Source organism: Corvus cornix, chromosome 9 (assembly GCF_000738735.6).
Source record: "Corvus cornix cornix isolate S_Up_H32 chromosome 9, ASM73873v5, whole genome shotgun sequence".
Taxonomy (NCBI): domain Eukaryota; kingdom Metazoa; phylum Chordata; class Aves; order Passeriformes; family Corvidae; genus Corvus; species Corvus cornix.
Window position 1 is genome coordinate 759,599 of NC_046339.1, and position 142,843 is coordinate 902,441.

At 46.0% G+C, this 142,843-nt stretch overlaps 3 protein-coding genes and 1 long non-coding RNA gene across 5 annotated transcripts; 1 reads left to right on the forward strand and 3 right to left on the reverse strand.

The window, feature by feature from the left end:
- Positions 1–47,223: 47,223 nt before the first annotated feature.
- LOC109144332 lies at positions 47,224–57,868 on the reverse strand. Its single transcript, XR_002045035.3, has 2 exons — positions 52,432–57,868; positions 47,224–50,402 (listed from the first exon to the last, which is right to left on the reverse strand). It is a non-coding gene; the product is annotated as an uncharacterized LOC109144332 (long non-coding RNA).
- A 556-nt stretch (positions 57,869–58,424) lies between these two features.
- ARHGEF26 (Rho guanine nucleotide exchange factor 26) lies at positions 58,425–85,631 on the forward strand. Of its 2 annotated transcripts, XM_010397451.4 has the most exons (14): positions 58,425–59,189; positions 60,595–60,628; positions 62,532–62,677; positions 65,972–66,028; positions 67,974–68,134; positions 74,058–74,210; positions 74,677–74,806; positions 75,902–75,976; positions 76,549–76,638; positions 79,282–79,436; positions 81,322–81,531; positions 82,832–82,899; positions 83,102–83,206; positions 84,010–85,631. In XM_010397451.4, the coding sequence occupies exons 1-14, from the start codon at positions 59,121–59,123 to the stop codon at positions 84,150–84,152; spliced, it is 1,596 nt and encodes a 531-aa protein (XP_010395753.1). In that variant the 5' UTR covers positions 58,425–59,120; the 3' UTR covers positions 84,153–85,631. The 2 variants fall into 2 exon arrangements, with proteins under 2 accessions (XP_010395753.1, XP_010395754.1); XM_010397452.4 differs by lacking the exon at positions 65,972–66,028 and having other exon boundaries at positions 60,592–60,628.
- A 3,428-nt stretch (positions 85,632–89,059) lies between these two features.
- Positions 89,060–105,102, reverse strand: DHX36 (DEAH-box helicase 36). Its single transcript, XM_020584448.2, is given in 26 exon segments — positions 89,060–90,099; positions 90,741–90,893; positions 91,465–91,585; positions 91,982–92,072; positions 92,158–92,257; positions 92,358–92,441; positions 93,091–93,177; positions 93,467–93,640; positions 94,214–94,312; positions 94,950–95,067; positions 95,569–95,712; positions 96,210–96,274; positions 96,385–96,440; positions 97,288–97,375; positions 97,675–97,777; positions 98,297–98,437; positions 98,899–98,980; positions 99,536–99,702; positions 99,834–99,908; positions 100,806–100,885; positions 101,439–101,609; positions 102,757–102,795; positions 103,459–103,660; positions 104,535–104,656; positions 104,873–104,967; positions 104,970–105,102. Coding segments are annotated over 26 exon segments (2,949 nt in total). The 5' UTR covers positions 105,076–105,102; the 3' UTR covers positions 89,060–89,913.
- Positions 105,103–105,583: 481 nt separating this feature from the next.
- Positions 105,584–115,794, reverse strand: GPR149 (G protein-coupled receptor 149). The gene is made up of 4 exons (XM_010397450.4): positions 114,334–115,794; positions 113,297–113,489; positions 112,261–112,679; positions 105,584–106,439 (listed from the first exon to the last, which is right to left on the reverse strand). Exons 1-4 carry the CDS (start codon positions 115,273–115,275, stop codon positions 105,867–105,869), a joined length of 2,127 nt encoding a protein of 708 aa, XP_010395752.1. The 5' UTR covers positions 115,276–115,794; the 3' UTR covers positions 105,584–105,866.
- Between the last annotated feature and the right edge of the window lie 27,049 nt (positions 115,795–142,843).

Sequence of the window (142,843 nt, forward strand, 5' to 3'; positions counted from 1 at the left end):
ATTAACTGTTCCAGAATGGAGCTATCAACATGACTGTGAGTGCAGTAAAAGCCTGGGGCAGGGCGTGCCAGCCCTGGGCTGAGAGAGCACTGTGGGGATGGCAGTGTGGCACAGCAAGCAGTGACTCTGTGTGGTGCAGTAGCAGCTGGAAGGTGCTTGCTCTCCAGAGTGGATGTAACCAGCTGGAAGGTTCTGCTTTCCTCCTTTTCCTCAATCATCTCCAGTGCCCTGACAGGACAGGATAGCTTAGAGGTGTAGGAGTTCCCCCAGAGTCAAGAAATTCTGCAGAAGGAAAGATGCTGGGTCCCCCTCAAAGGCATTTGAGGTCACTTGCACAGCAGGGGTGAAAATTCCTTACAAATGGGTGGGATTTACAGCTCCCAGGTGATCTGTGTAGATATGCATACATTTTTGTGGATAAGTATGGCAGAATTCATTTATATGCACAGCACGGGCAAAGCCTTTATTTAACCAGTACTGGTTATCTGACTCCAGGAATTTCCTGGTAAGAAAGGAAAGGGCTCCTGGTGCCTGGAGATCTCTCCAGCAAGGATGTATCAGACAGCACTCCGTGTGGGAGTACTGAGTGTGTTCACAGTACATGCAGTACCAAACTGAAATAGCACGTTTAGCACCCTAGAGACTGCCTGGGGACACTGATGCTTTCTGTGCTTTCTTTGCAGTGAAAAATAATATTATTTATTTTAGCAGAATGCTATTTTTGTACTGAGGTGGTGTAACAACCTGGGGCTAAAGGAACCTATAGGTTAGCATAGCCACAGGGCCCAAGAGGGTGTAAAAATGGGTTAGAGAGCTTCTGAGTAACTGTTTTCCCAAATGCTATGCATAGGGAGTTAAGAATCCCAAGCCCAAGGTTAATTAATTTTATTTATCTAATGTACCATATGCACGCTGTGCTCATGGCAGCAGTGTATGAAATTTAGGGGTACATTAAGAGGCAGTTTAGCAACAGGGAGCTGAGCATTAATGACCTGCTCCCCACCATTCAGGCCATTACAGCACCTGAGTTTTAGTCGCATAAAACCCACAAAGGGATAGAAACTGAAGAGATTTTTACCTCTGTGTGAATTCATAAAATCTAATCATTATTGCTTTCTTAATGGTTTCTTTTTAGCAAGAGTCACTATTGCTTTAGCAAAAGTCACCATAGCTTTTCAAGGAAGAATGAATTCTGCTGGTTTTCCTGCCAGCTTCTTAGGAATGGCATGTTCTATTCCTTTGCTGAGGGAATAATATTGAAATTATGAGGGTTAGCTGTAACTGGAACAATGAGGAAAAAGGGATGGTATATTTGGGATAATGATATTAGAGAATAAGAGCACTGCTGTTCCAGTGTGTGTGTAGTCCATTGTCACCAGCATTTGGAGTGATTTGAGAGACAGTGGCTTAGAGTGGTGACAGATGCCTCACCAGAAAAGAAGAATCGAGTAGCTGATAGTTGACGCAGAAGTTGTGCACCTGAGAGTTACAGCCTCTGCAGTGTTTTTTACTGACTGGCCCAACTTTTTGCTTGTGTAAGCCATTATAATTCTGGTTATGATTTAACTATGTAACCCATCTTGATTTTTACATTTGAAAAATTCTTCAGCTTGGTGGTCTGTACAGTGAGAAATACCCAGGACTGACTGTACCTCATCTGGGGAAGTGTTTCCAGTCCTCAGCTTTCAGCGTGACTGTCAGTGCTATCCAGGAGCCACTTGCTTCCCTTTTCCAAGAGCTATCACTGCTTTTTTAGCTGCAGTTTTTCTGTGGCCTTAAGTGTTCTCTGTATTCTGAACTGGGATTTAAGCTGAAGCAATTATTTCACCTGGTGTTTTACATGGTGAGTGGTTGATATTATATATTGGAATTGTAAGACTTCTTGTCTTATTTTCAATCCTTATTACTCTTTCCTTTCTTCTGGTTTTATAATCACAGTTCTTACTTCGTATAGCAACACCAAGCTCCTTGGTGGAAGAGTGAATTCACGCTGAGTCCTGGATGCTTCCCTGGCTGTTGAAGCCAGGTGGGCTTCAAAGATTTAATTCACCATCACAGTTTTGCTTCAGAATTTCTAAGGGGCCTTGGAGAGCATTTGGCTTAAATGCATACACTTAAAATTAAACAGTTTTAATTACTTAGCCTGGCAAGTGGCTTCTGTTCAGTTCTCATTTGGGGATCAACCAGATCAGGTTGATTCTCTCTGCAGTACTTACTGCTGGGTGTCATACAGTGGTTAGCAGGAGAGAAACAGATAAATAATTATATAATTAGGTGGAAATAATTACAGGAGTTCATGTTTTATTAGTAACCTGTGTGCAGGATTTTCCTATGTGCATAATTACAGCAAAATGCACAAGTTCTTCACTCTCTGTTGACTGCACTGTGTGATATCCGGCTAACGAGCTGGCAGCAGCCCCTCCTCACCTTTCAGCATGCAGATAATATATGGAAAGCTGTAGCATGTTTTAGTCACTTAACACTTTTTATTCACTAAACATGCTGCAGTACAGTAGTGCACTGTGTCTGTTGGAAAAAGTAGTTAAGGTGTGGTTGTCAAAATTAGTTAACACATTCATTTTTGATATGTAACTCTTACTGCTTTCAGATATTTCAGTTTAAATAGATTTCGAGGATGGGGTCCTTGAATATGAAGGGATTTCTGGTTTGGAGTAGTCGTGAACTACAAGCTGGGGAATAGCTTAACCAGTGTGTAGTTCTGAATGGCTTCCTGGTGTTCACTTTTCCCCTATTCTTGGTGTAAATGTTTTCTGCCTCAATGTATACAGTCACCCCCACTCTGCCCCTGGGGTGGGAACTGGTTCCCAGCTGATACAGAGAGAACACAGGGTGATGTTTCCCACGCCCAGGTACACGCTGAGTTTTAAAGGTGAGTTAGAATGCAGATCTGCAGCTCAAACCTATGGAGAGAAGACATTTAGCCACTCTATTTCATTTGTTAGCATGTTTATCTCTTGAGAGAACAGGAGGCAGAGTTAAGCCTGTTTTGGCCCCAAAGCCTCGTGTGTGGAGCCCGAGGCCATGCTGTGTGTGCAGAGCCAGAGCCCGAGCCCCGGCAGCTGCGGCAGCTGCTCAGTCTGTCGCTGGCCTCTGCCCGGGCTTCTCCGTCACCACCTGGGAATTACGGCCGTGGGAAGGGTTTGTGTGTTCTCCCGGAGACGAGATCCTCTGGCCCCCAACCTGCTTTCTCCTCTCGTTTCAGGAGCATTCAGAATCTCTCTGAAATCGCCCCTTCAGGCCCAGATGCAAACTGTTCAAGGCATGCCTTTTTATTTCCTCTAGATCATGGAACTTCTCTGACACAGAATTATTATTGTGGCACATAATTATGATTGGATGTCTTCATCATATAATTGCATGATATATAATGAGAGGCAAAAGCTTATTTCCTCTGCTCTTTGAATACTGAACTTCTGAGATTAATTAAGCTGATACTGAAAATGCTTTTAATTATATATGCTGCATAAACAGCACCATTAAGATCAGATGAGAATATTATTGCCTGAACAGTTTCAAAATTTTTTCAAATACCCACTGTGTGTTTTATATTACTGTTTGAAGAAATGTGGGGATTTTTGAGGGGATAAAAACCTCCCCAGCTAGTGTATGGGATACTGAAGGAATACCTGAATATTTGCTGAAGCAAATCAGCTACTTTGCTCTAATTGCAGTGTATAAAAGCAAGAGACTGTAAAATTAAGAGTATTTTATTTAAGTAAATAAATGCTTCCACATGTCTAATCCCTAATCTAGGGATTGTAGGTAGGAAATTCATAAAGTGTGTTTCGATCCTTCCTTCTAAAGCTACAATCACCCCAAAATCAGACTGATAGTGATGCCAGAAACAATACAATCAATAGGACGTCATCAATTCTCTGTGCCACGTTTCCTGTGCAGCAGTGCCCGGCAGTCCCCGGCTGCCCCGTTCCCACGGGGAAGGCGCAGCGCTGGGAGCGGAGAGCACGGCTGGCCCTGGAGAGCAGCAATCACTGCCTAAAGCACGGGAAGGGATGTGCTTTATCCACTACCAGGTGTGTGTCATATACCTGCTAACCTGCTGGAAACCCTGTGTGAAGAGGATTATAGCTGGGCTTTGGTGACTGAGTTTGTGAGAGAAATGCCAGTACACTGACAAAGACAGACATCTCTGCTGAAATCATTCAGGTGAAAGACGGAATGTGAATTTCATAACCCCGAATTAAGGGGTGCACTAGCAGAATGGAACAGAGATCATGCCATGTTTGACTTTCGAGAGATACGTTGTTAGTATTTTTTAAGACTATTCAATACGCAGCAGGAATGTTAATGAGGCCAAAAAAATATAGATTTGTGTATTCTGCACATTATTTGGTGTTTGTGGACTAAACACTGCACACCCCCCGCAGGATTGCCACCTGTTGTTACCTGCTGTGCAGTTTAACCATGGGGCCACTCACTGTGAAAATTATTGCATCCTTACTTCTGCACTTCCAGTGGAAGTGTGCAAAGTCTTTTGGGGGGCAGTTAACTTGGGAAGGAATATGTGAAGTGAGTAACTCACTCTTAGGAGTTGCTTCTGAGTGATAGCACCCAGGAGGGAATTCCCTGTTGCATCTAACCCATCACCTTTGATAGGCACAGGTGCCTGGGACATTTTGGCTGTCCTGGAGCCGGTCTCAGCCCTGGCCTGGCCAGCTGCCCCATGACAGGGGTGTGTTCTTGAAGGGAGGCAGCTGGGACGTCCCTGGTCACCACACCAGCTGGCCCAGTCTGTGTGCGGATGGCAGCGCAAGGCTTGTGAGGCACCTCTGAACTCTCTCTTGACCTCCAAAAACAGGAGTAGCAAAGGCCAGGAGCAGCTTCCCCTTGTCAGCCCTCGGAGGTGGATGCAGACCTCTCTGCTGTGCTGGGACCATATGGGGGGCATCTGCCTCTCTTCAGGAGGAAGCTAAAAATGAAATTAACGGGATTTATCCTTGTGCTTGTTGCTACACCTTGATTTATTGGCCTATTGTATCTTCTAACTGATAGGAGTCCTATCAGTTGGGATTGGTCTCAGTAGCAATCTCTTCTCTGTTGACTGGCATTTTTAAAGTATCTGTCTAGTTACATGTCTGATGCCCTTTGCAGTGAGTATTTTTAGCATGCCAGCAAAACACAGGCAGAATAAACTTGGACTTTCTGGAATACCATTTGTTCTCTTGTGTCTCAGAAGACCTAAAAGGTTGACCAAGAATTACAGTTCTGTAGACTGTGCTGCTTTGTGCTGCTGTCTTTATCCATCTGTAGAGCTCCCTATCTCTTCCACAATGGGCATTTTGGTGTCTGTCAAGTGCTCAGGAAAATGGACTCATTTATGTTTTCCTGTCCCTCTCACTAGTCATTTGCAACCATTTGAAATGGATGTGTATTTGCAGGAAAGAAAACTCAAATTCACTAATTGATGCACAAATACGCTCATTTACATGCAATTTTGGGGGCTTTTTTAGAAATGCATCTATTTGCATAAATAAAACCGCTTTTCCAAATATTAATGTGAACAAAAGCCATTTTCATGGATGCCAGAAAATGGCTGAATAGAAAAGCCAATTCAGAATTTGCATAATAGTTACTAATTGTTTTCCTTGCTATTAGCCTGTCTCTGCTTAATAGGCAATATTGGCTTCTGTTTCCTTTCTGGGTGCAGTTTGATGCAAGAATATTGAGCTACTGTAGAAGATCTTAATAGTTTAGCTTACCTAGTGTGCAGTTCCAGGGCCTGGTTCCATCCAGGAGCAGAGCAGTGGCACTGGCAGAGGGCCAGCATGTGGCCCCTCAGCGGGAACGTACTTCCCTCAGTGGGGGACAACCAGGAGATTATTTATTCTCACAAAACATTATGAGGTTTGGAGAAAATCTCAGTTTTTCTTTGGGGGAAGGAAGATGTATCTTGGTTGCAGCTAACATCTTTGGTTGAATGTTTTGTTCTTTCCAAATGGAATTGCTAAAGCCTCGAGAGAGACTAGGGGAAACACACACAGTTTGAACTGGCAGTAAATAAATAAATAAATCTTTGCTTGGCTTGAGTATATTTTATCAATTTCCTTCTTTTAAAGATACAGAGAAAGATCTCACGTTTTTACTGTTCTTGGTATTTATTGCAGCGTTCTTGTGTTAAAATGTGGAAGTCAATATGGCTCAAGACCATTAAGTCAGACTGAGCTATCAACCATCTGCAGGAAACACAATCTGGTTTGCCAGGCAGGGATTTATTCAATAGAGAACTACTGATTCTCCTTATAAAGAAACGGAAGAAGAGTAAACCAGATATGTTTTATGCTAGAGCAGAAAGGATGATTGCTTTATTTCACGGATGTTTTGCTGCACCTTTATAACTTCATTGTTAAAAACTAATTGCTTCATTTCAGAGGAGCTGGTGATTCCAGTGTGCTTGCCTGGAGCAGCAGGGAGCAGGGAAGGTGGAACAAGCTGTGCTTCACCTGCAGCATAGCCCCATGGCAAAGGGGCTGCCTGCATTGGGAAACACTTGGGATTATTTAGAGCATGCACAGTGAAAGGATTCAGAGGAGCTGCGCAGATTTAGGAGCTGGAGAAGTTTTGTAAAGCACAGGAGAGAGGAAAATCAAATGGAGGATTTATTGGGAAGTGTAACTGAGATCCCTTTTTAACTCAGATTTGTCTGTCAGCATGGGATGAAGTCTGGTTTGTATTATAGCAGTTATTAATAGAAGAATTGCATTTCCTATAAAAAAAAAAAAAGCAGAAGCAAGAGGGTAATTTTGGCCAAGTTTGTCTTCCAAAGCAAGTTGCAAAGATTTGCAACTAATCTTGAGAAGAATGCATTGGATATTTCTTTTAAAGACCAAATTATAGAGGGTATCTGCTAAGTTTGTATAGTATTTATTCAAGTCTATATACAGAGAGGAGAAAACAGTGTACCTGCATCTGTATACACTCTTGTCACTTAAGATTCTGAAATACAATATTTAGGGATGAAATGTTGTATTCAACAGACCCAAATCCTCTTAGGTCCAGTATTGCTTTGGAAAGCTGGCATCCCTTGTAACCAGGTGTTTTTCTAGAGTGCCAGCTTTGGTTGCAGTGACCTGCAGTGAGTATGCCTTGGTAAAGGTTTGCTCATCCCCGCTGCAGACTGGCTTGGCTGGTGCTGGCAGGACGATGGCTGGCGTGGGAAGGGGCTCTGCCTTGGGCAGGAGGTGCACTGTGCCATCACCACTCCTCCTGCTACCCTGCAGTCCAGGTGGAAAGCTGGCAGATGACAGCAGTCCCACTGCAGGCTCTTTGTCTGTATTACCAGGATAGAAAGATCCCACTAAGGACACCTCCAGTCTCATCCCCAGCACCATTCAGCAATCCAGACAATTTTTGGGGTGAGAATGATTTCTTTCCTTATTTGCAACTTTCTTTCCCTCTCTTGCCCGTACTTCCTGCTTTTCACAGCAGTAGTTGTAGAAGAATTTCAGGAAGTGAATCTATTATCAGTCTTTACAGATGTTTCTTCAACTTCTTGCCCCTTTCTGAAGCAAATCTGTTTCCTTTGAAGATGCAATGCCCCTTTCCACGGCCCCAGTGGGAGTTCAGCATCCCCTGAGCAGGGCTGCGACCGGCCTCAGGAACACCCTGGTGAAGTTCTTGTTGGACATGTGCTGCTGTGTTCCTGTCTGCTCAGGAAAAGTGTGACACTGTGGTTTCCTTCGTAAGAAACGTATCTCTGTTGAAAAGGAAACATATTTCCTTTTGAAAAACCGTGTCATGAAGAAAACCACAGGACATTCAGAGCGGTGAGGCTGGAAGTGCTGTGTGTGACAGGGTCTGTGCCCTGCCCCCGGGCATGGGCTGTACGGGGTCTGTGTGCCGTGAGAACCATGTCACCCAGCACACAGGTGACTGCACTGCCTTTCTGTGGGGTGCTTTTCCCTCTCAGCAAATTTCAGGATGTCTGACAAAAGAAAAGGGCTTAGTGGTATCTTTTCCACTGTGCAGAGGAAGAAATAAAGCAAGGAAGAGGTACATTTGTAGGAAAGAAAAGGCAGAGTGCAATGTAAGATTCAGGTCTCCTGAGACTGGTTTTTCTGCTGCTCTGTTACATTCTATTGCCATTTATGATGCTCCTTTTTTAGAAATAGATGGTGAATTGGAGCAATAGAGATGAGGTTTAATTTGTTTGTTGGCTAGTGATGTTCACGCCTTTTTTGTTGGTGGCATTGCCCAAGGTGCCGAAAATATTTTGTGTATTCTCCTTTTCCTAGAAGATGTTTCTGAACTGTTTATCAGTTTAAAAACATCAAAGACGAGGAAGTCAGTTGGGATATTTAATTTTTGTGTTGTCGTTCAGCAAAGATCAGTGTAAAGGCTTTATCCTCTGGAGTTTATAGTTTCATGTAGACAAGCAAAAGCTACATTAATCTTTTCCCATGTCATGCTTAGCAGGGGTCACCATCCCCATTAACCTTTTGACCCACATGTGCCTCAGCATGGTTGGTTTGGGGGCGTGCAGTGAGGTGCCAGTGGGAGGTGTTGGAGCTACTGGTACAAACACCTCACATACCCAGGTTCTCTAGAGAGCAGAACAAATTGCTTTACTTTAATCTCCTCATTCAGCATGAAAAAAAAAAAATCTAAAAATCAAAATTTACAAATACAGTGTTGACAAGATAGGTCATCGTGTGTTTTAGTCATGGTGGTTTCAATGATGAGATGTGCTTATTATTATTGCTAAAATATTGGGGAATTTTCTTCTGCAAAATGACTCTCTCAATTTAGCATTCAGCAATCACCAGTTCTCTCTAAATCTGTGGAATCTTGCCTACTTTTTTAACCAATACGACATAAACCTTTGGCATCAAGAGGCAGGAATAACAGGATCAGTAAAGAACTAAATTCAGATTAGAGCCTCTTGATATCTTTCGCTTTTGTCTGCATGCCATTGGTATAAACTATCATTATCATAATTAAACAAAAAAGGCACTGTGTGAATTTTGCATTCCCTCGATGATGCCACTGAAACAATATGCATGAAATAAATGTGATAGTTGCTGTAAAGTCAACTTCCACAGTAGCTTTTAAAGTTCGCTGTAAAAGTCTTTGGCGGTTCTGCAGTTCACAGTGAATGAATCTCTTGCTTTTTAGTTCATTGTATGTTTTGAAGCTATAAAATTAATATTTACAGCTGTGTTATTGTATTGCTGTGTTACTCTTTACTGTATTAATGGACAGTTCTTCATAAATAGACATAACATTATATTCTCCTACAGCCTACTTGGTCAATTTAACTATTATTTCTTTTATATTATTTCAGAAATCCTCACCTTAACAGAACTCGGAAATTTGTAAATATTCTGCTGCTTTTGGGCAGGACTTGAAATGCTCAATAGCTTCTGAATTACAGACCAGTTTTCCTTTGCTGTTAGAATATGTGAGCTACACATAATTTTAAATAAAATTCCTATACCAGGTGCCATGTGCAGAGCAGGGTGTGTCTTAACACATTGTATGAAATGTGGTATTTTAGACAATATTTCACTCCAAGGAGATATTTCATTTAAACCCTTGATGATTTTGTATTTGTCTCTTATTTTCTTTCAAAAACTAGAAGTCTGTTTTGACAAGAGTTTTACACATAGAAACACTAATAGCATGCTAATTCCGCTCAGAAGCTGACAGTGCACAACTGGCATTGGGATAACCCCTTTCCCTAGTTGGAATTACAGTCAGCCTTCAAAACTAATGTTTTTTAGGAGACGTTGTTAATCTGCCTTGTGCTTACTCACTTGAACAATAAGATCAGTTCAGGATTCCCTCAGGCAGAGTGTAATAACGATTTATCACTTTTGGAAAAGGACATTTCCATTTATTAATTTGCACTTTTTGCCAGGGATTTGGGCTTCAGCAATTGTAGTTTTTGAACACACAATGTTTCATCTGATTGAATTTTTCCCAGAGCATTTGTGTTCCATGAGTTTTTTGGCAGAATTGTCAAGACTCTAGAGCTACATCAAAAATTCTGAGCATCAATTGGGCTTAATTCAGTGGAAATTTTATTTCACAGCTGGTAATTCCAGAGCTCCTTGGTGTAGCAGTCCCAGAGCGTGATGCTGACTGTGAGGAATGGTTTTCCTCCCGCAGGATGTTGGCTTTGCCTCACGGCTGTGCCGGCCGTGAAATGTGCTCAGGAGACACTGGGGAGCCTTTGCATGAGCCAGAGCCGGGGCCTCAGCAGGAAGCTGGGGCTGCTTGTGTGAAATCCCTGGAAAGCAGAGGAGTGGAAGGGAGAAGGGGAGGTGGCCCAACCCCTGTGGCTCCTGGCTCTGAGCAGTGGGCCTGTGCCGTCGGCAGACAAAAGGAGACTGCTGGAGATTGGATCACAGGAGATGACAGGAGTCTTTTCTGTGTGAAAAGACTGTTATCCAAGGAGGGGAAGGGATGGGGAAACCATTATAGTTTGGAGAAATTTTAAAAGGCTGTAGAGAAAGCGTGGGAGATCGCAGTGTAGAACACCTCATGCAGCATGTCTTGTGGCACAAGAGAAATGAGGACAAGTCTTCAGGAAACTCCTTGATCCTAGGAGTGAGGAAGTGGATCTGCACTTCTCCCAGACAAGGGTCAGATCCCAAATTAGTCTTTGAGTCTTTGTACTTTCATACTTCTTTATGCTGTCTTGATACTTGTCTTGATATGCTTTCATACTTCTTACAGCGACTGATGGCATGGCTTAGCTGGATGTTTGCATCTCCTTCTGCCCTTCCATCTGCTCATAGGTAATATGTATTTCTGATGTAACTTTAAAATTATAGCAAAGGTTTCTGGGCCATGTTAATTTCATTATTAGCAGTGTCAAGCAGAATATCAAAGCAAAATTGGAAGAAAAAAAGAATTTGAAGGCAGGGCCTGTGTGTTATTTTTAGCACTTTTTGGAGTGACTGTTCTTAACTGCCAGGAGCTGACAAGCAGGAGAAACACAGTGTGAATCAAGATGTTCACTTGTCATCTGTTCACATGTTTAATTTGTGAATTTGACATGCAAATGGTTCCTGTGCCACTGGTGTTGATGTGGCTGAGTGATGTACCAGCCGTGCTGGTGCCTTACAGCAGCCCTCTGGGGGCTGGGGTCTCACAGAAACGGGGGGTTCTGGCCATGGCCTGGTGGCCCTGTGGGGCTGGGTGTGAGGCATCCTCCTTGGATTACCAAGGTAGGACATCCTAACGTGTGTTAGTTCTCTGTTGCGAGTGTGCTTGTTTATAATTTTTATAATAAAAATAGAGAAAGAAATCCCAAGATGAGTTTTCAAAAGTAGGCAGTATTTTTATGTATTGTGAAAGTGGGAAATTAGTCAAAAACCTCAAAAAGACAAGGAATACCTCTCGCTCTCTGGTAGGCTGCAAGATGTTCACCAGGAGACAAAATGTTCACTTGAACAAGACCCTTATTTCCAGGTTTCCCCCCACAATGCGGTGTGGTGCCCACCTAGCCCAGGCATGGACATCTAAAGCCCTCCAGGGCCCTGGTGGCCAGTGTTCTATGTGCACATGAAGCCTGGCAGTGTGACCACCAGAGAAGAGAGAGAAGACTTGTCACACAGAACAGAGGGAGAGGCATTAAAAAATCAGCAATTGTACCAGGAAAGGAAACTGAAAAAATTTGTCAAATAGTAGAGATACAGAAGGAGGAGGAGAGCAACTGGGAGAAAGAATGCATGGAGATGGATTATTGCAAGAGAATGAAGGAAGCTACGAGTGAAAAGTGAGGTGAACTCCGAGATAAATGGAGTGAATTTAGCAAGGAAAACAACCATACCTCACTGAGTCTGAAAATCAAAATGTCAAGATGGTGTGTTGAGAGGCTTAATAGTTCCATGATGTGCTTTGTGGCAGGTACCGAGCTACAGCAATTTCATATAGTCAAAAAGACAATAGAACTGTTTTTATTTGCCAATTTTTACCAAGGCTTTCTGGTTTTTAACACTTTCTTGTCTATGGTATTTTTCCATATGGTCAAAAGATTTCCCAGTATAATGTGTGTGAGGGCTGAATGGGGGGATCTATAGAAGAGTAATCAGCATCTGTTAGTGCTAGAGCTGACAAGATCCAGCAGCAAAGCCTGCAGAATGGCACAAGGGCACATGATATCCTTTATTCAAGTCATGGTGTCCCTTTGTGGCTCCAGTGGATGGGAAGAAATGGGCGAGATTCCTGAGCTGCAAAATGTTCAGGATGACTTGCAGCAAGGATTTACTCTCCTACCTACATACGCTCTGCTCTTAGTGCAGTTTTATGTGGTATTTTTGTTTGTTTCTGGCCGATTGCCTGGGTTTAGTGCATGGCTTGTGCAGCAGCCCCGTGAGGAGAGCCCAGCATGTGCCCCTGGGGCTCCTTCCTGGCTCTGCTAGGGATAGAAAGCACCACTGCCCATGGCCTGACACTCGACAGATTCTTTTGCTTGGTTTTGGCTTTTTATCTGAAAGAGAAACAGCTCCCACATTTGTGTGGAGTAGTGGGGAAATGGTTCCATTGCCTCAGCCCCTTCTGATAGGGATGTTATTCCAAAAGCCTCAGCAGCTGATCTGGCGAAGGAACAGGAAAATGTCTTGTCTTCCATAGTACAGCTGGGCTCCAATTCTACTGGATTTTTTAAAGCACTAGTTTAACATTTTCTTCTGTGATTCAAGTTAGCATGAAAACTCTGACAACAGCTGTAACAGCTTAATGTAGAAATGGCAAATAGATTTTAAGATCCAAGACATTTTCCTTCCCAAATCACTTACATTCTTCCTACAGTACCTAAAATGATCATAAGGGTTGCTGCTGGCTCATAGAACTAATGAATTGGATTTTAAACTCTGTATTTGCTACAGCTTATGACCCCTAATTTAGAAGATAAATGAAGTGTGGAAAATGGGTACAGAAACAATTCTCCACTATTTGCATTCCCTTGTCCGATGATATGTAAGGGACTGAGTTTTAAAAATATTTTCTGGGTTCAATATATGAAGGCATGGGCATATACTGATTTATTATTATTGTTGTTATAAACAGACAGTAAAAAAAAAAATCCACTTGTCTTGGGAAATAACATGTTAGTAAAACTAACTGTTGCAAAGTAAGCAAAATATTTCTTTAAAAATATCAGATGGTCTTGATTTTTTGAAGGGCTAAACCTTCAGTGCTGTATTGACCTAGCACTGTTTTATTACTTTTGTATCCCAGTAATTCCAGAGGCTTCAGATGGGATCAAGATCCCTGTGTGCTGTGCCCTGCATAAGCTTAAGAATCAAGATCATCAGAAGGGTATCTTAATGAAAACTTGTCATTTAAATTGTACTTAAGGTGATCAATAAAATCAGGCTGTGGCAGTTCTGATCAGTGTTCATCTACTTGTAGCTTTTTTCCTAATTAGTGCACATGGCCCACTTATCTTTGTATTTAGTTCTAGTAGAACAGAGCAGGTGCTTTCCAGAGGAGTGGGATGGTCGGGATCACTCACTAGGAAATCCCCAGTGTGGGTCTGTGGGCTGTTCTGGAGCAGCACCTCAGCAGACATGTGGCTTTGGGGCTGGGTTCTGCAGGCAGACACCACGTTAGCGTTGCAGAGCAGAGTCCATCTGAGGTGCAGAACCCTTCATCCTGAATAAAATGTTGCTGTGGGGTGCCTGTACCCTCACCAGTGGGAACGAGGATTTCAACCCCAGCCATGGATTGTATGTTTATCAGTAGTTAAGTGGCTAAATAGCCAAAAAAACCCTCTTCTTTTTTTTTAATACTTAATTTTCTTCTTATCAAAGTCAAAGTGTACGACTACTGCAACTCCCTCATGTGAAAACCAGAGATCTGGCTGTGCTGTCAGGGCATGGGAGGATTAATGACTCATGCTAATTGTATGCTTGGAATATGCTGTTTGGAAGACTGTAAATATCTACGATCAACTTGAATGATCTGAAGTTAATGCCCTGGCTGGGCATGTCAATTCTCCGCAGAACTGAAAGTACCAAAGGCCTTTGTGGGACCCATCTGAAGACACGGTTCCCTCCTCTTCTTCTCCCAGACCATACAGCACTAAGTGATGGTTAAAAGTCTCTGCTAATGCAAGAATTTGAAAGTCAGCTCAGTCGGGCAGAGTCGGAGCTGTGTGGTTCTCCTCGGAGACCTTGGCATTGGCAGCGACTGTCTGCTGGCCCTCGCTCCTTTCATTAGTTCTGCTTGTCTAAAGAGATTTTCCTTCGGCTGCTGTGGCTGCTGGTGCTTTCAGCCATCCTCCAGCTGGCTGCGGAACGTGCTCCCAATCCCCTCCTTCCTGGGACACAGCAGAGCCACAGCGGTGGGCTCAGCCTGGCTGGAGAGCCTCGCCAGCTGCCTGGGACAGTGCCTTCCCCTCGGAGAGACACTGCCTCACGAGGGCTGGGCCACTCCCTAAACTTCCACACTGTACTGACTTCAAACTTGGGCTTTCCAGCTCTCTTCAAACCCTGCCCTGCCCTCTGCCCCAACTGTGGTTTCCAGCCATTCAGCCCTGCTTGTTGTCAGCATTCCATGGAGTAAAGCATAAAAAGCTGACAACCTGGCATTTTTTCCTGCTACTCTGTAATTTAAAGCTAAATATGGATCCGGGTCTGCCTTGGCTTGTTTTGGAATTGTCTCTTAGTTATTTTGGCACCGTTTCCCACCAGTGTAGTAGGCTGCCATGTGTATAGACTGTTAGCTGTCATGGATGTGACTCACTATTCACTTCAAATGGTACCTGGATTACAATCAATCAATGGAACATAACCTGAGTTTTCGTATGGCGCTTCTGGCAGAGCCTTCCTGAAGCTGTCCCAGGACCCAACTCTCAGCTAGCACTTCCAAATCCCTTGGAATTAACACAAGGTGGCACTCTCAGGTATTACATGCTTTTCACACTTTCAGATTTACTTTACTTGGCTCTTAGAATTCCTACTTAAGCCAACAGACTTTGTTTCCCAAGTGATTCCAGAACTTTTCTGCTTCAGTAAGATGCCTTTTAGATATAATGAGTAAGAAAATGCTAAAATGCTACCGAGGGCTGCAAAAGTCAAGCCAAACCCCAGGACCAGGAGTGTGTGAAATTCAAGCCCTGCTCAGAGTATCAGTTCCTCCTTTTTCAGGAGAAAGAGTCCGACACCCCCCCGCTTTTGCTGGTTTGTTAGCACAATGTATGTGTTAGTAACTTGTTGCTTAGATGTTTGTGTGAGTTTGAGTCAGATGTCATTTCTAAATGTGTGGATAGTGCTAGAACATAAGTAGAACACTTCATCCTCTGCACATGCCTTGGGTGGTGGGTAAACTGAGCATTTTGAAGATGTACCACTGGTTGTACAGCATGAAAACTTTTCACCAAGTTAGTGATTCCTGGGGGCTCAAATGGATCATTTTCCCTTATTTTTCAGCTCAGACGAAGGCAGCCAGATTCCAAAAGATGAGAACATTTTCAGTGAAAAGTTACTGACAGTTTAATAGAAAGAATAAATATGTAGTTGCAACACTCACAATAGCAAAAATGGGTGTGTTTTTAATTCTGATAATAGAAGCAGCATTGTCAAAAATATCGACGTGGGAAAGCTCTTGTGAGTGCTATCAATAGGGAATTTTCTGAGGAAAAATTATAGGCTTTGGCTGGAGCCTAGAGTGGATAAATTCCCTTTTCATTGGACACCATTGCTCAATGCAGTTTCAACATCTACAGTTCAACACCTACAAGAAACTTAGGATCTTCCTTAGGGACAAAATGGTCCCTTTCCAGCATTCACAGAGCAGTGCTCACAGCTGTCAAATTGAGTTTCCAACTGCATTTAATTTTGTTCCTTGCTTGGAATGTAGCAAGGACTGGCCTTGGCCAGCCCCAGAACTGGTCATGGAGCACTTGCTCTTTGCTCCTTCCTGCTCTGCTTTAGGAATTAACCTGGACAGCCCCTGGAAGATGTTATTCCTGGAATTCACTGCTGGTTGATTAAACATAAAAATTAATATTGGGGCACAGTGAAAGGCCTGTTTGTGGTTGTACTTTGCTACATTGCAGCTCACACAGCAAATAGAGTCATGTCAGGTGACTTTGCAATGGACACAGGGTAGCAGACGTATGTCTTGTTGTAATTTCAACTTTATCAGCTTTCTGTGTTTCGGAGCATGTCGATCCTGTTCTTTGGACACGTGTATTACTTAAATGTTTCCTAATCAGTTTTCCTTAGGCACAGCATCTCTCAGCTCCATGAGATGCTCCAGCATTTACACAGTACATTTCCTTCCTGTCGCAACATCCTGGAGCTATTTCTTCAGAGACAGATTGTTTAAGTTTCTGCAAGTCAAAGAATGTTCAGTACTGCAGAAGAATCGCTGAAGCTGCCATCACACGGTACTTCTGGCTGCACACACCACATTCTGTTCATTTCTTTCACCTTCCAAAACCTATTTGGAAGGCGCCCTTGGAGTGCTTTAAAAATGTTAACACGTTGTCAGTCAGTATGTTGTCAGAGCTGTTCATTTGTCCTTTCTTGCTTACTTGGAGCTTAGAAATGATTAAAGAATGGAGCTGTTCCAGAAGCTTGTAAATACTGGTTTTTCACTGCTCCCAGTTCCCAATAGGTTTGGCCAAACTCAACAGTAGTGAGCAGACACACAGGTAGTTCATGTACCCAACTTTCTCCCAACTTTGTTTTTGTATCTAATTCCATACTAGAACAGATGCCACATGTTGTTTGGAGTGCAGCTCCAACTTCCAGGTACGGAAGTTTTGCGGAGAAAATGAGCATTCCCTCTGAGCCCCCAGGTGCTCACAGAGGTGCCACATCTGCCCTGGGCTGGCCACGTTGCCTGCAGAGCTGCTGGCTGTCTTTCCTTGCTCCTTCTCCAGGTGCTGTGAAATCACCACCTATAACAACTGATGGCCACTGTAGAAATAATGTCTTTCTCTAAACAACCCTTTTACTATTGGAGGCCATATATTTTCCGGGAGAATCCAAGCAAAGTTTTTGTTACAGTCGAAAAATGCTGTGGAAGAAGCTCTGAAAGAATGAATAGAATGGATCTCTCTCACATTAAGAGCGTTTTCGCACTCTCATGATCTTAAACGTGGTATTTGAGTGGTTGTTCAAGAACAACCGTGGCCTTCAGTAGGGCGCCAAACAAGGCAGAACTGTAGTTTGTCATGCATCATCCATATTTTCCATGGCTCTCCTCTGGGAGGGCAGGGCTGGGCTCACGAGTTGTGCACATGATAAGGGACAGGGAACGCTTTATTTGTTGCTTATGTCTCTGGCAGCTACCACAGGAGAATGAGCAGCTCAGCTGGCCTTGCCTTGCCCAAAGGGTGACTCTGGAGCTCCCTCCTGTGCAAAACAGTGATCTCCATGATGGGATTCCAGAGGCTGCACAGCAAGGTGTCCATGCAGAGACAGTCCACCCCTTTCCTCTGCTAAATGCAGAGCCACAGCTAGGGCAGGAGAGCTCCATTCTGCACAACCCAAATGTTCTGTAACTCTTCAAATGATTTCCTGTACCAAAATAATTTGGACATACATATTCAAGCATTAAAAATAGTGGTTCTGTTGTCTTTTTCCACACAAAGTGGAAGCTTGAAAACATGTGTGTTGTTTTTTTAGACAAACATCAAGGAATTATTTTCTTTTTGCTGAATTTTAAATTCAACAGCCAAAGTACTCAACCAAAACAGCAGAAAATACTAAAATGGATGTGAAAGGACAGTGCAAACCATCTCACCCTCCTTCAAGGCCTACTCGTGTGCAGTGACTCTGTGCTATAAACACGCCGTATGTTCCAGCCTCGGTTGTCAGAGCTCCTCGCTGCCTGTGCTCTGGAGACATGGGAGCAGATGGTGCTGGAGCTATGCCATGGACGAGATTTGCACATGCGAGTTTCTAAACAGAGACAAATCAGCTGAAAAGGGGAGTTCATGTTACCCGTGGCTGCTTGGTGGAATTCTGCAAGAACTTCTTCAGGTGTTTGCAGAAAATGAGGCTTTTACTCCCACTCTGAGAGCTCTGAAAAATTTCAAGACACTTGTGAAACCTGAGAATAACCAGGAGTTTGGTATGAAATGAAATGATGTCTCAATCCTAAACTCATTCATTGTTGCAAGTCCATCAAATGGCCATTGAGGATTCTGCAATGAAATCCGATTCTGCAGTGAAAGCCAGTAGGAACAACTTCTCTGAAAGAAAATAGCTCTGTGTTTGCTTTCACCTTTGGATACAGTTTTCTCTAAAGTGAAAAGCAAGAGTTACACATTTTTTACATTTCATCTTCTTGCATGACAGAGCAAGTTTTTTAAGAATCTTTGGTGAAGGATCCCAAGAACAGCATTTTGAAAATGCATGTGCACTTCCCAGGGAGGTTCATCCCAGTGTCCTCAATCCTGACATGAAATGATGGTGTTGATGCCTTGAAGTATGCCTGGGCATCAGTGTGACCAGCTTGTAGTGCCCACTGCTCCCCACATCCAAAAGGCCAGGTTTAACAGGAAAAAAACTTATGACTTTTAAACACCCACAGTTCATGAATGTGATAATATATATTGAACTTAGGTGTTCTGACACCAGGCCTTCTCTGTGATGGTGTGCCATCTCAGCAACTGGAGCTGAAGGTGGTGGTGGTGGTACTAGAGCTTACTTTTATGAATAGAAAGAAGATCAAATTCACAACTGATTAAAACAAAGCTAAAAGCAAAGTTTATGCAAGACTGACCAGAATGAAAAATGAAAGGCCAGTGTCTATCAATTTGCAGTGTTTACACACTGTTAATCATCTCCAGCAGCCAGCAAGAAGTTTTATTTTAAAATCTTTTGTGTGATTTTATTTAAAATATAAATACGGATGCAGTATGTAATGTTCAAAACTTACCTCAAAACATCTGGGAGCCACAAAAGAAAAAAATAGCTCAGTCCTTTTTATAGCTGAGCACAGCTTTGCAAATTGGCTATTGGAAAGGAGTGGCTGGGCTTCCTGGCCACCCTCAGCAGGAGACCCAGCCACGAGGGCCGGGCTTTGCAGCTCCAGCAGTCTCTGCTCTGAAAGCACTGAACAGGGCATTTAAACCGTTCAGTCTTAAATCTACTGTGGTTTCACAGTACAAACCCTGAGCAACCAAAACAGCAGATCATTCACATACGCGGTAATTTGGATACCTGTGGGGAACGTTTGGACGTTTTTTTAATGCGCTGATAAAATATTCTTTCTTTGTGTCACTTTTAAAGATAAACCAAAGCAGTTTTTAGTTTGGAATTGACTGCAACCTGTATCTTTTGTTCTTTGAAAAGACCTTAGAGCCAAGCCCCAGTAACCTAGATCTGAGCACAGCCACTGCCCAGAGCCTTGGCGCTGAGTAACCCAACTGTAATTAATGGCAGAAAATCCCCAGGGTGTGAATTCCCAGCAAGCATGAAGGCATTACAGTCCAGCCCTTGGTGACGGAATGATGGTGTCAGAGTGCACAACCTTTAAACCAATATGGTGCCTAGCAGCAAATCTGTTGATGCAGATATTAGTTGTGCACTTTTGTTGTGTCTCCATGCATACTTTTAACAGGAACATCCCCTCTTTAGTATTGAACTGTTCAGTGTTAAATAAAATTGGTGAATATGAGTATTTTGTACATACAAATTAAGAAAATCAGGATATCAGAAGCAGGAAGTAGCTGGGGTTTTATAAGATGCCTGAGAATTGAGGTTAATGCTGAATATGAAGAGTAATGCAGAAAGTGAGTAAGTACGACCGACAACATATCAGGAATTTAGTCTGGGTGGAGGTGAAAATGATAATCCACAGACTTGTGTGTTTCTTTTGCCAGCACAAAACTCTGCCTCAGCAGGGCTTTGTTCCCCTTCCTTTCCCTGCTCGCTGCTCACTGCCTCCTCGGTGCTTTGGCTGTTAACACAAGCAATATTTACCCAAATGTCACGCCTAATTGCACGTGCTAATGCTCTGTGCATGAGAGATGAGGAGTACAAAGGAGCTTCCTTTCACCTATTCCGACAGCACAGAACAGCTTAAGATGCAGCCTACATTTTACGGGGTGGAACTAAGATTAAAGGGCAATTTCTCATGTAGATAAATACGCTTATCCCGTTTTATTCTGCTGACAGCAGTGTTTTCAGACTGGGACATACCTGATTGTATTGGAGTGTGGTTTAGAACATCCCAATATTCACTCCAGAAACAAGCTTTTAGATACCAAAACGCCAACGAGTATTTTTCAAGGGAAGGTAGGAACCTGGAGGCTGTGCTTAACAATGCTGTGCACGTCCTTACGCTTAGACTCACTTATTTAAAGCAACAGGATAAAATCCTGGGTCTGATAAGCTCAAAAGGCATCTTTTGCCAAAAAACCCAACAATTCAAACCCAAGAATGTCACTGTGGTCTATTTTTGAAAGGCTTGAAAATGCCTGATCACCTATTGCTCATAACAGCATCACATTCTCTTTCCAGCCTTGTCTGAATGAAAACAGGTCTGGAAGGGCCTCGATATTTGCTTTTCAGGCAAACCAGCCAAGAATTGTGCTCAGAATTCTGTTCCAGTTGTTAGTACTGGTTCTATTACTGAAGAGTGTGACTTTTCTTCGGAGTGGAAGCACAGTCTCTAAGGTTTAATTTAAAAATGTAAGCAGAGCTTTCAGTAACTCATCTGGCAGACACTGGATGGAGCCCTACTCTCTGAGGATACCCGCTCCAGCTGTACCCGATGTGGCAGCATGGATCAGAGAGGAAAAGCTGCCTTAATGAATCCTTCAGGCGTTTTCTCAAGAAAATGTTGGATCTAAAAATAGTGTCTGGAACAGCAGCTGTGGCTTCCATCCCGGGCAGAGACTGTGCCCAGCCCAGGCAGGACAGGGCCTTCCTCTGGGGCCGGCTGGGAGAGACGGCAAGTCTGGGATTGGGGAAATGCCTGAAATGAAAGGGAATGATAAAAATAAGTCCCTTCCAAAAACCAGTCAATCTGGGTTTGATTGCACTGGAGAGGGGAGTTCCTCTGGAGCTGGCTGCAAAGTGAAGAGGACTGGAGCCAGCAGCTGAAGCCCCTAGGCACAATGACAACATGTTTTGGAAAGTTCTGGATCAAGTCTTTTGTTTCTTTATTATTCTGTGGTTGAGCGTATGCCTCTGCTGGAAATTCAGTTTTGCTTCATCAACCACATTTGCTTATTTATAGATTTATTTTTTTAAAAATCAAAATTATAGAGTAGCTTTGCCAGTACTTATTACACCAAAATAAAGGCAGGACAAAGCCCTTTGAAGCTACAAACATTTTCAGGCCTTTCATTAGTATATCAAGGGTTTAATTCTTAGAAAGAAAAAATAAGCATTGGAAGCAGAAAGGTAAAGTCTCCTGGGTTTTTTTTATATAAGTAAAGGCATTTTTGAGATTCCTAATTTCCCTTTTCTCTTGTCCTGCTTCCCCCAGGCAGGCAGCGGTAGCATCTGGCTCTCGTAAGAGGGGACCCCAGGGCAGTCACTGCCAGGGCTTCGGCCAGCGCTCGCCTGCCACAGCTGCAGGAACTGAACTGCCCCAGCTGGATGGTTCTTTTTCATTGGCTTCAGATTTGGAAGATTGTTTTTAAGGGGCCCTGATATTTTAAAAGTAGCCTGATGTGGTTGCTGCTTGTTTTGGTGATAGACTGGCTGACAGCTTTCTGCTTGTGGTGTTCTCGTTAAATACCAGCACTTTCACTTGGGTCTGAGGCTCAATGTGTAACCTCTTGGTGAGATTAATCTCTTTATATTATCACTGAAACACTGCCAGCCCATTTTATGGAATAGTATCCTTTTATTGCCTGGAGATGTCTTCAGATTTTAAACTATGTTGCAAATTCAAGAGTTGCACAGACACAACAGAATAATCTGTGCTGTGTCCTGTTCTGCATCCAGAGAGGAATGTCTGTGAGATATTTTCCAGGGTATTTGAAGAAAGAGAGTCTCAGCTTGCCTAGTACCACTCTCTTTCCAAGCACTGAACTTCCTGGAGTGTCTGGAAGAAGCAGTTACAGACAGGAGTGTGTCAGCCACATCAGGGCTCAGGAGGAAGGGAGCAAGTGTAGATCCGCAGGAGAGCACCAGCTCTGCCTCCCATTCCTGCTCATCCTGAGCTCTGGAAGCATTCCCTCACGTTCAGGATTTAACAGAAAGCTCACGTATTTGCTTTGTCCTCTCCAAGTGCTGCAAAGTGTTTGGTGATGGTGGCGTGTAAAGGAAAGGGGCCCAGAAGTGCACAAAAGCTGTTACAAATTTCTGATCACTAAAAACCATTACATGTGTCATTCCTCAAATTCCTGGTCTCTACATGGGACCTACCAGGAGGCAGCTCAGCTGTTCATCTCCCACCTCAGTGACACAGTCAGATATCTCTGGCAAACTCTGGATATCTCTTCAAAATAATTTCATTAGCCTAAGTATCTTCAAATAATTAGATGTAAAAGCTATTACCAGCAATTCCATATGCCGAGCTGCAGCCTGAGTTTGGAAAACATATGGACATCCCAAACTCTAATGAGAAGGGAACTGTCTTTAGAGGAGAAAGAAAAGCTGTTTTCCTTTATTCTGCAATCATGAAGTGAATGTTAATCAGAATAGTTACCATTTCAGCTAGTATCCTTTGGGATTCAGGGAAACACAAAATAGCAGCATGTCAGTCTATTCCCGGCTGGGAATACAGTCCAACATGCCACCTGGCAGCTTGCTCCTCTGGGTAGAAGATCTAGGAATATGGGAAGTACTAGTTGTCAGATTTCCTCTCATTCCTTTAGCACATTTCCTCTGGATCTCTGTAGCTGCAGTGCTTGTTGGGACATCGTGTCCTCAGTGGACTCTGCACAGGGATCTTCGTGACAAGCTGAAAGCAGAGCCGAGGCTGCACGGGGTAGCTGTGACCTGCAGTGTCACCTCCCTGCAGAGCAGCTTGGCTTTTCCTGATTTTTAATGGATAATTCACTACAGCAAAAACAACACCCCACGGGATGGCAAGGTGGGAGAGTGTCACGGGGTGGGAATCATCTCTGACTCACTGGGAGGCAGGAAGGAAGGAAGAGTGGGGATCTGCCCTCTGACAGCCCCCAGACTCAGTTCAGCTCTTTGATCAGGCCCCAGCTGAAGCCCCAGCTCATGTTCTTTTTCTGTTGTTCTACTGCTTTCTTCTATTTTTAATCATCAGGCTGACCAAACTTCCTTCTCTGGGAGGCACAGGAACCAGGGCTTCCTCTGTGCACTTGCTGCCCTGGTTTTTATTTCCAGGAAAAGTAAGGTTGATGGGGAAATCCAGGGTGAGATTTCTCATTCACTGACACTCAGTGCTTTTGTCTGTACATTCAAATTCTGTCAGGACCTGCCCAACCACTGTTTTAATTGCTCTGTGGCACATTCTATCCTTAGGGTCTGTCCCTCCTTTGAACTGAGATCACCTTAACCCCATCCCAAGTTTGATGCTCTTCACAGGCTGCCACAGGCCAGCATTAGTTCTGCTCTTATTTAATTATTTAATTACAGCATTAGTTCTGCTCTTATTTCAAGTGAAGCACTATCATTTTGTCTTCCATGGCAAAACCAAGCCTGTTTCACCTCACAACATTTTTCTGAAAGCAACTCTTCCTGTTAAGTGAATTGTGTGCTTTCTTCCATCTCCCTTCTGTGCTCAGGAATTCAGTTCACACTTATTAGTGAGTACTTACCTGTACACTGCTACTGCCAGTACTTAACACACATGGCAGATAAGTTCTCATTTGAGGAGTAAGTACACTGGATGAAAACTGTAAATATTTTTGGTTCTATAGGTGTTACTGTCGTTAAAATAAACTGATACTATGACGTACCAAAGGAATTCAGTTGCGTGGCTCCTGTGTTGGATGAATGACCACTCTGATGCTTTGCATCCAGAGGGACGACTGGCCACCTTCAGGGAGCACTAGAGGCAACTGAAGGGTATTTTCAAGCCATAGAGCAGAGATAGAAGCTTGTGAGGTACTGTCCTACCTTTGGAGAGGAGCCAAGCACGATATTGAAAATGTCTGTTTTTCTTCTGGGTACCATCCAATTGCTACAGCAGCTATGACACGAATAAGAGTAAGCAACATTTTTCAAGGTTAGCAGGAGAATAAAGAGCTAAATAAACCTCTCAGTGAATTTAAAGTGAATGCAAGGTGAGAAAACAAAAATGCAGAATGAGCAAAGATCTAAATATTCCATCTGGACATTCAAAAACCAGAAGGGACGATGGTTCTGTCAGGGGAGGAGCGGTGTCAAACAGCTTGGCTCTGAGCAGTTGAGTCAGCTTCAGCACAGTGCATTTGTTGATCAAATCCACGTTTCCCAGTGAAACTCTCTGCAGTGTGACTTGTCTTGCCTGACCAGAATGTAATGAGAACACACTCGCGTGTGGCAGTACATGAGTTTCTGTGCTGCTGTTGACAGCTTCAATGGTTATTTTCATAAAATTGGAAAATAATCATAATGCTGCCCATGTAGAAAGTGGAAATATTCTGAGAAAGCTGAATTGTCTTTGAGGTCTCTACGTCAAAGGGATGGAGGCAATGCAACACTGAATTACCAAATGATTCCAGCCATCTAACAGCAGAATCCAGGGCGTGGGAGGAGGGAAAGACAGAGTTCACAGGCACTGCCTGGTAGCCTTTGGAAAGAATATCTTGAAAACCTGTCAAATGTGGCCATTCCTTCGACATCTGCAGATGCAAGTAAACGTCTGAAGACAAGTTTGGGTTCTGAATGGAACAGCTGCACTGTTATTAGAAGATTCATAAAACCTACAAAAGACCTCATGAATTTCTAAAGCCTCTGAAATGAAGAGTGTGCAGAATAACATCTGCTCATCTTTCCTGAGGTCTATTGTTGCATCTGCCCTGACAAAGAATCCCAAAAAATGTGCATTGTTTGTATGTTTTCTAAACACTTTAGGAGACATCATTTCTAACAGCTCATTTGAATCTCCAGGAATATCCTTTGACACGAATTCCCCCTGCAATCAAACAGGAATTAAGAGGAAAATCTGTTCTTGTTTTACCATTTGAAAAAGAAATCTGCTGAAAATCAAACAAGTACAGTTGCCGGAGGCACTGATGGGAATGGTCAGGCACTGAACGATTGGTCCCTTTCTGTGATTTCCTTTGGTCACACAGAGCTTTTGGTCCCACTAGTGACTGGGGGGAGGGAGAATACACAGGATTCTCAATGCCTGTAAAAACATTAGAGGGCTTTGGCAGTACTGAAATAATTGAGTGATGGTAACAGGAGTGTTAGTGAAGAGGTTACGCGGAAATGTACCGCCTTTTTTTCCCCCCTTCAAAATATTCCAAACAATAACAGATGCAAGACTGGTAAACCTGAAAGAATAATTAATCCCCTGTTATTGATTTAGCTTCTGAACAAGCTTTATTTCCTCATCCTTCTGAGTGTTATCCAGGTCGAGGGTTATTTTGTAAGATGGAAGATTTTCTGTGGAGAAGCTTGAAAAAGGCAGTGCTGTAGGATAAGCCCTATAGAATCACTGAGCTATTTGGGGATTGTGCAGGTAAAATAGAAGTACCACTGCTGCTAGAAAAGCAGTTGTCTTTCTTCACTCCATCACCAAAGTCAATGAACAAACAAAGCCTTCATTTAGTGTTAGACCAACATGATCCTGAGATTTAACAGGTTTGAAAGAGGCAATGCGAAGAAAACTTAGAACATTTGAATTTTTCTAACTGGATAATTCTGGCTTCCTTCACTATGACCTTGTGAGTGTCTTGGGTAATCTCAATGAGGTACAGGGAGTTCCGTCTTGACTGACATTTTCTAATTGTTTCATGACCTTTTCTCCTCTCTGTCTCTCTTCCTCACACTCAAGTCAGTGCTTATTAAAATAAATTCCAAAATTTTATGTAATTAATATTGATTACTGTAGGCAGTGGTGCTGAAAATGCAGTTTATTGGCTATGCTGCCTCACAGACCCTCCTGCAGGAGCTGAAATTGTAGATCAGAGTGGTGGGATGCCTTTATAATCTGCACCTCCAGTCTGCTCCAGATAGGTCCAGATGACAGGTCCAGTCTCTCAGATTGGACTAATAGGATAACATTTCAAATATGACAAATAGAGTGATAATTTTAATATAATCCAGATGGATAATATTATTTGAATGGTATTTTTAATGTACATAAATATTATTTCAATGTCATCTCTAAATTAGGCAACAGGCCTCTTTGTTACTTTGAATAATTGGTAATTGAAAAGTCTTTCCCATCTGTTTATAATAAAGAACATCTGCTCAACATCTGCCAGAGAAGAAAAGTCTTTGGTGGGAGAGAATCTGTGGATTGGAGAAAATGGTCTCTGTTGAGAGGGCAGAAATCACTGGGTACACCTGCATTACCTGCCTGTTCCGATTTTAAGTTCACTCACTTCCAGAGATTGTTTCCTGAGAGGAGGAAGGGCTGCCAGCTCTACCTCAGCCTCATCTCTACATCCCCCTCTCCAGCCATTGTCTACCTCTGCCTGGATTTAATTTATTATTATTGCAACATTAATGAGAATCACACATTCATCTGAGAATCACACCACATTTTATTTTTTTATTTAGTAAAGTCAATTTGCACTTTGTTTAGTCCATTCATACTATGGAATCTTCTATTCCATCTTCCATTGGCTCACATACATGAAGAACTTTAGGGACTAAATAAACCATTATATTTTCTATAGCCATGATTCCTGTGATGGATTTTCAAAGCAGAATTAGGAAGTTTGCATGTTAATCACCTGCAATCCATGATGACCAGAAGGTTGGCCTCAAAGATCCAGATAGATTTGTACTTGGAAGTGTGTAATTCATCATGTTCACATAGAATTTCAGTTTCATCTAGGAAGATCTCTTCAAAATTAATGCAAGGAAAAATTTCATTTTACCAGGTCAGAAATACCCAAACCCTTGAGATCGGGACAGTTTTTCAGTCACCATCACATAGAACTGCTCTGAGTCTGGGTGCTATATGCAGAGTTCACAGGCATTTTAGAGTGTTTTACTTCTTAAATGTAAAACTAACGAAACCCAGAGTGATGATTTTTAGCAGCAGCATGTAAATACTCATCCAAACAGAGAGTTCAGCAGCACTTTGCAGGTGTGTGCAGGGCTGTAGGGATCCTGGGATGCACTGGCACGGACACGGCGGCTGAGCCGCGGGCGCTGCGCCATCTGGGAGGCGGGGAAGGTGCTGCTCCTGCCCAGCCCGGCCCGGCTCTCCCGGCTCCCCAGGGCCCCCGGCTGTCCCCCTCCATCCGGGAGCAGGTGGGCAGCGTCAGCACAAAGGGAACCTCAGCCATGGCTGCCTCCTCCGGGCATCTCTGCTGGCTTTGTTCTGCCTCAGCTGGGGCCAGTCTGACCTGACATCTGCCATCAGGCATGAATTGCCCTTGGAGACATTAACCTGATCAATTATTCTGTAGTTGTCTTTAATAAATTCTCATTTTGCATTAAAACTGAACCACAGCCAAAGGCAAACCACTGTTGTGTGCAGCTCAGGCCATAACAAACAGTCCATGGAGTTTGTCATGGCCGGTGTCTCTCATCTCCTCTTTGATGATGATATGGACTGAGTTTAATGTGTGTAGGACAAGGGTTGTAGCAGAAAGCTCTCTCTGCAGCCATCCTTCCCTGGTGCACAGTGAGAACCATGTGTCGGTTTGTGCCCTCAAAGCTTGTTAAATCCTGCCTGCATTTAGGTTTCTCTTCATCCCTCTCCTATAAGCACAAATGCTTTTGTTACAAATCAAAGCAGTGAGGAGACGCATCTGTCTGCACCATGAGAAGACATGCATGTCTGAACCTCTGCCACGCAGCCACATCCTCCTTTGAGCCACTTGGTAGAAAATACCTTCAGCTCTAAGAATCAGGAGTCCCTTCTGCTGCCGAACTGTGACAAAGTTGTGCCTTTAATCAATGTCAGAGCCAAACACACAGAGGCCATAGTGGAGTAAAAGCTTTGGTAGCACACAGCACATCAGAAGGCTGCCCTGGGGCATCTGAGACAGTGGCTGGCAGGTGACTATTTTCCATGGCAGCAAACCCAGGCCAAGTTCATGGCAGGGACACTCAGAAACGGCCATCTACGGCTCCAGGTTATCATTTGCAAGCAGTGGAAACAGTGATATATGAAATGCAAGAATGTCCTGTGAATGGCGTTTGTAGATGCAACTTCAGATCTTCATTTCATTGGATATATCAAACAGCTTGAATAACACTGGCAAGGAATTATCAAACAATTACAGGATTAATTTGCCCTTTCAAAATTTGATTACATGTTTTGTGTCATCTTATCCTGTCACTCAGGGAAATCATAATTATGTTTCCCTGCAGCATAAATGCTAGTGAAATGTGCTGTCCAAGTCAATCAGTGTTATGAAGAAATTAATCTAACCCAGTTCCTGTTGCTAATGAACTTCTCCATTAGCTGCGAGCTCTTGTCTGTGGTCTGTGCTGGTCAGGTAGAGCAGCTTCAGCAGCAGTTTTGCTGCCTCTCTCTCTCCTGGCTCTGTCAATGTGTTCCCATGTGCAGAGGGCATGGAGTGCATGTTTTTGTGGAGAGCTGTGTCCCCTGGCCATGGATCAGAACATGGGCTTTTGGTGTGATGGATCTGCGGGTGTGTTTGGGCTGAGTTAGAATGCGAATACACCAAAATGAGACAGGCTGAGCCTGGCACAGTGACAGCAGCACAGGGTTTGCCTCTCACAGTCCCGAATTTGACAGGACACTGGCAAAAGGTTTACCTACAAAGCAATTAAAGAACACAAGTTCACAGTGCCACATAATTTTGGTGAGAAATTTGTTTTCTGTGCTGGTTCCTTTTAAACCGCCATGATTTGCTGCCCCAGTCACCTGGACATCAGTGACTGGGGAGTGGTGGACGTGGAGCTGCAAACACGACAGTATTGTCGAGGGGCAAATGCTGAAGATTTGAGAGTCCCTCGCCTTTGTGACTAAGTTAGACAGAGTCTATATTACATTATACTGGTCCTTTATGAAAAGCTGTAGCATAAGTTAAAATTTGTATTATATTTGATAAAATATGACAGAAGATACAATATAAGAAAAAGTGAAGTGCTGAGGTGTAGCCCTGTGTTCCCGCTCATTACCTAGCTCTTCATTCTTCCTATTGTAGTTCCTTTCACACTGTAGTACCTCTGGTTCTGGAATTAATTATTCAGCCATTCCTCCAACAAAGTACTTGAGTGCAGAGACAGTCAGTTGCTTAGAAGATGCTTATTTAGGTGACAACTCTACGTGACAGTTAAACATGAAATAAATAATACTGTGGCATCCTCACCACAGCTTCCTATCTGAGTCAGCAAGGAGAGGGTTGGTCTTTATTGCTGTTTCTCTTTAGCATGTGATTAGTATTGAGTTTCTTTCCAAGTACTTTGCTCATGGATGTTTCATGCTGGAGTTTTGGTTTCCAAGATAACATTCCTCCTCACTGAAAGACAACATAATTTTTCTGACTTGTCTTTTCATCAATTATGCCATGACTTCCCCCTGATTAATACAGGGGGAAGATATTTCATTTCCATTTTAATAGCAGAACTCCCTTATGTGCAGTGATGAATGGTTGAGATCCTGACCTGACCTGAAGTCTGCTGAAATCAATAGTGCCTTCTCTTGGCTTTTGTTGTCTTTAGATCAGGCTGTGGAGCATGATCCTGTCCACTGATGTCAGTGGGAATTCTATCTTTGATTTCACTGAGCACTGATGAAGACATTTAATGAACAGTGCATTTCATGGTGGCAGGCTCTTTCTCTGGTAAAATAAGCTACTTGCAAAATCTGGGTTTCCTGGGGACACAATGTTATAGGTGGAGAAATGAAAAGTCAGATGGTCAAGTCTAGAAATTCACTGGGCTTTTCCTCCTGTCTTTAGTGTTTCTTTATGGCCAACATGACAGCAATTGTTGTTCCAGATATTGTTATGATAAAGCCTCATGTGTTACTCAGCAAGCTGAATACCTCATTCCCCATGGACATTCAATTGCCACTGAAGAGTCAATCCAAAATATTTTGTTGGCAATTTGGATTTGGAGATTAATGTTAATTTGATGACAAATACAGTTTTTCCTTTCCCTTTCCCATCCAGAAAGGCTCATTTAAAGTTTAGGTACATGAGTTCTGTGAGCCAGAGGAACAGAGAGCAGGTTCTCAAAGCACTGGTTGTTCCCCTGTGCACAGGAACCACCACGTCCAGACCACAGCTCCACCAAAAATGGGGCAGAATGGCTGTAAAGTCCACTCTGCTTCCTCTTCAACATGTGGGGAGCCTCTGGCAACTGAAGACATGAACTTTCTGTGTCTATATTAGTCTTAACTGTCCGCTATGTGGTTACCATATCATCTATATGTGGCACTTGGCTTTGCAGTCAGCTCATTTCTGAGCAGCTTCGTGAGCAGCAGGTCACAGACAGCCTGACCTGGGCCAGCTGCTCCCTGAGGTGTCACCCCTCGGGGCTCTGGGAGGCTTTAAGGAAGGCTGTCATTAGACTAAGGCATCAGGTTCAAACTTTGTGCCTTGTTTCTGTATTTAAAGTTAACATGTTTAAGTCCCAGTTGCAGGCATACAGACATGGCATTTTAAGACTGTTCCCTTGTTTAGGCTCATGGCAGGGTAAATATAATGGCTTCATGTTATCTGTAGCAGCATTTGGATGAGAGATCTGTCTTCAGATGAAGTGAACCTGCATGTGTCTCAGAGGAAGACGAAGAGCATTTAAATATGCCAGCTGGAAAGCATGTGCTGTTTCCTTTACTCCTGCTCCGACCCTGACAGTCCCACAATGTGCATCTGTGTAGGAGCGGGAGGGTTGTGTGGCCTTAGGCCTGTTAAGCCATTTTGGCAGCCCTGATGTGTCAATAATCCCCTCCTGAATTAAAGCTGGGCAGCAGCTCCTGCTCAGCCTCTTGGGCACTCCTGCCTGCTCCCTTTGATTTGCTCGAGGTTAGCAATGGCTTCATTCGGGGTGGAATGCTTTTGGGAATAGAACTCCCTGGCCAAAGCTGGTGGGAGGCTGCTAAGGATTAGTCCCACCTCCCTGTCTCAGGCAGCATCTCTGGGTAGTGCTTGGAACAGAAATCACTTGCCATTGGAACAACACACAAAGACATAACCAATGACTCCAGTTTATCCTACATGCTGGGCCAGAGCTGCCTGCTCCCTTTGGATGCCCAAGCACTCCTTTGTGCAGGCTGGACTGGGAACGTAGCTGAGGATGGGTTTATTCCACTGTCACTGGAGTTTCAGTGGTGGCTGAGGACTAAGCCAGTCTGTTTTGCACCACCAGAACAGTTTCTATCCAAAAGCTAAACCAAGAGAGGTGGATGTGTGCTCCACAGGTCCGAGTCCCTGGATCACAGCTGCCCTTGTTTTCTGGTTCTGCAGGAATGCACACAGATTTTCCAATATGAGTTTGCTGGCCCCTCCCAGCTCAGCCCCAGATATCAACCCTGCTCTTGGCTCCCTGCTGCCCAGGACAGCCCTCACCACTCCAGCTCTGAAGGCCCCTTCATGTGGAATCCATTGGCTTCAGCAGCAGCAAAGTCTGAGCCATGTTTTGACTTGAGAAAACTCCTTGTGTTCTTTAGAAGGTTCATGCAATTCCCAACTGCCTAAAAACATGACCAAAAAAGCCCTTTCCAGCTCCTCTAGGGATGTAAGTCCTATCCTATCTCTCCAAATGAGGAAGACACAGCTGCTCCAGAACTTTAGGGGTGGATCTGCATGTTCATTAACTGCCTGGACAGTAAATTGAGTTTAAACATCCAGAGCACTATTCATTTTTATCTTCAAAGCTTTGGAAATCCATCTTGCTCTGTAATGATATGGAGAAAAGAAATAAAGCAAAAGGATGCACATTTACAGAAATATAGAATATGTTGTATCTAAAACTACATTTAACCTCAGCTGAAAAATCAGAATAATATATGCCAAGATCTGCTTAATTACTCAGAATGGAAGGATAAAACATTCTTGATACATGAAAAGCAAAGCCTTGTCCATCTTTGGTCCATGCTGGGAACTGTTCAGCAGTAACAGGGAAGGGCACACACTGCTGGGATGGATGGGAAGCAGGCAAGGTGCTTCAATTAACATTCTGATGCAACCAGAGGGGCTCAGCACGTCTGAGTAATTGACTGCAAATTGGCAGGTGGCTGTGGTAAGAGGATTACCATGAATCCAGTTAGATGGCAAGGGTAACAAAAGAGTAGCAAGCAAAAATAACATTGCTTTTTTCATTCCAATTAAACTAAGTGAACACCAATAGCTTTGAAGCATACTTGAATGACAGCTTTTGATGTCAGCTCCGAGCTTCCCCAAAGCTCCTCTTCCCTTTCTCATCTCCTATCCTGAGCTCCCCAGGGCTCTGTCCCTGCTGCCTCCACTTGCACCGAGTGTCTGGAAGTTTGCCCTGCCGCATTGGTCTGACAGCACCTCGGCTGCTGGACTGTCACAGGCAGAACTGCCCTTGAAGGGCACCAAGAGAAGGACCTCAACATCCCTTGTTCTTTACAGCATCACCAAAAAGCCTCATGAATGCAGTGTGTCAGGCCTTGAGCCATTCCAGTGTCCCAGCCTCTGAGCATGTGGCACTGGGGCACAGGGATTGTTCACTGATGTGTGTGAACTGAGGTGCTCTGGCACCTCTTCCCTGATCCATTCAATGTCTGGTCCCATCTCCCTTCTGTTACCAAGAGATGGCACAGCCCACTCCAGACAGATCTGAGACAGCCTGAGTTAAGTTTAAAGAGCTAATCTCCAGGTTGGAAGAGAAGGTGGAAGAGAAATCATCTCTTCCTGCAGGACACCCAGCCTTGGGCAGGTCATGCCAGAACCAGCTGCTGGTGGAGAGGGCTCTGTTCCAATGGGTGCTAGTCCCAGCTCCCCTTCCCCAGCACCAGGTGATCCCATCCAGTTCTTGAAGCTCTTGGCATTTTATTGCACTTCCAACTGCAAGAATGTCAGAGGACATAGAGCTGTAGAACCATGGAATATCTTCCCTGTTTGGGAGGCAAAGGTTGGTAGTTACAAACGAAACATTCCAAAAGTCAGCATGTGCTGGGTGCTGAGGGAAGGCCCCCAGGAGCCACAGTTCCCTCCCTGCTATTCTAACCAAAAGAAGGCCGGTGTGGAAGGAGGCAGGTTGGTGAAGAACAGAAGGTTTAAGGTTTGCTCGGCTCCACAGACCCTGAATTTCACACAAAAACCCAGGATGGCAAAACACCTGCCGAAGAACAGATCTCTTTGGCTCATAAATAAATTACTTGATTTTTCTGTAGAAATTACTATTTAGGTCAAATCATTACCCAAGCAAGGCCATGTTATGTCTCAAGGCAGACAAGTTTTCCTACAGTGCATGGTGCAGCATGGAGTCTCTTTGTCACATTTATCACCTGCACAGTGCTTACGTGTGCAGTGGTGTCCATGTCACAGGAGTCTGTGACAGAATGAAATAGGTGCAACATGCAGTGGTGCTTCGCTCTTGCCTGAGAGATCTCAGAAATGACAGCCTGCTTCCCTCTCTCCTGGTTATTGGCCCTTTTGGTTTCCAGCTTAGGACTCAGTCATACCGAGATGGCTCCGTCTGTGTCTCTGTATTCCAATTGCAGCATGGGAGGGTGAGCCCACACAAGGCATCTTCTCTCTCAAACACTTGGGCCATTTTGATGTGCTGCACCCCAGATGAATTCAAAGATGAGCTCATATTGTACAGAGCAACGTGACACATTAGAAGAATGTGATGTGGCATGAAACCTGTGGCACTGTGTTGATGAGCTCTGTTGATTCCTTCATTCTCTCAGTCTCACACTAATTTTAGACCATTTCCAGTAATAAGAGTTTCCCAAGAGAGTCTGGCTTCCCTTTTCCGTCCCTTTTCTCCATTCCCATGTTAGTTCCTTTAGCTCTCACTCCACTGCTTTCCCCCCCAGTCAGGGGGTATTTCCTGGTGACTGCAGAGGGATTAGGTCTGGGAGCACGACTTTGCCTGGCTGGGGTCCCCAAGCCAAGCCCTGATGGCACCACACCACGAGGAGAGCTGGCTCCAGCTCCAGACAGGGCTGGCAGCTGCTGAGAGCAGCAGCACTTCAGTGGCAACAAATCATCCCAAACCAGTCCTGTGATGAGAGGGAGACGGTAACTGCAGGCTGGGAGGGAAGGTTTGCCAGCTGCCCGGGCAGGACTGCTAGAGCCAGCTCTATCTCCAGCTATCTGTAGTAAGGAAGGCAGCAGTGTGAGCCAAGCCAAAAAGATAATCCTTGCTGTGGCAACACAGCGTGTCTGCATGCAGGCAGGGGAGCTGGCCTCTGTGAGGATAGCTGCAAGGGGGTAAATTCCCCAGGGATGTACCACTGGCTCCAAACTGCCAGAAACGTGGGACTGCTGGCCAGCAGACAGCTCAATTAAAGCCTTGAAACTGGAGAGGAATGAGAACAAAGGTATCATTATAGAAATAAAATATGTATCATTATATACAGCTTTATCTGACACTAAGATTAATGGAGATCTTTTCAAGAGTTTCTGTGGGCCCAAGCCATTCAGTCTTCAGAGGAAGAAAGTGCTTGAGATCTTGAAGGACTCTTTCTGTTCTTGGTTTTCTCCCTGAGCTGTGTTTCCCTTCAACGGGTGTCTCTGATACTTTGTGCTTCTGCTAAGGCAAATAGATCATTTTGCTTTTTGTTAGTTCAGTTTAGCCAGAAGTTGGGAGAAGGACTAAGCAGAAATAATGCAAGAGGTTTTTGCCACGGAAATGAGGCAGGGAAAGTCCCGTCCAAATGGCTCACGCAAGTGCAAGGAAGTGTCACCAGTTCCTCCTCGGAAACGGATGGCAACTGCTGCAGTGCCACTTTGTGGTGGGATTGAGAAACAGATCCACGGAAAATTCACCTTTACCAAGAACAGTTGAGGAAATGAGGAGCTGTGACACTGAGCTGTGGTTTAACTCGGCTCAGCTCGGGTCGGCTCTGAAGAGAGAAGGGTCACGGTCTGACCTGAGGGTGAGCGACCTCCAGGCCCTTTGTCCAAAGCAAGTGGGTATTCCCAAAACACTACTGACCTCGCCAGGGTGCCTCCCTCTAACCTCTCCAGAGCCGGGACTTGTCCAGCCTTTGGCACTTGAGCATGTCATTGGTTTGATCCTAATCTAAACTTGACTTTGATCCAAAGATCTTTTATGCTGACCAACTCAAGAATCCATGAATTTCTCTTTTTTAAATGTCAGAGGTGTCACTTTTCTGAAACAAAGCCTATTCTTGAATCTGTTTCTCAAACTTGAGCTTTGTGTTTCAGTATCGGAGAGCATTATCACATCAACTCTCATGACATCAAAATGAAATCAATTTACGTTCCATGCATACTGTTCTGACCATGTCCAACAATACTGGTGTGATTTCCCTGGTTGCAGTGGAGCATTACTCCCACCACTTGCATGGAGGCTGGAAAAGGAAGAATATCCTGCTTCTATTAGTACAGACACAGCAGAATCTTCAGTGCGGCCAGTATCTGCACAGATTTGCTGCTATGATACTGTCAGCCAATATTTACATCATTTCTTGCCCAAAAAATGTTGTGTTTCCTTAAAAAACACATTTGCATAGTAAAAAACAAAGGCTGGTTTTACAAGAACTCCTTCTTGGTTCATGTACTGCTAAATGTTTCCAAGAATCACATTTAGACAAGGGTTAAGTGATCTTCTAGTCCGGGCTGAAAGGTCATGAGGGCACATTGTGTTTACTGGAGGTTTATTGCTTGCCTGGTTTTGAGGAAGGAGAAAGGGCCACACAGGGCTGGATGACTCTATGAAGAGCAAAAGAAATAACAACATCCAACATGAGCACAGGAACTGAAGTCACAGATTGCAGGCTGGAAGTTGTGGTTGTCACTGAGGCAGCGACACTGTCCTTGCTGTGGTACCTTTGTGTCATCATCCCTCATGTCATCCACGAGGTGTTTCTGATTTTCCCTTTGAAGTTACAAATCCCAGGCTGCCTCATTCCAGCTGCAGCATGCAGCCCTACAAGCCAGCATCTGTGAAAAGAAAGCTGCATCCTACAGAAAACAGGATATGCCAAAGAATCTTTGTCCCACAGCCTTGTCCTGTATCTCCAGTGATCTCACTGCTGACCCACCCCACTGCCATCATGTCCAGGGACACATGTGGCCAGCCTGATGCCTTCTCTCTTGCTCTGCTTGGTGGTCTCATTCCCCACCACACTCTCATGGAGCAGCGGGGGATATCTGGGCCACCAAGCCATTGAGGACACTTGTAAAAAGAAGGAATTGTTGGTTCCTATGGCATTGCTCTGCCTTCAACAACCCTTTGGTTTCCTTTCAAGTGAAATCTGCTTCAGAGCAGTTACCATCTCCATGGCTCTGTGGTTTCTTGCATCCCTGTACTCCCCAGCATTCAGACGCTGGTTTGGGGAGATTCAGGGCACCGTACAAAACAGTCAGTGCTTTGCCCTGTTTTCATTCTTGTCTCAGGGGAGAAAGACGGGGCTTCTTTGAGCCTTTTTGTCTTGTCTCCTGCTAAGTGACAGGAGGCCAACATTAATATTGCTGGTGATTTCATCTCCTCTTGTGTTTTCCTACTGCATCCTTGTGACTGAAATCCAAGGATCTGGAATTCATGTCCTCAATGAAGTCCCACGGCAGAACTGAACTCCAGGAAAGCAAGTCCTGGGCATAGCAGGGAATGTTAAATTGCTGACATAGTTCCACTGAGCTGTCCCAGAGGGAGACTGAGCTGGAATAAAGCAGAAGATGGGTGCTCAACCTCTGGGCTGTGTATCTGTGTCTGAATCTTCCTTGCAGTGTTTCCTACACATCTGCTGATGCTGATGCTTTTGAAGATGCCTTACACATTTTCAAAACCTGACTAATCCTTTGCCAATGTCCAGAGATCATCAGAGGAACTGACAAAGGGATCATAGTTTCCTTTTTCTAATCTCCACGTGGATATGACCAACACCTTAATTCTTTCAAAATTCAGCAAGAAGTGAGGAGGCCATAGGTGCAAGAAACGCCACTGAGTTCAGAAGCTTTAAGCAATAACTAGTAACTGGAAATTGCAACTACTACATTACCCTGGTTTAATGCGCTGGTGTCTGGGCCCTGCCCAGGGCAGGAGGTGGGGCTCAGCCCTGCTGTCCCAGTGTGCAGAGAGCAGGAGCTGCTGCCCGCTCCAGCCCCGCACCGGCCCCGCTCCGGCCCCGCTCCGGCCCCGCTCCGGCCCCTCTCCGGCCCCGCTCCAACCCCTCTCCGGCCCCGCTCCGGCCCCGCTCCGGCCCCTCTCCGGCCCCGCTCCGGCCCCGCTCCGGCCCCTCTCCGGCCCCTCTCCGGCCCCGCTCCAGCCCCGCTCCGGCCCCGCTCCAACCCCTCTCCGGCCCCGCTCCGGCCCCGCTCCGGCCCCGCTCCAACCCCTCTCCGGCCCCGCTCCGGCCCCGCTCCGGCCCTGCTCCGGCCCCGCTCCGGCCCCGCTCCAGCCCCGCTCCGGCCCCGCTCCGGCCCCTCTCCGGCCCCGCTCCGGCCCCGCTCCAACCCCTCTCCGGCCCCGCTCCGGCCCCTCTCCGGCCCCGCTCCAACCCCTCTCCGGCCCCGCTCCGGCCCCTCTCCGGCCCCGCTCCGGCCCCGCTCCGGCCCCTCTCCGGCCCCTCTCCGGCCCCTCTCCGGCCCCGCTCCGGCCCCGCTCCGGCCCCGCTCCGGCCCGCCGCTCCCTCTGAAGCGCAGCAGCTCCGGGCTGCGCACGGCCGGGCTGTGGGGCAGGGATAGTGCCGACAGAGCAAAACCAAGCCGTGCATCCACCGCCTGCGGTATTGTGTAGGAGGGTACGGAACCCCAAGTCAGCCTGGGGGGGTTTCTCTCACCACTAGTTATTGCTGAGCAGGATGTAGCGTGACAGGAGGGTGACTGGGGGAGAGCAGCTCACTGCGGGAAACGCCAGTGTGGGACCAGGGCAAGGACTGGCAGAACATAACTGCGACAGCCGGAGTTAGCTGAGTAAGTGAGAAAAAAGAGCCACAGGCATGTTCTCAAGCAACAAAGACATTAACTGAGGCCCTGAGGTGTGATGTGTGGGCAGGTTCAGCCCTGTTGGGGCCTTTGCACATCCTTAGAGGGTCCCTGCCCGGCAGAGGCCGTGACCTGCCTCAGCACTCCCTGCGCCTGGCACGGAAACCCCACCCGAACGCCGGGAGCAGCAGGGACATGAGGCGAGCCTTTGGAAACGCTCCGCCAGCCCTGCTCTGCGCGGATGGCCCGGAGCTGGCTGTGGCTGCACAGCTGCTTAACTCCAACCACAAGGGGAAATCAAGGCTGCAGCTACAGCTGCAGAAATTCCAGAAATTCCTGCTTCGGGTTGCCTGTGATGCAAATCAGGGCGTGAGCCCGGGAGAACCAGTGCTAATGCTGATCTTTCTCTGCTTCCTCACAAAACGACGGCTTGCTTTCCTTTAAAGAAAATGTGGCTTACCTTAAATTTATGAGAAAAGAGCAGATAATTAGATGCTATCAACCAGCACAGCTCCAAGCATTTAAGTTCTGGGTGATTTCTGCATTACCTGGTGAGAGGGACTGAGCAATCCTGCACCAGCCCCAGTCAGGCATTACCCAGTGATTAACTGCAATACTGGGTTTGAACAACCTGCATTGTTCTGATCATTGAGTCCAGTCCCCTGGTACTCCCTGAAGGACTGTCTGAATGCATGTTCCCTACCTGGAATGAAAACTTCTCTGTTTTCCAAAGGTACTGTTGTTTGGGCCTTTCCCAAATTCTAGTAAAATGTCTTTGACAGTAACTCCACAGGCAGGGACTTGTCACAGCACTTTTAGATCTCCAGGTGTATTCTTCATTTTCAAGTTCAACACATACACTGCAGTTGAACCAAGAAAAAACAGTTTTGGTTTTTTTTTTCATCTGTCATCTCTTTATCACTGGCTCTTGATGAGTGACCAGAGAATTCATAAAGGGCAGATGCAGCTCTCAGCTCCAGTGAGATTATTTACAGTGTGTGCCAAAGCTACACCCTGGCTGCACATGCCAGGCAGCTGTTACAAGCATGTGCCACTTTTCTGAAGGAGTCTGTAATACAAACTCCTCCTGGATTTCTAGCACATCACTGTGCTCATAAATATTTCTGAGGTTAGAAATCAGATGAACAGCTCTGTCTAGTGGCACTTGCAATAACTACATCAGGTCATTATTTCTACCAGAATTCAGTCCATATGTGTTGAATCAAGTGAATCTAAAAATAGCTGATTGGCTTGCTTTTCCACATGGCAAATGCTCCAAGTACTTCTGGAGACATGGGATAAACATGTGAGGCCACACTCTGCCATGAGCTTTCTGTTCTTTTAAGAGCTTTAATGCCTTTATTTAATTTTCACCAAAAGCAATAAAAATCCCAGAGGCTTTGCCTTTCCTAAAACTATGATTGTGATTTGGAGGGCCCTATGCTTCGCTCCCCCTGAGGTGTTTGGTGCTGATGTCCCAAATCCATCCCAGCTCACAAGCCTGTTGTATGGCACAGTCACTTTGGTTTGGGTTTTGGGCGAGTTCCATGATAGTGCTCTGTGTATTCTTAACAAAACCACACAACTGGGAAAATGATTCTGGACCCTGCCAGAAACTGGGGTGGGGGAATTTCTCACTTGACCAGTTTTAAACGTGGACAGGTCCTGGTTCAGGAAGCCCCAGTTACAAACAGGACACCAGTGTACCCCTCTCTGTGTTTTAGCTGCCAGGATGTGGCCAAGTGATGAGTTACCTTTGGGCTCATTGTTTTGTACAGTGAATATAAGATGTATGAAATTGGTTATTCTTTATAAAAGCCATGTGGACAGCTTGCTACAGTCTGAAGTGTTCTAAAACACTGTAAAAATTCTAAATCACTTCATATTGTCTAAAAAAAAGTCACAAAAGGATGGGAGTTTTTCCCCTGAAATATCAAAATTAATTATTAAAATGTTCTTTAAAAAATTTCCTTTATTCTCATGATTTTTGTATGGCAAATTCATTATGTGATGTATGAAATGGGAGCAGCAGTGCACATAGCAGCTGGTGGCTATTCTGTAACAGCTTTGGGTTTCCTATCTTGAGGGATGCTCTGAGTGTGCACCTCCGGGTGTGCTCAGGTTGGCACAAAGGCAAGAGCTGGTGTTCCACCTGGAGAAAGGGGACAGCAAGTGCTTGCTGTGTTTGCAGATGTCCTGGTATCCCAAGGTTTTGGATGCCAGCACTGCTAGCTTGAGTACCCTGAGGTTCGGGTAAGTGTGCCATTGAAACCCGCGTGTGCTCCCCTGTGCGCAGTCGGGGCGGGGGCAGAGCTCACTGCTCAGGTGCTCCTCGTTCTCAGCAGCTCCCAGGTGTTAAGGCCTTATCTCTGACAAGTCTGAGCAGTCTGACACCCACCCACAGGCTCTGGTTTTTCTTCTCTGTCACACTGAGCTGTGAGCTCAGCAAGCTTTGGGAGCCCAGAGCAGCCCACCTGCCTCCTCCACGCCCACCCACCCACTCACTGTTATCTACCCCAACTGCTGCTTAGAAAGTGATTCAAGCATACTTGTATGTAAAATGATGATGGTAAAACAACAGCTTTGTGTCAAAAGGGGAAAAGGATGTGAAGGGAGAAGGTAGTGAAGTTGTTGGGATTAGAACTGAGTGGTTTGTGTTGGATGTGTGCATGTGCCTCCGTGCGCAGTGCAGTACAGCTGCCTGTGTTACCTGTGTAATCAAAATTAGTGAGCATGAATAATAAAGAGATTGCACTAATTATTTCAGGGTAAAGATTCAGCATGTATCCTTGTCTAGTGACTTGAGGTTATGGGACACCAGAGGTCAGAGCCTAAAGAGGGAAGGTGAGCGCACTGGAAGTTGCTCAAGACTTCAGGTGAGCCACAGCACAGAGCTCCCATGTGCTACCTGTGTGCCCAGGTCATAGCTGAAGAGCAGATGCTGCAGAGATCACAAAGCAAGTGGCACATTCTTTCATATTTAAATCTCTCTTGAAACAAGGATTCTACCTTTTCTTAGCAGGCAAGGCTCTGCTCCTTTACTGTGGCTAGCAGGTACAGACAGAAATAAAGCCATGACTGGCTGAGGGTCATGTGCAGCACAACTTTCATTTGGAGTCTAAACTTGCAGGTTTTTCTGAAATCTCCAGTGAAGCCAACAGAATTTCCAAAGGGATGCATTCCTGTTAAATCTGCTCCTCCCTCCCTCCAGCAGCATCGCTGCAGCCCTGCCTCGCTTTGCATAGCAAAGTCTGGAGATAAGGAGAGAAGTGGTCACAGAAACCTCCGCCTCCCCTGCCCAGGAGGGATCCCAGACTTTGATTCCGTTGCCTTCTCTGACTATTGCTTTATCCCGGTTCCCTGCAAGCGCTTCTCGCTGTGTGCCCCATCACCCTGAGGTGTTGCCTTTCTCTGCCACAACCCAGATTGAATCTGGAGAAGTGGGGTTTTTCAGTTATTTCTGTCCAACATTTTGAAGCTGCAAGTCCTGGATCATGCCTCCTTTCCCTCCTTCTCCCTTGTGCTGAGTTTTCTTTCTCACATCTCCTTCTCTAGGTTCTGACTCATTTCACTCTTTGTGAGCTCTCATTTGGCATCTCCCATGCTGTCTGCCTGCCAATTCCTTGCAATCCCCACTGTCTCTCCACTATGTTACTTGGATGCCTGCCAATTCTCAGGCTTTAAACTTCAGTATTTCTAGGATCTGCTCTCCTGAGATTTTTTTTCCTTTTTTTTATTTCCTCTCCCCTTTTAATATTTCTAACCGTTTCTCCTTTGGCCCTGTGCTGAACTCTCTCTAGGCACAAGGAAAATAAGAAGGTTCTTTCGTGACCTGAGTTGGAACAGATTGAATTCCAAAGGGTGGTGTAGAGATTTGTTTCAATATGCTCCTGGAGGCTTTATTCAAAGTGCAGGGGCTCTCAGCTGCCTCTTTAAAGAGATAGTCTGTAGATAAACCAAAATTCACAGTTTTAATATGCTCCAGTGATCTATATATGCTAAACACTTTCATTTTTGACAGCCTTGGGGAAGGCAAGAGATGACAGACCGCGTTATTCTGACAATTTTATTCAGTGTTCTTCCTATTTGCTATAAAGGGCATTTCCCACAAACAATCAAGTACAACTGAATGAGCAAAGCTTGCTAATTTGCAGGGGAGAAGAAATTCTGGGATGTTTTTCCATGCCAACCCTTTGATCAGTACTGCAAATTTGGAACAAGTATGTCAGTTCCAATGTGTACATCCATGCCTCTTCATGGAAGGCAGCTCCTCTGTTCTCCTTACAAACACATCTCTGAGCCTTCCTTCAAGATCAGTCCTGCTCTGAAATTCTGCTGCTGCTCTTGTGGGTCCAGTTCCTATCAAAGGCCTGGTTTGGTGCTTTTTGAAAGACAAAGAATGTGCGATATGTTATCTGTATGTGGTGTCCTTCACAAGCTGGAGCCTGACCAGGAGCTCAGGTTCCTGCTGGGCCCGTGCTGGCCCCAGCATCAGCCCACGGCTTCCCCAGCAGCTCTCCCAACCTCCCGGACACATGGATCGTGCAGGCTGATCCACACCCCCAGCTCCCAGCCAGGAGGTTTATTTATCTTTGCCTGAGGGTTCATATAAACTCCAAGTCCAGTAATAAACTGTGCAGCTTTCTCTGTCACAGGCTCTTGAATACTCTCGTTATGATTTAGTGTTTCTACAAATAACTGTTTTCTATTTACACTCCTGAGCTGCATTGACAGCAGTGGGACTCTTGTTACAGTCTGTTGTGTTTCTTATTAATGCCACATGTGTTCATCACAGCTGAAATACTGCAGTGAATACCAGAGGAATTGTGCCTTAAGTGGAGTCTGAAATGTAAATCTCAGGGTACTGCTCTCCAGTGATTCATCCAAACTGCCTTTCACTGGTTTGCTCCTTAAGTTCTTGTATTAAAGACACGCTGGTCTGTAAGAACTGTCACTGAACTGTCACTGATCTGTCACTGACCTGTCACTGAACAGCACTTGTGCTGAAAGCCCTCTGGAAGGCTCTCGCAGCAGCCTTGGAAAAGGGAGGGGGCAGGAAGGTCCCAGACCAGACACGGGGTTTTGCTGGAAGCAGGAATCTGGGGCACAGCCAGTTTGTGCAGGGGTTTGCCTGTGGATGGCTTTCCAGAAGGGAGTGGCACCAGAACTGCCGTGGATGGTGTCTGATTGCTGGGGAGGCACAGGGAAAACCAGGAAAACCCCATCCCTCCCTGTCTGTGCACTGGTAGGCATCAGCCTCGGGAATATGGAGCAGGAATGCAGGATGGAAGGCTGGAACAGATAAGGACAGTGTGCACAAGGCATCGCAGGAGTCAAAAGCAGTGCGAGAAAAAACAGTGTCTGGAGCTCAGGGTCAGTCGATGTCTTTGCAAATCATACACACGTTGCTTGTGGGATCTGTTCAAACTGGTTTATCTCTTACAAACTGGGGTTTGCAAGTGATTTAATTGCTGGTTGGGTGAATGCAAAACACTGCAAAATGAAAATAGCTAATAGTTAATGTCTAATAGCAATTATTGCACTGGGTGTCTTTGCTGCAGCTTTATTTCAGGTGGGGAGAACTCAAATGGGATTGGGTCAGCAGTAATTTAGCCCGATTAGGAATGTGGGTTTTGGACTCTTTGATGGACTCTTATTTATCATCTGCCTCCAGGTGAGATCAGTCAGATGCAGAAAAACCTCAGTGAATTCAACTTGTGCAGCTTTTGAAAACAAATGAAAAATGCTGTTAGGAATGAGTCTTAAGTTTCCAGGGAGGCTGGGGAGAAAGGCTTATCCATTTATTATCCAGTAGTTTAAACAGGGTCACTTTGGCTTTGCTGAAATTTATCTCCTCAAGGACAGGGAAATCTAAATTCCTCAATTTGCTTTTCACATTTCTCCTGCTGCAAGGCTCTTTTTTGAAATATATTATAAAATAAGGTGAAAAAAGATTGAACGTAATTCTTCTGTTGCTACTAGGGGAACCAATGACCAAGGTCAAACACTTTCACACTTTTTCCACCTTCGAAGTTTTAGTCACACTACAGTTTCATCTGGAGACTTGTAAAGGTCGGTTGGAAACAAGCTTATCAGCCTAGGAATGTAAGTCATGAACAACTTCAGCTCTTTATCTTCCACAGAATTTGACTGCAGCAGAAATAAAGGATTAATAGGCCTTGGATTCTGGTGTCCCAGATGCCTGTGTCTGTTCCTGCACAGCAGGCTGTGAGCAGCCCAGTCACTGTCAGCCTGTCATTCCTTGCACACAAATCTGCCCCGTGGGTGGCTTGGCACTGACAGCTTGGGTGCTGAGCAGGGATGGGTGCTGCTGGCTGGACACCGGGAGAGCCAGAGTGTCCTGGAGCAAGGCAAAGAAGGAAAGAACATTTTCCCTTTTTCCTTGCTAGCAAGGAAAGGACAGTGGTGAAACCATTCTCTGAAGCCACTCCAGTGGGATTTCTGATGTAGCTCCATAAACCTCCCAGCATCTGATAACGTTTCCATGAGCTGAAGGAGCTGCTGGGCACTCAGCCCATGTCCTGCTGTGCTCTGTCCATCGCTGTGTTCACAGAATGGAGCAGCTCCCTGAGGGGCCCACAGGGGCTGTGACTTGCCCACACCTGCCCGGTGCCCCAGTGCTGGGGAGGGGATGGACAGTGCTCAGGAGAGGAGGGACAGTGCTGGGGAGAGGAGGGACAGTGCTCAGGAGAGGAGGGACAGTGCTGGTGCCCTGCAGCTGCTGCTGGAGCTCATCCTGCTGCCCTGCAGAGCCCTGCACTGCAGCATCCAGGGCAGAGGGTAAAGCAAGGAGCCTGACAGGAACTTTCTCTCAAACTGGGGACGTCCAAACAGAGCCCTTATTTACTAAAGTGATTGAGTCATCTGTTCATTTTCACTGACTGGGGTTTGGCCTGTGAATACAGAAGTTGGAACTGCCTGTTCTTCACTTGTTTTTCCATGTCTTGGACATTCTCTTTCCAGTCATGTTTTGTTCCATCTCATCCATCTCCCTGAAGACACAGTGTCTGTTTAGCAGTGACTTATAAAATAAACTAATCTTCAAGGCAGGACACTTCTGCTCTCTGTCTTACCCTTAATAGGTATTGAAATGAATGAAATAATTCCTAAGTTGTTTGAGAAGCATAGTGATGATCCCTACATGTGATTATTTTTTTAAAAGGACTCCTTTTATAATTTGCTCTTTATTAAGTGGACAGTCTTTAATAATGTTTATCACACACAAAGGCACATTTAAATCTATTCTGTTCCATTTTGGCTTCTCAGAACAGTCTTTTCACTTCTCCTTAGAAAATGGGAATGGACAAAATGTGAAGTGTGTGTGAGTGAAACGATGGTGCACGGCCTGGTGGAGAAACTGATCTTTTAAAAATAATATCTTGCAATCTTTCTCCTAATGGATTTGAAATGGGCCTGTTCCAAGCTTGTTAATGTGGGGCTGCCAGCTCACCTGCCTCTGTTTAGCTTTGTGAAGGGCTTTCCTAAAACCATGCTGAGCTTTTCTTTTGCCCTGACAGAAGCTTTTATGTGTGAGCAGTGGCTGCTTTCTATTTGCTGTCCTGTGCTGCAGCCCTGTGCAAAGCTCGGTGCATTTTGGGAACAGCCATCCTGGCATCACCTCTGGTTACTAGGAACTTCTGAAGGAACAACCCATTTTGGGATTCATTATTTGCCTGTCCTCCCTTTGCATAAATGAGAGAAATATCTGTCCCCTTTGGAGGGAGTGGGACAATGGAGAACAGGCCCCAGGGTAAAGGGACCCCCGACTCTTTGTCAGTGACAGGTCAGCTGTGAATACTCACGGGCTGTCCCTGAGCTGCTGCTCTGGGAAACCCCCGGCAGGCAGCACAGCTGGGCAGAGGCAGGGCTGGGAAAAAGAACCTGACACAGAGGGATTCATTTTTTAATGAAGGTTTATGGGAGTATATGAGCACACACAGGTACGAGACTAATGAAATCCATGCGCTAAAAGAAGAAAAGAACCTGCGTTAAGCTTCCCTTGCTCATCACCAGGCCTGGATGGAGAGCTGAAGAATGGAATGGAGAGACAGAGCTCCCCTTCCAGCCCTGCTTCCCTCTGGGACCCCCTCATTCCACAGTGGACTTTCCAATGCTCTTACAGCCCTGAAGGGTCTCTCAGATCCTTCCATACAGACCCTTCATTGCTTCTGCAGCAGCCCTGTTCCTGTTTAATGGGATGTGCCTGCTTCTGCCCTTTCAGCTTTGGGGGCATCTCCCAGTGCAGTGGCACTGGCCTTGTCCCTGGCCCTCTCTGCGTGCCTTTCTCTTGCTCTGTTTTCTCTAGGGAAAACAAGATGTCCACTTGTACATATAAACAGAGATATCTAATAATGTGCCTAAAATACTCAAGGAATTCCTTAATGGAAGTGTGAAGAATAAATGCAGTGTTTCCATATTCAGCCCCAAATAATGCATCCCTCCTCCCTGTTCCTGTGCTGAATGCACAGTGATTAATACAAGGTGTAGCACCCTTGGTGTGAACTGTGGCCACATTTCCCTTAAACACTGACAGAGTAAGGATGGGGGATTTACCCTGTCCTTGACTCTGCTGCCAGAATCAGGATGGGGACATTGTCCTGTCCCTGGCTCCAGTGGCCTCTCCTGAGCAGGATGAGGGCTGCCAGCAAGGCCTGTGTTAGCACATCAGTGAGATTCCCATGGCAGGGATGGAGCCAAGGACTCACATCTACAAATGTGATTTAATGTTTTTAATGGATTATGGCTGTACTTCTGTTGAGCTTTCTGCCAAGGAAGGAAAGAACTACAATTGTGCTTTATGAAAACAAGGTGAATGAGCAGATTTGGGACAGTCCAGGCTGATCTTGTCAAACAGACATGACATGTGCGGGAGCAGAGGGGCTACCAGCTGATGCTCTAATTTGTTCAAAACTGTGCAATTAATTGAAGCATGGTGGGAAGAAATTATTTGTATGGAGTTTATAAATGAAAGGTCCTGCAGGACGGAGATGGGTGAGACTGGAAAAAAAGGGCTTCCTTATCTTTACCTTCTCCCTTTCCATATCAGTTTACTGGGGGTATAGAACTCGACATAAAAACTGAAGACTTATTTCCTTGCTGTGTTTGACCCGTGCACGTGGTGACATAAAGGACAGGACAACTGAGAAACACTTATTTTTATTAGTTTTCTTTTCCTCCACAAACCTGTTTGGTTCAAAATAGGAGCAGTGTAAATAACGCCAAATATATTGGTACCTAAATCCTTCCTGCAATAATGCAAGGAGTTTAGGAAACCAGGTATGGACTGTTGTTAAAACACAATTTTCTTTCTGAAAACATAACCATGGATTAAATCAGTTGGGTAATTAAGAATTAGAATTTCACTGTGCAAAGGACAAAGAAAGGTTTCTAATTATTTTATATTAATATTGTGTTTTCACTCAGAGTAGGACTCCGTGAGAAAGGCTATTTTTGGACTGAAATTTTAGAGCAGACCTCCTTTGCTGTAATACAACATACTTCTAGTAAACCTCCTGTGTTTCAATGATCAGCTTTCCAAACTTTGTGTCCCAGGAGTTTGTTCTTTATGTGGTTTTTTCCCCCTATTGGAAGCATCTCAGTTTTTCAGCTTTAGTTTTGGATGGACAGTTACAGTGAGGGAGTTTAGTCCAAGAATATCAGTGTGATATTTTTATCACTATGATTGGGCTGCCCTGTTAATGATTTACTTAAAACAAAGAGACCTTTGCTGTGGTGTTTGCTGCCCAGTCATAACTATCTGGAGTATTTCAAGTATTCCTAGGTTTTCACTCACAAGGATAAGAGCATCTGCAGCTGTCTGTCCTTTCTAATGTCTCTTGCTTCTGCTTTAAATATTTCCCTTGGAATTCTCAGGAGCTTTGGGAATGTTTTTTTAAACTCTCAATCCCTGGCTGGCTGTAGCCTGACACCCAGCAGGCTGTTGCATCCTGTGCTCCAGGCAAAACCTGTTAAAATTGTGGAGCCTCCCTCAGAGCAGCTGGATTCTGTCCTTGGAAAGGCTGGGTTCTGCCCTTGGGAAAGCTGGATTCTGCCCTCAGAGAGTCTGACTCTGCCCTTGGGAAGGTTGGACTCTGCCCTTGGAGGGAGCCGGGTGCCGTGCTGGGGCCTGCAGCACTGGGGACACTGGGCAGTGGTAAAAACACACAGCAGGGGCTGATGTTGTCTCTGGTCAGTGTTTCTGCCTTCAGACAGAACCTGAGTATTTCCAGTTCTTGTGATGTTTTGGGGCTGAGGGCTTTCAGCAATGCAAAAAATGGCTGTTCCAGACTCAGTTTCCTCCTGCCCTGAGGTGCTGCAGTGAATGTTACCACGGATAGAAATCAAGTTAAACATCAACAGCAAAGTAAAGAGGATCAGGGTACAAGTTGAAGGGTTGTGTGCCTGTTTCATTAAGGCATATGAATGGCTTCATGATCTGAGAACACCCCATTTAATTAGTGTTTTGTTCTTCAGATCGTTAGTTCCTCTAAGAAATTATTTATTTTTATCCCACTAAGAAAATGAAGCTATAAAAAAAGCTGTTCCACTGTTTCTAATGGGTGATGGTTTGCACTTTGCTGTTTCCCTCAATGGCCTAAGGTCAGTGCTGAAGCTGCTGCAGGACTCCCCTCACATTCCAGACGGACACCAGGAACTTGATTTTTATGGTATACTGATTTAAACTTATATTTGGCATTAGCTTAAAAGCTAATTCTACATCAGCAAACTCCTGTAGGAGCATTTCCAAAGCAGCTGGGACGTTAAGAATCCTTCATTGCACAATGGGAGAGGTGTGGGCTGTGCCAAGCTCGTGCTGCACTGTCAGACCAAATTCCTTTCTGGGAGCTTTATTGTGCAGTTGTTGCCGAGTCACAGGAGCCCAGAAGGTACATGCAAAACTGCACCCAGGGAAATCCACAGAAATATCTGGATGGAAAAAATCTTGTTTGATAAAAATGAACATTCTCTCCCTTCTGAATGTGAGTTCACCTCATGAAAGCAGTTCTATCTGACTTTTAGTATCTCTGAGCTTAAAATAATTGCTCTGTTCAAAGAGCCCATATAACTCACAGTGAGATGAATAAATAATGTATTTTGGTTATTTTGCTACTTGAAGAATTGATTAATTATGATACAGAGCAAGTAGGTATTGAGCTGAGCAAACTGGCTGGTAACACATGTTCTCTCTCTTCTGTCTTAGTGGGAAAAATGTGTTCTCTATTTCCTTCTAGTGTCTGGCTTTTATCACTGAAAAACACGAGATCATACAGTGCATCACAGCATTCCCAAGGAATGTTATCCGTGGCTGCACTGACACTGCACGGGGAGGTGCTGAACGGGGCCTGGGCAGTGCCAGCTGAATTCAGCACCCCGGGGCAGAGCATGCCAGAAGCTGTGTCCCTCTTATTTGTCTAAATTCTTAAGCGAGAAAGAACATGTAGAAACAAGAACAGGAAGCACTGAGTCTCACAGGCAAACTGCTCCTTGCAGTTCTCTTTTTGGGGTTTCCAAGCAATGAAACAAAAGGTTGCTCTTGCTTTCAGACTGCATTTGCAAACATTTTCAGTCACTTTGTTTGCCTTTCATCTCCTGAGAAACTGAGTAAAACTGTAAATGAAACAAAAGCACTTTGACACCACAGATGAATCCGGAGGTATTTAGCAGCACAGAACTTGCTAGGAAGAAGCCAGGCAACATTTTCTGAGAAAGAAATGTTCTTGCTTCGTGCCTGGTATCTTAATCCACTCCTACCTTTTGTCTTCTATACCCCAGAGGAGCATAACTCAACATTAAAAAGCCCTCCACACAAAATATGCAATAATAGCCTGTAAAAATGAAATGCAAAGCACAGTAAGACCATGTACAAATAGGAGCAGTGCTGTAACAGGAATCACAATCCACAGGCTCCTTCTCATCACTTGGAAGGCCACAGAGCACTGTCGCTGTGCTGTGCAGGCACTGTGGGGGTTCAGTCCTTTCAGATGACTTTCTCAGCTCCCCAGAGAACACAGCCAGCCCTGCCAGGGACAGCCAGCAGCGCTGATGGTGCTGCTCAGCCTGGTGGATCCTGCAGACACGGGAGCTGCTGTCCCGGCCATTCAGGGCAGCTCCTCTTTTGTTTCCATGGCCACCACGGGGATGCTGCCGTCCCTTCGCATTCCAGGTACTTGTAAGGCCTTTGCAAAGCCAGCGGAGCTCGGTGTGTCCTCATGCTCCGAGAGAGGCTCTTGCCTGTTGCAGCTCTTCCCAACTAGGTAAAGTATGTGGAAGGACTCTGCCCAGCCTCTGATCCGTGCCGGGCCCAGGCTGGCCAGCTGATCTGCGGGAAGAAATCATTCTGCATGGCTCTCGTGCCAAGTTTTGTCAGAGTAACTTGAAAAGCATTTAAACTCTTTATTAACATTTATAAACCAGTTTATTCTCCATGGCAGTGATGCTGGGCAAGGGTTCTGCTTATTTTGGGTGCAGCCCTGCCTCTCTGGAAGAAAGCCTTTTGCAAGGTCTTGATCAGCTTCAGTTTGATTTAAGGAATGAAATCAGTCTGTGACTAATTTTGAAACCAACTAAAAAGCAATAAAACTGTGTTGTCTCTGGGGACTTATTTCACTGATAAAATGAATGGTCTCAGCCAGATTTACTGCACAGGCAGAGTGCACTGGCCATGCTGCTGCATCAGAGGCCTTGGCAAAGCAGGACTTGCTCTATCCACTACTTTTTCCCCCTCCTTTTGAAACCAGAGTTCCTTTCTTTTGGGAATCTGGTTTTGGCTCAGTGAGTGTCTCTACCCCCCTCTTCTCTCTCTTTTCAGTCTTGTTAGAAGTGCTGTATGAATTCTCAGACTCTCACTACTCCTGACGTGCTGCTGTTCCAGCTGAAGGGCCTTTCTCTCCTGCAATATCCTCGTTTACACACCCCCTCTCCTTTTGTCCTCCTCAGCACTGCACCTATCAGGTCTAGAATTTCTACCCTGTTCTGTGTGGTAGGTCAGGAAATAAGTCACGGTAAGGTGAAGGATGAAAAAAGGACTTAGATGATATGACAGAAATTATTTCCAAATGAGAAGAACACTGAAGTGACTTCTAGAAAATCAGAGCTTGGCTCCGACTGGAAAGGAGACAACTGAAGAAACTGCGATTAGAGAAACCATAGTGTTGAATTTTGGCACATCCAACAGCAGATCAAATCCCACTAATTAAAATGTAGTTGAGCTAATTAGCAGGAGCAGAGTTGAACTAGGAACACTTTTAATAGCTTGGAGAGAAAAGATAGTAAGAGAAGTGCCAGTTTTTCAAAATGTTTAGGAAAGGACCAGGGGGACGGGGAAATGTGAGAGAGGCCTCTCGCTAAGCAGATCAGGGCATTCGGTCAAACTCGTGGTTATTTAGGTCCAATTAGGCCTAATGCAGCCCAAACCCCGGGCTTGTAGAAGTGAGTAATGAAAGTCCCCCAGCCCTTGGCAGGCCCAGGCTCTGCATGCATCCATGCATAGTTTCCACTGAAGGACTACAGCCAAGTGAGGCGTGGAGTCTGGCTGTGGGGAGTACAAATGGGAAACTGGAATTTAAGGGGGAAAGGCACACTTCAGAGCTTCAGCTCATTAGAGAAAAACAGACACAAGCTTCCCTGCCTCGCACTCCAGATTTCCTCCCTTTCTGATTCTGTTGCTATGGCATTCATAAAATTCCAGCATTTCAATGCAGCAAAGGGGAAATCTGGCACATAACTGCATGTTAATCAGTTGTTTGAAATTAAATCAGGTTCAGCATTTCTAAAATCACCCCAATTACAGAATCACAAGACCAGTTAGGTTGGAAAAGACCACTAAGATCATGGAGTCCAACCTCTGACTGATCTCTACCTTGTCAACTAGAACTGAGGTGAGCCATGCAATCAAGGCAAGCCATTCCCTGGGGCTCATGTATCTCACCTGAGAGAGTCAGGTTTGTTCACAGCAGCTGCCCTGTCTGCAGAGTCCGAGGGGCCTGTGGAGCCCCCAGGATGGCCAGTCAGCAGTGGGTACCTGGAACCTCCCGGGAAGGGCAGGGCTGGCCAAGGCCAGGGACACCACAGGGGCTGGGGAGCCACAGCCTGAGAGGGGCTGAGAACAGCTGACTCTCCTGCTCCCACTGCAAACAGTGGCAGTGATGTACCACACACAGAAATTACTGCCTATCAATAAGGAAACAAATAAAAAACATTGGGGTTCTCTTTTTCTTTTTTTTTTTTTTTTTAATTTCTGTATGGGCAGAATGTTCATTCCTTAAGAAAAAACAAAAACAAAACCACACCAAAAAAAAACCAGCAGCAACCAAACTTAGGGAATAAGCAGCAGCTCCTTGGAGACTTACCCCCTGTCCCCCTGTCACTTGCTCAGGCATTTCTGTGCACAAAGGGAGAACAAAGCAGACCCAGCAATCCATCCTTGAGCTGCACAGACTCTCCATGCTGGCTCCCAGCTTGCTTGAGTTTCTAATGGCAACCACAAAAAGTCTTCAGCTATGGCAAGCAGTGCCATCTTTTTGTTAGGAGATGCTTGAAATCCTGCAAACTCTTTAAATAGCAACATCTTATGAACTACAGTGCTCAGATTAAAGAGGTTTTATCTACATTTTCTAGGACTTTCTCTTAACTGTTCTCCTATGGAAAGAATGGTCTTTGAATTACTGAGAGGAAATTCACTGTCAGAATTTCAAAATGGAATTGTAAAACTGGAAAAAAGAATGTATATAACTAAACTGGAGGTGAAGGGACACACTTCCCAGTTTCACAATTCTCCTTTAATATTCAGATTCACCTCATATTCACTGAACAAAAATTAGAAAAAGGTGTAACTTTTGGAAAGTTTGATAACCTTTGACAGAAATTTCCTACTTTACTGTTAGACTGACCTAATCCTATTGGACCTGATTATCTACCCTGAAGCCTGTGGGAGTTTTACTGGTGAAAGTGTTGGGAGATATAAATTGTGTTGGAAAATTAAAAGGAAAATCAAAGAAGAACATATAATTCAAACAAGGCAGGAAATGTTTTTCGCATCAAAATATGAACTACTCACACACAAAATTTGGTTAACATATTGAAATCTCAAATACTTCCTGTTGGAAAATTCCCAATCAGCTCTATAAATGATGGAGCTGCCAGGTACCCTCCTTCTCTCACAGAGGAGACAATCTCTGCACCCACCTCTGAGGCAGTAAAGGAAGAGACAGGATCAGGAAATAGTGCTGGTAAATCAGCCGCAAAACAAGTAATATCAGTCTAAATATTAGCAAATACAAAATTATTTTTACAATAATATAGACAAGAATTTATAACTTCCATGACAAGAGTGACAGAAGCAGCAGTACCTCAGTCCTCAGTTGTGTTTCTTGGGTACACATTCTTTCTTACTCTTTTTCTTTTCATCCCAGTTTAGCAGTAAAACAGCATCTTGTTTCAAATTTGATGCTCCATGGGCATTACCAGGTCCTTTATTCCTGCAGTACAATGAGATGTGGTTTTCCCCTAAAAGCTTTTAGTTAATGCTGCAAAGCTTTCTGTTATTGCTGAATATTTTAGCAGCAGCAAAAAACAATTAAGAGGAAAATAGGAATAATTAAATGTCTTCTGCCATCTTGGATTGATTTACAGTTAAAATTTGGCAGTGTTCAGAGTAAAGTCTCTCACAGCCTACATACAGTTGTAGAGAAAAGAAAGAGGGGGCAGGAGGTTGGAAGGCTCGACCCTTCCTGAGTGCTGTGGCTGGCAGTGCTGTGGGGCTGCCTGTGTTGCTGGAGTAACTGTGTCCTCCATGGGAAAATCCTGCTACTTGCATTGGAAAGAGGCTCCACTCCCTTGGTTCATGTCCCTGCAAAAGCAGCGAAACCAGTGACAGAAGGATTTCACCAGTGCCTGGCTCTGTCACACTGACATCTCGTCTTTTCTTTGCTTGTGCTGACCCCTGTCACTCCTGTGCTTAGGGAGGGTTTTTGTGGGACAGAAGGAGCCTTATTCCCCCTGCATGCTAATTCTGGGACCGAGACTTGCTCTGAGCCGAGCACGGCTGGGTCTTCTTTAGCTGCCTGTGAACAGCCAGGGAAACAGAGGAGTTAGAAAGAATGTTATTTATATTGCTGCTCCCTAGCTGGCAGTTAATACAGACGGGATGTACAGCGATTCCTTCGGGGATTAACCGGCAGCTGGGCACTTCCCCTGGAGCCATTCCAGCCCTCCCCTCCCTGGGAGGCACAGAGGGGACGGATGTGCTGGGAATGCCCCTGGGGCGGCTGGAGGCAGTGGGGATCGGGCCCCAACCAGCAGCTAGGGTCACCTGCACAGCGCTGAAGCTGCAGGGCATGGCCAGGACCTGGCTTTGGGAAAGGTTCCAAAGAAACACAGCTCACAGCATATGCACGGGAATTCTCCTGGCTGCAGCTTCCACGGCACAGACTCTGCTCCACACCTCCTGACACCCCAAAACTGGCTGGGGGATAGAGAGAACTGATCAAAGTGGGTTAAGAAGTACTGACACCACAAACAGAGTAAGTCAGTTTAGTTAGAAGCACTGAATTACAGGTGTTTGCCCAACACCTCCAGGTGTTTGCAGGATTGAAGAGCTAATGCCCAGCACACACCAGAGACAGCCTGCAGCTGGACAGTACATGTGAAATGGTTCTGAACTTGAACATACAAAGTGTCCAAGGACTTTTCTTCCTTTTTTCTTCTTTGCCAGAAAGTACAGTCCCGATTCTGAGTCTTTTTTACATCTCCTGTAAATTACTGCATGAACATTTAAATCTGATTTTTACATTAAGATCTTACACAAAAGTATGCACTCAACCCTGTAACCTTTCCAAAGCTATGTTTAATCTGACTATTACTCGTGGGCTTGTCATCTTGAGAGAATCTCTCATTTGTTCTGAGCGACAAGATACCATTCTGCTGTACTGATTTGGAGAGAAGAAAATGGTGTATTTCATAGACCTAAAATATGTAGAGTATGACACTGATTGCACTGATTAAAAACTATCCTACAGGACACAAACAGTGAGCACTGTGTTTGAGACGTGAAGCATTTGGGTCATAAAGCCAGGTCTCACTGCTGGTTTTGCTCTTTGATTGCACAGAGAGGCAAAGCGTGCTTTTGATGTGGATGCAGGGAGAAGATGAATAGTCCTCCATTTTCCTTGGTAGATTTTCAGGCAATAACCACATTCCCCACTGAACTGTGCACACCCTCAAACCTCCACCTGCCTCATGCTGGTTATGATAAACGTGGGCTTCTGGATATCACGGAGTGTTTGGCTGCAGGCAGGTATTGAAATGCTTCTGGCTTGGTGCCAATTCCTGACACCAGCTTTTAGGTCTTGTGGCTGGGAAATGGGAGGTTCACTTAAAACTCTCCCTCATAAATGCTCAAGGTCAATATCTGGGTTAACTGCAGTGCTGTGAAGATGGGTGGAAAGCTTCCCTGCAGGTTCCTGCCCCCCATCCCAAGGGTGCAGCACTCCAGGCTCTATGCTGGGCAGGGATCTGACCGTAGGGAAGGATAAGCTGTCCTGCCTGGGCTCTGAGCAGCTCAGGTTTGGGCACTGCTACACAAGAGCCTCAGTGATTTCACAGTGACCTGGCTTTGTAGGAGGGCTTAATAACCATGTTTACATTTCTTTCTTCTCTTAAATTACAGAGTTGATTTTACTTTTCTTACGATGGCAATTTTATTGTAAGGTTTTATTTCTCTTCTACTTTGTATGAAATGGAACACTGAGGTGGCTGTTCAGGAATCAAAATTACTCCTGTAATTGCAGCACAGTGAATAAGTATGTGCAAGAGAATAATCTTGTAAAAGCTGATTACCTCGATTATTAATAATTAGGATTTATGAGTTAAGTAATATGCTGCAATTGTATCCAATTCCTTGGCAATTTCATGTGGAAAGTTGAGAGATAATTTTAGAAATAATCCATTGTGAAATCCCAAGTGACAACTAAACCAGCATCTTAGGTTCTGCCTGTAGCTTCTCCCTTCAGCTCTGGCTGTTTGAAGCTGAAGTGGCAATTTGCAGTCTCGTCTCATTTGTGGCCATACACATTTGTTCATTTTAATTTCTTTGTGCGTAGCTTAATTTGATTCTTAGCAAGATTTTTTGTTTTATTGGGTTCTCTTGGCAGAAGAATTAATAATACATCTGAGTAAGTGCATGTACGCAGGGTTGGCTGGTCCTTACATTTTCCTCTATATTTTTTTCTGATTGTTGAACAGATTCAGTATAAATTTTTTTTTTCACATATTTAAAAAGATAAGGAATTACTTTCAATCTACTCTGATTATTTTTTTTCCCCGATTCAGTGATATATGAAATCTGGCAAATTCAAGTCTTGCAAGTATGGAGAGGACAATTACAAATCTAACAATCTTTTTTCTGTCCCTTCTCCCTTCAAGTTCAGCCAGGAGCCTAAGTGGTTGCCCATCCTTAAATAAGCAAGTCATTTTGTTGAGCACTCCCCAGAACTCTCTTCTCCACCCCCAGGAGGTGTCCAGCTGTCAGCAGCCAGCGCTGCGCTAGCCCATCCCTGTGTGTGCAGCTCTGGGCATTGCTTCCAGTTCAACTCCGCCGAGAAGCCACGTTTGCACCTTGCAGTAAAGAAAGCCAAGTGCGCTCCCGGCAGGTGCGGGGCACTGCCCTGCCAGCAAAGCCCTCCCTGCCGCAGCTGCGGCGTTTCCTGCGGGTCACTCGGAGATGAACGACCCGGCTGTTTCACACCGTGGCTGCAGGGCAGGGCTCACAGGAGCCACCTCGCGCTGAGTCCTCCAGCATCTCCGAACACTCCAGCTATCGCTGCTCTGCCGGTCCGGACGGAGGTGTTCATTACACAGGAACACAATCACACCTAGAGTTTGCCTTTCATGCGTTTGAGGGAAACCTGACAAACAGTCCAGCTTTAGGATTCAGTACTAGGGAAGCATTCGATATTGTACATTCCTAGCCAATGAGGCATTTCATAGTGGTGCTAATTCCTCATGTAAATGCTCCCTGTGCTGTGACAAGATGGCTTTTAAAACATAGGGATCCTTATTTTTTTCCAGTGGAAGCAGAGGCAGATTTTAACTGCAAAGGAGCGGATAGCAAAATAAAGGCATATTGTAATTACTACTGAATGTAACAGAGCAGAAAAATGTCTGTGTCACTTTATTTTAGTACTCTTGTGCTGAAGCTCTCCCCTCCTGGGAGTGCAGGGATCCTTGGCTGGTCTGCTGGAGTGGGCAGAGCTCGCGTCCTGGCACAGAAACATGAGCATATCTTTTGTTTGGCTTTTTAAAATCTACTTTGTTCTCCTTTGATGTATGTTTGAGCTGTATGTTGTCCCAAAGTCACAGCTAAGTTTCACCATTTTGACAGACACAGGTTTTTCAGGGTGATGTAGTTTGTCAGAATTCCCAGCAGATTCACTGTCTATGTCCAATTTTTTACGACAAAGCCCCTCCTTTCCCAGCTTTCTCCCCGCTCGCTGGCAGGCACCAGGGCAGCTCCAGCCGGCCAGGTGCTTCTAATGAACGAGCAGGTGCAGGGGCACAGGGGTCTCCGCCCGGGCCGGCACAGCCGCTGCACACCGCACTGCCGCCCGCGACTGCCGCCATGGCCCCGCGTCCAGGCTAAAATCAAACACGTTCTCCGGGAGGCCACTTGCGGATCCCTGCCTCAGAAAGCCCGGGGCTGTCGCTGCTGGGAACCGCAGAGGCCGGGGAAGCGCTGCCCGTCCTGCCCGCGGCTTTCCTCGCCCAACCCCGCGGTAACGCGCGGCTGCTCCCGGCAGGCCCCACCCCGCTCCCCCCGCGGCCCCCAGGCACGGCCGGGACCCCCCGCGGGCCCCGCTACCTGCGCGGGGCAGGGGAAGGGCCCGGACAGCCCGGCCCCGGCAGGCGCAGGGGCTGTGCCGGCGGCGGAAGCGCCGCTCCGCCCGCCCCCAGCCGAGCCGCAGGTGGGGCGGGCGCGGCCGGAGCAGCGCGGGAGCGGCCCTGGGAGCGGGTGGTGCGAGCGGGGCGGCTCTGCCCGGCCCTCCCCGGCCCTCCCCCGCCGCCCAGCCCGGCCCGGCCCGCGCTGGCCCCGCGCCCGGCGGGGCTGTGGCGGCGGACGAGCCGCGCTCCGCGCCCGCCTCCCTCGCGAGCGGCGCCGGGCGGGCGGCGATGGACGGGCAGCCCCCGGCGGGCCCCGCCGCGCCGCGCTGGAGGCGGCGAGCGACCCCTTGCCCGCAGCCCCTCGCCTGGAGCAAGCCGCGGCCGCAGTCGTACCAGAGCCCCAGCGGAGTGCTCGTCACCGACTTCCCCGTGGAGGACAGGTGCGCCTTCTCCGTGACTCAGCCCGCCGGCACCGGCAGCCCCTCGCCCGGCAGCCCCGCCATGGGATCGGTGTCCAACGGGACTGTGCGGCCGCCGGGCTCGTCCGCGCTATCCCCGGAGGGGCGGTCCCAGGTGCTCCCGCTGGCTCCGGACAGCCCCGTCGGTTCGACCGCCAACGGCACCATCTCCCCCGCCGGGCAGCGGGCAGGGCCGCCGGCCGCGGCCGCCCAGGACCGCGGGGCTGCCCGCGCTGGCCCCGCAGCAGGAGCGGATCGTGTTTGGAGCCAGCGCTCAGCCCGCGCCGTGCCCCCGGGCTGCCGAGCCCCCGGAGGTGCCGGGGGGATCCCCCGCGCCGTGCCCGGAGCCCCCCGGGAGCGGCCGGGCCGCCGGGCCGCCGGCGGTGCCGTGCGCGGAGCCTCCCGCGCTGCTGAGCACGCACAGCCCCGCGGCGCGCAGGGTGGGCTCGCAGCAGCTCATCCCGCGCAGCCTGGCCGAGAGCCGGCCCGCGGGCCGGGCCCAGGGCCACGAGCGGGGGCTCAAGGTGCGCAGCCTGGTGGAGGCCCCCCGGCTGCCCCTGGGCAGCGACCCCGAGGACGAGCCCGAGGGCAGCCCGGGCAGCCCGGGCGCGCTGCGGCGCGGACTGCGCTCCACGTCCTACCGCCGGGCCGTGGTGAGCGGCGTGGACCTGGACGGCTCCGCCAACTGCAAGAAGAAAAACAGAATGTCCCAGCCCATCCTGAAAGCGGTGGTTGAAGATAAAGAGAAGTTCTCGAGCCTGGGGAGGATAAAGGTAAGGTGCGCTGATGGCTGAAGGTGTGGTCTCCGCGGGAGCGTGGCCTGCTGATTCTGCATTTTCCATAAATGCTGGGGGTTTTCAGTTTGTTTTTTTGCTATCACAAAACTTTTCGTAGTTACTGTGAGCCTTACAAGTGCTGTTTTCCAAGCGAAGTGTCGGAGACAGCAGGGACGCGGCTCTGTTGAAATTCAGGAGGTTCAGAGCCTTTCCTGACAGATTCTCCAGTTTTCACAACCGAATCACTGGCTTAAAACCTGTGTCCCAGAAAGGAATAAACAGAAAAAAAAAAAAGGGACATTGTCTTAATGAAATCTTCATGCTGGAATAGAGACAGAAAAATCAACTTTCTCCCTCACTCCTCTATCTGAGACATTACTTTTAAAGTATTTTTAAAAGTCACCGAGTAATTTTTAAATTGATAGAAATCACTTTGGGTATCTTAATTTTAATGCCTGGAAGTAAAAGCAGCATGCCTGTTTTTAAATTTTGGTTGTAAATCCCTTAGAAACCCGTAGTAGACTTATATTGAATGCTAGTGTATTAAATTATAAAGACATAGTGATAGTATTCTTTTACTTATCATATTGTAATATTGTATTTCCTTATTTTAAATATAATTTGTTACTGTATGACATATCTTTGCAGATTTCTGTGGAGTGCTTGGAATTGTGTAGTTCAAGCCAAGAGCTGATGCTGTAACTTTTAAAATAATTACCAGCTTTATGGCAGTTTTCAGCCAATTTGAAATTGTGGTAGTGGATGCTCCTGTGAAAATACTGCAAGCAGTGAAATAGAAATCGATGAAATTGCAAACAGCTGCAGAGTGTGGGGTGGTTCGGCTTGGTACTGGACTTAGAACAGTGACTTATGTTTAAGATAGGAGGACACGATGCTGTCCTGTCCTTACAGAGCTCTCTGCAAGTAGTGTTTTATTAAATAGACTCTCGGGCCCTCGTGCTTGTTGCACCAGAACAGCTGTTCTATTTCAGAGATTTGTTGTGCTCTCAGAAGGCTCCTTTACAAAGAACTCAGAGTGGTTGTTGTTTGTAGAGTGTGGAAGGGCAGCCTCAGTGCTGCGCCTTCGCGGAAAGCCCCGAGACAGTGGGATGAGTTGCAAGTTCACTGAACCCTTCTCAAGCCGGTATAGTGTACTTTTGAAACACAGGGAAAACACATATAACCAAGGCATGAGAGAAATGAAACTAGAGCAGCTTTTCACTTTCTGTGGTGACACAGTTGTGTTCACTGAACTCCTGTCCAACATCTGAAGTTCACAGATTAGGGCCTGTTGATTCGGAGCCCAAGTCTTGAATAAAACAGAAGTTCTTGTTACTGTGATTATTTGGCATTCTCCTCCTTCTAACGTGTTTCTCTTTTCTGTTAAAACTATCTGAAGAAGATGCTGAAAGGACAAGGGACATTCGATGGGGAAGGTGAGCCCTGTTCTGTCCAGACTTGCTAATAACTTCCAAGGGAAATGAAGTTCAGGATTGTTTCGCACACTTGTTTGTATAGAGTCAAAGACTCAGTACCTTGTTTTTCAGTAAACTGATTGCAGTATGGGACCATAGTTTTGGCACTAGACATACCTTAGGGATATTTTAAAGACTATAAAATACAGGCTGAAAAGGTGTGTCAAGGGCTTCTTTTCCGCTTAAGCTCCTGTCCCTCCCAAAAAGCAATCTGTTGGGTGTTTGCCTCAGCCCTGGACAGTTCTGTGCAGTTCCATAGTGGGTTCCTCCATGTGGGACTGCCTTCCTGCCTGTTCCCTGGGACTCTGCCCAGGTGCAGGAGATTGTGGATCCCTTATGGGTTTGGGGCCATCCCTGCAGCGCACACCTGAATCGTTACTCTGGGCTGGTGGTTCACACAGCTGTTTCTGCCTTCTCATCAGCTGAGGGTGCTGGGGTGAATCTTTGGACTCTGTAAGCATTTTCTTTTCTTGCTACCTAGGCTTCAAGTTTAAGTGCCAGAAAAACACTGTGGATCTGTATTTTTGTGTTACTCATTAATTCTGGGCTTTGCCAAGTTTGCTGCTTTTCCCAATATTTCAAAAAGAAAAACATCTGTGATGAGTCCAGAGAAGTTCTGTTATAATAACTGCTACTCTCTTGGCTTTTCTCTGCTTAATGCGTCTTTGAGGTTATCTCAGCTGCTGTGTTACCTTCCTTTTGTTTCTGTTTTCAAAGCTTCCCACTGTGTTCTCTTTGCATCATCCCCTTTCCTACTCTTTATCTCTTCTCACACTATCTCCTGGTGATGGTTTTTAGATTCTCTTCCAATGGCTCCTTTCTGTCTTGGATGATCCCAGCTAATAACTTTTTCTGTAATGCCTCCCAGAAGTCAGTTGCTGGAACAGTTTCCTCTGTTAAAAGTGTATAAACTCTGTAGACCCTTCCCAAAGAACTGCTCCAAAGGCCACACCTGTCTGGCACTGGGGCAGGGCTGTAGGTCTGAGCAGGTGGGACAGACCCACCCAGCCAGGTGTGGGACTGCAGGAGTTGGGGCCATGCCTGGAGCAGCCAAACTTCAGCTTCAGTTGCCCTTTCTCTTGTAGGGGAAGATTGGATGTTATCCAAAGCCTGGCCCATCTGAAAGTACCTTTCAGAGCCTGCCTGCTTAATGGCTTCATGCATCTGTGGGTTTTTGTGGTGTTGAATTTCTGCCCTTGCTCACTGCTGTTGCGAGGGGTGTGTGGCCAGGGAGGTTGGGCAACAGCAGGAGTGCTCCACGCCTGTGTTCCTTTGCCACTGATAGTACTGAATTAATGATGGCAGAACTCAAGTACATGATGAGTGTATTTGGTCTTAAGGTTCATAGGTCTCATGCTTACTCAGGCAAGCTTTTAACTTCCTATTTGGAATAGTTCTAAGCTCAGATCTCTGAAATTGGGAAACAGTGGAATGTGAAGACAGCATTTAAAGTTGACAGAAGAAAGGTTGGCGTGGGCAATGTGCTTTTCATGGACATGACAACAGTGAGAGCTGCAGATCAGTGACTGCTCCACTGACACACAATCCCATTTTTTATTTGCTGGTTAATTACAGAACTGGGTACAGCAAACCAAGGAAGAAAAAATTGTTTGCTATTTTTTTTCTTGACAAAGGCCACATCTGTTCTTTAATTCGGTCTGGGAGGATCTTTGGGTACAGTGATCCATTGTCACTGTACTGCACCATTGTCCAGCCCAAATCAGATGCTATCTTTGTCTCGTGGAGTGTGAGCAGCACAGTGACACTTTGGTTTCTTTCATTGTTTCAATGTTACTTTAAATTTTTATGAGAGCAACTAAACTAACTTTCTAGCAATGACTGACATACTGTTATTATTTGACAGAAAATGCTGTATTATATCAGAACTATAAGGAAAAAGCTCTGGACATAGATTCTGATGAAGAGTCTGAGCCCCAAGAGCAGAAGTTGGATGACAAGGTTGTTTTTCACTATAAGCCCCTGAGGTCAACGTGGAGCCAGCTCTCTGTGGTGAGTTGTGATCCTTGTCTGGCCTGAGAGAGGATCTCAGGGTGGGTTGAAGCAAAGTCTTCTCTTACTCACTGCTGGAGTTTTTGGCTGAAATTTGTCATCATCTTTTTCATCTCATAAGAACGACATGGAAGTCCCAATCAGTTACTGGCCTTTTTATCACATAAAAACCAATGAAACCGAGGTAATTTTAGAGTCCTGTATTTGGCAAAGACACAGTTTTACTCATCCATTAAAAAAAGGGTTGTGTGAGTTCACTAAAAGGGTGAGTTGTACTAAAGAAAGGCTTCAGTTAGTTACAAACAAGTTGCTGCTGAATTGTTCTAAATCACTCCACACCAGCTCTTAAGCTGACTCAAGTGCAGATGTTTAATGGAAAGCATTTTAAGAAGTGGAGAGGGGAGCTGGTGGTGCTGTGCTGTCCCTTGCACAGGCTGGGAAGCATCTGCAGGGCTTTGGCGGAGCAGCATCGTTAAACAAAGTAAATTCAGCTGTTCCCTCAGTGCTGCAGTCCTGCTGCCTTCCCGGTTAATAACCTGACAAATTACTGATAACAGGTGATACTGCCACAGCTCTTTCTTGTACACATAATTTTGGGACTGAAGGAACCATAAAAATTCTGTGTTTATGTGGTTATTCTTTGATAATTTCTGTGGCTTCTGGAGGGATATCCCTGAAATGAAGGGTTTGGGGTTGTTTTTTGTTTATGTAACTTGTAATGTTGTAGATCCTCATCTCTGGCATTAGAGAGATGATGCTATGACAAGATCACCTGGAGTATTGGACCATCAGCTCTGTATATGCCAATAAATGAGGGATTAAGCCTCAGGGAGATCCTCTAAGGCTGGTTAGGTGGTCTGAATAGCAGAGCTGTCTTAGAGATGCTGATGACCTTTTGCAGTTTAAAGTATTGAAAGATGAATCTCTCTGATTTAGTAATTACAAAGAAGACAAGACAATGTGGTTTTGAAAAGAAGTGCTTCAATTTTCTTTTTTTCAACAGTCAAATACTTTAAATGTAGTTCATTTGCTTCATGTTGCAAAAAAAGTGTTTGTAATGGAGTCAAATTGTTTTTTCTGCCTTCTGGGCAAACTAGCAGTTAAATGTTCAACAGCTGCGGTATTTTGGAAGGAATGCTATCTAGTAATAATAATGATAATTTCAAAACACAAATTTGCTGTGAGACAAAAATAGCATGAAGACCATCTCAGAAGGAGAACTGTTCTGTGCTGTGCTTCTCTTAGAGAAACTGACTTGTTCTTTACTGCTCCTTGCACAGAAACTTGTGCACTGTCTGTATTTGATTTGCAGGATTGGAAGTGGGGAGTATGTGGGAAAAGGTGGTGCATGGAGAAAACAAAATCTGGGAATCTGAGACTCATAGTGACTGTGTTTATAACTCTGGAAAAATTACATGCTGTCAATGTGTATTAAAAAGTTAAAAAGTGAGTCTGGAGTTGTCGCAGGAAGTCAGCTGGAAAATGTCAGTCCCGGGTTCAGCATATGTTAGGAGAGGAGGAGGATAATGTTTCTGGTGTTTGTTAGCAGTGCCTGTGCTGGGAAACCGAGGACAGATGCAGAGGGATCCCCTCTCTCTGTAGGAGGTTTCCCTGCCAGCTGGTGCAGCTCTGACCACGCTGTATTTGAGGGGTAGTGCCCTTCAGGTATGGAATTGTCAAATTCTTTATGATAACAGTAATAAAAAAGAGTGTTTCTGTCTTGCTGAAGTGTATTCACACATGTGAAACAGAGATTGATCTTGGTTGTGACTGGTTTCTCTTTCATGTAAAAATCAGCTGCTGTGAGTGGCTTTATGGAGCCACAGACGGGGTCACTGTCCAGGGCTGCCTCCTCTCCGTGGCACCAGCCCAGACCCCTGGTGTGACTGTGGGGGCCTTCAGGGCTGATCTCTGCATTGGCTCCCCTTTCTCTCCCTGTATCAAAGGGCTTATGTTCGCTTTGGGTATGTGCAGCCACTCAGTAGATTTCTGGTGAGTTCCCCCCGTTCAGCACCTCCTTGTTTTGAAGGAACTTTTTGTCCCTAACTAGAGTTCACCTGTCCTCCTTTCATCCTTTGCTCGTCATCTCCATGGTTGAATCAGTTATTGCTGGGGAAAAGCCAGTCCAGTGTGATGACAGACAGCTTTGGTAGCTGTGTTGTTGGGCCTCTTCCATTCCTTCTCGTCATATTCTTAGCTTAAATGAAGTTTTTGTTTGCTTAGTATCACATGTGACATTTTTTAGGTTATTTCAGCTTAAACGTTTTGGAGATGTCAAAATTAGGTATTGAATTTTCTTTCACAAAAATGCCCACACTAGTCTCCATATCTAGGCCTCTGTCTCTTTGGAAGTGTTGCTGTTGATTGGGAGTGTAAGGCTGGGCCCTTGGCCTGTGAGTTCCTGTACCATGAATTCATGTGTACTTGGTGAGACACACCCATGTGTGACAGCAGTGACCACACAGCACAGCTGCGGTTTGGAGCATGAATTCAGCAGGTGCCACATGGACCTCCCTGGACACTGGCAGTGTCTGTGTTGACAGGGAGCACTGAAATCTGGGGGTTGTATTTGTAGGTATTTCCTGTGTTGGTGTATTTTTTTGAAAACTCTTGCACTGCATCCAGAAAAAAGTAACATTGCACCTTTCAGTGCCACTGCACTTCCTCGGGAATGCTCTGAAGCATTCGGGCTGCTGATTGAAATGTACTTTAATTGTTTAATAGAAAGGCATCTAATTCTTGCTCAGCATCCAGAAGCATCTCCTTGTGGTGCCACGGGAATCTGTGACTTGTGTTCCACAGGACAGTGGCTCCCATGCTGGAGTGTTGATGTTCCTTTACCTGTGAGTCTGTACTTCAGTGTGCAGCCCAAAGTGTGCCACCTCTTTATTCCTGCTGTCCAGCATTGTGGGGCTTGGTGTGCAGGAATAAAATGAGGAATAGTATGTCCTTTAAAATTCCAGGGAACAGGTGGAGCAAGAAGAGAAAGCTGTTGGTGAGATTGTTAGGAGCTTTTGGGGAAGACTGACAGAAATGGGAAGAGGGAAGTGCATGTGAGGTCTTGTGTCTGTGATGTGTCTCTGCTCCATGAAGAGAACAGGGCCTTCCACCTGTGTGCTGCTGTGGCCCTTTCCCGTCCCTTCCTGTCCCTCCTGATCTGGGCTCTTGTGTTTGGCACTCCTGTAGAGCCAGGCCCTCCTTGGTGCTTCGCTTTGTTTTGATAGTCCTGTATCTCTTTTTAATCACATTTTCCCACAAAAGGTATGAAAGATATTGATTGATTTATTTTTTTAGGTGAAGAAGAATGGATTGTCAGAAGCGATCAGCCAGGAGGAAAGGAAAAGACAGGAGGTACTCTCTGTGCTTTGGGGCTGATTGCTCAGGGCTGCACTGCTGGCCTGGGTCAATGCTCTGTTTGTTGATAAGGAGACATTGATAAGAGCCCATTGCTTGGCTTCCTGCCCTCCAGTGAAGTGTCCTCTCTCCTCAGGGAATAAAAATAAACCCAGTCTGTGCTGAGGTGCCTGTGTCCCTGCCAGGGGCTCCTTGGGTGTTCCCTGCACCAGCTCCAGCCCAGCAGCACCAGGATCGCTGCTGTGCCAGGGAAGGGGTGACATTAACCTTTAGCTCACAGAGGGAGGAGGTGGCACGTGAATTTTTATAGCAGTGAGGAGCAAAGAGCAGCTTTTACAGAGTCCCTGTGAGCAGTGCTGGGCACGTAAGCGCCGTGTACCTGCTGGGACCCAGCTGGTTCCTGTGCCCTGGAATGGGGCAGCAGCAGCACTGGGGTGTTTGTCTGTTCTCTCTCTCTTTCCCCTTCGCTCATTTTGTCCTCTTCATCCACTTTCCTCTCCCCCTTTGCTCCTTGTGTCCCCTTCATCTGCTGTACCCTCCTTCCTCACTACAGGGGCTATGTCAAAGTGAATGAGAGGTGTTGAAAAGCATAGCCTGGCCTAGGCAGCTGTGTCCCTGCAGCTCCTTGCTGAGGTATGTCCTTCCACAGGAAACACAGGGCTTTAGTAGGAACACTGTAGCATTACCTGCCATGGGAATTTCCCCCAGTATCTTTATTCCTCTTCAGGACATACCTCAGCCTCCTCCTGCTGGGAAGCTTCTGAGACAAGGCATATATTTCAGTAATATCCTTTAGGAGCCTTTAGTCTGTGTTTCCTGGAGCCATACTTGCATCCTTTCAAAAAGAACAGGTTCTTTGGATGCCTTTTAAATGTAAAGTCTTTAATGTTACCAAAAATGTTTTCAGGCCTGAGGGGATTTTATTTGAATTTTAGAGGTCAATTCTTTCAGAGGGAGCCTGAATAAATCTTCTTAAGCTGTAGTTACATTACCAAGTCATGCTTTTGCTGTATTTCTTTTAAACTGCCTTCTATCATTTATTCTGTATCTGTTCTTTAAATTGCTTTTTAGAGCCTATTAGATTATTTTGTAATTATATTATATACATTGTCACTGCAGAAAAATATATTTATTGGTTTTCTGCCTTGATTGATGTCCATGTCCTGTCTTCATACACATCCCATCTTTCAGAATCTGTTAGTGAGATGGATCTCTGTGCATATTTTGGCTAAAGAAAATGTGTCACAGATTGATTTGAACTAAAATGATTTTCAGTAGATCTTTTCTTGCAAGCTGAAAGTACTTGTGTATGTGTGTACCAACTGCAGGGTGCACCCTGGCCCCCTGAGAGTGTTACTGTGCTTAGGGGTTCACACATCTGCTGACCCTGATCTTGTGCAGACGAACCCCAGTGTGGCTTCAGGTGCCACCCAGGGATGCCCAGCAAGCACCAGGGAGCTGCCCCCAGCCCCTGGGTGTGTGTCAGGCACCCTTCTCTGGTTTTTATTCTCCAGAATGTGTTTGGATCATGGTGAGATGAATCTCTCTCCCTCCCTTGCACATCAGAAGCAAAGTGTCTTTGCCCCATTCCTGCCTATGCTGATGACTTCATTACCAGTGTGGGAAGAGCTTGAGGGACCTCAGCCTCGTGCCTGCAGCCTCACTCCTGTGCTGTTGGGCTCACACTTGTTGTCTTTAAACTCCTGGTTTGCAGTTGCATTGAAAACTCTGAATATAGACTTCTTTAAAAAGACTCTTTTTTCTAGTATTAAATAATTTAATTCTAATTAATGATGCAGCTATTACAGAGATGAATATTTGTCATTAACTCTAGCTTACATCCAAAACTTTGCTTTGCACCCCTGCTCAACATTTTCTTTTGTTTTTAAGGAAAAAAGCCCAGTCACTAGTAAATCTCTTCTTTTCCCCCTCCACTTTGCAGGCAATATTTGAGGTGATATCTTCTGAGCACTCCTATTTGCTGAGCCTGGAGATCCTGATCCGGATGTTTAAAAATTCCAGGGAACTGAGCCTCACAATGACCAAAACAGAGAGCCACCACCTCTTCTCCAACATCACGGATGTTTATGAAGCAAGCAAAAAGTAAGCGTGGCATTTCTGTAGTTAACAGAACTGTACATCCTTAAACATAGCAGCAGGTTTCTTTTTGGAAGCTGAGGTAACCATTTTAGTGGTGACCATTTCTTCCAAAACTCCTGCTGGTTTGAAGAGGGAAAGTACAAGCGGCAGAGACTGGAGTGTGAGAGCCTCACCTTTAATGGGGCTGGCCTGGGATTTGTCTCTGAAAATGGGGAGGGAAGGAAAGCACAGAGTGAATTGTAGTGGAAATCAGCATCCTTCAAATCTAAACATTTCTGAGCTAAATGCTGACACATCAGGCATTCCAACCTGGTCCTTCCAGTGCATCAAATAAAGCTTAGTCTGCCTTGTTGAGCTGTTAAAAGTTGAGCTGGAGTTTCATACTTGCCCTGAGGAGCTGGCTCTTGCCAGGTGGTGCAGAGGGTGCTGTCCTGAGGCCACGCTGTGCTCTGGGACTGCCATCCCTGTGTGAGCACCAGGGCCTGGCTCTGCTGCCACGGGGATGAGCTGCTCTGCTGCTGCTGCTTTTGGGCACATTCCTTCAGCCTGAAGCCAGCAAGGGAAACAGACACGCTACAGATAGTGCCTAAAGAGGAGGAAATGGCAGATCTTACATGATACAAATGCAGAAAAGTCTTGTTTGTGGCTGGTAATTACTGCCAATGTTATTTAATCCAGACATGCATATGTATGTACTCTCAGAGTACTTCACACTCTCTTTCAAAAAAAGTTGCTTAATGCGGCTTTGCTTCCTTGCAATTTGTTCTGCGTTCCCAGCAGCAAGTGGATTACTGTGTTCTACATAGCTAAAACATCAAAATGTCTGGTTTGCTTTTCTTATCCCTGATTTCCAGTCTGAAGTGAGCATAGTGGCTGAAGGTTGCACGTGGCCTAGTGAAGGTACGGAGTGGTCCCAGCTGTAACTCTGTACAGCTTTACACAGATCTCTTTACCTGTGGAACAGAAATACTGGCCTCCTTTCAGAAGGGGGGCTGAAGGTTGAATAAGGATTCTGAATGTTTTTTTATTTTGTTCCCCCTTCTTTTGTCCCCTTTGTAGCAATTGCAAAATTCTGAATTCTTTAGCATTTAACCCTCATTTACTTTGGTGGAACTTGAGAAGTTCCATGTTCCCAGTCATGATAAAGTAATTTCTTGACTTCTTTCTCTGAGACACCACAAAGTCTCTGGAACTTGACATTGTTGGGCAGCAGTTCGACTTTTGTCTTCTGAAATTCATGCAGTAACAAGATCTCATTTCATGGAAGCTGATGTGTTGCGTCAAGTGCAAACCCAGTTCAGGAGCTACAGAGCAGGAGTACATTTGGGTTGGGTTGGGGAACCTTGCTTTCTCCTCCCCGTTCCCCTTTCTTTTTCTCTTGCAGTTGAGGTCTTCTGCCAGAGGTTGGGGGTTGTGTGGCCCCAGAGCCGCCCCAGTCAGGGGACTGCAGCTTACCAAAGTCTTTATTTTCAAGGAAAAGTTCCTTTTAAAGGTACTCCTTGCATGAAGTGTGAGGTGTAAAAGTAAAGGATAATGGGGGTGGGGAGAGCAGCACTCGTAGGGGAACTCTTAACATCCCTTTTGATTAATAGTCTTCAAAGGAAGTGGGAGGGGGAGGAAAAAAAAGAGTGGAAAAATACCACACTAGCCTAGAACTATAATCTTATTCTTTCTTGTCTGTGAAGTCTAATGGTTTAAGAACTTGGTTTTTTATGACTTGGGGTACAATCAGAAGTCATAACTCCTTTTTAAATTTAAATGAAAACACAATTTCTTTCCCAAGTTGTGCAATACTGTTAAACTAAAACAAAACTTCGTGCTGGCTTTGAGCAACGTCATTTGTGTAAATAATGGAAGTGATTTTAAACCAGAAGCCTCTTTCTTGCTATCTCCAAATTGTTGCTTTCCATTTTCAAGGTGTTTCAAAGTAGCAGAATCCACCCTTTTGTTAGAAAATGGAGCATCTCTCCCATTTGTCCATATTTTAAGCTGATGTTGCTTGAAAGTCCAAGACCTGGGTATGAGTGTAGTTACCAGTGGTTTTGGTTGCTTGGACAAAAGTTTGGTGAGCTGAAGAACTTGAGCTGATAAAAATACTTTATAAAAACCTTCAGTCAAAACTGCTTAAAGCTTCTGTCTAGGAACTTTGACTTGGATCGTGTTTAATGGAAACTCTCCAGCAACACCAGGACAGGCCTGTAGTGCCTGACAGGGCCATTCCTGGGGAACAAAGCTGCCTTTGTTGGAAGCAAAATGCAGAGAGGTCTCTGCTTTTGGGAGCTCCCTGGAATGTCTCTGACAAAGGGGACTGGAGAGGACCAATCTGTGCAGCACAGGCTGTGGGTGTTTATGGAAAACTCTCGGAAGGTGGCTTCAGACAGCTGGAGTTCCATTGGCCCTTGTGTGATGTGCAGCTCAGAAGTGCTGGAACCCAAACTCACACAGGTCCAGCCCTGGTCAGGAGCTGTTGGGCTGGGCTGCTGGGGATGCCAGGGAACAGCTCAGCCAGGAATGAGTCAGGAATGCAGTCTGAGAAATCCGTGTCAGGGTCTGGAGGTGGGGCAAGAGAGGACACAGCTCCCCAGGAGCCGCTGGGGAAAGAGGAGTTACAGGGAAATTGAGGAGCAGTTGGTCTGCAGGGTCAAATCTCCAAGTTTGTAGGAGAAAGGAAAGCTGTAGCATTTGTGCCTTCTCTGCCATTAGGCCAGCAAAAGGCAAATGCTTTTGTGATACCAGATCAGCATTAGCAGAAAAAGATACTAACAAAAACATTTTAACAGGTTCTCACTGTTTTTAAACGCTGTGTCCTAATGCTACAATCACAGAACATGAACACCCTGGCTGTGATGGGTTCATGACTTACCAAAGACGTTCCCATTTCGTTGTCCCAGTGTCTGGGGGTGCATTTATTGGCTGAATGGACATTTGTTGTCCTGCAGGTCCCACCTCTGACCAGGTGCTGTGGGCACCTTCTGCTGTCTCGAGTCTCTCTGGAACAGGATATCTTGGCAGGGCTGCTGTGGCCTTTCCATGGCTCTGGATTTCTGCCAGGGCACTATAAATAGCTGGAAAGGCAAGTGGCTCCCCAGTGGGACGGGCCCTGGGGCATGGGCTGGCCCAGAGTTGGTTGGGTTACAGAGGGAACAAACAGGCTGCAGGGTCGGCTTTTCCTTGTTTGACTCTGTAGCTGCTCCGTGGATATTGCCCAGTAAAAGGTGTTTTATGGGCTGTGAGTTTGCAGGGTTTGGTGTTATATTTGTGTGTGCAGGTACACGTTGGTTTCCATTATTGAGACTGTGGAAACTCACCAGATAAACTGATTTCAGTTCAGCACTTCAATCACCCTCTCTTCAGCCTTTTTTTTTTTTTTTTGGTAAAAACTGATTTTGATTCAGCATAAAAATTCTATGGAAATAAGTTTATTTTTCCCATTTTTACTGTTTTAAATCCCACTCCCCTTCCCTAAATAACAATAGTGTTGCAGATGTTCAGATTCTGTTCCTGATGAGAGGATTCAGATTTGGAGAGGCTAATCAGAAATCTTTATTACTTCTAGTTATCTCCAGTTGGCGGTTGTTACTCCAGTGCCCCTGTCTCCAGGGAGAAGCAGCTGAATTCTGCTGGCTGCCACTCCGGTGGTTTCTGTCCCTGGATGGTGTCAGCAGCACCCTGGAGCTAAACCTGCATTTCTGAATTTACTCCTTGGCCTTCAGGAGTGTTGCAGAGTGCATGGTTCTTTTAAACAACATAAGGGCAAGATGAGGGAAATCAAATTCTGTCCTATGATGCTGTTTGACTTTCACTTAATTGGATCTAACTTTAATCAGAAAAGTTCTGAATTTAACAGAAAGAGATGTTTGAAATAAATCCTGCTGGCATTCAGCAGAAAAAGCTGCACACATCACAGCAAATTCCTCATTGGTTAAATTGAATGGAATCATTTCATCCCTCAGTCCTGAGCTTTATGACACAATCTGTCCTAAAATTGTAAGTGAAAGGGTTTATGATGTGTCTGGTTCACTGATTGTATCTAATAATTAACAGATTAGATGTGGAAAACCACAATTTTTGATTCAAACATTGATGCAGGATTTCCTTATAGGACATATTCAGAGATGGGACTTGGATTTGCTGCTCCTCTTTGTCCCTCTTTTCCCTTTTTTCCTTTCTTAAGTCTTTTGCTCTCCCAGATCTTTACTGCTCTTACAGTGACTGTCTCTGATGATGTCACTGATGAAGCACCAGATAAATTCTAAAGGTGGAAGTTGTGGCCCAGCAGGGTCCAACACCTTGTCAGTGTGCCATAACACAGCAGGAAATGTTGGATTTCCTCATTTCCTGAGCAAAATGAATTGGCAGCAGTGGGAAGTTCTCCCAGCCATAAACATGTCTGAGCAGAGAGTAACAAATCCAGTGTGGCAGTTCCTGGTCAGTGGTGGGGCTCTGCTGTGGCTCCTGAGACACTGCAGACTCCACACTTACAGGCTCTTTTTTAGTTCTTTGTTTTGTTTTTTTTTTCTTTCCTGGACCCCAGTGACACTTCAGGGAACTCTTCCCTCCAGGGTTTGTCCCTGTGTGCTGGAGCTCTCGGAGCAGTGGGTGGGATGTGCCCAAAATCCACAGCACAGGACAAGTCTGAGTGACAACTCAGAACATGTTGTGCCTTGGAAGAGGCTGCATGGGGGACAGAAGGGTGCTGGAGGACTCTGCCTTCAGCAGGGACAGGGAAATCCCCTTGATTGTCGTGGCTCCGACTGACCCAGTGAGCGCCTGGCAGCCACTCCGTGCAGCAGCTGCTCTAAGCACACCTGGAGAGCGCCTTAATTTAGCTAAGCCCTGATGCTGCACGTGTGGATGATCAGCTGCCGTTTGTCCTGTTCTGCTCCTCTCACGTTTGAGGTGTGTTTGTAAAGCAAACTATGGAGAACATCACTTGAAAAAAGGTGGTAGATTTGAAGAGCCACTGTTAGTGATGAAAAAATGGAATAAAGGACTGAAATTAAATAAAGCAGATTTCAAAATATTGGAGCTTAATGTGAGCTCATGTGTTCTAAGTATTTCCTTAATATTTTCTGTGCTATATGAGAATTTTTTTATGAGCTTGTTGACTTCAGGGAGTTGAGGATTCTTGCAGTGAATGCTGATGTACAAAGGCTGCAGCTAGGACAGCTTTTCATGTGTGAGGAGTGACCCGCAGAGCTGATCTGTGAGCTGTTCCACCCAGACAGTGGGGGATTTCCAGTGGGCATCGTGGAAATCAGGGCTTGTGCTTTGGGAACGTTGGGAGTTCAAAAAGCAGTGGGAAACTTCCAGTGGCCAGAGACTCACATGTGGAACAGAGCACAGACAATAGGGAAGTTGTCAGAACAAGCATGGTTAGGGGAAGAGCCAGCTCAGGATTTTGGGTTCTGTGCCCATTTTTGGTGTTTCCAATCTGTGTTTGGTTCCAGTGGAGGATTGGAGGATGTGGAGCACCGTGTCCTGCTCCACCACCACCTGGCTTTTGTCCTTGGCTCAGCAGCCACACATACCTGTATTTCACTGAGCACTTCTGGTGTTGTGCTGCCTTTAATTGCAAGAGGAAATGTGTTAATGTGTGTTTGAAGTAGTTTCATTTCTTTTCCAACCTCATTTCTGGAAATTCTGGTCTGACCAGCTCAGTGATGCTGTTTGGTTCTGGCAGTGGGAGAGTGGGAAGTGCCTCTGCCAGCGATGCTGCTGAGCTGCCAGGGGCCAGCAGCACCCTCGGGCCTGTGTCCTGCCAGGATTGCCCTCACTGCCAGGCCAAAGGAGGGATGATCTCACCCTGTCACAGGCCAGTCCAGCTGTCATTAGTTGATAACACCGTGGGTTGTGTCATGTGAGTGTTGTGAGAGAAAGATGCTGTATGTGTGTACAAGTGAGCAGTTGATTTTTAACCCCACAGGTTCTTTGAAGAACTTGAGGCAAGGCACCAGAACAACATTTTCATTGATGACATCAGCGACATCGTGGCGAGACACGCGGGCTCCACCTTCGACCCCTATGTGAAGTACTGCACCAACGAGGTGTACCAGCAGAGAACCCTGCAGAGGCTGCTGTGAGCATTGCAGAGCCTCCCCGCAGGGCAGCCACGAGTGGGCCGTGCGCTCTGGTGCCAAGCCCGGGGCTCCCAGCCAGGCGTGTGCTGCCGCGACAGGCTGGGCTGTCCCTGAGGGGCACCTTCTGTGAGGGGACTGGGAGCTCTCCTGGCTGCACAGCCCCATCCTGCCACAGGTCATGGCTCACATCCCCCTTCCTCCATCGGTTCAGAGTCACGCAGTGTGACAGTGGCCCTGTGTGGCACACCTGGGTCTCCCCTCACGGTCAGGGGTGGCAGTGCCTGAGGTTTGGTGTCAGTGCTGGGCTGGTGGATCCAAGGGAATAAAGCTGAAGGCTGGGGTGGTCTGACTCTTGCAAATCACGCTGCCTTTTTAATAAAATAATGGTTTATTTAAAATTTAGTAAAACTGCACAGTTGTTTGGTAAAATATGCCATCTAATTCTTTCATCCTCTTTCTCCCCAGAGCCACAAATCCAGCGTTTAAGGAGGTGTTGTCCCGGATCGAGTCCCACGAGGATTGCCGGAATTTGCCCATGATCTCCTTCCTCATCCTCCCCATGCAGAGAGTCACTCGTCTTCCCTTACTGATGGATGTGAGAACACCTTTTTCCCTCTTTCCTTGCTGCATGTTCTTGCAGTGGTAACATTCTCTCATACTCAGTTCTGGTTCACTCCAGTCTCTTCACGTCTTCTCCCTCACACCAGTCCTGGGCTGTGCATTATGAAGTCTTGCTGCATTTGTTTGCTGACTGGGACTGGATCCTCTTGCTCCCCCATTCACAAGTTAAATATTTGGATATTCTAATAGGAAAATTGTACAGTAAAAGGTCAAAATGGTTCTGAAACTCAGGAGGAGCCAGCACAGAAATTGTATGTAGTGCTAGAATTGAAATGAACCCTGCAGCTGAAAAACAAGACCTGCTGTCCTGTGGGTTGGGTGAGGGCGCTTTGGCAGGGAATACCCTTGGGAACCTGAAGGATGGACTCCATTCCCAAGGGAGCTGTGTGTGAGTGGCACTGAGCTGTCCCTCCCTGTGCAGTGACCCGGGACTTGGAGAGAGCAATGGAAGTGCCAGAGGGAGTGTTTGTCAGGCAGAGCTCACACCAGGAGTTGTGGTATTTCAGTTAAGGTGCCAGAACTAAATGAGGAGCCAGCAGGAGTGCAGATCGTGATCAGGCTCTGGTTCCAGCACTGGTAGGAGCAGAAACAGAACTGATCATTTTGTTCTGTATATTTTTTAATTGATCACCTGGACAGTTAGTTCATTCACGGACATTGAATTCTCTCTTCTTCGCAGTACATTTCCAGGTAAATGTAATAATCTAGTATTCCTGCAGTGTGTAACTGGGGGTGCCTTACCCTTTTGGGTTTTTCTTTCCTACACCTCCTTCCCCTCTTTGACTGAAATCTAAACAAGCAAATCAAGCATTTTATTTCCCACTCTTTCAGTTTTGATTTTTGTTTAGAGATGGTTCTGTAAACCTTATGTTGAGAGGTGCAAAGCATCACTTTGCTCCCAGAAGCTTTCCAGAGAGGCATTCCTCAGTGTGACCAAGTGGCCAGTGTTCCCTCTTTATCCCAGTCCACAGCTGTGATTCAGCTCCTGGATTTCAGTTAAGATGTGAAATGTCTGTGGGTTGCAATCTGTGCTGCTTGGTCCTCTGAAGTAACTGATGTTTTATTTCAGACTATTTGCCAGAAAACCCCCAAGGATTCAACAAAATACGAGAATTGCAAGCAGGCTCTGAAAGAAGTCAGCAAGGTATGTTCTCAAGTTATTGAGTTATTCCTATGTACTTGCAGGGAAAAATGGATGTTTTCCCTGCATAAATAATGCAGGTGGGAAGAGCACTGAAGCATAAAAGCTCTACATTGCTTTATTCAGGAAAGGCCTTGGGGATTTGGTTTGTACAGAATTACTGGTTCTTACTTGGGAAAAGATCCCAAACTGGATGATACCGTGGTGGTTCCAGGTTTGTGTGTGGGAGCAGTGTGGGAAGTTAATCCAGCTGGGAGGAGGGTGTGTGTTTGGAGCCGATTGTCAGCCTGGATCAGAGCAGCGGCCCTGCTCAGCCAGAACTTGGGCTGAATCTTTGTTCCCCCTGGAGAATCACAAATTATCAGGGCCCTGTGGGATCGTTGGGGTGAGGGGAATCTCGGGGCGGTGCAGCTGTGGGGCCAGCCCTGGTCAGTGGGGCCCTGCAAACCCCTCATCGTGGTGGACGTGCCCCTGCTGGGGGTTTGTGCCCCCTGAAGTGCCTTTTCCAAGGCAGCAGCAGTTTGTGCTGGAGTCTCAAGGCCCCAGGCCCTGCTCAGCCCCTGTCTCCTTTGCAGCTCGTGCGCCTGTGCAATGAGGGCGCCCGCAAGATGGAGAGGACGGAGATGATGTACACCATTAACTCCCAGCTGGAATTCAAAATCAAGGTAGGCTGAGGATCGCACAAGGGATTTTGAATAAATACTGAATGAAGGGTACTCCTTGCTGTAAAGATAAAGCTGCTGTGAAGATTTTGGCATTAGGAGAGAGGCCAAAGGCTGCTGCTCAGTGCTGAGACTTGCTTATGTACCTGATGGGAAAGGTGTGCCTGGGAAAGCACTTCCAGGCCGCGGAAGGATCCTGGGAGTGTTTGTCCTTCCCCTTAAGGGTGGGATATCACAGGTTTCTATTAAAAACAGCCTGTACAATCAGTCTTTTGTTGGAAATAACAACAGACCCAGTCATAGGTAGGGGAGGTTTATTGGACCTTCTTCAAGTACAGTTATTGTTTCTATTCAATGTTTGCTACAATCCCGTTTCTGTAATTGATGTCTGACACTGTTACATAATGAGGATTCTTTTGGGAGAAGATTGTTTTATTGTCAGGAATGCAGTGAGTGGAGGTTCATGGTTTTCAAAGCACAGCTCTTGAAAGGCTCTGGAGGCAAATGCTGCCTCCAAAAAGACATGTTCAACTTGCCTAAAGTATTTTTATTCTCAAACTTTGATTAAAAATTGACAGTAATAATATTTGCTTATAGCAACAGCAACAACAAATAAAACACTTCAGGGCAGGTGACATCAGAGCGATGGGTGGTAACAGACTCAAGTCTTCAGTGAGTCCAGCCCAGTGTCAGGGCTGAGCTGCTCTGTGGTTCCACTCAGATCCCAGGAGCCTTTTGGGATCTAGGCCTGCAGGGTCTGGAGTCCCTCACCTTCCCCCAGGAGGGGACGTGCTGGTTGTCCCTCCCATGCTGTCTGTCCCTGTCCGTCCCTCCCAGCTCTGTGGCTCCTGGGTGACCCACCCCACCCCACCCCGTGATGAGCAGCTCGTGCTGGTGCCATGGCAGCAGCAGCAGCTTTGGGGGCTTTGTCTTTCTGTGCTTTTGTGTGAGATTTCCCTCTGTGCATCCAAACCCCAGCCCTGCAGTGGGTCAGGCCCTGGTGGGACGGGGCAGCCCCGCTCTGGTTAAATGCATTTTTCACTTCTGAGAGCCTGTTTTCTGCAGCAGGGACATGGTGCAATTAAGGAAAAATTAAAGTAAAACCAAGCTGCCTCTGGAAGAGAGTCAATTAGGAAAACGGGATGAACTCATTTGGAGTACAGATTAGAGGAATTTTTTTTTCATCCTCAAATAGAACTTTTTAAAGTATTTTTTGCTTGTAAACCAATCATCGTGGGACTGTAATTCTGTTTTATAGCCATTATAAATTAGTTAAAGTATTTCTGTTCTTGCCCAGCCTCACAGAGTTTTGGGGATTTGTTTATTATTTTGTTAGATGTAACTGTGGAGAATTTCATGGGAGCACAAGGGAAGTGACTCAAATCTTGTCTTGCTTTTGTACATGGCTCAACTGTAGAACTAAATTTTTAATTAAGTTTCAGTGGTTTTTGTTCTTAAATTTTGCGTCTTTTGCACCAGAGAAGTTGTGGGGGTTTGTTTTAGGGAGTCTATATTTGTTCTCCAGCAGCGAGGTCTCAGTCCCAGCGCTGGGTTGGGGTTTGGCTCAGCAGGTACAGGCAGGCTGCAGTTGGCTCAGCCAAGGGATTAACAGATACAAAAAGCCAGCTCATGCAGAATAGGGAAGGCAGCTGACAAGCTGTGTGAAGGGATGTTTATTAAAAGCATGTGAAAGGTGCTTAAATGAGGGGAAAACAGGCAGTTGTGTTCATTAGTGTGGACTTGGTCTGCCTGGAGCGTCTGTCTCGGCGCAGCCTCAAAGGGATCTGTGTGACCAGGACAGTCCCACATCTCCCTCCACCTTCCCAGCCCAGAGAAACAAAAAGTCCTCCTGTGCTCTCTGTGTCTCCTGCAGCTGGGAATAATTTGGATTAATAAAGGCACATCTTCAGGCAGCTCAGATCCTTTGGTGTCTTGCTGCAGCTGCTGCAGGTGTTGGTCCTCACCTAGAGAAAAACGAAGCTCCTGCTCCACGTGAGCTGGATAAAGAGAGGAGCTGTAGGATCCCTAATTATCCATCTGAACCAAAACCTGGCAGGTAACTGAGACACTTCAGGAGCCCCTAATGAGAACAGCAAGGCCATGGAAACATTCCCCTCCCACTGCCGAGGAAGGGCATGTCAGAGGTGTGGGAAGGAGGCTGTACCTGCACCTCCCGGGGGAGGAAGGTTTGTGCAACCCTGCCCGCCTTTCCCGGGTGACACCGGCACAGGGAATGTCACCTCTGCTCCAAGACGAGCTGTGAGGTACCAAGGACGCTCCTGTGTCCCCAAGTGCTTCAGGAGCCTGTCTCACCCTGCAGAGCATTCCTGAAGTCAGGCTTTGCTCTGTGCCCTCAGGAGGTCTCACAGTGTGTTCCATCCCCAGTGTGACCAGTCAAGTCTGTTCACTTCTATTTTCAGTGAGCGGTGATGACAGGTGCCCGAGTGATTCCCAGGTATTTGCAGCTGTTACCTGTGTGTTGTAGCAATGATGGAGTCCCTTAAAATTTGGTAACCTCTTCATGTTTGTAATCTCTGACCTTTGAGTTTATTCAAGCATTTTTCCCAAATAGATTATACTCTGTTCTCTATTTTTAAAAAATTCTCTAATTTTGAAGGATTACAATGTGATTTTCTTGCCTTGCAGCCATTTCCATTGGTTTCCTCTTCACGGTGGTTGGTGAAAAGGGGCGAATTAACAGCATATGTAGAAGACACTGGACTTTTTTCCAAAAGAACCTCTAAGCAGCAGGTGTACTTCTTCCTCTTCAACGACGTCCTCATCATCACTAAGAAGAAGAGGTAAGAGCTTCACCAATATAAGGCTGCTTTTGTGTTCAATCCTTGAATCACAGTGACTTTTAACATGATCCTGGCTGTGGAATGAGTTCAGGAGTTATTTGAGTCTCTATCGTGGGTTACAAATTACAAGTAACTGCTTGTTAAACAGGATTTACTTTTAGCAAACACAGTTGAGATTCCAAATTGTCAGACGAATTAAAAAGTTCATTCTTGATGCCCTAGCAAAGACAGAAGTTTGGGAAGGATAAAGTATTGGGAATGTCCTTTCCCTTCCACACTTCCCACGATTCCCAGAGCGTGAAGCTCCCCCTGCCAAGTGCCAAAGCTCGTTTACGGTGCTGGAGCTCTGGGTGAGCTGTGTTCCCACCCACAGTGTTGCCATGGCACCACAGCAGTGGACAGAAATGTTTGTTGCTAGTTGAGGTTGGATGTTTGTGGTTTTCCTTGAGCAGTTCAGTCTCAGAAGATTCTTAACATTGCACTAAGACATCTCTCCTCACTATGTGCTAAAAATGGCCATTTCTGAGGCTGTGCTTTGGGCTTTACCCAGAGTTCCTCTCCAGCCCCTGCTCAGCAGCCTTTGCCTGGCTCTGTCCCACCTCTGTCCCGGCTCTTGTGTGCTGGAACTGCTCAGGAACTGTGGCTCTGACCTGCTGGAGACCCTGCAGAGGAGGGAGCCAAAGGGCTCTGCAGTCACAGGGCTGCTCTCTGGGATTGGGCAGGAGGGGACATGGGGACTTGGGATGTGTCGCGGTGCACAAGGCTTTGAAGAGGGATAAAAATCTGCTTTTCCCCACTGCCCAGCTTTTAGTTTGTGGGGAATGTTTCTTCTGCCAGTTGTCCTTGTAGCCCCTCCTGTGTGTAGGCACAATCTGATTAAAAAAAAAATCATGACAAAAAGACATAATACTTGCCAAGCACTACTGCAGTGTCTTGAGAGGAGCAGTCATTGCCAGCAGGTGCTGGGATGCTGGATCCAAGGGGAAAGGCCAGCCGAGGTGTGGCTGGTGCTCAGGAAGGGTCAGCCCAGTCCTGCTCACAGACCTGGCTGTGGGTTGGATTAGGACATGAGCTGAAGGGTGGGGGCAATCAGTGCAGTATTGATTCCAGAGGGCTCGCTTGAAATGCACTGTCTGCTTTTGTATCTGTTTAGAGTCCCTTTAGCAGGAGTCTGATCCAACTGGTTTGTGGGATGGAGGTGAGGAGTAGGAAGGATTTGTAGAAGTTTATCTGTTGATTAATTAGTAAGAAATGCTGTTATGATTAGCTGTGCACATGTACAGACTAGTTGATTAATTCATAAAAAATGTATTTGTTATTCATTGCACAAATGCATAGACACATTTCCAGATGCAAGATTCCCAGGTAGGGATGGCAGCAATCCCAGCTGGGATTGCCAGATTTTCCCTTGGCTAAGGAGTTATTCAGACTAAAATACTGAACTAACTTCTTTAAAAAAAAACCACACCCCCAAAAAAACCCGAACACTCAAACAAAACCAAACCCACCTGTCTCAAACCAAAAAACCTAACCAACCCTTTCCCTGGTTCAGAGCATCTGAGCAGGATTGGTTCCATAAGAAGCATGTTGTCTGTCCATTGTTTGGGAGTGCACAAAGCTGTTCTGGAGAAAGGCCCCAAAGCAGTCTCAGTGTTCAGTTCACAGAACACCAGTGAACATGTACCCCCCCCCAGCTGAAGCGGGGGCTCTGTGTTACACCAAACCCGCTGGCAGAAGCTGGTGCCCCCCGTGCGCAGCTGTGAGGTGCTGGAAGAACTGTCCCTACGTGGCATTAGATGCAGTGTCTGTGACTGCGGTTGCTTCCAGACAAAGTGAATGGGAACTAAACTTTCCCTGGTGTTTTCCTCCCGGCTGTGCCCTGCAGTGAGGAGAGTTACAACGTCACTGAGTACTCCCTGCGGGAGCAGCTGCTGGTGGTGCCGTGTGACGGGGAGGAACCCGGCTCCTCTCCCGGGAAGAACGCGGCAGGGATGCTCCACTCTGCACGGAATTCTGCGTCCTACCTCTTCAGGCTCGTGCTCCTCAGCAACCACGCCGGGGACAGGGTGGAGATGCTCCTGGGAGCAGAGACTCAGTGAGTACAGTTACTTCAGGGATTTCTTCACCTGATTGTCTCCACAGGCTGCCCCTCTTGCCCTGGCTGAAGTAGTAAATATTTATTTATTTATTTATTCTTATTACTTGTTCTAGTTTATTACTTCAAACTACTGGGTAAGGCCTCGATTACCCTGCCTGCAGAGATCAGTGTAGCCTGCCGTGCCTCAGGCAGGTTCCTGTGCAGGGCCAGCCCTGGGCTCGCGGCCCTCACCCCGAGGGTCGGCACTGCCGGGTGGGTGTCACCGTGGGGCTGTGCGGGCACAGCACCAGGATGGGGCACAGGAGTGTCCCCAGGCACACCCAGAGTGCTCTGGGCCTCAAGCAGGGTGCTGTGGGTATTGGTGGTGATGGCTGGATGGTGCAGCAGTGGGAGCAGAGCAGGGTTCGTGCAGGAGGAGCCCTGCTCCGTGCTCTCCTGGGCACTGAGGAGTATCTGGCCTTAGAAACCAGCAACAGCCAGTGCCTGCTCTGAGGCGCACACGTGCCATCAACTTCCACATGACCTCCCAAGCACTGAAAGAGTTCATTTGTTCTGGGGGAAGCTGGAGGTGGGACAGAGACATGAAAGGGAGTGCTCCAGACATGTCCCTGCCTGGAAAATTTGATAGTTTTAGGTTGGCTTTCAAAGTTTAGAATAACCGTGAAAGGAACTAAAAAGATCATCAGTGCTTTCTATTAAATATCTCATTATGAAGGCAGCAGATGATTCAGACTTGTTTGGAAATGCAATTTTATTGGGGAAAAAATGCAGGACATTTTTAGTTGTCTGGGCTTTGTATGAAAAGACATTTTGTTCTGCAGACTTATTATTGATTTATTCTATGCTGTTTGCAGTATAAATGGCAGTCCAGCTGATCATCACTCAGAGCAAGAGTCTGAAAAGAATTCCTGTATTTTAAGTTACCTATTTTTATACTCTTATCCTGTGCTTTGAGAAGGAGGGGAAGGGAATTTTTAAGGCCAAACGTTCAGAGAGTTGTGTGCCAGTTTTGTGCAGGTAAAACTGAAATGTTTTCTCTGACACAAAGATTTTTAGCACAGTTTGGTCCTGTTTTGTCATTTCTGTGGCATGTGGGTCCCAAGGACAAAAGTACCAGTGTTAGGTGAGAACTTTCTATTGCCCTGTGAAGAAGGCACAGAATACACAGAGGCGATGATACACAGGGGTTACTCACAGGTGCTGAAGAGAGAGATGCTGGCACTGGAAAAAGTAAGGGCAGTCTCAGTGGTGGCCATTATCCAGGGCCTGAGTCGGGACACTGGGTTCTGCTTTGCAGGAGTGACAGAGCCCGCTGGATCACGGCACTGGGCCAGGACAGCGATGGGCACCACACGGACAGGACCAGTAAGTTACAGCTGCTGGGACCTGTGCGTGCTCTGCAGGGGAACAGCACCACCCTCAGTGGGGGCTGGGGTGGGCTGGGACTACCCTAAGGGATGGGAGGGGAAGTGTAAAGTGGAAAACTTTTTAATAAATGGTGATGTGTTGTAATAAAAGCTCCTGCCCTGTAACTGGTTTAACTAAGCCTGGCTTGCTCCTTCCCCAGCACTGGCTCAGGTGGAGATCATCAGAACGTACACAGCCAAGCAGGCTGATGAACTCTCTCTCCAAGTTGCTGATGTCGTTTTGGTTTATCAAAAAGTGAATGATGGTGAGTGAGGATTTTGCTGTCAGTAACCATTTGTCACCTCTGCAGGGGGGGATCCAGCTACAAAAACTTGTTTCCTAATAGCATAGGGCTTGCAGTGAGTAGAGGTTCAGCTTCCAAGGAAAACGTGAGCATTTGGGTTCAGGTTTCTAAAGGAAGAAGCAGATACAACCAGCTGCAGAACCTGGCTGCTGGCCAGTTTTGGCATGGGAGGTGCCCACAAATAGGAAATTGAATTTGTCAAAAAACATTTTAGTGAGTGCCAGTGTTGTCCAAGAAAACCATCCCCAGTCTGTCATGCCGTGGCCTGGGCTTTCCTGCTGCTACAGCTCTGGCACAGAGTGGTTGCTGAGGTTTTCCACAGGATCAAGTATTGCCCAAGATCAAAGTGATTCTTGCCTGGACCTGCCCACTGATAGCACCAAGGGCTGGCTCAGGGATGCAGGACACTGTCAGCACCTGAGGAGCTAAATTCTATCTTTCTGTTGCTCAATTACCTGTGAAATCAGAGATCCTGTCATTTGTGCTGCATTGCTCTCTTCAGATTACAGCTCTATAGCATTATTTCGAACTATATTTGAATGACAGTATTTTAAAAAACAGTGAAATTATGCAATACTTTGCACGTACTATTTCATTCCTGGTCTGGCTCTATTAAAAAAATCTGCCAAAGCTATCCTAAACTGGTATTTGATTCCCAGCCAGGCAAGAATGTATGTGATGACCATCAGCTGGGTCACCTTAGTGCCACCAGCCAGGTGTGTGGGGTCAGCTGCAGAGGTGTCACTGTTGTCCCTTCCCCACAGGCTGGTACGAGGGGGAGCGGCTGCGGGACGGCCAGAGGGGCTGGTTCCCCTCAGAGTGTGCCAAGGAGATCACCTGCAGGGCCACGCTGGACAAGAACATGGAGCGCATGGGGCGCCTGCTGGGGCTGGAAACCAACGTGTAGCCTTATCCTCACCCCGCACCCTGGAGGCTGCGCCAGCTGCCATGGGCTCCGGCTGGGACAAGGGACACCAGAGCCACAATCCAGCAGCAGCACACTGGAGACTCACGATCCCTTCTCTGCTGGCATTCTGAGAGCTCCAGACTGAACCCTGCCTCCACCAGGAGCACACTACAGCAGTGTCTTGGGCACTCTTTGCAGCTCCTCCATCACTGCGTCCTTACACTCTTGCTCCATCTGGTTTTGAGCATCTGAACTTGTTTTCAGCAGAACTCTGTAGGGGACTGGGTCCCCTGCCCCCACACCCAGAGCTGGTGGTAAACAGCAGTGCTGGGTGTCCTGCTCCTAAGGAGCTGCAGTGCTACAGCCCCAGCCACTGTGTTGCAGGACACTTCCCCTTGTGTCAGCACCTGAACTCGACTGACCAGCTCTGTACTTTGTAAAGGCTGACCTACCTCTCCAGTGCAAATCCAGGGATGTCCCGCCTGTCACAGGCAGAGCTGGCACAACCTCAACAAGGAATCCTGAGCTATGCCTCCAGTGGGGGTGGTCTCTGATAGCAAGAAGCTGCTCAGCCTGGCTCCAGGTTCTGTGGGCAAAGGATTTCTGAAAGCAAGAACAAGGTACCACACTGTGCAGAGTAGGTGCTGCTGATCCATCCTAGCACAGGTGTTTTACTGCAGAATAGCTGCTGCAAGTGGGGGCAGTTGTTTCTGGTTTCCTCAGGAGTCTAAGGAGGTCTTGCACTTCACTTAGTGTTTCACAGCAGGGGTGTGATGAGGAGAACATGAAATGCACTCACTGCTCTGGGAACAAATGTACTCAAGTGTGAACAGACTTCAGAGCAGGTGTCTGGAGAGAGGTGTGAGTGTTTGTACGATACAAAGCCTCCCTTTAAAGGACCAGCTGCTGACGCAGCAGTGTGGAAATTGCTCACTAGAAATGAGGGGACAACTTGTAGTACCAAGGCTTTCTTCTTTTCCCATCCTCTGTGAAGGGGATGGATGCTGGTTTTTATCCTGCAAGATGCTGGTTTGAGTGGTGAGTGAATTGGGTGTAAAGATGTGTATCTCTAACAATTTACACTACATTAGGAAGGCAATAATTTTGTACAGAAATACTTACCTGGACAGTGGTTATACAGCCTTGCAAATTAATTTATAAGCAGACTGATAACATAATGAGAGAAACTGTAAATTGAAGAAAGACTTATTTAACATAGTAAAAATACTGCTACTGTTTTAACAAATTTTATTGTATACATGCAGATGTTTAACACATAACTGAATGTATAAATCCAAGCATTAATTTTATTCAGATTTTTTAATACATTGTATATATTTTTCATACCTACTTTTTCCAAAAAATGCTGTAATGTTTTGTAAAGACATTTTTCCTATTGCTGGACACAGTTCTCCAGGAATTAAAAGACTTCTATGATTTTATAGGACAACAATCAATAAAATTTCTTTTAAATCCTTACTAAAAGAAGTTTGATTTTTTTTAAAAATACCATAAATACCATTTTGGTCAGAGAAATTAAATCTCTTCAGTAAACACTGACACTTTAGATTTTCCTGTTCTGTAAAGATAAATAGCACCATCCTGTGTCCTACTACTTCATCTGCCATAGATCCCATTTACCTGTTGGACGTGGCCTGGGACAGCATCTCATTGCTGAGACAGCATTAAGAGGGAAGTGAAAAGAGTCTTCAGTTCCCTCTGCTTCCTGTAGTTTGGCACAGGTCAGCTGGAAGGGACCTACACCCCTGTGCAGTCCAACCCCCTCAGGGCTGACCCAGTGTTAAATCCTGTTCTTGAGGGCCCCCAAAGCCTCTTAAACACCCTCAGCTGTGGGGCATCACCACCTCTCCAGGGTACGTGTTCCTGGGTCTGTCCATTCCCGCAGTGAAGTCCTGCTTCCTCGTGCTCAGTCTGAATCTCAGCTTTAACTATTATTCCCCAGCCTCCTGTCCCTGGAGCCCAGGGAAGGGGAGGCTCAGCCACTCTCATTTAGCCATTCCACAATATTTTCATTAGCCAAAAAAAGAAAAAAAAAAAAAATAAATAAAAATAATTTTGAACACTGACTTTTCTATTAGCACTGCTATTGCAAAGGAAATCATCTAAAAAACTCAACACCTTCACCAGCCCCTGTGCACTTTGAACACACACTCTCCTTTTTAACTGGAGGTGGGTGTTACACCAGTACCTCCTTTTTAATTAAGAGCTCAGCAGTGACAGAAGGCAGCTGGGAGTTTGTTACTGTAAAATCAGCTCTCATTTTTGCAGGACATGGAATATGTGTCCCCTTCCTTCTGTAAGTTCTGTAATCAGGAAGCAAGTTGCCAACAATAAAAGGCTCTCAGTTGCCTAAATCAAGTCTCCAAGTGAGTCGAGGTGCCCCCATGTGTCTGGTGGCTCCACAGGGGCACCTGTTCAGAAATCCAGTGCCCACCTGACTTGAGCCTGGCCCAGCATCTCCACAGTCATGGCACACCTAAGAATAGTTTTTAGTACTTGTCTGTTCTGCTGCTTTATACCAGCCCTGCAACGCAACAAATACAACATTTGTATCTGCTGAACTTTAACAAATGCTGTAATGCAGCGTGTTGTGCTTGACTTCCATGGCAAGGAGTACATTTGTTTTTATTATGCAAAGCTAATTTGCTGAAAATAAAAAGGTAAAAATAGCATGACTTTAGTCACTGTACACATGCTCAGAAAGCACAGTCTGCTCAGCAAAATACCTTAAATCCTGGATTGACAAAATATATTCACAAAAATGCTTGCGTTTCCCAGGTGTATTTTGTTTCTAAAGTAACACACACAGGCAAAACAACTGGATAGAACACAGGTGTTGGAAATAACCAGTAAATCTTGACACCAAGGCTGAGGAACTCCAAGGCTTTATCTGCTGTGATCTGCAAATGATTTTCAACAGTTGTATAAAAACTTCATCATTTGGGCAAAGTGGTGATAACATGAAGGTCAGGAAGACTTTACTACAACACTGAATTCTTTCATTCCATAACCCAGAGTTCCAGAAGGTGCTTAAAACTAACACAGACAGAAGTAGCCTTCATTAAGCACAACATGACCTTGACCATTCTTGGTCTTGGGCTGGCCATATATAAACTACGTTACAAACCTTACACATCAGCATTACACCTCTTTGATATCTTAATAACCTGATGTGGTGGTTTAAGCCTGGTTTGCGGCTCATCCCCACAGTGGGATGGAGGAGAAGAGACTCTAAGGGGCAAAGTGAGAGAAGTCATGGGTTGGGATAAAGACAGTTTAAAGCAAAAGTCACATGTGCAAGCAGGGCAAACCAAAGAATTAATTCCCCACTTCCCACAGGCAGGTGAATATTCAGCCAGCCCCACAACAGACAGTCTCCATACACACAATGGGGACTTGAGAGGACAAATGGCATCACTCCAAACATCAATCCCCTTTCCTGCTTTATCGACTAAGCATGATGGCCTGGGGCCTCCCTGGGGGCAGTGGGGGTCAGCTGTCCTGGCTGTGTCCCCAGCCCCCTTGCTGGCAAGGCGAGAACCAAGACAGAACCTGGGCTTGCTCAGCCATACCTGGAATAACACAATTTACATCACAGATCCAAACACAGCATCACACACACTAGCAAGGAAAATTAACTCTAATCCAGCATCCCTAACATTTATGCTCATTTTCAAACTCCGAAGAACACAGAGGTTTCTAGTAGCTTTCTGCACAAAAGAGTATGTTAGGCTGTGTGCTTTCAGCACTGTGAAAAAGTACAGCACTATCACTATTTACGCTTCAGTCACTTCCTAACATCTGACCTGTGACCCCTTGAGCCTTTCTTCTGGGGGTGGCCCTTGTGCCACTGCTGACCCTGAGCCTCCGCAGTGTGGGGCTTGAGGGAACTCATCATCAACCGAAACTGCCATTTTTACCCAGGCTCTATCACTACCACTTCCTTTTGGCCCTCCTTTTGTGCTATTAATTAGAAAATTAGCCATCATTTAAGTACTGCAAAAATCATGGGAAAGGGGAATAATGCAGGTACCATGTGCCAGCCCGTATTTTCTTCATGACATTTAATCCAGCTCTGCCAGTAACAGTGCTACCAGTGCCAGTTTTTCCTCAAATAAAGCACCGACTTGTGATGCGGAGCAGCCCACCCGGCCCTGCGCAGCCCGGGGCCAGCGCTGCGCCTCAGGGCTGGGCGCCATTTTGTTCCCTCCTGCCCTAGCGACAGCCTTTGTTTCCAGCACAGAAGTTCCCCACTACAAATTATTTCGTTCCCATTTCCACACAGTTATCACTAATTTAGTCCCCTTTGCTTTCCCCTTTGAGTCCGGGGCTTACCTCCAGCGACGCCGTGGCTGCCGCATCCTGGGAGCGGCCGCGGCCCGCGCGGAGCCGAGCCCCGGGCGCCGGCAAGTCCGGGTGTCACGAAGCCATTCCAGCCCGGTTCTCCCGCAGCCTCACGGCCCTCACAGCCCGGCTGCTGCCCAGCGAACGCTCCCGACCCGGCTCCTCCCTCCCTGCAGCCGTCGGTGCCTCTTTTCCCCCTCCTCAGACTCCCTCCGGAACCCCCAACCCGCGGGGCAGGGCGATTCTCCTCCTCCGCCTCCTCATTTAAAACACCTGAGGGTGAAACAGTCAATTGGTGGTTGGGGAGGGAGGTTAAACGATCTATTTTCTGCAGCTGGCAGTGGCAACGAGGAGCTTGGCGCCCTCCAGCTTTGCTAACCCAATGGAAAGCATCGTCTAGCCACTAACTTTGACTTATTTCTGTATAAAAAATAAGTTTCACCTGAGCTGCTCTGCTTTCTTCAGGATAAAGCACATAAATCCTCCTGAGCTTGATGATCAAGGTCACTTTTGCAAAGGAAAAAAACCAACAAAACACCAAAGAAGGGAGAAAAGTTATATTTCCAGGCAAACAAAAGGAGACACAACCTTTTTTACTCGAGGATAAACCTCAAAATCCTTAACAAACTTTGTTATTCAAATATTCTTCCATAGCTGGAAAACATTCAAAACAGAACGACATTCAAAACATTGAGAACAGTTGAAATGACTTGCAAAAAAAGACTTTTAATGGAATACTATAACTTATACATGAACTTCTTAAAAAAAACCCCCAACCTGAATGCAATGAAACCTTAACGCATAATCCAACATGACTTTTATCTAACCCTGCTTTCTGTAATCTACAATTTCAGTCAGCAGTGATGATGGACAAGGACAGAAAGTAAAGGAAGATTAATTGAATGGGATGAAATGCAGGAAAGGTGAAGATTGTTTCCTCCCACAGTAAAAATTCAACAAGTGTTTTCAAGTTTAGTTTAATTAAGCTGTAATTACCTTCTGTGGAAGTGCTGGTGAGCAGACTGCTGCACAGCTGGAATAACACAGCAAGTGTAATTACTCACCACACCCCATTTAAAAAAAAAAAGTTTAGGTATTACCAAGCAGTATTTTAGCAGGTTTTTAAAATATCTGTTACCTGATGGGTAAAAAACCCAAAGAAAACAGCTATAGCAGGACAAGAACCATACACCATCCAACAACTGCCTTTCTCTCCCTCACAAAGCTAACTGAGCACAGAACACATGCACGTACACATACTGCCAACTAGCTCCAAGTAACTGCTCCTCAGGATGAGGAAATTACCAGCTTACCCTACAAAAGTTGTTCCTCTAGCTAAAGAAATGCTATAAAAAAGAAGGTGACTGGGCTGGCAGCGTGGCTCGGGTGAAGCGTGTCAGCTGTAGCGCTCGCCCTGGAACCGCGGCGCGAAGTTCCTGACGCCCTCGTTCTCCTGCGTGGTGATTAAGTCTATAATAGCTGTCAGCACTGCTGTATCCCTGGATTTAATATCATTCCAGTCCACGGGATGGGGGTTTTCAATTTTTTCTTGTAGAAGATCATCGAGTTCTTGTCTCAAATTCTGGAAAGTGTTGTAATAAAGGGAAAAAAAGGAAAAAGGAAAGAGACGGGCAGTTAGAGCTACACACAGCATCAACAGGGAGGTTCCAATGCCTTGGGCCCTCTGTTCTCCTGACCCTTACACCCACTCTTCTCCCATCAATTCATTTCCACATTGCTATTTTCAGCATCAAACACTGTCTCTCAAAACCCAGCCGTGTTACCTTTGATGAGAGATCACCATCTCTGGATGTGATGCCTCTAACAGACCACACATCCATTAGCTGGCTATTTCAGGATTAAAAAGAGTAGTTTAAAATAAAAATAAAATTTAAAAAAAGAGTCAGGTATGATTTCTGGGACCTAATATTTAACAATTCTATAGAACCTATTCCTGTTAGCTGAGGAGGCCCCACCCTCATGTTTCCATATCCATGTGGACATTTCCTGGACTAAGCAAGTCATCCTACAACTTCTGCTGTGCAACATTAGATCACTTTTGTTTGCTTTGTGTGCTTGAACTGCTCGCTGGGAGTGCATTTCAAACATCATCTCCCTGAGTGATGAATCAATAGGCACACAGGAATATCAAATCCAGAAATCCCCAAGCAGAACCAGTGTTAAACTGAGCCTTCCATGTACATTATTTTGAAACATAGTCACCTTGACCAAGTGTGCTATTCTTGCTGGAGACTGGAAAACAATCCACTCATCCACAGCAATGGTGTCCTGCTCCTTATCCTTCTGAATGGATATATCCCCTCCAAAGAACAAGAGGCAGTATGGAGACACTTCTGTACAATCATACAGGTAAATCTGCACAACAACAGAATTGTCTGATCACCCTCAAAATATCTCAAGTGCCATCAGTAATCCTTCATGAGACTCCTATAGAATTCCAGAAGATCATTACTCAGTTACTCACAAATTCTGAAGATGTATGAAGCAAATCAGTTCAAGAAAAGTTACATGAAATCAGATTGAACAAGAGCAAAAATGGTCTCAAGTCTTTCACGCAGTGGTGAAATTAAACCAGATGCTCCATAACAATGAGAGGAAAAAATGTCAGCATATTGAGAAGTGTTAGGACTGGACTGAAATGAAAAAAATAAACTAAAATTTAAAAATTTACACCTGTTATTGCCAGATCTTAAAAAACCCCAATCCTCCAAAAACCCCCAAGAACTAAACCACAGAAGTTCATTAGTTGTGGTACAATAGCCCCAGTGTCACAAAGGACATAATCTGATGGTGCGTACAAAGAATGGCCCAAGACAGGAAGGCCCCAGAACAAAAGCTGTTCACATCCCCTCTGAACCCTGATCCAAGCTCATTTTAAAAGGGATAATAAAACAAATAAACCCCACAAGCACAGCCCCTGACTCACACTGCTGGTTCTCATCTTCAAATGGTACACGAGCCAGTTATAATGGAACTCTGTTTCCTCCACGTTCACCGATTTGGGATGGATATTAACTGATCCATCTGTCTTGGTGCAAACTTTCACCCTTCAAAGAAAAACAACAACAAAAGAGTCTGATAATACAAGAAGTGATAAATCGACAGACCAGGATCCCTGGGGTCCCTCTTCCCAAATAACCAGAAGTGACAGTGTTTGAAGTGCTGCTGTAGAACCCCTTGAGAGCAGTGCTACTGAGATGCTGTAATACTATCCATGGCACGGTAAGGCCACACAAATATTTCAAGCATTAGCAGGAATCCAGATGTTAAAACAAAAAAAAAGAAATCAACAATCCCACCTTTCTCAGAGGAAGTAACACACAACCATGACTGAAACTGTACAGTGACATTCATTCATGCACTCAAGCCACTGCTTCACCTTGCCAAACTATGCCATGTAGAAAACATCTTGAATACAAACCAGCACTAAACCAAACCCTCACATTTTTCTCTTTTTGCTGAAGCTGGGCCGGATCTTTGCCACTTTGGGATAGAGGCCAGCACAGATGACTGCTTTGAGCAGCTTCTCATTACCTGCAGGGGACAGCAAAGTAAGTGAGGCAGTTCTGCAAGCTGTGATTTCAGCTGGGATAAATTCTCCCTTTCCCTCCACAGTTACCTGAGTTGGTGTTAGATTTGGGATTCTTGGGGTCTCTGCTATTCACAAATCCAGCTGCAAGGAGATGCTCAGCAAACTGCCCTTTCATGTTATGCAGCATCTAGGAAACAACGAAAATTGCCCTAGAATGATGCTGCACCAAAGGCACCTCCTTTTCCCCACAGACAGGATCCTGTTTTAACCTGGCAGGATGCCGTTACCTGCATGGTATTTGAGGACAAGAAATATTCCCAGCAATAGTCCTTCTCATTCCTGAAACCGCAACGCCGAGCCTCTTCCCAGCCCTAGAAATGAAAACCAGAGTTCTAAGGCGTTTATAAGTGAACACACACTACAAACTTAGGGACAGCGAAAACTGGAGGTCAACAAACAACAGTCACATGTTCCCTACTAGGGAGAAAGTAAATCCTTTGATTCTCTGTATATGTGCACACACCACAGTGCAGAAAAACACAGCTTCATAATATGTTGAATCACAACCTTCCTTTTTCCCTAGCAAGCAGTGATATCTGGCTGCGTTTGCCAGAGCACCCTTTGTTGTAATTAACAGTTCTGGGCAGGAACTGCATTTTCCAGGCCATTTATTTCCTCCTCTCCTCACCCCAACACAATACAGCAAAATGTCCAACACTTCTGAAGATGGCTTCAGCCTCTCGTAGAGGCCAGGACAAGAATGAACAATGTCAGCAAAGTAATTATAATACTATGTTTCCTTTGTCTTTTTCAAACTTATCCACCAGAAATCAGGTTACTGAGCCTGAAGACAAGATTCTCCAACACTAGAAGGGTGAAAATCAGTTTGGTTTTATGTTTCTGTAGAAGCCAAAAAAGAAAGCCTACAGAGCATAAACTGATCAGCTTTTTCCTTAGGATCATCTATATTACTCAAATTAAAATTCTAGAAGAAAAAAAACCACATGAAAACATGCTTACAGTGAAAGCATTCACCACAGTCAGATGGTCGCTTTTTGAGTTCTTCGACAGCTCCTTTCTTCTTGCATCTGCAACTTTCTCTTTGCCCTAAAAATTAGAACTTACATAATACCCAGACTGACATGACAGTTCTCTTTTCCTAATTCAGGTACATCTATACAGTACTCTGTGTGTAACATACATGAAAATTACAGTTATTTCCAATATTCCATAGGAAAAATGACAATTCATAGTATGTGAAGGCAATCTCACTAGTAAAAATGTAATTAACATGACATTAATGAAAGTGCTCTTAAACTGTAACACCTCACTAAGTCCCAGTATCCTACTGAGATTCTTAAACTCCCACATGTAATTGTCGTCTGTGAGACTTTACCAGAGGGATGACAAAAGGGTCCTTGAAGCTGAGGCTGGCTGCAATGGTCAGCACAGGGTCCAGGCAGCAGAACAAGGCTCCAAACAGGATCATCTTCCCGATGTGCGGCTCCACAGGCAGCCGTGCCAGGTGGACACCCAGGGGAGTCAGCTCCTCCTGCCTGTCCAGAGCGTTCTGCCAGGACAAGGGTGGAAAGGAAAGAACAACAGTTACGTGAAATGGGGAGGATTTCCTTAGAAAAGCCACTGGTACACAGATATCACCCACTACTATGCAAATCAGATATTTCTATTTATGGCTACAACTCATTCGTACAAACAACACCAGAGCAAGGAATCAGCAGAACAAATGTGTCACTAATGTCTCCTTCCCCAGCATCCAAGGGAACAATGACATACAATGTACTTCTCCCATATGCCTCATTTGTCTCAAACTCCTCACTGATCCACCTGGAACAGGAAGGCTGGGGAGGCAGCAGGGGTAGGGAGTTAAATCAACACCTTAAATGTTGGGTCACATGTCTGTTTGGAGTCACTTAACAAATCCCTCAGAACTACTCTGTAGAGCCCATGAGCACATCATGGATTATGTGAAGTGCTCCCTCTGTGCAGTGAGGGTACCTCAGGGCTCTGCACAAAGGGTAGGGGGTTGCAGTGCCCAGAGCTGTGCAGCCAGACCTGTGTCAGGTAACACACACAGTACCAGGGTCCTGAATAGATCATTCCTGTATATGCAGCAACACTTTACCAGCTCCATGAGGTGATTTATGGCCAACATCACAGCATCACGAGACGGGGGGTCCATCAGTTTGCTCAGAAAATAGGCAATTCCACCAAGCTTCAGGATCTGAAAGAAACACATCACAAGAAAAGCCTACAGCAACTGGAGACAGTTGCATAAAATTAGTTAGCATAACCACACTCATTGAAATAGTGTGAGTAATTCACAGCTCGAGTTAGAATTTCTTTAGTTAAGAACTAAGGATAAAAAAAAAAAAAAGTATTAGTGATGAAATTTGTAGCAGAAGGATCTATTCTTCATTCAGTTCGCATACACAGGGCATTCCTTCTGCTTGCATAAGGAATTCAATGCAAACTGCCAAAAAGGGAAATTCACACCAGTTCTGAAAGTGCTTTGTAGCGAAATTCTTTAAAGAAATCACATAAACTGACTCACTGGAATTCTCACTGAAGCTTCTCTGATTGAATGATATTTGGGAAAAAGCACAGCCCGAATTTTTGTTAGTAGACTTCACCTTTTATTGATACTAGACAATTCTGTTTCCCCTGGGTTTGATGCACCCAGATACAAGTGTGCATTTACAAAAGTTGCTGCCATTATTGGTTGAATACACTGCATTTCTGGTGTAACAGAATTTTGGCTTAACAATCCTAGGGTCACAGTTGTGTTAACTTATTCTCTCAACCACTTATCCCAATGGAAAAGTAGATAATAAATATATTTGTAGATTCCCTCTGTTTACCTTGATTTGTAAGCAGAGTTCTTCCAAAGGTGTCCTCAGGATCTCTGGTAACTGATAATCATCCAGAAGGCTGGCACGCAGTCCGTTGTACAGATGATAACAGTGGCCTGGCTGAACTCTGCAACGATTTAAAGAAACAATTCCTTTGGGTTTAGTTGGTTGTTGTGGGGGTTCTTTTCCTATGAAACTATGACACTATGATTGCGTTTGCTTACAACAACCTTCCCAAAACTCCTCAAGGAATTAGAACTGAAGTGTATCCAACTGTAAAAGCCACGCCAGTCTTCTGAAACACAGACCCATCAGCAGGAAAAAGGCATAGAGAACACAAATTAGTTTTTATGCCATTTCCATTTTAATGTATCAGCCTCATAAATCAGGTGTGAGGGCCAACAGTGACCAAAATTAAAATACAATGCAGGACTTTCTTTTATAGGAGGGAAACTCTGGAGTTAAATGCAGCACAAGTCAATTCAGCTTCCTAGGAAGACAAGGAAATCATTCCTTGCCCAGGAACAGGAGCCGGCTGTGCCAGCACGTGCAAGTAAGAAAGAAGAACCTTCAGCACTATTGGAAACTCAACATCCCCAGACTTCCCTAAGCACCTCACTGTTCTTACCTTCCTGCTCGACCCTTCCTCTGCTTGGCATTGGCTTTGCTGACCCACTCTGCTGTCATGGTGCTGATGTTGTTCTGGGTGTCAAAGTGAGTCTCCTTTATTTTCCCCCCATCTATAACGAACACGACGTCATCGATTGTAATGCTGTTGAAAAAAAGAGGGAAAAAAGCAACTTTTCATCTTTGCATGTGTGACCTAGAATCGGGTTTGGCCTCTCTTTATTCCCTCCCAAACAGAGTCAGCAATTAAAAAAATCTGTTTGGAATTTCATTAAGAACTATGCTACTGAACAGTTCAAGAAAGAGCTGATTTATTCTCCTGGATCTGGCCAAAGTCCCCACTTGGGTCCTGAAGAGAGGACAGGCAGCTCAGATGATCACGTACAAGTCATTCTAGTAATTGTTTAGCATTCCTGTAGTTTAATTGCTCAAAACAATGTAGTTGGTTGAATTATTTAAAACAATTATAGGGAAACTCTGTTTAGTCTATAAATATTTCTAAAGACAAAGTGTTATAAATGAATGGCACAAACACCAAAACTTATTTTTGGGAAAACCGAACAGGTTTATACTTTGCATTATCACTTCCATTTATTTTGTTAAACACACAGCTTTCCTGGCTCTGGACAGGCAGGCATTTACCTGGTCTCTGCAATGTTGGTTGCAATCACGATTTTCCTCACTCCTGGCGCGGTCTTCTTGAACACCTGTAATTATCCAGGGCCCATTTATGTGTTTGCCAAAACCAAATATGTGCTGCTTTTTTTTTTTTTTTTTTTTGGTAGTTGTGAAATATTGCAATAAAAGAGCAGCATACCTGAGTCTGGTTAACAGTAGGCATCAATGAATGCAAAGGTATGATAATAAACCTATCTGAAAGTTAAAAATCAGTAAAAGATATGGTGTAAGCACAGAAACTTCCAATTTTACAGGAAAATCAACTAAATCAACTATGCAGAACAGAAAAAATAGGCTGCAAGTCAGGCTATTGTTTCTTGCTCTGAGACCACATGTATTTGTATCATAACAGCAAATTCTAAAGTAAAAAGGTATAAAGGCCTTTTTTATGATGCTATAACATGACAAGTTCAAGAAAATATATGAAGTTATTTACAGTAATTTAGATTTCATTTTTAAATTCTGGAGTTATTTAATAATTAGTCAAGTTTAATACACAAATTGACACAATCTTTCAATAAACTGGAATTCTGCATCTCTGGTATGTGCACAACCACACTGCAAGTCAACATGTGAACAGTCAAGAGCCCAGCTAAGATAGGTGAGACAAACATGAGAGATGCAAAGGGACAAGTTAAAGTGTGACAGACAGGCACAGAGTACTTGAGAATCTGTAAGAAAGCTTCTCGAATAGACAGGATTTAAGGAACTATCAGCAAAGCAGGGGAAGCTGCTCAAGGATGGAGCGCAGAGGAGGCGCATGCACAATGGAGTTATTTTGGATGGGAGTTCTCCCAGCTACAGGAAAGGACAAGAGGAAGAAGATGCAGGTCAGGTTGTTTTTCAGATTGTCACTCCCACACTGAGGAAAATGAGTTGTTGTTAGCAGAGGAAAGATACCACAGACACAAAAACTGCTGAACATTTTGGAGAGGAGAGATGGGGGAAAAAAATTAATCCAGTGCAACAGCAGCAACCCCATGCAAGAAGAGTCTGCCACCAATGCTACCGCCAGAACTCCCATGGAGAGTTTGGGTTTTACCTGACTTAAACATGACTTGTGACATCAAGAGCTCATGCAAAGTGCTGATGTTATCCCAGCCTGGCAGAAACACCAGAATTGCACCATCCTACAGGGAAAAGAGGGAGTGAAGGAAAGAGAGGTCAGAACACATCACACACTACAGGGAGCCAGCTCCTTGCATACATGGTGGGCATGTGAGATCTGAAACCTCACTGACCCAGTCTGGAACAGTCTATCAAGGCTTTTTTTCTATAAAAGAGCTACCTACATGTATTTATCTGAATGTAAGATTAATTCAAAGCTGTTCAATTACTTAGAAGCGCAAACAAAAATTTCCCTTCTTTCTGTGTGACCAACCATGCCAGCTCTGGCACTGCCACTGCCCCCAGCTCAGTCCCACTGTACCTCCTCTTCCAGCACAATGTGTTTGATCAGGGCTGCTACAAGGTCCAGGTCCACCTTGTCATCATCCATCATTTCCAGAGCATCAATTGTACTTGCTGAATACCTGCAGCAGGGAAAGCACAGACACTGGTCCCTTGGAACAGGCAAAGCCAGGGGCTCCTGCTCCTGCTGCCAGGCTCTGAGTGAACCACCCAGCCATGAACCCACCTCCAATCAGCTCAGTTCTTTAAGCAGTTCCTGCACCTCCGAAGTACTCCCCACATTTAGTTCAGTGGGATTACTGTCAGTTCAGTACAGTTGAAGAGTTACCATATCATGACTGAATTGTCTTTGAAGCACTTACATGACCTCTCTCCTTCTCATGGATGAGCCAGGGACTGAAAATCTATATTTAGGTAATGAACTGAAATTTACATTGAGTAACTCAAAGGGAGCTAATTCTGCTGTCTCTAAAGCACTTCACTGGTTGCCAGCCAACTACACAGGGAATTCCATCATCATTTTCCACAGCAGCCACTACCCCACTGTTACGAAAGCCCAGCAACACAATACAGCACTGATTTATGGTTCTCACTTCAGAGCTGCCTGAAAACTGAAAACAGAAGAGAAACTTGGGCCCAACCTGCCCTGCAGCTGCCTTAGGTAGCCTGGCCACTGCTGCCTGTAGATCTCCTCCTTCTCCTCCTTCTCTGGCCTGCTCACGTGGCCCTGCATGAAGCCCTTCCTCCAGTGCAGCCGACGGTCCATCTTTTCCGGGGTGTACCTTTACACAGGAGGAGCAAACACAATTCCATTTGAAACTGAGGGAATTTGGAGCAGCTGCACAGCAGTTTTCCAAACCATGGACAATATGCTGTGCTTTAGCTAGCCCATGTGTAAGATCCTTCAGTTTCTGTTCTGACAGAAATCTTACAAAAGCAGGGACCAACCCTAGTAAGCACGAGAACATGTAGGGAAAAAGAAGTGAACAGCAAGAAAGACTAGCTTGATTTAGAGATCTGAAAATTCACCACACCAACAGAGAAATTGTTCTTCCCCTCAAGCCAACATTCCCAGGTAGCCGTGTGTCATCTGTAATTACAGTACAAGGCCCCCCTTCAAAGGTTTTCTGTTGAAAAATGCAGGCAATTCTTCTTTATGCCAAGTTACTCTTTGAGCATACATACACTAAGCTAAACCCCCTCCCAAATACTGTCTGAAATGATGTTCAGAAAAAACACTTGCCTCAACTTCTCAATGACATCTTCGAGCAGATATTCCACCACCGGGAAAGTGAACCCAGGGATGTGAATCATTGGGCAATGGTCTGTGGAGGGAGGCAGAACTCGGTTTTAAAACTACTGATGAAATACTGCACTGGAAGAGTAGAAGCAGTAAACATTCCTCACTATTTCTGCAATAAAGCTGCCATGTCTACAGGACATTTCCAATTGTCAGGGAAGATGCCAAATTCACCCCCAAATAAGGCTGCTGAATAAAAAAGCACAGGCAGCAGGCAGTATTTTGGATACCAGGATGTTCAGCTGGTTCCAGCCGCTGGAAAAAGCTGGGAGACTGAACAACTAAAAGTTCAATCTCCCTGCCCACTCACACCAAGAATGCTAAAACATGGTAAATATTTACTAGGAAAACACTTTGGACTCTGCTTCCATAACATGTCTGAAAAGCAAAACCAGAAGCAAGATCAGGTCATAATGAGATAAAACTGAGATAAACTGCATCTCCAGAAGCTGGCAAATCTTTGTAAAATTGAAGTAATTTCTTCTTTTGATACAAATAAATTCTGTAATTCAAGAACTGCACTATACTGTGGAAGCCTAAATTACTTAAGAGGAACATTCCTAGGAAGCATTTCACCTACCAAAGTACTCAGAAAACTTCTCTGCATTTAAAGTAGCACTCATCAGTATGACTTTTAGATCCTGTCGAACATTCAGAAGATCTTTAATAATGCTCATTAAAACATCTGACTGAAGATTTCTTTCATGGATTTCATCAAGAACTACATGACTGATGCTGGACAAGTGCCTAAAATAGAAGGGGAGAAAGTTAAACTTTTGTTTTTAGAACAATTATAAAGCAAAGCCATGACTAAGTTTGGAACAGCTCAGGATTCATTTCATAATTGCATTCAGTGTCTCATTAATAGGAGCTCTTACTTATCTGACTGGAGCCACTGCAGGACAATTCCCGTGGTACAGTACAAAATCGAACCTTGTTTCCTTGGCAACCGACTGAAAGACACAACAACCACTCCTCAGTTCTCCTTTGTATTTAACAAAATACTTTAAAAACTGCAGGTGCCATGCCAGACACGATGCAGATGTGCCTCACTGCCTCCCTCACTCGCAGCACAATGGGAGGAACAAGGAATTAGGTTACTGTTGCATCACTTTTGTGGACGGGGAATGGGCCAGGGAGAGGCTCTGGCTTCCCAGACATCCCTTGCCATCTCCTGCACATTGAGGTGCTGATCCCCAGCTCCTGCAGCTCTCCAGGCTCAGAACAGAGGGCACTCACATGCACAGGATTGTGAGCAAAGAGAAATAGCAGAGAGATTCTATGAATTCCAGTTAAAATGCTGTGAGGGCTGAGCTGTCCTCTCTCACCAGCAGTTTTGCTTCAGCAATAGGGTTCCATTATGTGCTGGTACCACTTCAGATACTCTTTAAAATTATAGCCAACTCCAAATATAAGAGCTTTTGCTCTGCAAGCTCCTGTTACTGCACCTATTACATGGTCCCACGGAATTAGTCCATACATACACATAGCAAACACATAGCTTTCCACAGAAATACAGTTTGGAGCATTCTCCCCTTTAGCATTTTCACTTTTCCTTGAAATTCATGGGATTAGGGACATCAGTTTTATTTCTGCCCACAGCAGAACCTTTTACAAGAGCTGAAAACAGGACTTACTCAACAAAGTCTAACGGGCTAGTCACTGTCACATGGGGCATAAACCACAGTAACTGCACTCAAACCTTTTCATAAAATTCAAAAACCTCATTCCTTCCTCACAGGAATTCCTTTAGGGGAAACATCAGCAGGAAAGCAGTTATTTCTTTTTAGAACTACTTTTCAAATTGTCTCCTTTGGATAACAACAGGCCCTTCCCACAGAGCCGCTCACCTCTGCAGGCGGATCTGGTAGCCCGTGCTCCTGCCATTGCCACAGCTCTCTGCCCTCTCAGCAGCCACCCTCTCAGCCACCTGAGGGGGAGAAAGAAAATCAGGCTGATCTGTGATGAGCTGCTCATCAGTAGGAACACCCAGAACTGAGATGGTTTGTAAATAACAAAGAAATGCCCTGAAAACAACCTCTTCTCTTCCCCTGAGAGCAGCAACCCAGGGACAAGACTTTAGAGAAACACACCCACTCGGGCATTAGCAGCACATTCCACTTTCAGCAGGATGAGCTTTGCCCGTCTGACACTGAACTATCAAGGAGAGTAACTACTGAGAACTTGAAAGCCAGATTCCTTCCTGCTCATTAATACACCTCTAGAGGGCCTGGCACAAGATTAGTTTTTATCTTAATTGACATTTGCACTGCCCAAATCCATTAAAATCACAGATATAACACATGACTAAAGCCAGGGAAGAACAAGGCTGCAGTGCCATACTCCATCAATGGCCAGATCCTGTGAATATCCAATTAGTGCACATTAACAGAACTGTTATTTGCAGCAGACTCTGAGGCGCCCCAGAAGGAACGCGGGAAGCTCGGGGGTGTGGAGCGAGGGCGCAGGGGAAGGGCACTCACGGAGATGGCGCTGATCCTGCGGGGCTGGGTGCACACGATCCTGCACGTGGAGCCCAGGCCGCGCTCGATGTGATCGTCCAGGATGAACTGCGTCACCTGCGTGGTCTTCCCGCAGCCTGTCTCGCCGCTGATCACCGTCACACGGTTGTTGTTGATCAGCTTCACAAGCTCCTGGCCCAAACGAAGACAAAACAATTACTGTGTTGTTGTTGCAAATGGATTTTAGAGGATTTTGACAATTCTCTGCTCCTGTGGGATGAACGCTGAGCAAAGTGTCAGCAGCTGAAGAAACGCTCGGCTGCTTCTGGTAACGCTATAAAAAAAAGTTTAGTTTAAACCTCACAGAAGTAATTTCTGCACATTTGCACTTCCCATGCGTAGGGTTTAAAGCACACCCAACCTCAACACTAGCTTTAAATACTTTAGATCCTGTATGAAAAAAACATAAAAGAACTAAAATGAAAGCCTGAAATACACTTTTAAACTTTCTGCTTCCTACTTGGCTCCTGTAAATCTTTGGAGACTGAACACAAAGCTGCCTGGTTGGACTCCAAGCCTGCATGAACTAAAGGTTTTCAGCACAGTATTTTAACATTTCTTGTACCAACAGGAACAGTTTCCCAGCCTCCACCTCCCCACCCCAAGGACTGCTAAGGAGAATATGACTATTTTAAGAAACAAATGCTAACAGAAAGGACATTATGGCAAATAGAGAAACTGTAGGAAGGAGCTCACTAATCATCCACTGAGCCTGCAAAAGCAAACATATCAGAATACTCCATTCCTACCGCATACAGGGGATACCACCTGAAGAATTAATATCAATTGGTAACAGCCCCTACTGTCACTGACCTTATCCTGCAACTGGGAAACTAATGGCACTGAAGGCCAGCAGTGCAGCCATTAAGTCTGTGGTTAAAGCTAAAAAGGCTTAATTGGCATTATATTCAATTCTACACTGGCTAATTGTGCAACAAAGGGCACAATTTTATACACAGAAGAAAGCACAACAATTTGAGTAACCAGGAACCTTCTAGATGTTTAACTGGCAGAAAAAGAAGACCTATTATTAAATGTATGTAGCAGCCATGTATTCCCAGTTATATTCCCATGAGAACACTGTACTGAGCCCCATAATAATGATCAGTGAGCCCCGGTACAGTCTGGAAAGAAGTCACCCCCAGGGTCAGAACCTGGGAGGCTTCTTCCCTTCCTGAAGGCCACAAAGAATTGCTGCCAGTCACAGGGCTTTCACAACTGCCTTCTCCTGTTTTGGAGCCCAGCACCACAGACTGTCTCTCTTTAAATACGCGCTCACCTCTCTCATCCCGTATGAGGGGAGTTTCTCTCGGAATCTCTGGGGAAAAAGAAAAAAACATTTCTCTTTAAACACCTTTTCAACACTGAAGCAATAGAACAGATTTCGCCTCTAATCTGGGCTAAACTGCAAAATAATGACAAACTGCTCAGCAACACTTGTATAAACACAGGCCCATGGGAAACAACTTTAATTCCATGTATGGCTTCTGTTGCATTCTATTTAGAAAAATGATTTCAGCCCAACAATTCAGTACATGATTAGGTAGGTATATACAGGTGCAGGAGCAGGGCCTGGTATGGAAGAGAGAACTGGTGTTCAGGGTAAGACAATTTTCTATACGTGGATGTTAACAACAAAACCACTGTTTTCAAGAGGCAATTCCTTCAGAACCCAGTGTTGTGCTTTCAGTTTCAGACATAACTGCACGGATACAATCCATGAAAAAGAAAGAGAAACTCACCCAATGAAACAACATGTCAGCTTCAAATTTCAGATTCTAAATGTTTCTGAAATTTGTAATTTCCCATTTTTAATTACTGTTCTATCAACAGGTATGAATTTTATGAATTCTAAAGATAATTCTTAGCAAAAGTAACATTATGACAACTTTCTAGTAAACTGCAAGATATTACATTTTCAGGTTAGATTAATTTTAAAAAAGTCAATGAAACGTTTTCAACTTCACACAAGGAAAAGTACCTGCATTTCAATATATTTGGGATCAGATCTCTTCTTCATTAAGTCTTCTTTAAGCCGCTCATCTAAATCAGCATCCTGCTCATTTTTTTCACAGAGATATTCCACATCCCAATCCAGGGATGTTTTTTCCAAGGCTGGTCTCTGTCTTACAGGAGCTTTTTCAGCATCTGGTTTCACTTTGGCAGGCTGTTCTGGAGTAGGGCTGGAAACACAGAACAAAAACTTCAGATTTCCCAGCTGTGCCTGGCCACATGCAGAGTGCACGTAATTACATCCAGCAGTTAATGAACCAGCAGCCCATGGGAACAGAGAATCATGGAATGGTTTGGATTGGAAGAGACCTTAAAGCCCATCCAGGGCCACCCCTGCCATGGGCAGGGACACCTTCCACTGTCCCAGGCTGCTCCAAGCCCTGTCCAACCTGGCCTGGGACACTGCCAGGGATCCAGGGGCAGCCACAGCCGCTCTGGGTCTGTCACTACAGTGAAAGTCATTAAACCAATTAAAGTCTCAAACTACCAACCACCAAAAACCTGACATCAGGTTCTAAAAAAACCACATTCTTTTGCACCAAATGAAGCCACAAAGCAACAAAGCACCATAAATTGCCACTTGATCCACTGCCCCATAACTGGATCCCTCAAAAAAATGGATCCCAAATCCCCTTAATTCAGCACACCTGCCTATTCCAGCTATTCCTGAAAATCCTTAACGAGCCCAGAACAGACCCTGCTTCAGACACTGAGAAAATGTTCCAAGACTGCTCAGTAACTGAAAACAGAAGTCAAAAGCCATCTCTGGAAGAGTGTACCTACCGTAGTATGCCTTGAGATCAGTTTTAAGTTTTATGAGTTTAAGTTGAAATTTAACACCCCAAACTCAGCAATAATGAGAGCGTTTTACAGCAATGGGTACAATCATTTCAATGTGACAATACATGTGGAGAAATCTGAGGATATTTGTTGAGCCAATTCACTCGATAAAGGTAAATAACTTCTGATACATCTTCCTGTCAGCTTATGGAAAGTTCGTGCAATTTAAAACAAATAAAAGAACTAGTAATTGTATCTCTTTACCCTTCTTCATCTCCAGACCACCAGGACATGGCTTCTTGCTCTTTGTCGTTTTTAGTCTGGACAGAATTCAGCAGCTGCACGATTTGCTCTTCCCTGCGCTCATCCATGCGCACAACAGCTCTCTAGGGCAGAAAAGCACAGCCTCCATCAGCGCGGACTTCATGTATCCACAATTACGTTAGCAACACTCGCACGGCGTTCTCCGCCTCCCGAGGCTCTTCGGCATGACCAAAGATCTACGTTTTTCCCTACGCGCAGTTCCAAGGTGCAGAGGCACAGACCCTTGTCCCCCCGGCCAGATGAGCCCTGTCCCCGGGACGCGTCCCCGCGTCCCTCACCTGCTGCCGGTCCGCGTCCCGGTTCTTCTGGCCCTGCTTGCGCGCGTACCACAGCCCGATCTCGCGGCCCCTCAGGTGGCCGGGGTGCCGTCCCGCCCGCCGGGCCCGCCCGCCGAGGAGGAAGCGGCGGAGGCAGAGCCGCCATCGCCGCCGCGGCCCCGGCCTCGGCCGCGGCCCCAGTCGCGGCGGTGCTCGTAGCTCATGGCCGCGAGTGCCGGCGCAGAGCAGCCGGCACAGCCCGGCCCGGCGCGGCTCAAATCGGCCCGGCGCGGCCCCGCCTCATCCGCCGGCGCGGCCCGCCTCATCCGCCGCCGCACTGCCGTCCGCCGCCCCTCAGCGCGGCTGGCCCCGGGTTCGAGTCTCGGCCCGACCAAACCCAAACCCGACCCGCCCAGGTCCCAGGTTCGAGTCCCCGACCGGCCGGAGTGTTGCGGAATGGGGAAAGATGTGTCATTTTGTTAACGTTTGATCTTCGTATACTTTCAGGCCTAATCAACAAGAAAGGAGATTGAATCTGTGAAACAAAGAGCAGCCAATGAGCTTTAAGTGATGTCCAGGTGTTAGAAAAGTATTTCTAGTATTATGTTGATTTAGATGTTGACAAGAACTGCAAGTGCGTCAAAACCGCCATAACTTCCCCCCTGTGGAGCTGCCCCCTCATTTCCACCGGTTCCTGCAGACACACCACCCAGTGCCAACAAACACCACAACTGGGGTTTAAGACTTTATTTAGGATTCCCTTTAGACACACATTTTCCTCAAATAAATAGATATATAAATAAGTAACTTAAAATTCACTATGGAAAGCTGTAAAGCACTTGAGTATTTGTTATCCCCTTGATATAGCCTTAACAGTTTGAATCTATTCAACAGTGCACCCAAATAAAATTTGTATGCTAGGAGAAAAACAGCTGATACTGTATTTGCTTGGGTAACTTGAGCCAAGGGGAGCACTGTCTGTCAGAGCAGTTGAGGTGTGTAGATTAAACACCTTTCAGTTGCTGCTCCCCTGCTCCTCCCGCTCTCTGTAGGCTTTGTTCAGCAGCTGTATCTCCTCCTGGTACCCACCCCTGGCTGAGTGCTGCTTTTGGCTGTTCTGCCGATGAGCCTCGACAGTGTCTGGGATGGAGATGCTGAAGTCGCTGCCGGGGCTGTGCGAGGGGATGAGCAGGGAGTAGGAGGCACTTTCCCCCAGCTCACAAGACACAAACCTGTTCTCCTTGCGGGAGTAGCGCAGGGAGGGTGACCGCGCCTGCGTGGAGGACTGGCTGATGTTGCTGATGATGGACACGGTGTCCAGGGCCTCTTCGTTGTCACAGATCTCCAGCACCTCCAAGTGAATCTTAACACTTGTGTCAGCAAACGTGTCCGCAGGCTCCCCTGGGCTTGGCTCATGCCCGACGCTTTTGGAGCGATACACCTCGATTTTCTTGGACATGGGGGTTATTTTCTGCCCCTCAGAGCTCACCTCGTACGTGGACAGGGAGAGTGTTTTGCCGGTGGGGGCCTGGAGAGACACAGTCCCCTGGAATGCGCACAGAGGGATGGCCAGGGCCCCGCCCGCGCGCTGCAAGGAAACAAGGACCGTTAGTGGGGAGCATTGTCCAAGTCGAAATCCATTGTAGATCAGCCAAGTATGCTCCGTTTGTTAACTCATCCTACTGCCTTTTCCTTGCAGAATTTTAGACACCTGGTCTTGGGGTCACTGAGCCAGCTAGTGGGCCAGAGAGCCCCAAACTAGCAAAGGCCTGCTGGTAAAAAACTCAGATATTTGAGATATCAATATTATCTCAGTAAAGGAAAAGCCTCTCCCGCAATTCCTTGCGGATGAAATTTAACCTCACACACCCCCCAGACCCTGGGCTAAAGAAAGCTCCCTCTCCCAGCAGGCCGTGGCTGCGCACCTGAGCTGGTGCCCGCTCTGCGCCTTCCCTCTGCGTGCTGGTTCCCTTCCCCATCCCGCCTTTGTCCCTTCCCCGCTGCCCTCAGACCGCTGCCTCTGTGACCCTGTGAAAGGGCATCACGGGCACGGCTGGGCCCTGTCTCGCACCTCGTCCCCTCTGCAGAGGTGAAATGAGCCTCGACTGTGGAACGCGCCATGCGGAGGGCCCTCCCTGGCTCCTGATGTGTGGCAGTACTGAGCTGTGTGGTTTGAGTGTGTGTGTCCTCAGCGCTGAACCAGCAGCGCAGGGCAGGAGGGAGACGCTCGCTGGCGTGCCGAACTGCCGCAGCCGAGCCGTGCCGCGCCCGGGGTGCTGTGGGGAACACAGCAGCCATCTCCCAATTGCCCTAACACCACACACTCCTACAACCTGGTATTTATGATTGGAAAGAGTAGCAAGAAGGTTTGAGTGTTATTATACACTTTAGTGTATGAAGTGAAGTCCCAAGTGACTGTGACTCACTATGGCATCTACAGAATATGAAAAACGGAGTGTAAATAAAAGCTGATTCCACCAGCCCAAGGTTATGTCCTGTTAAATCAAACACTTTGATTTGTCAGACTGAACATGAGGAACATGGAGGGGATGTCTGAGGCGCCTGGGGGGAGAATGAGCAATCTGCACTTGCTGGAATGAACACCCCGGGTCTGGAGAATGAGACATTTCCCAATCACTTAGTGTCTCTTCCTGAAAGTATTCTCAAGTTTTCTCTTGAGAAATCAGTATTTACTGTTAAAGTGAAAAAGATCCATCAAGTCTCCTATGTCACTGCCCAGTCACTAACCAGGGAGGCACTGAACACCGTCATTTCCCACTAGAACAGTTCTGGTGGAAATGCTGTTCAATTCCAGACACCTTCACCTGTTTCTAAAGTACAGAATCCATTTGTACCTGCAAACCACAATGCTGTACTCTGGGGAGAAATGTGGATACAAATGCTGGCACTAAACCCAGGGTTATGGGGTCCAAGGGAGGGATAAATGCATTTATCCTGGGTTTAGGTACAGCCAGGTAACACTGATTATTACTGGAATTACTTTCAGTATAAATTATTATTAATGAGAACAGAAAGTGACCTTTATCTTGTCCTTGATACCATTATTAAATACCCATTTTTGCTTCTCATGACACATCCATGGCAATAAATAGGCATCCACCAGCAAACCAGACTCTACTGGTACATCCTGTGAAGTATTTTGCCTCCCACTCCCGCGGTTCCCTGCAGTTCAGCTTTCTGGTTTGCAGCCTAACAATGCAATTTCACTCCAGAGCAGGAGGCAGCAGAAGGACTCTGAGTAACACAGAGTGGCCTCCAGTGCCGCCGTGCAGGTCCCTGATCCCAGCTCTGCCTTATTCCAGGCTGAACAGGAGCACCCACAGCTGGAGCAGGCTGTGGCTTGGTTTTACCTCAGTGGAAGCAGAAAGAGACCTACGGTGCTGTTCCTGCACGTCTGCCATCCCACTGCCCCAGCCTGCACCGAGGGCTCTGCCCCGTCGGGCCTTTCCTGCTTTTCCCACACACCTTGCATTCCTGCATTTAAAGGAAAACTGTTTCCAAAAGAAATAACAGACACAACTCTCCCACACAATTTACACTACCCCTTCTCTTTTTAAAGCACTTCCACACAGGTGTGCCTGTGAGGAACAGGAAACTCAGAGCCCCATGCAGCCCTTGCCCACAATGCCTGGAGAATGTTCTGGCTGTTAGAATCTGGGACAGGGATTTCACTGGAGAACTCCATGTACCAGCACAGGCATTTTTTAAAAGGAAAGGCAAAAAAATCCCAGTGAAATAAATCACAAATGTCCTTGTTCCTTACAGAATGCTGATGCATTCTGAGCAGAGAAATCTCTGCAGAATTGATCAAGCAAATCCCCTCATATTTCATTATACATCCACCTTCCAGAGTTCACAGAAGCAGCTGTAGTTGCCATGAGGCAAAACCTTCCCCACCATCACTGTGGGTCAGGACCAGGTTCCCTGTCCTGTTCCTGCTGCCTGAGCAGAGTCTAGGCTGGATTCACCAGGGAGGATGCTGTCCATAGGGAAGGCTTGGATGTATCTGAGTCCCACAGCAGCTGGAACAGGCTCTGACAGACAGATTTCCATTTGGAAATGCTCAAAGCAGCAGCTGGAGGCTGCATGGGACATGGGACACCATCTACAGTGTCTGGTGAGGGAGTCAAGCACAGGCACTTTGTAGACTCTCCCTCACAATTCCTGTTGTCACAGGCCCCGCAATAAGCAGACAGGTGTGCCAGCAGTGTCACCGTGAAGCACAGATGTACTGGAGTCTGCACCTCCTCTCTAGGACAGATCTCTGCACGGGGGCAGCACCAAGAGCACACACAGGTTGTGCCATGTCCGTGTTGCTCCCACTGGGCCATGCTGCCTTCCCAAACAGAAAACCAGCCATCTAAAACAGCTCTGAGGAGTCTGCATTCCTAATTACTTCGGTCAAACCCAGCCAGAGATGAAAAGGTCTATTTTTAGAATGTTTCCAGCAAGGATCCCAGCTTTTTCTTTCCAGAGACAATGAGTTTTCTGTTTGTTTTAAAATAGAGGCTTAGTCTTCTACTTCCCTAAAAATTAAAATTAGCTGCAGTGAAATTGCTATTTCTGAGGCTGACTGCAGCAAATGTAGAGCCAAGGGGCTATGACAGGAAGAGACAAGCTCACCTCAAATGGCCTGAGCCCAGCGCTTGCCATTGGCCTGCCCGATGCAGACAGACCTGGGTTCGTATCAATCAGTACCAGGAAGTGCAACAGAGCATCCAAGGTGAGGACACCTGTGAGGGAAAGGCTCTGGGAGCTATATCCAGCCTTGCCCTCCTGGGCAAATGCTTCTACTCCCACTATTCCTCCGCAATTCCAGAGAGAGCCAATGGCAGTGGAACTGCAGCAGGGAGCCAACAAGCATCACACAGACCATGCATGCCTCTGGGAGCAAAGTGAGAAGAGGAAGGTGAAATGTCACATTGATTTTCCAGCCACAGGAACCTCTTTGGAAATCAAGTTCCAACCACCTGAGCAGGAAGAAGCCCGAAGGGAACAGCTCAGCACATCAGCAGGGGTACAGGTGGTACATATTCCCACCAGCCAGTGGGAAGCAAAGAGAACCTTCAAGGCCATTCCTAACTCAGCTTCTGAGCTGTGCCTGGTGTTTAAGAGAATGTTCACAACTTTCCTGCAGTGAGTGAGATGCTGTGTACTTATCATGTTAAAATATTCCTGCCTGCGCTGGCTCCTCCTCAGTGAAGTCACTTGCACAGCCTCCCCCTCTCTTTCCTTGCAGGGCACGTAAATAGGTCCTGTACAGAGTCTCTTCAAAGAGTTTGCTGGAGGCAACCCGCAGATGAAGCAGAGAAAAATAATCAGCAAGACTGGAACAAACTGCCAGTCTGGGAGATTTCTGTTGCCTGAGGGCACTGAAGTATAGGCAAAATAAGACATGACATATTTACACTCAATCTCTTTAGGAACGGAGATACACAGGTGTTTTATGAGATGTTAACGGTATTCTTCAAAAACGCAGCCGAGCAAGAGTTAGAAATGACAAGTACCATCTTCTCTCTCCCTCTCCATTACAGCCATCCTATCATGGATTCAATAACCCTGCTGCTTCATTCTCTCATGCCACTTTTATTCCAGAGAAATCACTTTGATGGAGCAACTCTTTACTCACAGAACAGATAATGAGGAGACAACCAGCTCCACAATCATTACTGTCACCCCAAGGAAGAGCCACTCTCCAAGCCCTCAGCTTCCAGAGGAAACCAAAGGCATCCCGGGTCCTGTCTGGCACCCTGCTCTTCAAACAGCTCAATCAAACTCACTGATCCCACATCCATGGGGGATGGCTGCTCTCCCTCCTACTGTCAGCTCTTACAGCTTCTCCTCTTGAAGAGAAAATCAGCAGCACTCCAATAAGAACCCCTGTATTTATGGACTCCAGTAACAATCCCTGTATTTATGGACTCCACTAAGAATCCCTGGATTTCCTGCAGAAGGATATGGCAAATTAATGCCAGGGTGAGTCTCCTTTTTTAACACAGGTGGGAAATGCAGAGTGATGAGAACAGAGTGACTTTTCTTAGACACTTTGGGACTTCCAGACAGGATGAACAAAGGAGATGGTTTTCAACTTATTTAATATATGGCCCAAATTGATCTTTCATCCAACATACACCTGAGCAATGCATTAAAGTTATTTTTACAAAGCTTGCAGGGGTTTCACACTCTGCCCTTTCCCAGCAGCAAAGCAAATGTCAGCTGTGAAGCTCTGGCAGCTCCTGCTGAATGTCAGAACCAGGCAGAGCTGTAACTCCAAAGCCTGGAACTTTCACCCCATAGGAGCTTTAATGCCTGGCACTGGGTTATACCTGGAAAAGTGCCAGAAGATTCTGTCAGATTCTTTGTAATGCAAGTAGTGAAGGCTATGTCCAAAAGTGCCATACAAGGCCCCAGGGCACAGAAAACACCCCCAGGCAGTCACTGCCAGCTGCTCACAAAGAGCTGCTCTCACCTGCTGCAGTCCCGGGGCTGCATCTGAACTGGCACCAGGGGACATGGGGAAAGGAATTTTTTTTTTTTTTAAACGTCATCTGGAAACTCCTGGAAGGGAGAGCCACAGTTATGAACCTCCTGATACAGTGATCTTATTAACCAAGCTGTACATGGCACATGAGGCCTTGGCAAGAACTGGTAGATTAAAACCAGACTGAGTCATCACTTCCTTTTGCCCCCAAATGCAGGAATTCATCTCTGCACACTGCAACAGAGTGAGCATTGGCTTTTTATGAAAGGGATGATCAGTCAGATTTGAAACATCAACCAAATTCCTACTGTGCCTCAGATGATAAACCTGTGTGTATCAGATGGAGAGAGATTCCCATATCTGAATACAAAATACATCTTATACATCTCCTGTGTGTGTGCAAAGGCCGAGCATGAGCTGATCCGGCTCTGAAGTCACCCTGCTTGGAGCAGGAGGTTGGATTAGGCGACTTCCAGAGATCCCTTCCAACCTAAAGCCTTCCGGAGCTCCTCTCTCACAGACTTCACATGGGCCCTTACCCCACTCCCACCGACTGTAATGCCCAATGGCCACTGAATTCCACTGTGGAATGCCCTGGGAAATGTCATCTTTTGGAGAGAAACTTCTTCTTCACTAAGATAAATTAACATAACTCATACTTAATTCTTATCATATCCAAGGCATGCAGGTGCACACAAAATAAGAAAACCCCATGATTAAGAACATAAGTGAGAAATTATTGCAGGATCAGCACCTGCAAATAGGTCCGTGGTTACTAAACATTATACAATGCCATGTATGAGTTTTACTAAAAAATAGGACTAATAGAAGTATCAATGCCAGTAAAAATCATTCCTATTTCATAAGGAAACTCTTATTATCAGAAAAGAATAAATTCCTCTTTTACCTGCCGAGGGGTCCTCTCGGATTTACTCCGGCACCACTCCCAGTCCGAGAGTTCTGGTTTGTGGCTTTCCTCGTGGGACAGCCTCCACTCTGGTCCTTCAGGGAACGCTGATGGGTCACAGTTTGTGCCCTCCTGGCCCTGACAGGCCCCTGGCCCATGAGGAGAGGGGCATGTGGGGCCTGTCCCACACCCCCCCGGGGTGCCCCAGGAGCCGTGTCCCAATGCCGTGGGCAGGAACCCGGAGCCGGCGGCGTCGCTGCCTCTGCCAGGCCCCAGCTCCTCGCAGTCAGAGCTCACCAGGTTGTGGTAGGATGTGGATTTACCATCGCCACTGTGGCGGGGAGGGTTCTCCTGGGATATCCTGTAGATTCCATAGCCTTGCTGGAATGATAGGTTGAACTCGAAACCACTGCGCTTGGCTAAGCAGGAAGGAAAGAAACTGTGTTAGGAGTTGAGACCAAGAAGAAAAAGGAGTTTGCAAACACAATGCAAATGACATGCTAAAACATGGAATAAATTATCCAGCTCCTGCTGGAAACAGGCAATTTTCTCTCCATAAAAAGAATGAATTGTTGAGAAGAAAGACTTCTGAGAAGGAACTGCCTTCTCGATGAACTGCAGTCGTTCTCTCTGGGAAAGTGGCTAAAAGGGCACCGGGGCAGCACAAGCCATTCTGCACCTGGAGAATGTGTTTAAAGCGAGTGAAAGCCATGCACTGAGGATGGCTTTTCTCTAGGATTCAGGAGCTCTTTCTCCCTGAACATGCAGAGAATGTAAGGAATTCATTCACTGATGGTAGAGGATTTTCACTCCAGAGAATGGAAAACAACTCCCACATCCTCAGAAATATTTAGCCCTTAACATTTGCAGTTGAGACCAGCTGATCCCTGTGAGTCCCTTCCACCTGACCCACTCTGTTCCTCCAGCTGTTTTTACATAAAGCCCAAGGGAAAACAGTGCTCTAGAAGATGCCAAGGATGTTACCAGGGAAGGTCTGGCAACCTCTATTACACCAAAGCAACCCTTCCACACTTACTTTTGGCATCTTCTGAAGACACTGCATAGGAGTTCCTCCTGCAATTGATGATGCAGCCACAGGGCAGGTGGAGCCAGTGCTGTGACAGGAGAAACACCGGGGTGACTGTGGCAGCCAGCGCAGTCAGCAGGAAGCTCAGTGTCTCAAATGAAAGGCTCTGCAGCCCAGTGACATACTGGACAGCCATCTGTATCTGAAAGGCAGAGCATTTTGAAATTTAAATCGCTTTGGGCACACGAGATGCTTCCAGGAACAAAGAGAACATCTCGCTATGGATATGACACCACTGTAAGACAGATTGTCATTAGTGTTTGCTGAGCACAACAATTCTGGCTCTAGCAGACAGCAGAGGAAACACACTGACTGCCCTCCTCTCATGCTGCATTTCTCAGAAAAACCCTCTCTGAAGCTAAATATAGTGAGGTGCCATTGACCAGCTCCCAGTGCCAGCCAGTCCCATGTGGTACCAAGGAACCCCGCCCTCACACACCCAGGGCAGGGGTAACTGCCCCAGTGCCGTGTTTCCTGTTCCCAACAGATCCCTTTCTCAGGTTCCTGTTCCCAAACACACACACATGCACATGACAGCACTCCCTCCCACCCCAGCACTACAGGGATTACAAAGGTTCAACCAAACTGCATTTTTCTACCAAACTCCTATTTTTTAACCCAAAGGATGTGTCTCAGAGGACAGGACAGAGGGGCCTTTACCTCAATTCCCAGCCCCAGAACGCTGAGCAGACCCTGTCCCACAGCTGGGTACCAAATGGGGACCTTACTGCCCCTGGTATTCACGTGACATGAATGATGTGATGAGAGAGTGTCAGAACGATGAACCAGGCTCTGCCAAAACCACTGGGCACCAGTTAAACTCATGCAGCAACACAGACCTGCTGGAGGGGACTTTTGCTGGCACAACTACACTACGAGGAACAACTGCAATGGCCACTGTTCGTCTATTTCAATCCATGGCTCACAGGTCACATCCCACTGAAATGTAAGCGAACACTGGAAAGTGAAGCCATCTGAGAATTTACCATCATTGGGAGCCAGAGAAGGACTTTGGTCAGTGCCAGGATCAGCGAGAATCGTTTCTGGGCAAAGCCCACGATGAAGCTCCTGCTCTTTGTGCTGCTCTCAGCCACACCCTTCCCAAAAACTGCCTCCGAGTTTTGGAAAGGCTGGAGGGTTTTATCCCCAGGGTCCAGCAGCGACAGCGCAGGGGCAGCAGCACCGCATCCCCGTGGTGTCCCAGGGGAGATGAAGCCTCCAGAGCCCTGCAGGTACTCGGTGTGTAGCAGCTGTGGCTCACCTGAGCACAGCAGCTGCAGAGTGAGGGGAACGGCCAGCACTGCCAGCAGGGAGAAGCACAGCGAGTACACAACGAACACAAACAGGATGTAGGAACTGGCACAGTCGGCGAAGCAGCCCCAGGACGTGGGGATGTACCTGCCCCAACCACAGAGAGGCAAAATGCACATCAGCAAACTGACAGTCCAGGTGGTGAGAATGACCCATACCACGCTCATGCGGCTCTTGGAGGAGCTGCAGCTCAGTGTCCCAGTCGTGTTGAGGGTGCAGAAGTTGTAAGAAACTATAAGAGACCCTTTCAGGTTGCTAGAAATGCCCTGGAATAAATACATAAACGCTGAGGTGGTACACAGAGGCTGGGGGAGGACTTCGCTTGACCACTGTGTGAGCATGAAAATAATCATTGGCGTGATGCTGATCAGATCATCTGCTGCCAAAGAGGTCACAATCATCGAAACCGTGGTTTTGTTCTGCAGTTTCAGCAGGGAAACTAGTGAATAAATGCTGCCCAGAAGGGCTGGGACTGCAATGGCAAAAGTCAAACAGAACAGAAAGACATTCCAAGTTCTCGGCTCACTGGGTTTGTCCATAATGCTGTGGTTCTCAGTGAAGAAGCTTGTCCCATTGAGTGAGAAATTACCAGGAGTTACTGACATTGTCCTGGGCATTTTTTTCTTTGCCTTCTCACTGATTCTGCAAGTTTTCACCAGCTGAAACCAAAACTGTCAGCTCCACATCACAAGTTTCTTTGTTTTCCTAGACTCTCTTTGTGGCATCTGATGAAGAAATATTCAGGTGGCAGCACCCCTAATGATCAGAACTCATGCTCTCAAAAAGCCAGGCAACAATGAAGTAGCAAAGGTGCTGAAAAAACATGGAATTCTTCAAAATCGTTCCCGTGCTGGAAGATGGTGAGTTAAGGCTGCTCAGGTCTCCATATGCCATTCCCCCCTGACGGATGGCAGGCACCGTGTCTCACTCACGAGCTCGGCTGGAGGGAAGGCAGAGTACGGGCTGTGTTCAGGCTGTAGTAGATCGGGCAGACACATCGTAGGAGAGGCTGTTGGACTCACCCTGCGCTGCCTGAGATGCAGGAGGGAGGAGCTGGTGCCGGCAGAATGGCAGAGAGGGAGCGAGGATGCTCCCAGCCCCAGCTCCCTCCCGGCTGGATCGGCAGCCTGAAGCAGTGTCCCCGCTAAGCCACACCTCCGAGCCGGCACCGAAATCCAATGCAAATACTGCGAGCTGATGTCAGCCGTGGATGTCATTCCCGTAAATCCCGAGCTGCTCCAGGGCTCGCACACGGGCTGGAATGCTCGTGTTCCCTGGCACTGCCGTGCTCCGGGCTTGGCAGGGGCACCGCCGCAGGGTGAGGGGGATGCAGGACGGGCTCTGCGCTGCCCCCCAGCATTCCCGCTCCCACACGTGCGCACGGATGCTCCCGGACATGCTCAGGGCCACCTTTGGGGAACAGCAGAGAGCTGGGTGAGGCAGCCCGGCGGCATCTGCCGTGTGGTAGCTCAGCTCAGCCTGGGCTCTGCAAACTTTCATTCCTCGCACGACCCCAACCCGAGCCTCATCAGGTGCCGAAAAACTGTTCTGTTGTACCCTCAGCCATCACAGCCACCCGGCATGTCCACAGGCGTGATGGCAGAGGGCAACACGAACTTCCTGCAAGTTTCCTCAGGATCTTCCTCCTTACACATCTCCCTGCCCCTGCTTTCTTTCTCCCTCTGCCTCTCTGCAGCTTTCTGACACTGTGGGCAGAGCAGTCCATCCTGTGCCTCCTGTTTGTGTTTGGAAGGAAACGTTCATCCATGTTCTTGGGAAGGAAGACACTTTTTATTGTATTGTGTAAGTTTGTCTTCTCGCACAGAGTATTTTATGTTCTGAACTGCACCATGCCACTCTCTGTGGCAGTTTTTATCATATTTACAACATGGTGATATTTCCTCCAGTCATTCCATAGTTACAAACAGAAGGTCTTGGGAGGGACAATTCAAACAGCTCCCCTTCATATTTATCTTTCTTTAACATGACTGATAAATTCTGATAAAACTTGTACAGAAAGATCAGTTTCATCTTAAAATTAAAGAGAGAATTCAATTGCAGTAAGAACCAAGCAACTCCACAAAAGGCAGCAGGATTTCCCCTACAGCTGTGCTCCAGGGACCTGACCTGCACATTTAAGGAGATCCAAGTTCTGAAATGTCTCCTGTGGCTGGGGCAAATGAACCTGAAATAGATTCTCTGATCTCAAGGATGAGTTCACATGGCAATCTTTCAAACTTTATAGAAATACTGCCCCAGAAATACTAACTTTGCAATTGTAATTTCACTCCCAATTTCCCCCTAAATTCATGAACGGACTCAAGTAGGTCTGGGGGAGGCAAGGACAGGTAAGTGAGCAGAGAGGTGGGCAGGGTTATCACTATCCCCCGTGTCCTGAATTTTCTAAAGAAACAGTGCTAGAGTGGAATAACACAGCTCTGCCAAAAAGGCACAGGTAATGATGGTGCAGAAGCCCCGAGATGGGAGGAGACCTTTGTGTGTGTCCTTGGCTGGACTGTGCCAAGCAGGCAGGAGGCTGTAGATTCCTTAGGGCCTGATCCTTTCCCTCTGCCATGGGCCCCCTGCATGATGGGAGGTCCCAGCACAAGAACTGCCCTTCACTGTACATGTATTTATTCCTTATCCTGGTGGGAATTCTCCTCACTAAGGAATGGTCCCAAAGAGAAGATCCATTGAGATGGGATCTCCCCTCTGGCCTTGCTTCACACAGAGCCCAGCAGGCTGGGAGTGGAACTCATGGAACAGCATGAGGTGAGTGATTTTGGTTTTGCCATGTCACTGTAGCAACAGTAGAACACCTGTAACCTGTAACTGTGTGTCAGTGAGGCCACACCCATCACTGAGCAAACCCAGCCATGCCACACTGCTCGGGAACCACTCCTGCTGTGGAAGCTCCAAAATGTCTGTGGCATGTTGGAGAAAAAGCCAATGTTGTGCAGTCTGTAACACCACACCACTGTGGGAAACTGCACAGGGAGGGTTAAACATAGAATCCAAACTACTGAAGAAACAGTTATCCCTTTCTGAAGGGAGGGAATAAAAAAGGAAGATGGCATATGCTTGGAGTGACCCAGCTGTGACCCCATCTGGAAGCAGCAGAAAATCAGCTGTGTATATGGAACTTTCTCCAATAATGATAAAATTAATGGCTGCAAGAGCCATGTGTAAAACTCTGCACATTTCACTGCCTGCTGTGTATTCCCAAAAGCTCCACTGTGGGTTGTCTCAGCCCTTCATTGCTCCATCTTTACTTCCCCATCACCTTCTCTCCCATCCAGTTCCATGGAAGGTAGAGTGAGCAGATTGGGAAATTCAGCCCCATGAGCTGCGATCAAATTTAGTTTTAATCACAGATTGAAAGCTCTGGAACCAAATTCTGCCTCTAGAGAACCAGGAACTTGTGTAAGAACAGTGCTGGTTAGCAGTGCTCTTACCTACACCCTCCATTTGATGGGGAACCTTCAGCCTGGGGCAGTGCTGCAGGAGTGGGGCTGTAATTCCAGGGAATCTGTGCCTTGGGAAGCGCCCTGGCAGGGTCAGTGTCACCACTCTCCAGAGTACAGAGTCCCACGTGTGTCTGAGGAAGGGATGTTCAGGGGATGAACACTGGACAAGACAAAGCTCTGCCCTGGGGCTGTACCCTGATTAGGAGGTATCAAATGGAGAACATGTGGGAATATTAAAAGATCCATCCAGAAAGGAAGTGCAGAGCTAGGCCACTGACATCAAGCATTTATTAATGATTCCAGTCAAGGGAAAGAACTCATGAATATTTTAATGAGACTGTGAGGGGAAACCTCCCAAACAAGATAAAATCATACTTAGCTAACAGCCTTGCAACTGCAGTGACAGTTCCAGCCTCTCTGGTCTGTGGTTTCTGAGACTCAGATTGTGACAGAGACTGCAGAAGCCAGGCTTAGTGCCAGCACAAGCTGGACATGGTGTGTCAGCAGGATACCGGGGACTATGGAAAGCCTTGCCATAAACATCTTTCTTCATCAGCCTAGATGGAAACCATGGCTCACTCAGAGATGAAGGTTTCAGAGAAAGAAGAAATAATGCTTGAGAAGAAGCCAGAGTATTTTCAAACACTGAATCTTTTCAGTTCATGTGTTTATCTTACTCCCTGGGGCTGATGACAAACTGGACTCTGTGTTCACAGGGAAGTGGAGTCTCCATCAGTGTCACTGTTGGTAAAAGAGCTATCACTGGGGACACAGAGTTCCCTCACCCTGGGGACACCAAGTCCCCTCACCCTGGCCTGAGGACAGCTCAGCGTGTACGGCTCAACCCCCAGCACAGCTCAGAGCTGCTGGGGAGGGAAGACAGACAGACAGACCGACAGAAAGACAGACACTGGGCCCTTCTGCACTGCAGCACAAGGGTGGAATATCTCCCATTAAATCACAGTGCAAAAGCACTGCAAACCTGGGCACTGGCCCCTGGCTCACTGCAGAAGCTCCAGGCACAAAGGGCTGGGAAATCCACAGTCTGCATTTAGACACCAGGAGTGGCCAAATTCCCCAAACGCCCCTCACACACCTGGCCAGCGCAGGGATGGGAATGCAGGTCTGTCCCTGGGCTGACTCTGGGCACAGCAGCAGCACCCACATCACACTGGGAGTCTAAAGGGATCATCAGTATTTTTTTTACCACATGACACTCAAAAAAGCCAGGAAGCACCTACTAAAGATGCCCAGGATCCATGTGCTTCCTAGGCAACAGGAATGTGCTTGAAGAGTCAAACCCCAGTATCAGTGAGTCCCCTCCTGGGGATACAGGTGTGGATCAATGAGCACAGTCACAGGGTGTCCTGGTCGGGTGTACAGGGAGCAGATTTCAGGCTTACTTGTTTAACAATAATATAAGAAGAAATCCTCTCAATAGCCTCCGCACTCTCTTGCATCCACAGCAGTTTTTAAACTATCAGGAGAGAATTTTAAACAAAAATTTAAACACATTCATGATTGCAATCACAAACTCCAAGTCCTTCTCTCTGCTCTGCTCTCCATTTCTGTGTGTGTGTTTCAGATTTACACATGAACACAGATGGTGTCTGTCCCAGTGAAACACATGGGGGATTTGCTCGGTAAAGTCCATGAAAGAACTGATTTTATTTATCACTGTCCAGTTAAAACATATCACAGAAAGAATGGATCAGGTTCTCAGGTTGTAGAAACTCCATCAAATTCAGTTTCTGTGAGAATGCCCAGCTTTTTTCTGAGGAGTAAAAGCACTGCAACCCTTCCTACTAATACCAAAGAAAACTGGAAATTAATAGGAAATAGGAAAATAATAGGAAATAGGACCCCCCCAGCAGTACTGCTGACAGTGCTGTTCACAACAGTGATCTCACACTATCTACCAGGTATCAACCAGGCCTTTAACTCCCTATTAAATTTTATGTAGGCAATAAATGAGTGTGCACCAGAAGGAAACAGTGTGATCATCTGGATCATCAAGACTAATCACTATCCCTTTCAACCTCCAAGACCCTTGAACCATCCCTACTCACAGGACTGATTTTCACTGAATCATGCCATAAACACTGACATTACCTGACATTACAGGAATAGGGCTTAATACTTTAAGGGAGCCAGGCTGTTACAGCCTCTCATTTCCTTCTTTGCATTGAATGAGCATCAAGATTCTTTAGATGTCAGATCTAATCTCTGGAGAATTGTCCACTTCTTTTTAAAGTGTCTTTCATACCTTGTGCACTCATGTCCTCTGATTCATGTCACGACTGTCAGATTAACATCCCAGTTTCTGGCAGATGCCAGAGCTCAGGCTGTTTCTGGAATGTACACACTGCATTTGCACTTGAAGGTTCTGCTGCTTCCTTGGGACCTTCCCTGGTCCTTGCATGTCATCTCCAGCTGGGAGAGCACAGCCTGTTCCTCCAAGGGAGCTCCACGCCCCTCATGTGAACACTACCTGGGGACAAAGAGGGACCCAAGTGCTTCTGCCCTGCAAATTCCAGAAGCAGGGAGCAGCAGCTGTTCTGGGAGCAGAGTGGTTTGTGCTCCTCACCACTGCATGGCTGCTACTCTATGTTATGTTATCAAATATTTCCCACATACATTAAAATGTATGGCTACCATTATCCTGGGTTTATGCAGAGAAAGCCTAGTTTGTGCTGGGAAAGCTGAGGAGATGAGGAACTGAGGAACAGCAGCTCCTTACACAGCGTTTGCTTTGCAGAACATGTACTTATGAAATATGCATGTGCTGAGAGGTGATTAGGATGCAATTCCTCATTTTGATTAAAATGCTGCTTCCTTTATGTTTACTGAGCTTCACAAAACAGCCTGATTTGTATGCTTACATAGTATTTTTTGGGGTTTTTTTTATAAACTAAATTTAACTTCACTGCTATGTGTGCAAAAATGAAGGCAAAATTGCAACTTTCTTTAGCTTATTAACCTGAGAGATAAACTATTAACTCCAGGCCCAAAATGATGGCTTTATTTTTTGGGTGCGGGGCTGGGGTGCTGGCATTATTTTTAATTACCTGGAACCGTTTTTGCCCAGGATTACATGCCCCAATGCTGCCAGATGCATTGGGCCTGGAAAAGTAGGCTACTGTTTGACCCTGAGCCCGTTTTCAGTATCGCATCAAAAGCCTTTTCTACTGGAATTCCTGAAGTTGTTAGGATCTGCAAAAAATTTCATAGTCTAGAGAAAATTGAAACTCATTTGGAGTAAGCCACATTAGATGGCAAAATGGGCCTGCCTTTCTCACAAATGGCAGAAAACAAGCCTTAGGGGACAGAAAAGAGATTTCTTTTCTAGGAAAAGGTGCAGTAATTTTATTTTCCTGGCCATTTTACCAGTGCTTTTATTACAGATTTTGTATTATTCACTCCTGTGCCTGCACTCCACCAGGGCCTGAAACATCCAGTAGCACAGTGTTCTGAAGTTGAGCTGGCTCCTGAATCAGATTCTGTTATTATTTTAATGTCTCATATACCACTGCCTCTGAAAGACCTGCAAGAAGCCTTTTCACAGTGAAGATATCACTGGTCTTTGAACCCCTAACAGTGTCCTATCTGCTGCCCTATCTTGAGACAGTAAAGTTCCTATTTCAATGCCCAGCCTCCCTTCAGTCCTCAATTTCAATTAAAACAGAAGAAAGATCTTAATGCAATTTTCTGGTATCACTCACTGGGTATCGCTAATCTCCAGCAACAGGCATTGGGAAAACTGGGAGCTGGTCAAATTTGGCACAGCTCCTTGTTCAATGAAAACAAGTCTCTTAAAACTCCCACAAATCTGTTCACACAGAAGGTGTTACTGAATTCTTCCCACAAGAAAACGTCTGCCAGTGCCAGGATCCATCCACTCCATTTTGCCTGCTGATAAGAGAATCCATGGGAGTAACTGTCTGATTTCATTCACCACTCTTCAGTGAAATATTAATGAGCTTTTTTCATTCTCCTCAGCTTCTCAAAATGCACCCTTTATCTCCTGCCAGATTTGAATGAGGACAACAGCAAGGTCACCATGACAATGGTAACTGTGAACTGCTTAAGCACAGGATGGATTTAGCACTGAGCATTGCCCAGGCCACTTACAGAGGTAGCAGGAATCCTAAATGTCTGCTTATCTCCCATTGAAAAAATTTCAATCAAACAGCATATCATGATCAGAGCAGCAACTCCCTGTGGCGTACATTGGGCACTTAATGCAAGTGCAGCACTGCAGCCACGAGTAGACAATAAATATTGGTCTGTAAAAATGTTAGGAAGACATTTAAGAGGAAAGACATTGAAGAAGAAAAAGGAAACAAAATGACTAAGCCAAATTCCAGTGGAAATTATATCACAATCTGAAAAAACTGAAGTCAGTGGCTTCCCAAAGGCACAGAAAATGGCACATGTTGTTCCAACACAACTGCAAATTGCAAAACAAGTTGCAGGTGAAACAACAGAAGGAACATCTGCAGTGCAATGAACAAACCCTTGTCTTCATGCTCAGGGCTAACAGAAAAGTCTGCCTGCTGGAAGAGTAATGATCCATCTCGTGTGGTTAATGGCCGGAGATGCGTCAGCGTGACGTCCATGGGCTGACGTCAGTGGGAAATTCACTGTTCCCCCGAGAGCTGCACTCCAAGGATGTGCACATGGTGAGGGAGCTGCTGCACAGCCCTGCTTCCCACCACCCTCACAGTCTGCTCCCCTCCACCTCCCTGGCCAGTAAAACCTACATCAGGAAAGTTGAATTTTCCACAACATGCTAAGAAAAACTGAGAGAAAGATCCTTCACTTATTTACTGTCTTCCCAGGAGAAAACCCACCCTGCCTTTATAAACTGCATTCTCCAAGCTCAAGAATAAAATGACTGTCCTTACATCATGGACAGGAAACAATGAAGTCATTTCCATGGATATTTCCTTCTTTCTGTATGCTCACATGCTGGATGGGAGCAGACAGGGGAGTCTCTCCCTACATCACCACAACACCCCAAGGAGGGCGTGGATTAGGGTAAGAGCAATACAGGGGGACATTTTTACTTCTTCTTAACTTCCTCTGCACTCATTTTCCCATAATGCTTCATTTTTTTCTTATCTGTTTTCAGATAAGATCCACTCAGGGTGAGGACAGCCAGTGGCAGAGCTGCCATGTGCACGAGGCCACTGCCATGAGGGGACAGACACTGACAACAGCGACAAGGGGTGCCTGAAGCTACAGCTTCGATATGGAATCCCCTGGAATAGGAAACTGCCATCAGAAATCAGCATTTCCACTTCAGGCCACAGGATAAGAAGTTTTAAAGACCTTCTGTCACCCATGACAGTCATACCCTCCTGCTGAATGCAGAGGGACCTCAGAGCACCTTCCCAAGCAGGAAACCTTTCCCTGTTAATGACAACTAGCAGAACAAAGAAGTACCCATGGTCATCTTCTGTTCCCTAACGCATTCAGAAAGCACCAGAACCCACCACAGCTCAAACTAGTGCTAAGGACAAGCTGACTGCTCTAAATGCAACATTGTAGAACATAATGAACTTCCATTATTCATTCTTGCTCTGAAATCTGCCTGCACATCTGTGTTTGTCAGGATTTCAAGTGGGATTGTTCAGACAAAATTACAGAAAAATTTGCAGTGTGTGAGAAGAGGTTCTGGTATGATCAAAGGAAGAAAATCAAAGCTTTACAGGGTCTCACATGACATCATTTAAGAATTTGAACTTTCATTCTGCTCATATCCACCTCATTTGTTGCTTTTAGGACTGTTCAGCAGTGCCCAGTTCATGGCTCTCTTTTCATTTTCACCACTGAGTTCAGAAAGCAAGACTGACATCACATGTTCAGGACAGCTTGGTACTTCTCAATAAAGGTTAAAACAGAATAATTATATAAACATTAATCTCCATCACATACAGTGACCTCTGTCAAAAGCTGGGATCAGTGAGGGTTGGAGAGACAGGACTGTGTTGCACTTCTGCCTCGTTCAGTCCTGATGTATCGAGTTTAGTCCTTCTTGACAATCCTGAGTGGCTTTTGTTCTATTTTTACCTCCTCAAACATAAGGTAATGTCCCTAAAAGCAGAGTGAGAACATCAAAACAACTTCTGGAGCCAAAGTTCAGCCCCTGGAATCAAGGAACCCAATCTTTGACAAAGCTCCCAGAACATGTGGCGATGCCAGAAATGGCTCCCAGGCCTGTATCTTGCTCTGCTAAAGCCTAGAGCAATCACTCCAAAACCTGCATCCTGTCAGGAGATATCTCACTGCTAAAAGATTCTAGGGAAGTGGAGCCAACATTCCTGAAGCCAAGGAAAGGTTTCCTCTCAGGAAAACAGTTGGAGATAGTCTTGAACTAATTATAACAGAATTTGGAAGAGGCCATGAGATTTTCCAAAATAGGGAAATCCTTACTACTTAACTGAATTTATTTAGGAAATAATAAATAAACCCCCAGAAATTAAGGACAAAGCAAGTTGTAATTGGGAATGCTGAAGGATTTTCCTTTATGAAACTGCAACCTTGATCTCCTGTGGAGTTGCTATTAATGCATGACCTGTCCCCAGGCTCTGGCACTGTGGAGCTCTCTCTTCCAGCAGAAGGAGAAGGGACCTAGGTGAATGAACATTCAGGACAGTGGGCTCAGGTGTGAGAAGAACCACCACAAACCACTTTCCCATTTGTTTGGATTCCTGTCCCAGCTCGGTGGCTGATGAGCATCAGGTTATTGCAACATTTGTCCTTGTCTTTATGCACTGTCAGGACTCCTGGCACAGAATAGGGACCCATTTTCCAACTTGCATTTCTGGTTTGGTTTTTTTTCATTTCCCTTAATTACTTGTACATTTATATTGGTGATACAACTTATCTACTCTAAATGTCTCTGTTCTTGCTCAGCTGCTTTGAGCAGAAAGCCTGGCACCAGAAATATGCAAGATAACTGCATGTACAAAGAAAAATAAATAGATATGAGTCACAAAAAACACAGCTCTTGCTCACATGCCTGTGCTAAGAGCCAAGTTCTGCCCTCAGTCACCCCTTCAAAGGGGTGAAGAAATGACACCTAAGGTTGGGGCACACCACCACTGGATACAATGAAGTTCACATCCATTTTCGTGATGAAATGGTAAAATACAGATGTGCCATGAAGAAGCTTCACTCCAAAGTTCTGGAGGGCAGGAATGACTGAAAAATGACAAGTAGCAATTGAGCTAAAAAAGCTTCTCTGATCAGCTGGTTGGCCCAAGCATGATGCTATTCCCACACACACAAATCCAGGGACATGGATAACAGCGACTTTCACATGGAATTGTGGAAGCTGTTGATGGGAAAGTGCAGAAACCTCATCTCTCAGCAGTGAGAAGCAGCACAAGGGACGGATGGAGATGGAGAAAGGGTGGCAGAGGTGGCAGCAGAGCCCCAGGCTGCACTCTCCAGCTCAGTCAGTAACTAATTCACTACCACACATTCCCCAGACTGACAGAGCATGGGGATGTTTCCTCTTGTTGTTGTACAGACCTCATTACAGTAACAAATCAGGTACACTCCTTTCCAGACTGAGCTGCAATCACTGTTGATTACCAGCCTATTAAACTCAATGGAATTACTTAAGTGCTTCCTCTGGAATCAGTGCAGTTATCAGCATGGCTAATGGCAAGTGGTTTCAGTCATTTCACCACACACTTCTTATGTTTAACTTTATATAATGAAATAAAAATGACATTTTGACACAGTATGAAGTGAAATACCTTCTTTCTCAGTGTCTGCTCAGTTCAAGTATTTCCTCTGTGTATTTTCCGGAGCGGGTGTTTGATCATGATTTTCTTGCACATTTTCCTGCTTTTTAGCAGTGAATCAGCAGCTGGAATGCCACAGAAGGGGAGCAGCAATCACAGCAAAGACTAATGGTGCTTTAAAGGACTGCTAATAAATACACACAGTGTGAAAAACCTGCTTTGAACTGAAGAGACTGGACTGAGGATGGACCAGCTCCTGTGGTTTTAGGCACCCATTTTTTCCAGATATGCCACCAGTGTCCACGGCAGGACCCGGAGAAAGGGCCTGGAAGCATATAAGTGTTTCTCACAAAATCATTTTCATTTAAAATTTCATGTAGTGAATCTGCTTTCTATAACAATTAAGTTCATACTATGACTGAGAACAGAAAAACACAAGCAAATAGGAAAAAAAAAAGGTACGATAACACCAAAAAGTTTCAAGCAGAAACCTACATATTCCTTACAAGTGCATTGATGTGAGCTGGAAATACAAAGAGTGAAATTTATTGTGCAAATTGTTTTTGAAGCCTCGGAGAGGTTAAATAAATGCCCCTAAATGTCAACATTAAAGGGCATTTTAAGAAGAACCAGGTTCTTTTCCTTTGCATAAGGGGAAAATGATTCTGGAGGTAAGATTTCTGCTCTGTCCATTATTATTATTATTATTTTATTATTAATTACATCTTGATTCTTTATAGACTTTAAAGTCATAGAATCACAGCATGGTTTGGGTTGGAAGGACCTTAGAGATCACCCAGTGCCACCCCTGCCATGGGCAGGGACACCTCCCACTGTCCCAGGCTGCTCCAAGCCCCAATGTCCAGCCTGGCCTTGGGCACTGCCAGGGATCCAGGGGCAGCCCCAGCTGCTCTGGGCACCCTGTGCCAGAGCCTGCCCACCCTCACAGGGAACAATTCCTTCCCAATATCTATCCGAAATTTCCCCTTTTTGAGTCTGAAAGAGGGGGGAAAGGCAAGCACAGGACAAAGCCAGCAGCCTCTGGCTGCTTTGCTGGAAGCACATGGAATGCCCAGTGCCTTCAGCACCAAGTCCTCAAAGGTTTTGTGGTTTTCCTAAGGGTCCAGACTAGGTTTGTGCTCCGTGGAAAACGAGGAATTATAATTACAGGCAATTTCAAGCCAAGCAACACACTGAGTGAGAAACGAGCTGAACCGTACTGGTCACTTCTGTAGTATGAGGTGCTAAAACCACCAGGGAACTGGGGGAGAACAGTACGAAAAGCATTACAGACTTTTGTCCTAATGTTAATACAATTAAAATTCCATCTGAGGTGATTTCTCCAGCTCCAGCAGCTCTGGAGGCTGTGCCGGGGAACAGTGAGGAGGGGGAGCTCCGGCCACCGGCCAGGGCAGTGACCGCAGGGAGCTGGGGACTCAAGGTGCCGGAGTTTCTGCTGCCCGGGCGCGCTGGCAGCGCAGGGCTGGGAGCGGGGAATGTTTCCTGGCAGCAGAGGGAGCTGCTGGCCCGCCTTTACACCCCGCGAGCCGCAGGCACCCGCGGCGGGACAGCGGGACACCGGGACACCGGGACATCCCGGCCCAGCCTGCAGGTGCCAGCGGCCGGCTGACTCAGGCCAAGGACAGCGCTGTGTCTCTGACCCGAAGGAGGCTCTAGGCAGGTGAAAGCTGGGGGGTTTGGCTCCCTCATGTCTTTCCTGGCCAGGTTAGTCCGGCAGTGAGCCGTGGGTATCCTCAGTGTCCCAGGGCAGTGCTGTGCCCGGTGCCGGGGGACACCAAACTGGCAAAACATAAAGAAATCAGCCACTTATTTATTGCCAAACATCTAAAGTGACACCTTCCTAATTCTGCTCACTTTCTGTAGCTCACACTTTTGTGTCAGATTTCTGCCTTCCCTCTCGTAGCCCGGAACCCTCCCTAAACTCAGGCCCCTGTGCACCTGCAGTGGCCTTTCCACGGTGACACCAGGCAGCGCTGGGTCCCCTCACAGACACGGGACATGCAGCACAACACACACACAACTTGAATTCAGCAGGGCTGCTGCTGCTGCTGCTTTACTAAAGCTGCTTTAAAGGGTATAGTTTCTTTGCCCTGTAAGATTCTTCCGTGATCTCCAAATGTGATTGAGTGGCAAAGGAAAGAACTTGTACACCTATTTCTGCACCTGGTTCCAGCTGTTCTCCTGTGGGTCACCCTGAGGTGTTTTGCCACCACCACATGGGGTTTGCACAACCCTGTACACTCAGTATCTTCACTGATACCTCGATGACATTCAGGCGGCCACTGAACTTTACCCCCAAGTCTTCTGTACTTGAATATTCAAACTAACAAAAATCAAACTTATACAAGATTGGTATAGGGTGAACAAATGATCTAATTCCTCAGAGCCTCATTATACAAAGTTAGGTAAAGGGAAAATCTCTAAGAATGGAATGGGAAGATTAAGGACTACACACAGATGCTGAAGAGCCTAATCAAAGTCCTTTTTTTTTCATGGTCTTATAGCAAGGATGAGTAACTGGAAGATACAGTGCCTATACCTTCCCTTTCAGTTACTTTATCAGTAAAAATGTGACACTCAACCTGTTTTCTGCATCCACAGATAAGGAGATCATTTACTGAGGCTCCAGCTCGCCCATGGGAATCAAGAGGAAAGGCTATTCCTTCCTTTCCCCTGTGCATTAGAGGTTACGCTCTGACACACCAGTTGTGACACACTTACTTGGATTGCAGGTTCTGTTGAGTAATGGGTCTCATGAGGTTTTCTCTTGCCTTGTTTCTGAAGCAGAGCCAGGCTCGCTGTGCCTGTGGCTGTGGGATGGGGTGACACATTGCTGGGAACCTGCTCACTCAGGTGTGCTTTGAACTGCAGTACCTGAAGTGGAGCACTGACCTGTGCTTTCATCAGTGAACCACTTTCTGTCTCCCCAACCCTGCCCACAGATCAATACTTCAGGGATCTCTGGAGTTAAAACATTTTATCTCAGTTCTGCTGCTGCTTGTGGATTGGCCTGAGTGGGTTTGCAGGGGTTGGAGAGCAGAGTTTGGCTGTTTGGAGGAGTGTTGCCTTTTGTTCCATTGTGGTATTCCTACTGCTCACCCCACAGCAAGAGCAAAACAAAACTGATTTGTGAAGTCGATTCTTAAAAAATCCTCTCAGCCAAGTCAGAGATGCCTGTATTGTGTAAGTTCTGGAGGCAGTTGGGGGAGTTTAGCCATATAAAAAAGTGTTTGTTTTAAATGCACTCCCCTTTGTTTCAGCAGAACAATGTCCTGAAGGATCTCTCTTCCCTCCCCATCCCCAAGGCCTCTGACAAAGGGAAGCAGCTTCTCATGGCAGATCCAAGTGCCCAGGGGATGGATGTACATCCAAATCCAGGTGTCCCAGAGATGCCTCTGAGCCCTCTCGTGTCTTCCTAAAGCAAAGCACAACTGCCAGAAGCTCTTCCCTTGCCTTGGAAACCCAGAGCAGAGGGTGTTCTGTGGCAAAATCAGGTATGAACAAGAACTGAAATAAGCCTGGATAGTAGAAGAGACTTCTATAAATTCCACATTTTCTGTGTACCTTTTGTTCCAAAGCACCTCATAATTCTATACTGCATGGAAAGGACTCAGCAGAAGCAGCAACACAGACAAAGGCCTTCATAAGGAAGAAAAACCCCTCTTTTTAAAAAACCCCTGCCCTCTGGAGAGCTGGAGTACCTGCCACTGGAATTCAGTCAGCATTTTTCTTGTATGATCTCCACTTGGTGAGCTCACACAGGCCTTAATGACTCAGTGTGTTTATTATTTTTAACAGGGAATCTTACAGTCTCTCACCTACTTCTAGGCTGCTGTGTTACCTTTTTTACGCTTAATTACGGAAACACGCAATCATTTCGAATAAAACCTTGGAAATTTCTGCATGTAATTCAACCTAGTCCTAAAAGAATGCTAAAGCACTGACAAGGGCTTAAAGATATTTAAAAGTATGATAAAAGATTCAAAGACTGCATCTTTGATCTCAAATTATATTCTAAGATGTGTTATTAAATTAAGTCTAACTTAAATTTCAAATATATGAAATATATATTGCTGCTCTAATTGGATCAAGGTTAATGTATATATGGGAAGCATCTCATAGAACTTCTCTTTTAAACTGTGCATTCTGTGCTAAGTAATTAAAGTTCACCCAAACTCTGAGGTAATAGATAATTCCTCCTCATTTGCAGTAATCACCACCCAGTGAAGTTCTCTGAATTCTTTGTAGTGGTTCATGGGCAGTCCCAGGGGGTCTGTGGAGTTGTTCTTGTCAAGTATTTCCCAGTTTTCAGCAGTGTTTGCTGTAAAAAGGCAATCCCTGAGAACTTTCAGGAATTTTTGGGAACACTTAAGACCTCCCTACTTGTCTGCTCCAAGTCCTTCTCTCTCGTGTGTTTCTCACGTGGGAATTTATTTACACTAAAATTTGCTGTTTCAGGAGAAGTAGCACAGCACAGAATTGTATCCCCTTGTGCAGATGGGAGCAGCTGGAGCTGAAACCAGCACAGGAGACTCAGTAATGCTGCTGAGCATAAATCCTGCAATAAGAAATAAAGAGCACAGGCAGAACGTGGGGGAGAGAAGCTGCACACCCCTCATTCCAAACAGGAGCCAGCTTATTTAACTCCTTCTCGCTAAGGTCATGGTCCAGTGCAACTCAGTATTATATTGCCCACAGAAAGGGGAAATGATAAAAAGCAGGGAAGTGACACTTAAGGAGAAAACGATGTATCAACCCCCTTTCCCACTGCTGTCACAACGGGAGGGGCTGCACTAGGAAGGCTGCAGAAGATTAGGTCAGCATGATCAGACACTTGAGTGAGTTTTCCCAGAAGGGCAGTCTTGGAAAAAGGAGCTCAGGCGAATTTCCATGTGGCAATCAACCCAGTCATAAATGCTCTGGCTGGACAGTGTCATCCAGCTCCTTGCATTCATTCCCACAGCCCTTCTGGGTACCTGCAGGAGGCCCTAATGGCCAGGTGACATAATTGTAATCCCTCTTCCACAGACATCTGCTGCACCAGCCAGAAAGTAGGACTCAGTTCTCTTTTTGACCCCTCCAAAGCCAGATTCTACCTGTCTTTCCTCTGAGTTTCAAGCCATTGTGTGTGAAGAATAAAAGGAATGTATGCCACATGGTCAATATTCCCTGAAATCCCTTCACACAGTTCCAGAGTGTCTCAAAAGTTATAGGGACTTGTGCAGTTTGGCTCAGACAGAACAGATCTCTAACTGTGGTGCTTGCACACCTCAGGAATTTTTATGACAAATTATCACTCATTTTTTCCTCACAGAATTCTGTGGGAGTCTGACTGAATCAGACATGAACAAGGGCTGAATCAAAACCTCGGGACCTGGTTCACTGGACACTTAAGATGCAGAAGTAGCATCCCAGAGTTAATTTCCAGAGTGAAAAGAAATCAGTTTTCAGTGGAAGCTCACAGGACTGACTCTCTTGAGTAGGTTTTCTCACCTTCCTGATGTTTCTAGAACTCTGTCTTTCAAGCCTGTCTGCAACACAGCTCATCTGGAAAACTGTCCTCAGGTTCTGGTCATCTTTCATAGAACAGAATTTACCCTGTTTGTCCCTTCCCTGTTACTCTATGGACACACCAGCTGGGATATTACAAGTTCAAATAGGCAACTTCTGTGTACAGCACCATTAATGAAGGTCTGTGGTTCTGTATCTTCACCAGATTCATTCCTGCCTGTAAGGAAGAGAAAGCTCTATAATCCTTTTACTATAATTTAATAATCTATCATTTCTTTAGCACTGCCCCACTGCCGTTGCCAACTAACACTTCTAAGTGGGAATATTGCCATTTGGAACAGCTGGATGTGCATTTCTATACAGCTGATAGAGAAGACAAGAACTGTGAGGGATCTCTTTTCTTTCCCTCCCCATGACCATCTTGGCTACGTGAGGTTATTTTCCACTGAGAATGAGAGCAGTGCTAGTCAGCTTTCCTCATTTTGAGCTGTCAGTTGACAAAGAGTGGAAAACTGCTGATGACAATCGTGTGTTATTTTCTGTTCTCAGATTCTGACCAGCTTCAAATGGGGCAGACACGAGGCTCTATGACCTCAGCCAGCCCTACCTGACACCTCAGACTGATCATGTCTCAGAGCTGCTTTTTGGTGGGATTCCAGCTCAGTACACCAAGTCCACCTCACCTAGAAATACACACAAAGCTGCACTGCACTGTGCCCTTCTGGCTCCCCTCCTGTGCAGACAGTCCTTGCAAAGGAAACCCTCTGGCTCCCATGGACAAGGTTGGAGATACTCCACATTGTCCCTCTGCACCCAGCAGCTCTGTGGGAACAGCTTTGCACAAGGGTCAGGCTTAGGAGAAGGCCACTCAAGCTGCAATCTGACCCATTTATGTGTGGCACTGCCTTGGATTAAATAAGCCATGCTGCTGCAAAGTCATTCTCCTTCAGACAGAGATGCCTTTAAGAATGTGTACACATGTGGGAGCTGGAGCAGGAGAATGTGTGTGGATTTGAAAACAGGATGACCTGACTCTGCTTTGAGTTCCGGCTCGTGACAGCGTGCCAGGAATGGCTGCCCCTGAGCAGACCAGGCAGAGCTGCCACTCCAAGGCTGCCAGTGTGGTCCCCAGCATGGGCACAGCACTCCTGGGTGCTCACAAACCCCGGGTGTCACAGCACAGGCTACCCAAGGTTTCACTCACACATTAAACAAGGCAATTTCAGCTCATTTTGATCTTAACCTTTTTGAGGAAGTGTTGAGTAAAAGCTAATAAGGACTTAAGGGCTGTAAGCAGAGATTCCACCCAGACTCACAGTTTCAGCTGAGGTATGTGGACTGAATTGGGAGGGAAACACTCTCCAAATATATTCAGGTGTCAGCACAAGTCTCCATGGCCAGGAAATCAACATTTCTTTAGCATCAGTTTCTCTCTGCTGTTTTCTAGAAGGAGGGAGAAGAAAAAAAAGTAGAAGTTTGGGAATAATTCATCTGCAGTGAGCCCTGCTTAGGCAAGTGCTTCTCCACCAACCCTTCTTTTAAACATTTCTAATAATGGGATGCAGACACTTACACCTGTGAATTACAGAGGTAATTTGCACCCACTTACAGCTCCATTTGGGGAGGTATAAAAATACCCCAATAACAGGAATCTGGTCCATTCCTTATAACCATTATTAGAAATGAAACTAGAACAATTATTTTAGCTTCTCTAATAACATGAAAATCAGGCAGAAATGTGCCTTTGAACATTCTGTTACAATCTCTTCTGCCACTAAATGTATGAACATTGTTCCTGCAAAAGTTCTCCTTGCTCTTTCATCCTCCTGCCCCCTTCAGCCACCCCCTTCACAAGAATGGAATGATACTGGAAGAAAGCAAAGTGTCCCAAGATTGTTCCAAGACATCTCAATACTCCACTGAAATGTTTCAAGTGTGTGCTCAGTAACAGAGGCTGCATCCCTTCAATCCTAATCTCCCGGGGATGTCAGATACATTCTGCATGTTCCCCTCCACATTGAGCCTGGCTGCACACTGGCCCATAGACATGGAATGTTAGGGATCCAGGGATACAGCATTCAAAGGAAAGGGACTAAACAACAGCATAAAAAGGCATTTGTATCAATCCTATCTGGGGACGTTCTGATACAAATGCTGCATAAACAGACATCATTTAAACCCTGTAAGTGAGGAAGCTCAAACTTTTCAAAAAGAAATGCCTAGAGAACAAAAGATCTTTTTTTTTCCGGGGATTCTTCCACATACACTGGAACAACACTAAGATATTTTGGGAATGCTGCTCCCTCTGTAAAATCGACTCTAGATTCTCCATGACAGGTAATTGTGGCAGGTAACAGAGCAGATGACCTGAGATTGTCCAAACAGATTCAAGTGAGCAGGAAAATGAAGGGGTTTGAAGGCAAGCCATTTGGATCATCCGTCTCTGCAGTTACAGCTGTCATACTCCATATGACAGCTACAGCTTCAATTTCTTTCAGCTTGATTTGATGCTTGTGTGACAATCCATCAAATTCAGGAGTCAATCCCACAACTGTATCATAACTTTCCCTAAAATTCACAGAAATCACACTGCTTCTAATTCTTTTAATTAAATTAAATGAAATTTAATGAAATTAAAACTCTCCCCAACCTTTGATAATTATTTTCAGTGAGAGTGCAGCACCTCCCTAAGCAAATGTGCACCCTGGGGGAATTACATCCACACAGGTGGAGTTACAGCACTGTAGCTTTACTCACATCTTTTACCTTGCCCTGGAATTTCCCTTTTGCTCTCCTCATTGACTGCTTCCCTTGGACCTGCCTGTGTGTTTGGATGTTCCTCTGACAGAAGGCCTCTCCTCAGGGGACACCTGTAAAACAGTTCACAAATCACTGTGGAAACAGTGGTTATTGTACTTCAATGATGGATGATTTGCTCCTCTCTGCCAAACTGTCTGTCTGGGAGTGCCCTACAAGAACAGAGACCAGCAAAGACACCCATCAGGAGAAAGGAACGTCAGGATGAAGTATGTGAAAAGCAGCCTCTCCTCTCCATAAAGCAGCTGAAAACCATGACAATGCAAGAGCAAGGCCTGCACAGAACCCACCACTGGCTCAGGGAACCCTTCCAGTGTAAGACTGAAGCAAAGTCTGAGCTGCAGGCGGGTGCAGGCAGTGGTTCATCCCTGTCTTGCACTGCTTGGCAGGGCAGTTCTGGCACCTCAAGCCCTCTGTGATGGTTGCTGAGCTCACCAAACCTGGCAGGGCTGGGAGTACCAGTAAGGAGCAGCCTCGAGTGTCACTTCTGACTGTAAAACTCTTGCTGGTGAGCACTCAGAAGAAACAGGCTTCGCCTTCCCAGTTGTGGGAACACATCTCTGATTTGGAAGTGCACTGCTGTGTACAGGATTGGTTTAGTGGTTCCATCCCAATCTCCCTTCAGAAAGTGGGTACAGGAGTGCAGAGAGGCCACACAACTTCCATCTGTCACCAGCAGACTGCTGTCACCGCTGTCACCAGCAGACTGCTGTCACCGCTGTCACCAGCACCTTTACCAGCTCAGGGACACCCATGGTTCCCAAAGCCCAGCATGGGTACCTGGATCAAATACACATGCACAGGACAAGGAAAACCAATAAAACTTCTCCCTTAGCACTCCTCATGAAGAGCCTCCATCCCAAGGATCCATGGGCTTAGTGTGGGGCAGCTTGCACATCCCGTGAGAAGACTTGAGCTGTCTCCTGGGAAGAGCTACAGGCTCAGCTGGCTTCTCGTGGGAAGCACCTGCACCTCCCCACACAGAACTATTCCAGGCATCCCGAGTAATTTCCTCTCTTTACCATGCCAAGGTGTTTTCCTTGTGCCAGGCGAAGGCTGCTGGGGTTTCCAGAGGGTGTCCTGCCAGAGCGCTCACCCTGGCACCCCCGGCAGTCCCCCCACACTGCGACACGCTGAGCCCCTGAAGAACACCCTGGCAACACCTGGGTGAGCTCCTGGCACAAGGAACAGGCTTCTCCTTCATCTCGTGCAGAGTTTGTGAATAAACCCTTCCTATGTACCTTGTGCAGGCTGGGGCTGTCAGTCATGGCACAATAGCAGTGCCTCGCCTTAATCACAGCCTTTCCATCAGCTGCTGCTTTGGGGGCTTCCACAAACACCACCCCTTTTCCTGGTGTTCCAGCCTCACCCCTCCCAGGATTTCTGCCTTCATTTGTTTACATCTGACATTCCGAAATTAATCACGAATCAAGAAGATCCATTCATGTTACTGGACCCTGCTAAGTGTAAAATAAAAGCACTAGAGGAATCAAACTTAATTTTAGCCCAATACAAACAATTCTAAATTAAGAATTTTGATTATTGAAAAGCAGATGGGACAGTGAGGCATTACATGCCCACTGCTACAATGCCTGATTTGTAAACATGAAAATACTATTTCATCAAAATCCATTCTTCTTATTAATGACAATATGAGATAACTAAGGCCCATTAAACCAAGTTATTCTCTTAAAATATCCCATTGCAGTGATAGAAACTAGTGTAAATACAGTCTCTTACTGCAGGGTAAAAAAATATACTTAATTTTTATTTTTTCTTTGTTCAGGGGTACCTCAAATGCATCAGCTTCATCAGCCACAATTCTATATGGTGGAAGTTGGAAGCATGACGCAAATGAAGATTAATTCTCTTGGTGATAGCAGAGGACCAAAAGTCCTGTCTGAAATTCTGTAAGGATAGGACAGTAACTTGTATGGCATTTGTTGTCCTTGGAGTGCCCTGAGCTCCTCTCCACAGCAGCTCTGAGCTGGGCAAGGCTCTGGCAGACACAGGAGCAAGGGGAGTGTTCTGGCATTAGGCTGGGAAACACTTCAGAGGGGGTCTTGTGGATGCAAAGATGAATCTCATCCCATTCACTCTGAGCTTTAGAGCCAAAGCTGATGACTGTATTCAGCCAATCACTCAATCTAAAATCACCTCACTCCTGTGGAAAATCTCCCAGTAACACTGGCAGAGAAACCAGTGGGGGTTTCATTGGAGCCCACTGGGGGCAGAACTCAAGAACAGAAAATATTCACAAAGCTTTACAAAACTCGATTATCAAGTGTGATTTAACACTGAGTTTTTGATAAAGTCCAAAAATCAGTCAATGGAATACGACCTCAAGTCCTACTCTGGAAAATCCAAGTCATTATTCTACAGGATTTAGGAAGCCAGATTCTACTCAGATCTCCAGGACTTCAATGCATTAATGGAATTTTCTGAGAGTTTTTACAGAGCTCTCTATCACAATTAGCTCTTCCCATTAGCCTTCCATTTCTACAGGAGTCAATCACATCCAAGCACATCCAAACCCTTAAAGGTCCAGTTGATGCAAGTGCATATACTCCCTTTAAGTTCTTGGGAATAAAAAGAATTTGGCTTTACTGCTATATGAAATATTCATTTCAGCATTTTGAAATAGACTCTGGCAGGAACCAAATGATGGTCTTTGCCTCACTTTGTTTTCAGCAGTTCCTAAGAGTTTTCCCTCTGCAACACAGAGGAGCTGAAGTCCAGCTCCTCCAGAAGCTCAGTCGGTGACTAGCAGAGGATTAGGAACGATCTGACACTTACCCACAGTGCCCTTACCGAAGGGCTGAAGCTCTGCTCGCAGTGTTGGAAGTAGTTCAGATGCCTAAACAGAAGCAGAAGAAGGCAAGCCCAGGTGCATTCCAGGTACAGACAGCAGCACCTGCAAGGCTCAGTCTGACCCCACACCCCCACAGGAGCACCCAAACCACCCCCATTTCACTGCCAGGGTGCCACTGCTTGGTCAGAGGTGTGCTGAGACAGCCCGAGTCACACAGGGCATTATGCAACAGGGAAATTAAACATTCAGAGGTTCCTTTCCCAGCCTGGCTGTGGCTCCTCATTCACTCAGCAGCAATGATCTCCCAGGGTTCTCCTAGAGAAGGAAATGGGTTAAACTGATGAGGTATTTTTAATGTGTGTTGACAAAGGTCCAGAGTGAATGTACAGTTACATTAGTTAAATTGGGGCTGCTCTGCTCAGCCCCAGTAGGAATGTCTTCCTCTTTTATTATTTAAAGCTTCTGGGGTTTTTTAACATTTCATTATGTAGAAAGAAGAAATACCTCAGATGCAAATCCACTGGGAAAATATTCCTGCATTTTCTGTAAAATCACATTGAAGAAGCCATGGAAAATTGTTTTACTTTCATACTATCTTTACACTTAATTTGTACACAGTCTTTTTCCTTTTCTTTCCCTAACTCCACTGTAGGGTACAAAGAAAGAAGAAAGGAAAAGTACATTTTTACACTCAGCTTGGACAGATTATCCCTGTATGGTGATGATAAAGATCAGTGACACCATTTCAATCCCTGTGGTTTCAGTCCCCACAGTGACAAGCAGAGGATTACAGCCTAGAAGAAAAATTCAAATTGAGATCCTACTCAGTGATGAATTGTCTGTTGTCACCTAAGAGGACAACATCATATGGATTTTGCAGCTGGTACAGGAGGATAATAAAGTAATGCCTTATCAGGTCTCCGAGTTAGTATCCTGAGTTACTTTGGATGCCACCAGGATGCTTCCACAGGCAAGGGAAGACTACACAAACCCAAACTCTCCTCTACAGCAAATCCTCCTGCACTGTCATTCCTGGAATCATTCTACAGGGAATTTCCTTCTTTTCCTTTTCCTTTGAGGGCAGAATTCAGCACTGACTGGTTTGATCAGACTGTGATTGCTTTTGTACATGTGAGCAATCTGTGTTCACACCCACTTGGACCTGCTTGGCATGTTGGCTAAGTGGCATGTGGTGCCCCGCTTTTCCCTCCATTCTAAAATATTCAGATGTCATTTCTGGTGAACGACAGCACTGTGGGGACTTTTTAAGGAGACCCCAATCCATATTGCACCTGGGCTTAAAATTATTTATAGGTGCAAGTTCCCTGGTGAAAGAATGCATCAGTCTTGTATTACAAACAGCCTGAACATAAACAGATTTTACTGTTATTGCTTTAGATAAAATCTTTCTCCCCTTCCAAGGTTTTATATCATTTCACACTTATAGGAAAAAGTCCCAAAAGCTTTTCAAATAGGATTCAGCTGCAGCTGCTCTATCATAAATCTAGAGAATTAAAATGTGCAGTGAGACGGTTTGGCTAAACAACATCTTAATTTCCTTCACGTGAAGCAGCTTGTATAAACAGGATCAGCAGAAGGGATGGGAGCTTGCTCAGGACATGGAAATGGAGAGAAAGGGAGAGCAAAGCACAAGGAAAAGCAGCACTGGAGGAGGCTAAAGGAGAACACAGGAGAGCTAAGGAGAATTAACAAAGTCTTTGGAGTCAGAGAGCATGGGAGGGAAGGATGGGGGAGGGAAGGGAAACATTCCCCTCAGCCATATGTGGTAAGATCACCAGTTCCCAGTTATGAAAAGTCCCCCTGGAGCCACTGGAGATCCCACTGATAGTGGGAAGACAGAGCAGCATAACCTGGCATCGCCTGCAGGACTCCGAGAGGAATTTAGATTTTGCAATCTGAGAACAAATTTAGAAATTACCTTGCAGTCTTTCCAAATCAATTCCCATATGATTTAAACAATTCTCTCCCTCAAAGGCCCTTTCCTGAATCCCGATGGGATCCCTCCATTTCCGAGTTGATCCATGCAGGAATCCTGCCAGCCCAAGGTGGGTACTGGGTGTAGGTGACTGCTCAGTGTATTGCAGATTTTAGCGGCCACACCAATGAGCTTTCCATGAACAGCAAATTCAGGATTAAAACCAACCCGAAATGTAACATGTACACACCCAGCATGCAAACTGTTCCTCACTCTTGTACAACCAGCTAAACTGGCAAGTGGCCATTCTTATACAAATAGTGAATACCAGAAGAAAGAAAAAGAATCAAGAATTCTACAGGTCTTACTTCTCACTCAATTAATCAGAACCCTATAACAAAGATACTGCGGTTCATTACAGGGAAAAAAAAAATGTTATTCCTGATACCAGCAACCAGATGGCAGCTAAACGATGAACTGTCAAAGAAAACTGGGAAGAGTTTTCCTTCCTCCAGCTAACGTGGACGTTAGGTTTGCACTGACAAGGTGCTTAATCCTACCACTGCCCCACAGAGCACAGCCCCAGGGCAGGGAGGGGGCTGCTCTACTCCCAGCTGGACCCTATTCCTAACAGCAACAGTTCTTTGTGACCAAACAGTGAGACTGGAGCTGTTCCACAGACACCCAACCTGGGAGGCCTTGGGACGCAGGGCTTTCCAGCTGCAGTGGCTCTTCCAAGGGACAGTTTCTTGGAGCCTTGAAAGAGTCCGTTGTGTTTTAGCATCTGCATGAAGTTCTTCCCTGTCAGATCAAATACACTGATTGTATCAGCCTGTGCAGGTACAATTCCAGGATTGTTCCTGCTCTCCGTTTTAGATCTGGCATTTATATCCCAGCACTGCCATAACTGGTGCACGTGGCTGGAAGATGAGAAGTCAATTGTGTGTTTTCCTTCTCCACAATGTCTCAAAGGCTTGGGAACAGAATGTCTCTCTCCTGCTGAAACACACTCTGCACATCAGCACCACTTTATGGGCCTCTACCTTCCTCTGTCAGTTCATGAAAGTGCCTGCCAAGTTCCGCTTTCAGGATGGGGCTGGAACAGCCACGAGGGATGGCCCTGCTTTCCCTGAGGCAGAGCTCAGCCACACTCACCGACTGCAGGGCACAGCAGCCGAGCTGGCAGTAAATTGGGAATCCACAGCCCACACAGGAGCCACCTTTGTCTGCCAGCACCGACAAACACTGGGAACAGTTGGCGGGATTAAAGACTGACAGAGCCCATGGTGAGTTTGGCCACAGCACCACCTCTCTGTGCATGTGCCATCAAGAATAATGGGATATGCAGGTTTGCACTTAACACTTCCTTCTCCAAACTCCTGCTATTCTGCAGCCAAGTCCCGCTAGAGTCATTTCCAAGCTGGTCAAGGGCAGCAGCAAAGGCCAAAGTGTGGAGACCTTGAGTCTGAGCTTTCATTGAGCTGCAGGGTGAGCAGAAAGAAGTCTGAGCCTGCTGAATGCTGCAGTGTGGTGTGGCACCGTGCACTGGAGGTCAGGAACTGCAATAGCAACACCAATAACAGGGCTGAGAGCACAGAGAAATGGCCTAACTTTGATCCCAGAATTACTGTGCAGGACACCCAGGGTTAACGTGACCCCCAGCCAGGATGATCTGTGTCTCTGCCTTTTCTCCCAGGTAAGGCACTCACGTGTCTGCAGGTCAGGTTGCCTCTTTCTCACAGAGCTCTTTTGGAGCCCTCTCCCCTGGCTGAGGTATCACCACTCAAACTGCAGTTCCAGAACCCCCCAAGGTCTGTCCTTCCATTCACTGCTCTATTCAGTGCTGAACTCAGTGCCAACCAGGATATCCAGTCCTACACTCCCATTTCTACATGTGCACAATGAACCAGCTCACCCTTGAACAGGGGATCAGATCAGCTTCCCAGGCTGTACTTCAGACACGAGCTGGGACAGACTCTGCTGGTATTTTAAGGCAAGCCAAGAAACCACAAGCACCTCTGCTGATTCTGAGACCGACTGCCCTCCAACAGCCGAGTGGGAATCCCTGGGACCCCTCAGTGCTTTGGGAACGTCTGGTTTCATTCCTGGGGAACTTGGCCTCAGGAACACCATCCCTGCTTCGACACCTCTCATCTGCCCTTGCTGCACGCTTCTCTCCTGATTGTTCTTAGAAGGGGTGCAAGCTGACCTGGTGAGATTTTTGGCAGCCTGAGCTCAGCCTGGCTATTAAGGCACTGTGGATTTGTGGAACCAAGTGTCTATTTCACCTTTGGGCTTTGCTACAGTCCCAGAGCATAAATACAGACTCATTCCTGACTTTTCCCACTGTCTCCACTACTGCCCCACAGCAACCATGAGCTGCAGAGCCAAACTGATCTGCAGGAATTCCTAAGAAAGGCTGCTTCAAGAAAAAACAAAATAAAAGACTCCTTCCTTTTAAAGCAGAAGCACAAGGCCCCAAGCAAAAAACATGCACACAATTAAATTGATTTGTGCATGGAAATGTGGTGAGCACATGAAAATGCAGCATATTTCTGTGCTGCCTTGGGCTTCTGACTTTATGGAAATTCACTCCAATATATTATACCCTATTTGTCCTTTGAAAAACAAACCCCCATTATTAACTAAAATGCCCATACTGAATAAATGTGATTGTCCCATGCTAGCTGGATTGACTATTAAAAAAACCCCCCAAACTAACAGTTCATATCCTTTTCATTAATATAACTGTCTTTTCAGCAGAAAAAAGGAAAAAGACAATGGCAGAGTCTCTTATGTTGACATACACGTTAATCAGCAAGTCACCAAGCAAAGTTCATAATCCAGACAGGCTTCTGCTTTCCAGACCAAACCGAGCATGAAATAGTGACCTATATTGAGTGAGGAAATTGTATTCCTGGGCTGAATTAAATCCAAAAATGCCTATTGGTAGGTTGGTTCTTAAAATGAACAAAGTACACTTTCTGATGGAACAAGATATTTCAAAATGAGAATCTGGGAAAGCCTTTTTCCTCAGGGGTCAGTCACTGTAACTTCACACAGTTGTGCCTCAGGGCTGTATTTTGTAGGCATATTGGTTCTACCAGACCAACAATTGCTGTTTCAAAAAAGAGTAATAAAACTTTCAAAACGGAAGGAGTGGAGGACTAAGACAGACAAAATCCTGCAACCCACAGGATTTTTTAAGCATTTGGATCATGGTTCATTCTCCCACCCCTTCTGACTCCAAAGGAGTTTTATCACTGACCTTGGCAGGTTATGCCAACACTGAACACTCAGGACTATAAACCCTGGGAGGTTCACTCACAGAACCTCTCATTTCACTGCTCGTTTTAGTTATGAAGGATTTATCAAAACACACACTTCTGTAGAAATGTTGCAGAACTGGTGCTGATTCTATTTTATACCTCATCCACCTGACCGGTTTCTTTTCAATTTTCATATATGATCAGGTGTAAGAAAACACCTGTTTCACCAGTTCTGGCAGTGGCATGATAGAATGTGACCCACACCACATATTTCCTGAGATGCTTGCAGCACTGATGTGTGTCCTTGTGTAAGGAGACAGCAGGGATCAAACCTTTTACCTGCATGATGGTGTTTACTGAGACCAAACCACAAAGAACAGATGAATTCCAAGATCATCAAAATTAACTCCTGACAAACGATGATGAGATTCAAATCAAACACTGTTAAAGACAAACATAAATTAGAGCAGAGTGAAATAGTAATGTTAAATTAGCAGCAAGATTCTTGGGGTTATTTAATACACTAAGTGGAAGTCATAAGTTGTGATATAATATTTCATTGAAATGTATTTCTGTCAGCTGGACACAGTAA

Coding starts and splice junctions, on each gene's coding strand:
- ARHGEF26 (XM_010397451.4), top strand. CDS start 59,121: ATGTCCCAGCCCATCCTGAAAGCGGTGGTTGAAGATAAAGAGAAGTTC. Junction 74,807..75,901: donor GTCTTCCCTTACTGATGGAT/GTGAGAACACCT, acceptor GTTTTATTTCAG/ACTATTTGCCAGAAAACCCC. Junction 76,639..79,281: donor AGCTGGAATTCAAAATCAAG/GTAGGCTGAGGA, acceptor CTTGCCTTGCAG/CCATTTCCATTGGTTTCCTC.
- GPR149 (XM_010397450.4), bottom strand. CDS start 115,275: ATGCCCAGGACAATGTCAGTAACTCCTGGTAATTTCTCACTCAATGGG. Junction 113,490..114,333: donor TTCTCTGGCTCCCAATGATG/GTAAATTCTCAG, acceptor TCTGCCTTTCAG/ATACAGATGGCTGTCCAGTA. Junction 112,680..113,296: donor GTCTTCAGAAGATGCCAAAA/GTAAGTGTGGAA, acceptor CTTCCTGCTTAG/CCAAGCGCAGTGGTTTCGAG.